This window comes from Sturnira hondurensis, unplaced genomic scaffold, assembly GCF_014824575.4.
Source record: "Sturnira hondurensis isolate 20B ecotype Veracruz unplaced genomic scaffold, ASM1482457v3 Scaffold0010600, whole genome shotgun sequence".
Classification (NCBI taxonomy): Eukaryota; Metazoa; Chordata; class Mammalia; order Chiroptera; family Phyllostomidae; genus Sturnira; species Sturnira hondurensis.
In genome coordinates this window covers 8,871-148,598 of record NW_028083231.1, presented here as the reverse complement: position 1 = coordinate 148,598, position 139,728 = coordinate 8,871, and the positions used below count along the sequence as shown (strand labels likewise).

The following is a 139,728-nucleotide window of genomic DNA, read 5'->3' as shown; positions in this document are numbered from 1 at the left end:
GGCCTTCTTCCCCATACCCATCCCTGCAGCAGGGGGGTGAGAAGCCCACACACCCAGGCTCTTGGGCCACTGTGGCTGCCACACAACTGTGCCCTGGAAATGGTTCACCTTCCCCTGGGTCCTGGTTGGGAGTGAGAAGATGTCCTGACCTGGGACAGCCAAAAGAGCCAGCTTCTTCAAGGAGGGCGCCATTGCCGCCACTGGCCTGAATGCGGGAAGTACAGTGTGGCAGAATGGAGCGGGAAAAGGAAACATGGACTATGGCGACTCCATGCGTGTACACAGAGAATGAAATTGCCAAGATCCTGCCCAACACTTTTCCTTGGGCTACCCAACCTGGAGTGGCTGGACCTGAGCAAGAACAAGCTGGATGCCCGTGGCCTGCACCCCTATGCCTTTAAGGTGTGCGGCGGCCCCACCACCTGGTCTCCCAGAGGGCCTGAGCCAGTCCAAAATGGCCCCATGCATCCATGGCTCCTCACCCCACCCTGCCTGGAGGAGAAGGCCTAGAGGAAGCACAGCACAGAGTACCCAGCACGGCAGGCTTGCGTGATTTGGACTGGCACCGTCCATAGCTGGGAGTGTGGAGAGCAGCACAGATTTTGGGCTCCATGAGGGACTGGCACTCCTGATAGAAACTAAGGGGGGTGTGTCTGAAAACCCCCAGACAGGCCTGGTCTAAGGGAGAACTAGGAAGCCATGATGCAACACATTAGGGGTACCCCCTAAGTGGGATGAGCCCAAAGCCACACCCAGAAGGCCTAGCCCTGGCTCACAGATCACTCCAGCCCCCAGCCCCTTCTTCTCCCACAACCCACTTCCAGAATCTGACACAGCTAAAGTGACTGAACCTGGATGGAAACTTCCTGTCCACAGTGCCAGCCTTGCCCACCTCCTTGCAAGAGCTCAAACTCGATAACAACCTCCTACAGGGCCTGCAGCCCAGCAGCTTCCGGGGTGTGGGCAGGCCCTGGGGGCAGGGACCAAAGCAGTCATGACTGGGCAGCCAAGGAGGCCTTGGAAAGTTGTGGGTAAGGGGAGAGTCTGCCCAGAGCAGCCTGGCTGGAGGGCAGAGGAGGGAGCACCATCCTGGGAAAGTGACCCTGGCCCCTAAGGGAGCTACAGCAGGTAGCACCCAGTGGGCCTTCAGAGCCCTGCACTTGGCTCAGGTGCCCCTCTGCCCGCCCACCCTGCAGGACTCAGGCAGCTGCTGACGCTGGAGGTGGAAGGAAACAAGCGGCACGATGGGAACATCTCCCCCCCGCCGGCCTTCCAGCCCCTGTGCAGCTTGCGATAGTTAAAGCTGGACCAGAACCGGCTGAAGACTGTCCTGCCTGGCCTGCCACCCTCCTGCAGGTGACTGGGAGTGGCAATATTGTGGCCATATTACCAGATCATCTGCCGCTGGCTAGTAGAGATTCCCACGGGGGGAATTTTGACAATAAACCCACAAGGCCTCAGCACCAGAGACCTCTCTCTCCTCCACCTGCCATAAACTGCCAGAAGCCCAGAGTTTGGACTGAAGGACTTTCCTGGACTGGGTGTCCCTGAGCAAAATCTATGCCCTCTTTAGGCCACACGGTCCCCTTGTGCTTTGGTGGTACTCTCTGGGTCTGTGTCTTGTGGGGCTCTGAGGAGCCATGGCAGCACTAGCGGGTGTTGCTGAGGTCTTTTGCACAGATGACCATGGCCCTGGGAGGAGCAGAGACGGTGGCACCTAAGTACCACACATGGGGCTGGGTGGAAGAGGGCAGGGAGCAGGGTCAGGCCACCAGTGAGTGATGAACTTGCCCCTCACCCCAAGCCTTGGCCTTAGCTGCTGCACCTGGGTGCCAACATCATTGAGGAGGGACAGAGGACACGCTGAATTGCAGCCGCAGCCTCAGCATTCTGGTGCTCAGCAACAACCGGCTCCAGGAGGACCAGCTAGTGCCCCAAGCTTGGGTTGATCTCCTGTGAGTGCCGCCACCACCTTGGCACAACCCAGGCTTCACCCCAGTGGGCACCTGGAGCCAGGGAGAAAGGAAGATGTGCTTAAAGGAAATCAGAGAGTCAGGTGGGTTGGCTGAGAGGGCTGGGAGTGGCCCTGTTGCTTAGGCCTGCTCTCGGGTGAGTCTCCTGAGTCACCTGTCTCTCCACCTGAGATTCCAGGTGGTCTGGGCCCTCAGCCACCACCTGCTCCTCCGAGATTTTCCTGTCACTCCGACCAGGGAGAATCCCCAAGGCAAAAAAACAAAAAAAAAAAAACAAAAAATAACCCTCCCCTTGCCCTGGCTGGTGTGGCTCAGTGGATTGAGTGCTGGCCTGCGAGCCAAAAGGTTGCCGGTTTGAGTCCCGGTCAGGGCACATGCCTGGGGTTGCAGGCCATTGCTGTTTCTCTCCCTCTCCTTCTCCCTCTCTAAAAGTAAATGAACAAAATCTTCAATTACAGTTTACAAATTAAAAACAGAAAAGAAATCCCTTCCCTTGCCCATGCCTTGACTTGCCCTACAGGCACCCAGGAAGCTCACCTAAGAGGTGGCATGGGCTTGGACGAAGGCGCAGTGTGCGTAGTAAGAGCAGGCCTGGTACTGGGTTTAACTAGGGGGGGACAGAGGCAGGAAGGGTCATGGAACAGATGGTGGGGCTCAGGAAAGAGAAATGTATGAGTGCCCCGGGGTGGCTGTAAAAAAGTACCACAAACTGGGCAGCTTAAAGTAACAGAGATTGATTCTCTCATGGTTCTGGAAGCCAGGGGTCCAAAATCAAGGTTTCATCAGCGCTGTGCTGCCTCCAAAGGTTCTAGGGTGGGGGTCCTTCCTGCCTCTTCCAGTTTCTGGGGGGCCCAGTTGTTCCTTGGCTCATGGCCACATCGCTCCAGTCTTTGGCTCTGTGTTCGTGTAGCTTCTCCTCTGTGTCTGTGTCTCTCTTCTGTCCCTTATAAGGACACCCATCATTTAATTAACCCACCAGGCTAATCCAGGATGATGTCATCTCAAGATCCTTAACTTCATGACATGTACAGAGACCCTTTTGGCGAATAGCATCACATTTACAGGTTCTGGGTAGATATACCTTTTGGGGGCCACTGTTCCTCCCACTGTAGGAAGGCTCCAGGATGGGTCCCCATGATCGTTTTGGACAGCTGGGGTGGCTGTCCCCAGCTGTTTGGTAGGGGTGCTGGCGGGAGGGGTCCAGCAGGAGATCCAGTCCTTAAAGGCACTGCCTAAGGAGTCAGGCCATGGCCCCAGGATCAGCAGGAGGGCTGCTGAGGTACAATCATCATTCAGGGAGCACGTGGGGGTGGGAGAAACAGACAGGGGTTGACAGATTGTCCGACCTACTATTGCAGGGATCAGAGCCTCCCTCCCTGCATCCTCATGTTCCAGGAAAAAGTTACCAGAATGTTTGGGTTTAATTATTCCTTTTTCTACTCTCTCGTTCTTGCCAAGGGGGCAAGGAAAAGCAGACAGCGGCCTAGGGAGGAGCCGACCAGCTGCTGTTTCACTCCAGCCACGGGGCCTGGGCCGGGGACTGGAGGCCAGCCAAGCCTGGACTGGCACGGCCTAGTTTTTCTCTGGATGATGGAAGGAGGGGGGGGCTGCTGGCTCCTCGGGCTCAGGAGGCACCTGAGCCCCCCCGTCCTGTGGGCTAAGGACAGCATGAGCCCCAATGCCAAAGGGCTGACCCCATCTACAGAGGCTGGGGGATGTCACTGAGAAAAGCCACTTTCTCCACTCTGACCCATTCTAGAAGCATCACCACTCTCTGCTCCTGCTTTTCCCTGACCAGCCCTTGTCCTCACCCACCATGGAGCGACCTGGGCTCACAGAGGCCTGAGCTTCACTGCCTGCCTCCCTGATCCCTCAGGGTCCCCGGCCTTGACTCTCTGAGAGACTTATTTTTCTTTCCCTCCCTGTCTCTCTTGTGCTCAGCCTGAGAGAGGCAGGAAGAAGCCAAGAGAGTGTGGGGATAAGAGGAAAAGGCCGTGAGGCCAAGGAAGGGCAAAGCAGGCACAGACATAAGTGGGAAAGATAGGTGACGACTCAACTGCCCCCTGCTTTTTCGCTGTCCCCACATCGCGGGCACCTGCATTTGTACTTTCTTAGTCAGGAGTAGCTCAGATTGTGTGCTCTGTCTAGAGGCAAATCCTCAGTCTCCTCTTGCGTGTGACCCAGTGACCCTGATGTGGGTTCCAGCTGTTCCCATGCTTGATGCTGGGAGCCATCAGCTCGTCCCACACCTGGGCACCCCACAGGAAGCTGGAGATCCTTGACCTGTCCCACAACTGACTGGTGCGTGTCCTCTCCTCCCTGCCAAGGGGCCTCCGGCATCTGACGCTGCACCACAACCACATTGAGCTCATCCCTGGCTGCATAGTCTGCACCCATGAAGCCAGGCCTGCAGACTCTGCACCTGTCCCACAACAGCCTGTGTGCCTATGGTACCCACAGCGTGTCCTTCTGGGGTCTGTGTACCTCCGTGGCCGAGCTGCTACTGGATCACAACCAGCTGCAGACCATCCCACACAGCCTCCTGAGCCTCAAGGGGCCGCAGGGGCTGCGTCAGAGCCACGGTAAGATCAGGTAGGGCTGCCCACCTGTGCCTGGGCTGCCATCTCCCCCTCCCCCTCAAGCCAAGGCTGAGGCCATGAGACCCTGCCCTTCAGGTAGGCCATAGAGGGCTGGCCTGTAGGCTCTTCATCTGCAGCCTCAGAGGCTGAGGGTGGGACTGTGGGGGAAGCCTTCACCGCCCCCATCTACCCATCCTGGTTGGTGTGATAAGAGGCTGAGCCCAATGGCTCCCAGGCCTGGAAGGCCATGTTGGAGGGCAGCATACAGCAGAATCTGGGCAGGAGGTGGGCAAGGGGAAGGCAGAAGAGCTCCAGGTCCATGCGATAAGGGCTGAGACACCTGCCTGCCCCTCTGCCCTGGGTCTGGTCTCTGCATGATGGTCTCATCACTCCCTTACTGTGTCTACTCTCTTTCTCTACTCTTGTGTGGTGCCTGCCTCCCCTTTCTGGGGCCTTCTCTCCTCTGCTTGGCCCTGGCACCACCACTCCAGGGACACATGCCCCTGAGTTCCATCTGTGACATTTGAGCGACCCAGTACTCCAACCTCATCTCAACCCACCTGGAGAACAACCACATCGACAGGAGCTGCATCCCATCCACAGCCTTTTCATACATCCAAGCCTACCACAGTGGGGTCCTCCAGCCGCAGCAGGGGGAGGGGAGAGCTCCTAGCCCCGCCCTACTGGACTTCCCTGCCCCCTGTCCCCTTCAGACTGGTAAGGGGTGTTCAGGCCCATTTCTACTTGATCTTTGTACCACTTGGGAAAAGATCTAGATACACAGGGGTCAAACTCATTTTCACCGGGGGCCACATCAGCCTCGCGGTTGCTTTCAAAGGGCCGAATGTGATTTTAGGACAGTATGAATGAAACTACTCCTTAACAGTTAAGCAAGAACTCAGCACTGCTGCTGGGTAGAAACAAGGTGCCGGGCCGGATGAAACAAGGTAGATGGCCGAATGCATCCCGCGGGCCTTGTGTTTGCCCCCTGTGATCTAGAACACCCTAATTTTTTAGATGTGCCCACTTCCTATTGACTGCCAAGGGCCCTTCACTTCGCAAACAGCCCAGTGGGGTGCAGTGCTGGTTTGGACTTGAATGTAATAAATACACCTTATTTAAGCTCATGACCTCCACCAGCCTCCCTTCCTCCTGGAGCAAAGCTGTGTGAACATGCTGGATCTTCACTGTGCATGGAGTCCCCAGGGTTCACATCCCGGACATTGCTTCCCAGTGCGATGGGAGGTTAAGAGTGTGTGGTTCCAGAAGCTTCTCCAAGAGCCTCCTCACCCCACCTACCCTGGCTGCGGTCCTGAAGTCCCCAAGCCATCTGGAGGCCAGGCTTGCCTCTGTTGCTCATAGCAGCATCAGCATCTGTCATGGAGGAAGGGTCCCTGTCCTGGGTGCAGGTGCACAGAGGTGGGCTTGGCTGACAGAGCTGGCTGACATGGGAGACCCTGGTGCTGGCCCTTTTTCCAGGAGCCAGCCACATCCACACCTACATCTAGGCCAGGGACAACTTGCCCCTCCTTCTTCCCTTCTTTCAGGCCCCAGGACCCTCACCCTGATTCCCCTCATCCCCTATACACACCCATCCCCAAGCTGGTCTGTGGATCTCCGGCTTACCGGCTCCCCACAGCCCTTAGAGGAAAGCACAGACATCCCAGGGTGTGGGACCCACATGTAGCCTGGTGCCAGAGGAGGGTGGGGAGTGGCATCCACATCCACCCAACGACTCTTGGGAAAGGAGCACTTCATCCCTGGGAGGCCAGGCCAGGCCCTGAGGACCCAGCAGCAACTACCCCCTGGCCAAAGTTGCTGACTGTCTGCCTGGTGGGGAGGCAGAGGCAGACACAAACCAGCTGTGGTGGCTCAGCCCTGTGAAGCCCTGAGGACAGGACTAGCCAGCTGTGCTGGGTGGGGACAGAGGGTCTGTGAAGCTCCATGACATCACTGGAGCAGTTGCCCTGCCTGTGTGAGGGCAGCCACAGGGCTGGGGTGGGGTCACTGGGTCAGCTTTGTGAGCTCATTAATGCCACCATGCTGGGTGCTGGGGAGGGTGAGGGATGAGGGGGTGCACAACCAGTGGGAGCATGGCAGGTCCAGCCCCTGTAGAGGATGGGGGATGGGAGGTGGGAGACTAATGGTGGTGTGGGGGGGAGACAGCCAAGTGATAGGCATCAAGGATGCAGTAGGCCCCGGACTCAGTGCTGCTGGGTGGAGTGAAGGAGGAAGGATACCAAGTGCCCACTGCAGAGACCTTGCCATGCCACAGCCTCTGGCTGGAGCCTGGGTCTGGGAACTGTGAGCTTTACATTGGTCCTACTCTACAGCCACCCGCCCCCACCCCATTCCACCCCACCTCCCCCAGTTCTCAACAGAGAAAGGGCCAGACTCTGGCAGGGGGCGGGGAGAGGCCTGGGAAGCTGGCGGAGTGTTTGCTTTGGACTCATCCTTGCATTCCTTCTCCAACCCGGCCTAGGCCCACAGATATGGCACTTCCTGTTTGGGCTGGGTCAAAGGTCATCAGCCCTTGAGGCGCTGGCCCCGATGGGGAAGGTTGCAGCTTTCCCAGCTCTCATGACCCCTCCTCCCCACCCCTCCTGCTCCAGTCAGCCCCCAGCTGCCTCCTTCCCCACAGTCACAGAGGTCAGGCCCTGGGAGGCACAAAAATGACAGGCTGGGCAAATTCCCCCTTTCCTACTGCTCTTACCTCCTCTAAGCAGATGAGGCCAGGGATTCTGAAGAAAAACAGGGTAACATGGCTGCCAGGTAGGGGTAGGGGGCCGAGGAGAGCAGGTTATGGAGGAGCAGGCAGCCCACAGGTGGCGGCCAAGTTAATTCCACTTCATAGACAGGAAACTGCTAGGTCCTTGGGGCTGCTGTCAGGTGGGCTACCTGGCTCCCTCCCCTGCGCCCACCCTCACCTACTGCCCTCACCAGAGCCTCGTGGTCCTGCAGGCAGCTCTCAGGTCTGAGAACAGTCCCTGGGGGCTGGCTTCCCCCAGAGGAAGACCATGGGGGCCGTGGAGTGCCTCATGGCATCTCTGTGTCCTGCAGGTTTCCAAAAGAGCCCACAGATGGATGCCTCCCCGTGGCACAGCCCCCTGTCCACCATCTCTCCTCTGGCCACACCCCAGACTGTTCTTCTCTAAAGATAGCTAGTTGTAGGACAGCCCCCACGGAGCCCCCTTCGGGACCTGAAATTATAGCCTTGGCAGCCTGGGTGGAGAGCTGCTGTGTGATTATATCCTCAGGGGAAGGTCAAAAAAAGCTCTGGCCTAGAGAATGCCAGCTTTCACGGGCCACATCTCAGCCGTTCGCACTGGGAAGCTTCCAGATAGAAGAGACTTGGCCACTCCACAGCAGCCTGGCTCCCCTTTGGGCCTGTTGAGCATGAGCCTCTTGGGAACGGTCCCAGCCCCCTGCACCCAGAGGGTCCCACTGAGCACAGGCTGTGCATTCCATCTCAGGGTTCCAGGATGTCCCAACTCTGGCCTCAAGGGACCCACAAGGTGGGTAGGGCTGCCCTGTTGACTATGGGCCTGGTGGGCCTGGCCCTCGCCCTCCCCTGCCCAACCCCTTAGAGTACAGAGATTCGGGGTGGATGAAGCCTGCCAGCTGTGAGTGAGGCCCACACAAGGCCATGAACTTGAGGGCATAGGCCTGTACTCAGGGGCTGAAGCTGCCCGGAACCTCAAGGGCTCTCTCAGAGAGAGAGAGAGCCTGAGAGATCTGAGTTGAGTTCGGGGCAAGGTCACTCACTCAGGAAGTGACCTTGATGTGTGTGTGATGTCTCCCTACTTGGGAATTCATCGTGGAGGCTCCCTTGGGCAAGACTCCTTGTGTTGGGCTGGCTTTGCCAGAGCCCTGTATTAGCAGTCCAGGGAAGGTCTAGAAGATAGGAGAATCACCTCCTCCTAGGAGCCCTCCCTGTGCCCCTATCCCATGCCAGCACCTAAACCTCACTATGTCCTTCTGATCATTCATCACACTTGCTCACCATATTGCTTGCACATGAGCATCCTTGCTTCTGGCCCAGCAGCACATGCACTGTTGGGTGCAGGGAACAGTAGCAGTCAAGGCTGACTGACTCAGTGCCCAAGGATGGGTCAGAGAGGCAGAGGGGAGACCCAAGAAAGCACTGAAGCAGTGGGGAACCAGAAAAAAAAAACAGATATGGAGCAATCTGCAGAGGTGGGAGTGAGCAAGGAGCCAGCTAGACCTAGCAGGACGGGAAGGCCTGGAAGGCCCCAGAAGGAGGCTGGCAGAGTGTTCCTGGAGCTCTGGCCTGGCTGCTCTAACCAGGACCCAGAGGCTCATGGGGCCAGCAGCTGGGTGGGCTGAAGGTCAAGGGGAACTCTCATTGCTGCCACCTCCGTAGAAGGTCCCCTATGATCCCCTGGGAGCCCTCGCCCACTGGGTCACCTCCCAGACTCCTAGGCACTGCCTTCCAGAGACTTGAACCGAAGGCAGCCTTTTGTGCCTAAATGGAATCAGTGGCTTAAAGCCTGACCTCTGAGTTCACCCTGCTTCTCTCCTGGTCCTTGCCCTCCACCTTTGAAGCCAGGGCATAAACAGCTATAAGCCAGTTGTGGGAGGACAAGCTGCAGATGACTCCAGGCCCTTCTCCACACATAGGCCTACAGGGTGGCAATGGACTCAGATTGCCTCACCTGGGGTGCCCCCACCCGCAGCTGCTCACCAGCCCTGCCTTCCCCTGTCTCAGCCCCCTGCCTTTTTCCCTACACCCCCCACCTTTCACCCTGCTACCATCAAGCACCTGCTCAGCACTCTGGGCCCCAGGCTGGGCCCTGGGAAGTGGGTTGGGGTAGCAGTGATCCAACAAGGGCTAAGTGAGGGCTGGCTGCTCAGAGCAGGCACCCACCAGTGTGGTCTAGGGGCTTACCAGGGAAACCTGAGCCAGCCACTGGGCTCCTTTTCAGGTCAAGTTCTTGGCTCTTTCTAGCAGAAGAAGGGCCTTCTGCGAACGGGCCTCCCGGGGGCAGGGTTCTGGGCTGAGGGGCTAGACAGGTCCAGCAGGATCACCCAAGTCTCTGCAGCCCTTTGGGAGAAGTGTCTAGGGTGGGAATTTGGATCCTGTTCAGTGATGTTCCAGAGGTGCAGGGCATGCTGGGAAGCAGCCCTGGTCACCCTCAGTCTCATGCTGATGGGGGCAGATTCTTCCTCCCTCTGCTTATCGGTCAGCGCTGTCAGCCACTCATTCTTGTAGAGCTGAGACAGCTGCACACTGGCCTCCTCTGGAGCCTGGGGCCTCAGGAAATGCCTTCTCTTCCTTCCTGCCTTGCTCCCCATGCCTGCCCTCCCCTACCTCCTTCCAACCGTGCCTTCTGGCCTCCCACTAGCCAGCAAGGACGTACAGTTCCCAGCGTGCATCAGCTAGGGTCCAAGGTTGTTCCAGTGCTGCAGAGAACTGAGGCCCGGGGAGGAGAAGGGAGTGGGGAGGGGAGCCCAGGACTGAGGTGCTGCCTGGTTAGTCTGGGAGTGGCCCCCAAATTAGAGGGCCAGACCGAGTGACTCAGTGGGCCTTGGGCCGGGCATGCAGTCATGGCTTATTGCAGACTGCAAACCACAGACACGAGATCCTTCCAGGCACGAGAACCATATTTACAGAAATATTGCCCCGGCTGCATCCCCAACAATGGGGAAGATCTCCAAGGTGCACATATGCCCCTTGCAGGGTGCCACCTCATCACCAACCCCAGGCTCCCTCCAGGAGCATGCCAAGCTGATAACCTACGGTGAGTGCTGTGCAGGGGAGACTGAGGCTGGCACACCATTAGGCCTTCCCACCTAATTTTGGTGACATCCCTCCTGGTCTCTCCCCCCACCCCATACCTTGCTATGTGCTCTTCCTTCTACTGCCAACACATCCCTCTCTCTTACTCCTCTGCTTCAAGTTACCTCCTCCAGCAAGCCTTCCTGAGACTCTGGTGCTGTGCGCAGCCCTGGCATCCCAGCCTCCAGAGCAGTGCATGGTACAACAGAGGGCTGGCTGGAGGCACAAGGCTAGGTGAAGCTCCTGGGGCAATGGGCATGCCTTACATGTTTTTTTCCCCACTTTTTAAAGTTTTATTGAGATATAACTCACATATCATACAGTTCACCTATTTTAAAGTACAATTCAATGATAAGTTTTTATCTAGTATATTTATAGAGTGTACAACATCACCACAGTCAGTTTTAGAACATTTTTGTCATTGCAAAAAGAAAACTCATGCCAGCCCTGGCTGGGTGGCTCAGCGGATTGAGTGTGGGCCTGCAAACCAGGGGGTCTCCAGTTTGGTTCCAGGTCAGAGTGCACGCCTGGGTTTTCAGCTGGATCCCCAGTGAGGGGTGTATGGGAGGTAGCCACACATCGATGTTTCTCTCCTTCCCTTCCCCTCTCTCTAAAGATAAATAAATAAATCTTTAACCTTCTCTTTCTCCTTCCCTTCCCCTCTCTCTAAAGATAAATAAATAAATCTTTAACCAACAAAGAAAAGAAAACTCATGCCTTTTAGCTCTCACCCCTCCATTCCCCTGGCCCTCAGAGACCACTCACGTACTTTCTGTCCCTATAGATGTGCACATTCTGAACATGTCATGGGGAATCATGTAATTGGTGGTCTTTTGTGACAGGCTTCTTTCATGCAGCACAATGTTTTCTACGGGTTTTGGACCCTGCTCCTCCTAAACTCCATGACTGGGGATGCTGAAGCCTCCCCTACACAAGCCTCACAATATTAGTCTTTTTACTGCCAGACATGTTGGAATATATCTTCAATAAACAGTGAAAAACACACGCAAACAAGCAGACAAACTGACTGGCGTTGTCCAAAAGGGCATGTGTTCTCTCTAGTCTCCTGGTCTCAAACTTTTGCAAAAGCCTTGCCCACAAAAATAAGAACGAGCCTCAGCTCTCAGCCCGGAGCCTTCTTTCCACATGTCACCCTCCTCTGTGACCCAGCCTAGAGGCTTCTTGCAGCAGGCACCACAGCTTGGTCAGGACACCATGTATTCCAAGTCCCAGTTGGGACCCCTGAACAAGGTTCAGGTACAAGGCACCTGGAAGGGGGTCTGCCTGGAGATGTGGCTGGTACAAGGAAGGGGGTCTGGGTCCAGCCACATCTCCAGGCCGAACCTTCTAAATCCCACCTGTATGCGGGCCCTGGTCTGAGCACTGAATAACTAAATAACAGCTGACCAGATGGGCAGAACCCCCAGACCTCATCCCTGTTCTCCATCCATTGGACCAGCTTTTCCTTGGCCTCCCCTTGGCCTCTGCCTGCTCAGCTTTTCCTCTCTACATGCACTTTTCTCTTTCAATCTTGGCCGAGTTTTGTCCTGTCTTATTCACCTGCCTTAGTGTCTTCCCCTCTCAGCCTCCAAGTCTCCTGTGCATACCTCAGCGTCACTCCTTACTTCCGTTTCCCACTCCCTCTAAACCCTCACCTTTGTCTCCTGGGAGCTGCTCCTGCGGGAGTCTCCCTCCATGCAGTGTCAGCTTGTGACAGAGGCTGGCTCTAGCCTGGCCCCACTGCATGCTGGGTACATGAGTCAGGAGAAGAATGGGATCCCACTGAACAGGGAGGCCTTATACTCTAGATGCAGGTGGAGCTGGGCTCGCATGAGCCCTCAGGAAGTGGCCAAGCTTCCAGTGATTCCGTGGGTGTCAATGACAGCCTCTTCCTGGGATTCTTGGCTGGCTAGCCCAGTTAGTAAGTGGCCAGCACAGAGCTCAAGCCCTAAGGAAATGCCCACCCACAGAGCAGTTATCATATCCTAGGGGACCATCACAGATTGAGCAAAAGGATGACTGCTAGGCTCCTTCTCTCTGAATCAGCTTTCCCGCTCGGCTCCTCTGAGCTCCAGGGCAGGCAACCCGGGGAGGATCCCTAGAACTTGTGTGGCCCCCCTGCCACTCCCAGCTGACTCCCATCCTCGGATCCTGAGTTCACACAGAGAGGACCAGTTGCTCTTTTTTAGGAGAAAAGGAACTCTGGAGTGTGGGGTGGGGGGCATTTCCAGGGTTCCCAGGAGCCTAGATGGATCAAGTTTTTCCAGAAATCTGCAATGGTTGCCTCCCTGATCCCAGAGAACCACCTCCTTGTTCAGTCCTAGGCTGGCACAGGTTCTGGGCGGGCTCAGGACAGAATTCCAAGGCCACTCACTGGATTAGCAACCAGAGGCCGCCTCCCTCTCAATGCTCTTTCATTTCTGCCCTCTTGCCTTCCTCTGCTCAGCTCACTGCCAGAAAGCCAGTTCCCGCCTCCCTCTGGGCCTCAGTGTCCCCATCTGGGCAGTAGAAAGTTTGACTCTCTGAGGCTCTTAGTGGTCCTGCCCAGGGAAGCTAGGGGTCCTCGTGTGAGTGGGAGTGTGTGCCCCCTCACTGTGTGCTTGGGGCAGGAAGAGGGGGTGCTGGAGGTGGGTGTGTGAGCAGGAGCCGTGAGTGGGTGCAGCTAGCCCAGCCGTCTACAAGAAAATTGCTCCCTTTGAAGCTGCCAGGGGGGCTGAGAAGCCTGCCCCCCTCCTTCCCTTCCTCCCTCCCTCTCTCTCTCCTTCCCTTCCCAGCCCCACCAGCCCCCTCCCTCCTTTCCTCCCTCCCCGCCCCCTCCCCCGTCGGCCGGCCCGCCCAGCCTTTAGCCTCCCTCCCACCGCCTCTGTCTCCCTCTCTCCACTAACTGCCCAGGAGTGAGCAGCTGCTCTAGGCGGCCCAACAGACAGACAAGACAGACGCAAGGACTGTCCGACACCCAAGCCTGCCAACTAACCAGCCTGCACCCAGCGCTTCCCTTTCCCAGGTAGGACACCCACACTCACTGTCCCCACACCCCACGCTAGCCTTCAGCTGCCCTTGATGTCTCATCCCTGACTCTGTTGCCCCCTCACCATTCTTAAGAAGTCCCAGACCCTGACCCTGCTGCCCCCATGTCACCCCTCCATGTCCTTATCTTTGTCCCTGCTGCCCCCTTCCCGCCCTCTCCTGCCCCCAGTGCGGGTTCCCAGGGCAGTGCTGTAAGCTGTTGGTTCACGCCCCATCGTCGCCACCCTGTGGCACCGTTGGTCCTTGTTCGGTTTCTGCTTCTATTCCCATCCCTCTTCCAAGTGCCTTCTCTTCTCCCCTTTGATTTCGCTCAGCTCAGCTCCATGTCTGTTTTCTCTGCTCCATCTTGGGGTTGTTCCCCTAGGCTACTGCCCCAGGACATCACCAAGGCATGGCTGGGTGGCTGGCAGGCACCCCAGCTCCACCAATAGCCCTCTCCCTTTGCTGCAAGGCCCTGGGTGCACCCTGCACTCCCACCAGCCTCTCTCTCTCTACATTCTACTGCGGCAGGCAAGCCTACTCACTCAGGGTTTTTGGCCTGACCCAGGTCGGGAGGACCTCTGGGCCTCTGCCTGAGCTCTGGCCAAGAAGCCGTCCCCATTGTCTAGGACCAGTCCTTGGCAGGGGCTCAGAGACTTGGTTCTCTAGGCACGCCCGAGGCACCCTGCCCAGATATTCCTCGCTTACCCATGGGCTAATGCTCTGCCTCTGTCTCCTTCTGGGTGATGGGTGGGTCCACGGAGCCCTGGCCTCAAGCACCCCGAGCGGGGCTGCCTGGGTGGCTCAGCCCCATCTCCCCAGAACCCCATTGGAATGGGACTCAGAATCAGCATGGGGCAGAAAGAAACTCAGGCAACTATGCCATGCTACCCTGGGCAGGCCTGGCTTGGGGCCCCGTAAGGTTTCTGGGGACACTGGGTAGATGTTAGGCCACAGAGCCACTTCCAACCTGGGACACCATCATTCCAGGAGGGGTGCATTTAAGGATGGGTGAACTTCAATAGCTCCCTGACTAGATGCCCTGTCCCCCAAAGGCAGCCCAGACACTGGTGCCCGGGGCATCTTTTGAAAGGAGAGAGAGCCCCAGGTCTCAAGCAAAGTATAGCTGCAATGTTGCCCCCAGGACCCTTTGGGTAGGGAGGAGTGGCTCCTGGTTGCCCCATCCCCACCATTCCCACCCATTGCACAGAGGGGGCAACTAAGGGCCCGAGAGGGGCAGGAACCTGCTCACAATTGCACAGCCATTCAAGGGCAGAGGTAAAGTCAGGACCCAGGGGTTCTAACAGACAAATTTGAGCTATATTGACCCCATACCACCCAGGGAATCATCAAAGCTATTGGAATGTTGATGACAATAGCCTGTGGTCAACTCTAGTGGGAGATGATAGAAGTGAGAGGTAGCAAGGCCATGGACCACTGTCTTTCCTGCAAGCTCCCAAGATGGCTGGCATGTAGAGGGGCCTGTCCAGAGACTCAGGAGAGGAAGAGGGGAAAGAGAGCTCTCTGGGTGTGCCCTCGAGTGCCCTAGAAGGCTGGGGGATGGGAGTACCCCCTCCTTGCCGCACCATAGACTGGATTGGGGTCTGGGCACTGATTAGTGAGGGCTGCTGAGCAGAGCAGGAGGCCCAGTATCCCCCAGGGCAGGGCAGTGGGTGGCACCAAGTGGGGCAGAACTCAGTCAAGCCAGGGAGATTCATTGTTCTTGAACCATCTTCGGAAGGGTCACTCAGGTTGCAGATTCAGCCAGTCCCATCTGTCCCCAGGAGGCTCCTGCCTCAGTGCCCTCACCCCTCCCTGGCCTGCCAGCTCACCACCCCGAGGGCTTGATTGGGGCTAAGACAAGCCAGAGATGCTCCGGCCTCCCTCAGTGCCAACCCCTGCAAAAAAAAAAAAAAAAGGTTCTTGGGAATCCATATCCAGGAGTGCAAGTTCATGCAGAGTGAGAATACATGCACGAGACTACATTTGTGCAGGCAAGTGTGTTCTGGAAACATGCTGCTGCCTGTGCCATCTGCACCCTGGGTGAGCTGGTGCTGGGGTGGGGGCACCTTCATGTGGCTCTTGCCTGTGTCTGGCTACCGTGGCCAGCATGGGTGAGCCTGTGAGGGCAGGTCTATGCGGGTGCATTAAAAGGAAGGCGCAGAGCTGCCGCCAAGTTGCGGGGGCCAGGCAGCAGGAACAGAGGCCGGGAGCCAGGGAGCAGAGAGGGCTTCCATAGCCAGCCAGCTGCTGAGTGGTTGCCCTGGCCTGCCTGCTCACTGGTCCACCTTCAAGCCCCAAGGACCCAGGTTCCAGTGGGCACTGACCATCCACTGCTCTTTGCTCTGCCTGCCCTGAAGCAGAGACCAGGGTCCCCATTTAGTAGATGGGGAGTCTGGGCCTTTGCCAGTGGGTCCGGTGGCAGTTCCGTGTGAGCCCATTTTAGGGATCCAGAGAGTAGGGGTGCCAACCTTCTGACCATTATCCTGGGTGATCTCCGAGCATCGGCCCAGATTTCTCCCCTGTCCCACAGGTAGCCCTGGCCCATTGGAAGAGCATGAACAGGGAAGGATAGGAGGAAAGCAGGTATTTGTAAGACAGTGTTTCCTTTCGTTTTATTAAAAAATGTATTTTTTAAAGATTTTATTTATTTATTTTAGAGAGGGGAGGGGAGGGAAAGAGGAAGAGAAACATCCATGTGTGGTTGCCTCTGGCATGTGTCCCCCACCAGGGACCTGGCCCACAACTCAGGAATGTGCCCCGACTGGGAATCGAACCGGAGACCCTGTGATTCTCAGGCCGGCACTCAATCCACTGAGCCACACCAGCCAGGGGCAGAGTTTCCTTTCTTCAGCAAGATACTGCAGTTACTCAAGACCATAGTGTCCCTTCCAACTCCAGTATCAAGTCCCCAGAGGAGGGAGTTGTAATGAGCCTGAACGTGAGGGTTCACGTGAAAAGCAAGTAAGGCTTTCCAAGGGGGCTTCCCCTCTCTCCCACCAACACCCTGGTCTCTGAAGCCCCAGCGACTGGGCCACGGAGCTGCTGGCCCTGCAGGTGGCACACCCAGGGCCCCTCACCATCCTTGTACATCCTGATTGTTGAAGAGGTCTTCCCGGACCCACCAACACTTCACCCTACTCCTCCTGACCAGGCTCCCAGAGTGGAGGAGCTTGGTCTCTGCCCCAAGCTACTCTACCCCACACCTACTGGCCCTGCTGGTGGGAAGGGGAAAAATCGAGGGGCTGGGAGGTGACAGTGGCTCTCCAGAGTGCCCTGCAGTGAGTCTTGTGGTAGAATAAACCCCTGCTTCCTCTGAAGGCAGGCAGACCCCAACCCTGCTAGCTCTACCCGCTCCCTTCCTCTCCTTTTCTACTCACACATTGGGCCACCCACAGAAAGAACCCTTTCTGTAAATCCCAATTTAGAGGGGGCTATGCCAGGGGAATGGGGACATGTCTACTCAGACCTGGCCAGGCCTGAGGCCCACTGAGAGTAACTGGCCAGCCCCATGACTAGGCCCTCCTCCACCATTCCAGCTCAGCTCCCCACCTTCCAAATGGGAGGTACTGGGGTAGAGGCCCGTCCTCCACTTACAGCACACAGCCCAAGAGTCCCGAGTCCCAGAGCACTCCCCACTGGGACTCCAGGCTTCTAGAAGCCACCCCAGCCCTACCCTGTTTAGCTTCTCCACTCCCATCCTCTCGGCTCCAGGTAGGGGTAGCTCCTAGAATGGCCATGGAGGGCGCCTGCTAGCCCCAAGCCCACCAGCCTCAGCTCTTCTAGATATTGCTCAGCTCAACTCTCAGCCTGCAGCACAGCACTGACATTGTCAGCCACACTGACATTCGTGAGCCCAATGAAGGTGTAGGGACTCAGATGACTCGCATCTGCCCCCCTCCCTGTGGTGACATATCTCTCAGGTTTAGGGGGAGGTGGGCTAAGAGGGATCCCAGACTCCGTGTAACTCTGAACTCACCCTTGCTTCACCCCCACCCACTGCTTCTGGGAGGTCAGATGGCCAAACGGGATACAGCAGTCAGAGACCTGGCGGCTGCAAGATCGAAGATTTGGGGAAGAGAAGACGGGTTTGAAGGAGAAGGGCAGAAGGCAGAGAGAGGCTGGCTCCGGCAGCCCTCTCCCTGGAGACAGGGGAAGTCCTGGAGGCAGAGGAGAGTGTGACTTTGATACTCTCTGAAGTCCAAGTCCCAGCTCAACCTCCATTATGGTCCCCTGGGCCTTAGAGACTGCCCAGCTACAAAGCTGCCTGTAGCTTGGGAGCCCTAGAAGAAGCTGAAGGTGAACAGGTCCTGTAGCCTCTAGGCTAGCTACCAAGGGCTGAATCCCATCCCAGCCAGAGCCCCTGGAAGAGAGCTGGGACCTGAGGCAAGAAAGGGGGTGCAGTAAACCCTGGGCCCAGGAAAGAAAGGGGCTACAGCGCCTCCCTCCAGGGTGCCTGGCAACTCTCCTGCCCTGGGAACCAAGCCAAGCTCCCTTGCCTTGGCCTGGCTTAATAAGGAAATGAGGCAGGCAGGGCCCCAGGCTCTGGTAGCCAGGCTGAGAACATAGCCCTGGGGGGGGTCTGGCACCTGTAGGGACCTAAAATGCACCGGGAAACTTCCCTGGCCTGCCAGGATGGTGGCCTTTACAAGTGACTTCCTTGCAGATGGAGGCAGAGCTGGCCTGGTGGATATACTTGAGTCAAAACAGTGCCACCAGACCCATCAGTGAAAGGGGTAGGCCCCTCGGGCCGTGGGGAGCTATTGATGGTGGCAGCCAGAGAAAGGTGCGATGTTCCCAAAGGATTCATGGGGGCACAAGACCCACAGATCAGGGCTGTGCTTTCCAACAGCCTCACTTCCCAGCTGGGGTTAGGAAGCTGCCAAGGACTCTTTTCCAGGGACCCCAGGGGCTGGTCTAGCTCAGTAAGTGTAGGATCTTGTGGCTTTGGGGCTTTGCAGCAAAGTCTGCGATCAACGGCAGAGGGTGGGGCCAGACACATGGACAGTAGACAGACAGATGGCGGAGTCCCAGCTCCACCATTTCCTCAACATGTGGCCTTGGGCAAGAGTTTTGGGCAAACCCTTGTGCTTCCTTCTTATGGTCATTGGAAAATCATTTGAGTTCCCTGTCCCACCCTGGGAGGTGATAGCATCGTCCCTCTTCCTCAAAGATTGTAGAACATGGTGAAGAGTTCAAGGTTTCTTCATTGAGTGGGAGGATGAAGAAAGGCGCACAGCTTAGGTACACAAGGACCAGGAATTCAGAACCCCAAGCTGACCCAGGTCATCTGCTGCCCAACCCCTAGCGTGAGAGAAAGCCAGCAGTTCGACCCTCACACATTCCAGAGGTTTCCTGGCAGTGTGGGGGCAGGCATGGATGGCTCTTCTGCATATTGTAGGGAGGGAAGTCTGGCTTGGCCAGCACCGGCTGCCTCACCACCTTCCTGGTACCAGCCCATTGCTGGCTCCCTACAGCCTCTGATACCCATGTCCAAGTTGAGTCTGTCCCTGAAGACCCAGCTCTGCCCAGTCACCTCAGTGGCAGGGCCACAAAAGACACACTTGAGCATCTGACCCTCCTTGTAGCCCCTCTGGAGGGCATGCTGAGGCAATGCTGGTGGCTTCAGGGTAGCCTGGGTGCAGACACAGACAGGGTAGGCTCTAAGGTCCAAACCCTCCTCACTCCAGCTACCAGCCCTTCACACAATCACTCCTCCCACACACATATGTGGACTTTAGCAGACCCATGGGTGTTGCATGTCCCCTCTCTCTGGTTGACATCCAAGTGCAAAGTAGAGCTTTCAGGGGGCCAGTGGGCTCAGGCCTGAGAAGGCAGTAGGGAGCAGCCGAGGAGAGTCAGCCCAGGCGGCACCCCTGCCTCTGGCCTGCTGATTGAAGCTGGGCCAGGAGGGTCTGGTGAAAAGAGCTGGGGGCAGAGGGCCCCTGAGTCGCCTGTCTCTCTCACCCTACCCCCCCCCCCCACTTCAGTCCCAGGGACCTGACAGGGCTGAGTGGAAGGTGGCACGAGTGTCAGAGCTCAGGTCGAGCGGCTCAGTGGGGCCAGACACCTCAGGCTGAGGCCCAGGGACAGCGCCTGGCGTCTGCAACTTGGCAGTTGTGAGCCACACATCTGCCGGCAAGCTCCCAGGCCATGCCAGACCTCAAGTCCTGCTCCCGCCACCCTTGGCCTGGCCTGAATGCCTGGCATGGCCCCTCCATGTTCTCAGAGGCTGCCAGTGTGTCTTGTTTGGCTGTGTCCTGGAGCAATCCTTCTTGGAGGACTGCTCTGACTTTCAGAGGGCCAGACAAGAAGGGCCCTTTTGGGTCGGAGGCTCAGGCTCCAGGAAGCCCAGCCTCTTCTCTCATCCACACCTGTGGGCGCCAGGCCTGAGGCCTCACGGCCATTCCAGCTTCTTTCCTTTGCTCTGAGGAGGTGGGGGTCCAGGGAGCTCAGATCACACTTTGATGGGGTTGAGGCCCTCCCTAAGGTCGTTGGGGACATGCCTGGGGAGGCCAATGAAGGGAAACTGAAGCCCAAAGGCTCAGGTAGTATGGGGAGGTGGCATCGGGGTGACTTGCTGTGGGTCTCCCATTATCTGTCCATGAGGAGCTCCCACTTCCTGGGCTGTGGCCTTCCTGCCTCCGACATGTGTGTGTTCCTGAAAGGTGGGGGTCCGTGCGAGGCAGCGGGGAGAAGGTAGGGCCATGCTTAAACTAGGGCAGCTGTGCTTGTCTACAGCTGGACAGTCCCCCACCCTGATCATCACCAGCCTCAAACTCCTCCCCCCAGGCTGCCTGCACGGTCCACGCTGAGCCAGCCAGCCACCCGGAGACCCCATCGCCCCCACACCGCTCAGAGGCAAGGCTGAGGTCTGAAAGCTCAGGGCCTGCAGTTGGACCCCGTCTGAGGCTGACTGTGATGGGGGGAAATCTGTTTCTCTTTCTAGGCCTCAGTTTTCTCTTCCATGAAATGGAGATAGCAATTGTGCTAGATGCAGGGAAGCCTTCCTGCATCCCCTTGAGGCCCCTTCCTAGCTCTTTCTGGCTCTGCGGGGGTCTCTTACTGCCTTTTGCTGGCTCCTCATCCAGCTAGCCCCCTCCCCCTGCATAGTTCTGGCTGAGTCTTGTGCCAGTTCCTCAAGGGGAAATGAGGGCTGTGCTGGGAAGCCCGCCCAGCCCCTACCCCGCCAGCCTCCCCGTTGCCTGGGCCCAGCCAGGAACCGGGGAGAACCAGCCAAACCTTGTCCTCTGCCTCTGTCACGAGGCCCTGGTATAGGGCCTCCAAGCCCTCAGCCTCCCTTCCCCTCAGAGTGAGTCTGCGCTGCAGCCATCAGACATGGTTGCTTTGAGCTGGCCCATCCCCCTAGAGCAAGTCCCGCGAGACCACCTGGTTGGCCTTCCCAGAGCCTGTCCATCCTCTGCCCTAGTGGAGGAGCCAGACATCAAGGCAGATGTTCTCTGTGGAGATCCCCAGCCCTCTCCAGCTCCAGCAGGCTGCCCAGGACCTGTCTGCACCCACCTCTCCCCAGAGTCTCTCCTGGGCCTGGCCAGGCCACCATACCCGACCCCTACCTGTTCAGGTGGACTGTAGATCCCAGAGAATTCCAAGGTTCCTTCTGGGCATTCCAGCCCTGACTCATCCCTTCTGTGAGGTAGCGGCTTTGGCAGGGGTGCCAGACAAAGCGGGGAGCAGTCTCCTCCCTTTTTTTCTATTCCATCTTGCTCTCCTACCTTCATTCTCCCCTTCCTGTTCTCGCCCACTGCTCCTCCTCCTCCCAGCCCTGGGCATCCAGTGGCATCTGGGCAAGAGCCCTGTGCAGCGGCAACAGGCACGGGAGGCCTAGGCCTACGGTGCTCTGTCCTGAGAGTTGCAAACTTGAGGAAAGAAGGAGGGACCCGCTGTCCAGGTAGGCAAACCCCAGGCCTTCTCCCTACCTTGTGCCAAGGCCCTCTGGGGGCCCCCTGATGTCTGCATGGCCAGCCTGGGGCTGGTAGAACCTGTGATGTGATCAAAGAAGCCAGGGAAGCTGGATGCTGCCTTAGTGTGGGGGACCCTCACTTCCCTGTGACCTGGGATAGGCAGGCAGCTTCTCTGAACCTGTCACTGGGGGCCATGGCTCAGGAGGGCTGTTGGGACCCACTGGGGGTGCTCTGAGGCTCGCTCGGCAGCTCCTGGGCTCCTCCTGCCATCCCCACCAGCAGCTCTGTCCTCAGTGATGGAGGGAGCCAAAGCCGGCCATGTGACTTCTTGGTGGGGGTGGCTTCAGGAGGAGTGCAGGAGGGGACAGCAGGACGGGGATGAATGAGAATCTGAGGGGCAGAGCTATGTGCACAGACGTGGAGGAGGCCTCAGGCCCCACCCGGTAGCCAGCCCCTCTGTACCTCGGTGGGGCCCACCTAGGAAAGCAGCAGGCAGGGCCAAGCTGCTCCAAAAGTGCTGGCCTACAGTGGGCAGAGCCCTCCTCCCTCAGAGTCTCCCTTCCACCTCTGAAGCTAGCAGTCAGGTTCAGGGGGCTCACCTAGCCCCACCGATATCCCAAACAACCCCTCCCCTGGACAAGATGGACCCCAAGTGAGGGCCTCCCTGGGGTGAGACCAGTTTGGATCTGCAGGAGGCCCTGGCAATCAGCTGGACTCCCTGCCCAGAGATGCACCCAGGGCAGCCTCCTGCCCCCTGCCCCAAACCCTATGAGACAAACAGGGTGCGCACTCATTCCCGTTTAACAGATAGGAAAAAACGAGGCTGGGATTTTCCCTGGAAATCCTCGTAGGTGGGGGGTGATGGGAGAGGCACTGGCTCTGGCTCTTCCCTGTGTGGAGCTTTTGGCCAGAGGAGCCTCTGGCTGGGGGGCAGCCTCTGCTGGAGGAGGAAGGGGGCAGGCTGATGTGGGTGCCAGGGGCAGGCTCAGACAGAGAGTTTTCCCCCCACCTCCACCTTGCTGCCCAGCTTGGGGGGCCTCCAGACAAGCCTGACCCTGCTCGCCACTTTGAGGGGAGGCCGCTCCCCTGAGGGGGAGCAGCCAGCTCTCCAGAAGGATGGACGTTGGCAAAAGGAAGGTGGGAGCCCCGGGGCCCAGCCAGGGAAAGACTTGTGGGCCAAGGGAGGAAGCCAGGGTCCCAGGAAGCAGTGGGGAAGTGAATGGGGGGCTGTGCCCTCTCCACCTCTGTGATTTCTCTCATGGCTTTGGAGGACTCCCCTCTCTTTCTCCATTTTGCCTCTGGAACTAACCCAGGTCTGCGGAGCGTGACCAGCCTGGTACCTTGGCCTCTTGACTTTCTTAGAAAAATGTGGGTGTGCTGCAAGGTGGGGGGCTCAGGCAGGAAAGGAAGCGACTCATAATCCCCTAACTCAACCCTGACTGCCCACGTTGCCTTGAACATGTGGGATTGGCCCAGACCACAGCGGTATCTTCAAAGCATGTGGAGGGCAAATAATTGGGTTTCTTTCTCTGCCTCCTCCACTTGCCTCACTGACCCCCCAGGCAGCTGCCAGCTGACTCAGTGCGGTGTGCGCATGTGGGGGGGGGGGGTGCTGCAGACTCCATAATGGGAAGACACTGCATATCCCACTGAAGTCAGGTCCTGCCTGGGAGCACAGGGGAGCAGGAAGAGGCGCCCCTATCCTGCCAGGTACCTCCTGGCTGCCCACACTTCCCGTCTCTGCCACTCCAGCCCCAGTGATGGATGGGGGACATGGTGCTAACCCAGGAAGAACCTCAGTTCCTGGTGTTGGGAAGATGGCCAGGAAAGGGATGAGAGGATGGATGTGTGTACTGGGTAGGCCCTCCTGATGGCCCCTCCTCACCCTGGCCTTCTAGGTATGCCTACCATGTGGCCCCTCTGGCTCCTTGCGCCCCTGCTGGCCCTGAGCCAGGCCCTGCCCTTTGAACAGAAGGGCTTCTGGGACTTCACCCTGGACGATGGGCTGCCCATGCTCAATGATGAGGAAGCTTCGGGTGCGGACACGACCTCAGGAGTCCCCGACCTGGACTCCTCCCCGCCCACCTTCAGCGCCATGTGTCCTTTCGGCTGCCACTGCCACCTGCGGGTTGTTCAGTGCTCTGACCTGGGTCAGTCCTGGGGCTGTGGTGGGAGGGGTGTGTGGAGGCACAGGCGCAGTCTAAGTGCTCCTATCAAGGGGACACACATGTCTGTCCTGTGGTATGGACATGGAAGGATGGGAGCAGGGATGGGGTGGCCCTGAGCAGGCTTGGGGATCCTGACCTCCGTATGGGAAGGTGTCCAGTTGTCTGGCTGCAAATGAATGGGGAGTGAGAAGAGCCTCGGTGTGCCTGGCTGTGGGGGAGTCCCTGCGTGCGTGTCTGTTTGTCTGTGTCCCCGTACTCTGAGCCTCTCCGGGGTTGTGGCCTGGGCTCACACATTGGTGATGGTGGTGCCCCCAGGTCTGAAGGCTGTGCCCAAGGAGATTTCACCTGACACCACATTGCTGGACCTGCAAAACAACGACATCACCGAGCTCCGCAAGGATGACTTCAAAGGCCTCCAGCACCTCTACGTAAGCCTGCCCTGGCCCTTTTGAGGGGCTGAGAAGACACGGATGGTCTGCAGCTGGGGGGTCGGGTCCAGATGGGTGTGTGCACACACTAGTAGAGTGTGAGAGGGGACGGGGGCCCATGGAGTCCTGAGAGAAGTCTGGAAGTGGTCATTGAGGGAGTGCCAAGGGTCAGGGTCACATGTGTGGGTGTCGGCAACAAAAGTGCAGGACAAGATCACTCGTGATCACTTAGTTCCCTTTTCAGCTGGAAATGTTTTTTATTTGATTGGTTTTTCCCAAAAATATATTGCATCATAGCCAGGGTGCAAGTGGGGAAACTGAGGCTCAGAAAAGCGCTGAGCTGCGCTAGGCAGTAGTGGCATCGCCAGGCCTGAGTGCTAGCTCCCAGCTCTGCAACGTGCCCATGAGCAGATGGATCTCTCTGAGGCCCAGCTGTGAAGTCCCAATAATCTCCAGCTCAGGTGGGCAGAGGAGTGAGAGAGGAGAGGGCAGGGTGGGCTGGGGAGCCAGTGCCTCCACCTCCAACGCCCACCCCACAGGCTCTTGTCCTGGTGAACAACAAGATCTCGAAGATACACGAGAAGGCTTTCAGCCCTCTGCGGAAGCTGCAGAAGCTCTATATCTCCAAGAACCACCTGGTGGAGATCCCTCCCAACCTGCCTAGCTGCCTGGTGGAGCTCCGCATCCATGACAACCGCATCCGAAAGGTGCCCAAGGGTGTGTTCAGTGGGCTGCGCAACATGAACTGCATTGGTGAGTGTGGTCCTGGCCGGGGACAGTCCTCACTCTGGTGGCTGGCAGGGAGGGTCAGGGAGAGGGACCTCTTCATGGGTCTCACAGAATGTTCTGGAGCCTTGTCTAGGGGGCATGTCCTAGAGCCACCAAACCAAGGTGAAGAGAATCCACACAGAAAGGGAAGGAAAAGGGCCAGTGCCACCAGACAGCTGGCCAGGGCCTGCCATGGGCTCTCCCTTGTACCACCTGCCCCACGAGGCCGATGCCAGGACCCCTTGGGGGCTAGTGGTCTTGAACAGTGGCTGCTTTCAGCAGGAGAAAGGAGAGCAGGGAATTAGCAAGGTCTGTTAGGCCAGCCCAAGTCAGGAAGCCAACAGACCCTGGGGTGTTTGGGCAGCAGTTCTGCTCTGGCCCTGGGGCTGAGGCGGCCTCTCTCCTAGAGATGGGTGGGAATCCCCTGGAAAACAGTGGCTTTGAACCTGGAGCCTTTGATGGCCTGAAGCTCAACTATCTTCGCATCTCTGAGGCCAAGCTCACCGGCATCCCCAAAGGTAGGAAAACCACCCTTTCTTCCCTTGGTGGGCAAAGCTGGGGGTCCAGAGCCTTTGGCGGCCCCCTCTCCACCACCCCGCCCCCCTCACAGCACCAGCCACACACTCCTGTATTCATCTCAAAGTGCCCTTTCCCACCACCACCCCACCCTGCCCCGGCAGACCTGCCTGAGACCCTGAATGAACTCCATCTGGACCACAACAAAATTCAGGCTATTGAGCTGGAGGATCTGCTCCGCTACTCCAAACTGTACAGGTGGGTTGGGGGGCTGAGGCGGGTGACCGGCCCCACAGTCCTTTTCTCCTCTGGCCTCTCAGAACATCTCCTCCATCCCTTTGCAGGCTGGGCCTGGGCCACAACCAGATCCGCATGATTGAGAATGGAAGCCTGAGTTTTCTGCCCACCCTGAGGGAGCTGCACTTGGACAATAACAAGCTGTCCAAGGTGCCTGCTGGCCTTCCGGATCTCAAGCTACTCCAGGTGAAAGCTGAGGGTGGGGGCAATCCCAGTACCAAGTTCTTGAAGACTGGGGGAGGGGCACAGCCCATGTCCCCAGGGCAGTTCCTTGGCCCCCTGCCCCTCCTGGTGTAGGTCCCAGGTAGAGAGCAGAACGAGAACTCCCTGTGCAAGTGGCAGCCGCGTGGTCTGGCGGATTACTCCACCTCTGCCTCCTCACCTGGAAAGGAGCAGCTAGGGGGACCTCTCCTTCAGGGCCAATGGTCTATGCTGAGGAAGAGGAGGAGGAGAGTAGGACAGCAAGGAGGGTGGGGCAGGGGTAGAGAGCAGTTGTAAGGGATGAGTAGGAGGTGGCCTGGTGATGCTGGAACTGAAGGTCTCCCAAGAGGGCAAGGCCTCAGAGGCGGTCGGGGAACATTGAGGGCACGGGGATGTACAAATAAATATGTGCCAAGACAGGGACAGCCCAGGGCAAGAGGTGGGCTGATGGGGGAAGGGGTGTGCAGGGTCTTGCCTGTTGTTGTCTCAAGGGGCCCTTTCTTGGCTTGGTTTCCAGTCACACTGGCAAACTTGGCTTCGCCCAGCCCTTCCCTGGTTCCCAGTCTCTTCCTCAGCCCCATTCACAAGTGCCAGGAGACCCGCTTTCCCCACAAGGTACCCAGGCAGAGGCGAGTCCAACGGAGCCCTGTGAGCGGGGCAGCCCAGCTGCAACAGCATCGCTGGCAATGCCGATCTGAGTGTGCCCTCTAGTGGCCAGTTCCTCTCAGCCTCTAGAGGGCGCTGTTGCAGATCAGCCTCTCCTCCCATCACTGGGCTTCTCGCCCACTCACCCTCCTGTTCGTTCTGCCCCTCCCCTACAGAAGGGCTTCGGGAGTTGGGGGAGGCTGATAGAGGGCAAGTGCCCCTGAGGACTGGGAGGAAAAGGAAATCAACCTGAAGGTTCTTTCTCCTCTCATGCCCCCGGGCTCCTGGAATGAGAGGCTGAGGTGGGCTGGCCAGGAGTTTGGCGAACCCAGAAGGAAGGCCAGGGGCCCTCTGTGAGCCCAAGGTGCCATCTTTCCTGCATGGACAACCCACCCCATCCCCTGACCCTCATGTGTCCCTCACCTCCCACCCACCACTCACCCACCTGAGCCCTGATCACACACCCGCCTGACCACCATACTCAAGCCATGGTTTGTTCCTCCCGGTGGGAGAACTACATCTGGGCCCTCAAAGGGCTGTTTGGAATGCAATGCAATGAAGTGATGTCCCCATGGCCACCAGGCCAGACTTGGGAAAGGTGGTTGAGGCGCCTGGGCCATTGGCACTGAAACTAGGCCATGCCCCTCTGTCGCAGGTTGTCTACCTACACACCAACAATATCACCAAGGTGGGCGTCAACGACTTCTGCCCCATAGGCTTCGGGGTCAAGCGGGCCTACTACAACGGCATCAGCCTCTTCAACAATCCTGTGCCTTACTGGGAGGTGCAGCCGGCCACCTTCCGCTGTGTGACTGACCGCCTGGCCATCCAATTTGGCAACTACAAAAAGTAGAGGCAGCAACAGCCTTGTGGTGGCCTGGGCCAGGTCTCTGGGAAGCACAGGGAACATCCTGAGGGGGTGGCAGAGAAAGGGAGCGAAGCCAGTGTCCAGCTGCACCCAACCCAGCCCCACCCTTTATCCCCAACCCCCACTCTCTGCCCCCCACACCTTTGCCCTGGCTCCCAAGTGTCCAGGTGGGGCACAAGGCCCAGACCTCATCACATGTCCCCTTAGCTTCAGAGCTGCCCCTCTCCATCATCATAGCCACTCAGAGGCACCCCTGCCAAATGTTTTGCCATTTCGCCCTGAAACCAAATTTTCTGAAGCCCCAGTACAAGAAAAGCAGTCCCCAGGTCTGGGGGCAGAAGGAGACGAGCAGGGATGGAGACCGCAGATCCTATCGAACCCAGTGCACCTGGCTGGTGCACATTCCTCCACCACATGAACTTGCAGCTTCTGGCCCTCATTGACCTGGTCTGCTACCCTTGGTCTCGAATGATCCCCCATCTTTATGCAAGTTCACAGCCCAACCATCCAAGCCTCCTTGCTCTACTGGCTCCTAAGCCAGTCCTGTCCCTCTCTCTCTATCTCCCTTTCTTGTCCTCCCTCTTCTCTCTTAACGTCCTTCTGCTGGATCTGGTGTCTGCAATGAGAGGCCTCTGCCCAGCCCCTACCCAGGCAAGCCAGCCAGCGGGTGAGGAGGCAGTTGCCCCCCCACCGCTGCCTACTCTGCCCAGGCCTCTCCCCCAAGCTCAGATGGTCCTGGAGGAGGCAGGTGGAGGTGCTGCACCCCGCACACACTCTAGTCAAGACCCTGGAAGTCAGGCCCCCAGGAGGGGCCCAGCATCCCACTGAAGTCCCAAATATGATTTTCATGGTCCCCCCTTCCCCTTAATGGCTAGGTCTCCCCCCACCTTGCTTTCAGCCCTTGGTGCAGAGTTTCGAGCAATCACACCCAGCTTGAGGAGGGGCTGCTTCTGAGGTCGGTTGTTGTCTTTCAATTAAAGAAGCACTGTGCAATATGGCTCTGTGTGTCACCGTTCTTGGGGTGGCACTGGGGACCGAGGAGAAAAGAGAGCCACAAAGGGGCTACCTCTGGCCAGCTCCCAGGCTCTTCATCTCTGTGCCCTCTCCAAGCCTGGGGCTTCTTCCTCTTTGCTGTTTTCCCTGTGATCAGGTGGAGATCCTGGGAACCCCTGGGTATGAGACTGTGCAAGGAGACCCAGGCAACCAGGTGAAAGGCCCCGGCCTGGCCCTTTCCCCTCCCTTCCGGGCACTTCTGTCGCCCCAGCTTTCCTTAGACTAGGTTCCTGAAGCAGACCCACCAAGGTAGCCTCTGCCCTCTCAGAGCAGAGCATTTGCAGAGCACTAGGCTAGGTCCCCCTTCCAGCGAAGCCAGGAAATCCTAGGGGACCTACTGACTGCCCCTCTTGATGCATTTCTGTGTCAGCACCAGGAGGCACACTCCCGGCCAGGGCAGCGTGCTGTGTGCTGTGTGCTGTGTGCCCATCTGTGCTGACCTGGCCTGGGTTCCCGACACAAGCTCCACCCTGCAAGGATACACTGTATGCCAACAGAGCCCAGCCCAGGTTTCAGTGTGCTGGTGGCCAGCTCCCAAGAGAGGATCCAGAGCACAGCCTGGAAATCCTGCTCACTAGACACACAGGTCTGCCCTGGAGAGGGCAGTATGGGGGGCAGTCCCCAGAGCAATGCCCCCTCAGATGGCATGCCCAGAGGGCTGAGGTGGCAGTGAGCTAGAATCTGGCTACTCTCCTTTGGTCCTACATGAGGTGCTTCACTTCCAGGGGTGGGAGCCAGGTCTTCCCTGGGCAGCCACAACCTGCTCAAGAAAATGAATGGAGCAGGCAGGGCCCAATGGCAGTGGCAGCCCAAGAGAAAAGGAGCCCAGAGAAATAGCACGCTGCCTACGAGCCCACAGCCACCTGTCCGCCCACCTGGCCTGGCACTGGGGTACCCAGTGTCCCCAGGTTCCTCCTTTTGGGGATGGGAGGCACCCCTCACTGTGGTGGCCCAGCGATAGAATGTCACCCGTCGGCATCATAGCACTATTCTGGGCCATGTGCTCCACAGCCCGGCAATCTCTGCTGAGCTGGGCAGGCTCAGGGCAAGGGCACTGGCCAAGGGCCAGGAGTCAGGGCCTCGGTCAAGTCCCCTCACTGGCCAGGAGGAGGGGCAGTCAGCACCTTAGCACTGGGGCCTGACAGAGTCGGAAACTTGGAGCCCGCAGGCTGTTTCTCTGTGGGAGGGTGCGGGGCACCGGATCGTGCAGTGCAGGGCCGACACAGCCCCTCCCCCCCGAGGGTCTCTGTCTTCTCTCCCTCCATGCCTCCCAGCCTTCCTGCCATTTCTTTCCTCTCTGCCTCCCTCTCACTAGGAACACAGGTGACACAATAAGCTAGTGGGACAAGAGTGATAACACTGTTAGGTGCAGAGGAGACCCCTCTGGCTGGACCCCAAGGAAGGTGTCCGATAAGCCTGGTAAGTCACCCTTCACAGTAAGGGACAGTGTCCTGAAAGCAGAACCTATACTTTGCCCAGACCAGAGACTGTGAGGCGCCCAGAGGAATGCTTGGGCCCTCAAACAGGAGCCCAGGGAGGTGAACACCCCAAAAGGGCTCACCCCAAAAGGGCTTGTGGTTGGAGGGGAGGGTTCCACACCCAGAGCAGTTGGTCAGACTAATTACTCAGCCTTACTCTGCTATCAAGTGTGTTGCAAACTATTAGATGAATTATGATAATAATAAGAAGAAGGGGAATATGCAAACAAAAGTTGAGATTGCTTGGGCTTAAAAAAAACCCACAGCAACATCAAGGTTACCCCTGCCAGCCAACAGCTCCCACGTACACTTTCACGTTCACTTCATGACCTGCACGACTTCCTCCTAGCGGAGCTCAGGGCCCAGCTGCAGTCATGGGAACTCCAGAACGGCAGAGCTGCAGAGGGCTGGGATGAGCACGCTGAGCTGTAGGTGAACAGGTGGGCTTAGGGAGGCCCAGTTAGAAAGTGCAGGACAGATGGGAAAAGGGGCAGGTTCCAGCCTGTTGGGTTGAGTAGGAGCCCCCGGACTTGGCGAGAGATTGTTCACGGGGTGAGAGGAAGGAAGTGGGCGGGTGGGTGTGTGATGCCCTCATGGTCTGAGGCCCCTGGAGGAATGCACCCTGAGGGCTGAGAGGTTGTGGGCATTCGGGTGCAGCTCCAAGGAAGGGTCTGAGCCAGAGGGCAAGCTGGAGCCAGCACACATGCACGTGCTCCTGCACACACACTCGGGGCAATGAAAGTCATGGGAACAGCTCCCTTAGGGAGGGCAATCCCGTGAAAGGAGAGGCCACCAAGGAACCGACTCTGAATGACATGAGGCTTGGGGTGCGGGACATTTCCGAGTACTTATTACTGGTCAGGTGCCTTCTGGATGTGGCAGGGCCCAGCTGGAGACTAAGCCGAATCCACGGCTTAGGTTTAGACGAGTCGGGGCTTGTCGGAGGGGCGGCTGGCCAGGTGTCCCCAAGCTATGGGCAGGAATGGGGGCAGGGCACCTCAGAGGGACAACCCCTCCTTGAAAAGCCTGAAGGGCAGTGGAGGGGCTGCTCTGAGCTCTTGAGATGGACACTGTTCTTCCACTGCTAGTCCTCCTGTGGTCTCTAGGCCCTGCCCCTGTGGGCTCCAGACTCTAGTCTTGGGCTCAACTGTGGACACGTGGGGCAAAGCACCATGGCCAGAGGTGGCACTCAGTCACTGAGGGGCTCCAGCACTTGATGCACACGGGCTGCCGGGGCAGGGCCGGAGTGTCCGGAGGACTGAGCCACTCTGGCAAGAGAGAATTGTGCTCAAAGGACCACCTCCTGGTAGCCATCCCCGAGCTGTTGGGAGAGACACCCTGGCTTTCCAGAATCTCTGGCGTAGACTCTACTGAGGCTCCGCATCTGGGAGGCCTGAAGGGAGGTCCAGGCTGCTATGACTTTCTTGGGGTGGCCGTATCAAAGGACTGTAAGCTGGTGACTTTGAACAGACACTGATTATCTCATGGTTCTGAAGGCCACAAGTCCAAAATCAAGGTGTTACCAGGGCTCCCTCTGAAGACACTAGGGAAGGGTCTTTCCTACCTCTCCCAGCTTCTGGCCATTCCAGGTGTCCCTGGACTTGTGGCTGCATCACTCCAGTCTTCCCCTCCCTCTTCACACGACCTCCTGCTCTCTGTGTGTGTGTGTCAAGTTTCCTCCTGCCTCCCTTTCATAAGGATACTTGCTGTATTTAGGTCCTGCCCAGATAATTCGGGATGATCGCTCCATTTCAAGATCCTTATGTTAATCACACCTGCAAAGGCCCTATTTCCAAAGGAGGTTCCGGTCTCATTCCAGGGGTTAGGACCTGCACACCTCTCCAGGGGCATTCAGTCTTGCCACCGGGCTGCAGGCCCCCACGGTCTTGACGGGTGAGGTCTGTGAAGGAGGCCTCACAAAGAAGAGAGGGGCCCTGGGGCCCCTCCAGAGGTTCTTCCACGGCCGGGCTTGGCCGAGGAATTGCTGTCCCTAGAGGAGGCCGTGAAAGCCACACCAAAATTGGCAGGAGGGAAACCAGGAAAGGGGGGGGGGGTGGCAGCTGCAGGCCCACAGAGAGGAGAGGCCTGGTGATAGGCAGCGGGGTGGCCCAAGGACCTAGGAAAGAAAGTATTCGGGGAGTGGGAGAAGAGGGCAAGGGCTGAAAAGGGCTGGAGGCAGGAGATGAGAGAGGGTGATGAGCCAGCAGGAAAAGGGAGAGGGGGGCTCCGTTTTCAGAGCATGTGAGGGGCCACAGGCTGAGAGCAGGTTTCTTGTTCTTGGCTTTGTTTCTTAGGCTGAGAGTGCCAGAGAGGGGCAGGGGGGGGGGGCAGTGGACTGGCAGCTGTTGACAATGTACAAGTGAGGGGCAGGAGGGGGAAAGAACACAGTGGGGACAGGAATGGGACAGGAAGAAAGGGATGGGGGAGGGTGTGGGGAAGCAGGGAGGTCTGGGCCACTAGGCGAAGCACCTTTCCCTGCCACACCCCCAGCTCCAACGATGGGCCTCCCTGGGGTAGCTCCAGAAGCATCTCCAGGGCAGAAGACAGGGCTTTGCCTAAGGAAGAACTTTCTAGAGAAGCTCTCCCCACCCACTTCTGTACAGATGGAGAAGTCATGAGGGGCTGGCCAGTGAGCAAGGGACATCGGTGACACCCCAGAGGCTCCCTCACTCCCAGACCTGGGGACTGACTGAATGCAACCTCAAAAAGGGGACCATCCCCTCTGCTGGTCCATTAGCTGCTTGGAGATTTCTGTTTGCTAGGGACTGAGGACTTCGATGACATTCTGTGACTGTCCTTTCAGTGCTCCTGAAAGCCACATGCCTTGTTTCTTAGCCAGCTGACCTTGGCTTCAGTGGGCCTCATCACAGCGGCCTGTGGCATAGCCAACTCTTACCTGGGCTAGACCTGAGAAGTGTCCTCAGGCTGAGGGAAAGAGGAACAGGGGCATTGGTGGCTGATCCCTGCTCAAACTTTCTTTCCTTCCCAATGAGAGGGAGCACAGGAAGAGAGGGGCGGCATGTAACTTCCTCACCGAGGCAGCCGGCTCCCAGCTCTAGGAGCAGGACGGACTTCACGTGCTGGTGCTAATGCTGCCATGTGGACAGCAGCCATCAGTAAAATGAACATGCCCCCAGGGGCAATCAGGGATGGGGGGGGCAGGCATCACCTCTCCTAGCCCATTAGCTGCTTAGGTCTCTGAGGGAAGGCAGTGACAGAGTCCCAAGGGAGTCTTCTCTCTTTTCTTCATCCACTTTCAGGCCTGCACACGTGAGTCTCTCCCTTTCCCTCCCAGCTTCCATTTCTTCCTCACTCCCGTCCTCCCAGAGCACACGTGTCTACTAGGAAGTGTTTGCTGTTGCCCAGGGTGCACTCTCTGCCCAAGGAAGCACCCTGCCCCTACCTCCTCTGACTCTGGAGCCAGGGCCCTCAGGGATGGCATGGAAGGATGTGCCCAAGGAGCCTGTCACACCAAGCTCCAAGACCAAGAAAGAGACACGGCCTGAATCTGGCAAGGAGGGGAGGCCTGGGGCTCTCAGGAGGTGCTCCTATCATTTGGAACTCCTGTTCTGTTGAGGGGCAGCGGTACTCCATCTCCCAGCCAAGGAGAAAGCCTAGTTTTACAACTGCCTTCAGGTGAGGCCTGGTATCCCTCCAAGTGTGGGATGGCAAGAACAACTCCAAGGTGGCTGAACACACAATGATGTGAGTCTCCACAGCTAGCACTGAGCCTTTGATAGGTGTTCAGGAAGTCAGGGGCTGGCTTCCGGTTCCAGGGCGGCTGTGGGGCCAAGGGCAGCTGTGGGGCCAAGGGCAGCTAAGCCCACAACGGCCAGACCACTTTGCTGGAACACCCTCCTCCCTGCCCTGCAAGACAGCCAGCTCGCTTTCAAAGAGCAAACACCCAGGAAAGCGGCTGGGGTTGGAGTGGAAGGGGAGTGTGTACGTGAGTGCTTGAGTGAGCAAGTATGAATGAATGTGTGAGTGTGTGAAAAAGAGTGTGAACGACTGTGTCTGTGTTAGACTTATGAGTATGTGAGTGTGACAGAGTGTGACTGCATAGCTGAGTAGCTGTGATTGTGAATAACTGTGTACAACTGTGAATATGAGTGACTAGGTATATGTGTGACTGAGTGCACAAGTGTGAGAACATATGACTATGAGTGAATAATAGTGTGTAAATGTGTGGCAGTGTGTGAATCATTGGGCATTGTCACTGTGCATGTATCAGCTGTGTGTGTGAGCATGTGTGGGGTGTTTGAGTGTGTGTGTGTGTAAGGTGTGCATATGTGACCCTGTGTGTGTGATGGAGCATGTGTCTGTCCGTAAATGTGTGCAGTCATGTGTAAGTGAGCATGCATGAATATGTGAGCAGGTGTGAGTGTGTGTGCATGAACATGGGTGAGTGACCACCTTGAGTGTGCATCAGCATGCATGTGACCTCTGCCTGCACTGAGAGGTGTTGGGTCTCAAAGGCTGTCCATGGAACCAGCTGCTTCCTGCAGGCGGGACAGACTGTGGAGAGGTGTGACAGTCTCCTGGCCCAGGGAAGACCTCCTGAAGGGCCTTTGTGTCCTCTAGGTCTCTGTCACAGTGAGACCTCCTCAAAGAAGCCTTTCCTTAGCTCCCAGCACCATCTTTCCTCTCCCTTAATAGATGGTCCCCCCCACACCCTTATCCCCACTGTGTTACTGTGCATTTTCTCTCTGCCTGCCAGTTCCATTTTGCGGTCTCTGCTGTGTCCCCAGCACCCAGTATGGGCCTGGCACACAGAGCCCTGGGTCTCTGTTTGTCCAAGGCAAGGTCAAACTTGTGGCTGTGTCCAGGCTTCTTCTACCTGCCACTTTGTCGGGCTCTAAGCCCTGCCTTAGATCCACGTGGGTGATGCTCACTGTGGGCCTGTCACTTCTCTTGCCTACACACTCAGCTCCCTTCCTGTGCCACCCCCGGCCCCTTGCACTTCTGCTCTCTGCTCAAATGCCTGAGGTAGGTTCGGAGGCACCCACAGTGCCTGGAGCTGTGGAGCTTGGGGTTCTAACGACAAGTGGCATAAGCCAGCTAGCTTCCACTTGGGTGTCCAGGGGCAAGCACTAGGGTCTCTGTCCACCAATGCGCATCTGTACTTTTGTGGGTACGGTCTCTGCATTGGGGTTCGTCTGTGTGTCTGTCTCCACTGTGTCCACGAATGTCTGTGTCCCTGTGTGTTCGTCTCTGGTGTCCACCTGTATGCAGTGTCTTCCTCTGTCTTGTATAACAGGGTTTGTGTTATAATCTTTTGGGGTCACGGATTTTGAGAATAGATCAGAAGCTCCAGCTTCTCTTCTAAAAACACTTTTAGATATTGTATTCCCAATGGAAAGCAGTTGCAGGACGATCACATCCCCGCCCCCATCAAGGTAGGGGCCCACGGACCCCACAGTATATATCAGCAACCCAGCTCCACACCCCATGTGACTTCAGGGAGAGGGATCCAGAGGACAGTGGTCTTGAGAGGGAGCAGGAACCTGGTGCTCCAGCCACATGCTCATAGCTCTTTCTCTGCGACCTCAGGTACCAAGACCCCCAGGTTCCAGCAGTGCCCACCCCACCTAGGTCAGCGCCCTCAGGGGTCACCGTCAGACCTGGAAGGGGGGGCACCCCGCGCATCCTGGGGGATAGAAAGACGGGTACTGGGCGCATGGCTCAGGAGCCCCACGGCCCCGCAACGCGCGCCGCCCCCCACGCCCGATCCCTCCTCCCTCCTCCTCCTCACCCCCCCCAACTTGTTCCCTCCCTCCCTCCCNAACTGTTCCATCCCCCCCTCCCTCCCTCCCTCCCTCCCTCCCTCCCTCCCTCCGCGCTCAGAGCTGCGGCTGGAGCCGAGCGCGCCGCGTCGCCCGCCGCCGCCGGTGCGGAGCGTGGGGAGCACTCGGTCGCAGCCCTCGCCTGCCACGGAGGGTCGCGCCCGCGCCGCCGGCCAGGCTGCCCTGTGCCCGGGCTTTTCCGTCCTTGGAGCGGATCGTTGCCCGCCGGGCGCCCGCCCGCAGCGACAGCGCCCGCCAGAGCTGAGGCCGCGGTGGCGGCCGTGCCCATGACCGGGTAAGTGGTGCCCCGGGGCGCACGGGCGCCCTGGGGTGGGCGCGGACGCGGGCCGGGCGGGGCGAGCAGCCTGGCAGGTGGCGAGGCTGGCAGGTGGGAAGACACGAGTCTCCGTTCACGGCACCTGCACCCAGCGCGGGGCCTGCGTGTCCTTGCGGCGCCGCGTCCGCGCGTCAACCCGCAGCCCCGGGCCGGCGGGCAGCGCCCCGCAGCCACCCTGCGCCCCGCATGCCGCGCGCACGCGCATCTCCGTCTGGGGGAAAAAAAGGCCGCCGGGGGCTGCGGGCGGGGTCCCCGGAGGGCACAGCCGGGGCGTGGGGCCTGGGCCAAGCCGGCCTTGAGCACGCACCTCCGGAGCTTCGCAGCACCCCTCCCCCGCGCCCTCACACTGTTATTCACTCCCGACACACGGTCTGAGAAACCCGCACACATTCCCACACTGTCCCTGCACGCCCACACAGACAACCAGCAGACCCTTCTCCATATGCATGGGCAGTGCCATGGCTAACCTCCCTGGCCACACTTGGATAACTCCTTCTCCATCCCTTTTTGCACAGCTGTCCTCCTCCTCCTCACCTGTGTGACCTTGGCCAGAAGGATTCTCCTGTGCAGGCCTCAGTTTTCCCAAGGGTATAGGATTCTGAAATTTGGAGCACGGGTGGGGGCGGGGGGCGCATGTCCCAGAGGAGGGAGTACTGGGTTTCTCCCTTGGATAGTCCTCCGATTTTCTCTCTAGGACCTGGTTTCTTTCCTTCAGCTGGCTCTGTGGGACTTAATGGCCAGACCAGCTGAGGGTGGATGGCAGGCAAGGGTGGGAGCCTGGGAGAGCCCCTGTGAGGGCCTGAGTGAGGAATTGGGAGAGAGTGGGGGAAAGCTTCCTCAATGAACAGGTAAGGGCCACCATCCCTGAACTAGACACTTGACACTGCCAGACTGGGGCGGGAGAGTGGGCCACTCAGTATTTCAAAGATGAGGCCACTGGGCCTCCAACCTCAAGTGGGTCCCTGACAGCTGCAGGGTTCAGTCCAGCCTGACCCTGGCCATCTCAATCTCCCCTGGCACCCTGCAAGGTGCTGGGTGCCAGCCTGGTACACATCCTTCTCATTTGCCCACTAGCTCAGTGCCCTCAGGCCTGCTCTCATCCTCACTGGTCTGTGAACGTCTTAAGTCAGGGACTGGTACTTCATCTGTGCCAGGTCTTAATCAAGTGCCCAACCCAGGTGTGACTCAGAGGGAACACAGGTTTCTGTGTGGCACATTCACGACCTTGACCTCGCTGAATCTGCAGAATCACCCAATGAGGGAAGCAAGGCCTGAGGTTTTGTCCCCATTTTTCAGATGAGACAACTTAAGGCCCTGAGAGGGAAGAGTCCCCTCTCAGGGGACTGGACGGACAAGTAGATGGGGGACACCCTAGGTCCATCACGTTTCTAAGAGGAGGGTTCCTGGGCCCTCAGCTGAATCTCACCATCAATGCCAAGTGCAAGCTGTTATTTTCACTGTCCCTTTTTACAGCCAAGGAAACCAAGGCCATGGGGCTCATGACAGAGGAGCTGGGAAGCAGACCTGGGCAGTGAGAATCCCAGCCAAACTAGCCTTCAGAGGGGAGGGCTGGGGGCTGCTTGGGTCCCTTCCAGGCCTGGCTGAGATCTGGTAGAGGGTCCGAGGGTGTTGGAAGGGGCTGACAGTTTTGGTCCCAGGGTATTAATTGTCCCTCCTGCTAGCCTCAAGGAGAAGGAAGGCCAAGGACACAGCTAGTCTTGATCAGATCAACCTGGTCCATTCCCAGCACTGCCAGGTGGTTTGAGCAAAGGGGCAGGCGGCTCTGGCATAGACATGTGGGGGGTAACGCAGGCAGATGGCACTGGGGCGGCGTGGGAGGGGGCTTTGCATGGAGCCAGAAGGAGAACCAGTCCTATGGGGAAGGAAGCCCTAGGCTAAGAGCGCTGAGGCTGGGGAGAGAGCTACAACCACAGGCACAGAGGCAGTGTACCAGGCCCCTGATGGGTAAAGAAAGTTTGGGGGAGCTCTTGGGTTTCCTGCCAGCTCTGGGACTAATGGTTTTGTGACTTTGGCCAGGTCCCTTCCCTGCTGCAGGCCTGGGAGGGGGGTCTCAGGGCACTCCAACGACATTTCAGGATTCCCAGCTGGAGCTTCAGAGGTTGAATCATTTGCGAGCAAGTGGGGAAGAGGCCCGGCAGTGAGTCAGTGAGTTCTCTCCATCCAAGAATGTCTTCTCCCAGCCCAGGGAGGCAGCCAAAGGGTGCTGGGGTCAGCTTAAGCCCCTCCCCTTCTCCCCCCTTGCCTTCCTGGTGGACAAGATGAGAGTGCCCTGGGCCCATGGGGACTTTGAGAGCTGACCATCAGCTGGGATTTTTGAAGCTAGCAAAGCCAGACCCAGCTTCCTTCATCCCACCTTGCAAAGTGAGATGTCAGCACATATGCGGCTGTGCCCATTGCACCCCCTCCGATTTTAAACTGAGGGTGTGTGTATCTAACTGATGGGTGCTGTCTCTACCACATCAACCATTGTAGGTAATGGCAGTGATAATAATAATGGCACTTGTGCCAGATGTTGTTCTCAGCGCTTCATAGACATCCCTTCATTGAAACAACCACATGTAGCAAGGGCTGTTACTATCCGCACTTTGCAGAGGAGGAGACTGAGGCCCAGAGAGGTTAGGCAACTTGCCCAAGGTCACAGAGCCAGTGGATGGTAAAATCAGGATGGAAAGGCAGGCTGTCAGGCTCCTGAGTCCGGTCCGTGCATGTAGCCACTAGTTCCATAGTCTCTGGAAGTCTGTGCTGAGCTCAGCAGAATGGAGTGTTGTGCACGTGAGCTGATTGTCGAGGGCACTTCCAGCCCTGGGAAGACCCTGTGGCTTGAAAGCTGAGCCTCCTGTGCCCTTCCCCCATCTACTTACTGAAAAAAAACAACAGTTAAACCATGGATTTATATCTGTCTGAGACAAGCTGGGGAATGCTTTGCGTTTCAGTAAGTCTTCTGTGTGGCCTCTCCACTGCATGTCTACGAAGGGGCAGTCTCAGTGTGTGTAAACGGAGGCTTATAGGTGGGAGCCTGGGCTGTGGCACCAAAGTCAGATGCTTAAATGTAACTGAGGGCTTGCTGCCTTAGAGCCTCACCAGTGCCGTCTCTGAGATGGGCCCAGGCACCAAGCTCTGGCTGTGATTTTGCTAGGCACAGCAGGCAGAGACCTGGAATGTACAGATGTCTTCTGTCTTCCCCCTGTCATTTCCCAGAAGGCTACTTCTTTATCTGAGGCCCCAGCTCCTCGCTGTTCTTCTCTTCCCCACCCTGGCTGAGCTGGCAGAAGCCAGGCCAAGTGGCGCCTGGCTGGAAAGCCCTCCCCTGCCTGTGCACCTTCTGTTGGGTGGGAGGTGCTGGAAGTGGGCCTGGGAGTGCCGCCTGGAGAGCAGGATCTGAGCCCACATGTCACCAGGACGGAGGGAAAGGGGCTCTCAGATGTAGGATTGAAGGCCAGGCATCCTGGACTGCCCAAGGTTGGGAAGGGGACAGGACCAAGGTTACATGGCCGAGTAGGTGGCAGAACCCAAACCAGAGCCACGGGGTGAGAGAGAGAGGAGGAAAGGCCTGGAGGTTTGTCCTGAGTCCCACCTCAAGGACTAGCAGCGAACTTGGAGAACAAGAAGTTTCCAGGGACTTGGATCCAAATCAGTGGTGTGCAAAGGGATGCTATGATCAGTATCCTGGGGAGTGCCTCTTTGAAGAGGGTTCTGAGCCTGATTTGGTGTTCTGTACATGAGTTCCCTCCGTAAAAGGGAACCCTTTTATTCAAATGAGAAGTCTGAAAGAGAATACAGCCCCAGTCTCGCGGCACTTTCTAGAGCTGCGCAGTCCGATGCACTAGCAAGCAGCCAGAAGTGGTGATTTAGGTACAATTAAATAAAATTTAAGATTCAGTTCTCTTTCAAACTAGCCACATTTCAAGTGCTCAGTAAGCACATGTAGTTGATGGCTACTATATTGGACAGTGCATATAGAGAACATTTCCATCACTCCAGAAGGTTATGTCACATGGTGTCGCTTTAGAGCCAAAGCAGACCCAAGCTCTCACAAAGACCCTGGGGTCACTCCCATGCCTACTTCCCCATGGCTCCTCGAAACGGAGTGGATTAAGCGGGTGTAGATGCCTCAGGGCAGCCTGTCTGTGCCCTGGGGAGTCTGGGGGCTTTTGCCACAGTGTTTAAGACTGGCCAGGTGCCCCACACAGGTGGTGGATAGGTGAGAGAGAACAGCCCATCATGCAGTGAGGATGCCCAGACTGGCCTGGCCGCATGCTGACTCCGGTGGCCCTGGTGCACCAGCTTGGGGCAAACCCAGATCTGGGCCTGCTCTTTCCTGATGAGGCCCCTGTCTTGTGCTCAGGCTGGCTTACTGAGGCATATGCTAGAGGGGCCCGGGTAGCTCTGTACGAATAGACGAGATGCTTGGGTTTAAAAAGAAAAAACTTTTTTCATTTAAAAATAATGGTGTTAACATATGTGCTCTTTATAGAAAATTCATAAAACACAGAGAAATAGAAGACATAGGAAGCCCCATCCATCCTATTATCAAAATGCAAGCCAGCGCTTCCATTTTATTGGACGCGTTTCTGCTCCGTTTTCTTGCATAGGCTATTTATTTTCACATTACTGTAATTATACCATGGGCATAATTGTGTAATCTATTTTTTTTAGTTCACATGCACATTTTCTTTATTAATATAATCCATTCCTAAATGAATTTTTCAAAATGGATACAGTTTAATTTTTTAAGGTTATGAAAGCAGTAAATGCTGATTGCAAAAATAAAGAACTTGAACTATGCAAAGAAGGAACTACAAATAATCATTCACTCATTCGACAGCTATTTATCAAGTACCCAGGATGTATCAGGGCAGTCCTTAGGGCTGTAATTACAATTTTTAATGGATGAATAATATTCTCTCAAGAGAGTGTAATTCGCTTAATTATTTGGCTATTTGTGGAGATCCAGGCAGTCGGATTTCTTTCACTCTCATAGGTGAGGCTCAGCTGAGCACCTCAGTGGGTAATGCTCGTCCTGTCCCGAGGAGAGTGCCCGGATCGAAGCTCATTCTGCCAAGCTGTTCTCCGCAAGGGCTTTTCAGCACATCCCACAGGGCTGGCTGACCCTGGCCTTGCCAGTCTATCCTAATCAAACAACCTGGCATAAATATCTTGGTCTAAAATATCTGCCTTCATTTCTGTCTCTTTCATTGCTCATGAGGGTGAGCATTTTACCACATGTTTATTGATTGTATGTCGGGTTTTTTTTTTGTTTTTTTTTTTTTAGTGATTTGTCTGTTCCTCACTTTTATTGCAGTCCCAGTGTTTCTCTTGTGGGTTTCAATACATTTATACATAAAAGATAGTGACAATTTTGCATGTTTGTTGAAAATAATTTTAAAATTTCTTTGCTCTTTGCCTGTTTCTTTTTTTTTTTTCATGCAAAAGGTAAACACTCTCTGTCTCACATTGTTTTTGTGTGTGATTTCTTCCATTGCTTCTAGGCTTACAAAGCACCTTACAGAAATCTGAGAACTATTCATGTGTGAGTGTATGCATGTGTGTCATTGAACTTTTACCACGTTTAACTCCATTCATGGGTGGGTAAACCTTTCCTGCAAAGGGTCAGAAAGTAAACATTTCCACTTTGTGGGTCACACAGTCTCTGTCCTGATTGCTCAACTCTGCAGAGAAGTATGAATACAGACACAACAGAAATGAATGTGCCAATAAAACTTTATTCACAGAAACACTTGGCTGCCAGATTTGGCCCCTGTGCCATGTTCACTAAACCCTGCTTAATCCAAAGGAAGTTTGTCTTGAGGAATAATATGAGGTGAGGATCCAAGGTACATTGTCAGTTCCTGAATGCTAACCTAATGTCCACATTTCTTTTAGCCAGTCATTTGTCCTCTGGCTAGTGTACGATGCCTCCTTCAGCACAGATTCTGAAGGGCCTGTTTCTGGGCTGTGTGCCCCATTACATGGAACCTGTCCGTGGGCTCCAATGCCAGTACCACGTGTTTACTTCTCAAACCTTGTATCTTTCAATACCTGACCTATAGGCCCCCGCTCAGTCATCTTAAGGCAAAACTTATCTTCTGAACCATTAGAACCATTTGGCAAGTCCCGTTCCTCCCTTCCCCCCAATGAAGCATTCTGCCAAGCATTCCCCGGACCTCTTTAGAATTCAGAGCTATGGGTGTTTCCCCATGGACTTGAAGGCATCTGGCTCTCCGTGGGTTTTCCTCCCAGAGGTAGGCAAGAGAGGCAGTTGTGGGCAGGAGAGCACGATCAGAAGCAAAAGCCCACAGTTGAGGATGGCCAAACATCCCAGGAACACCAGACTCTCCTGATTAAAAAAGGAAGACAAAGCTGGCAACCAAGAAAGGGACAGGGAGATGTGGAGCCGCTGCTGGCCGGCTCCATTCTAGCTGCTGGAGACCCAGAGGACAGGGCTTTGGTTCCCTTTGCTTCCCTTTGAGAGTCCCATCTCTGGCTTGCTTGGGAGTCAGAGCACATTCTGAAGAGCCACCGTGGTCACCTTTGTTCACCTGGCCTGGCAATGCCATCAGTCCCTGGACTATCCTGACATCGGACATCCTGCACGCCCGAGTTCTGAACCAGGGTGGAGGCTCGTGGAACAGCGGGCTCTGCTGAACCACCACCCACGTGATCACTGGCACAGGCCAGGAGGGTGGCACGGGACGTGACCACCCAGGGAGGACCCTTCTCCACAGGGGAGCAGCCCTGTGGAAAGTGCTCAGAGCTCTCCTTGCCCAGTGTGGGGAATGGCCAGGGCCCCTGCCTCCTGGGTTGAATTTGGGACCCAGCTGCCACACCAGGTCCTGGGGATCTTCCCTGATACCCCCCACCATGGGCCTCTGCTCCATTCTTGATTTTTAAAGATTTTATTTCTTTATCTTTAGAGGGGAAGGGAAGGAGGGAGGGAGAGAAACATCTATGTATGGTTGCCTCTTGTGGGTCCCCTGCTGGGAACTGGCCTGCAGCCCAGGCATGTGCCCTGACTGGGAATCGAACCACGATGCTTTGGTTCGCAGGCCCGCGCTCAATCCACTGAGCTACGCCAGCCAGGGCCTCTGCTCCATTCTTCCTGGAAGAACCTGGGGTGAAATGTCCTGTCTTGGTTGGGAGCCCTGCCCTGTGAGGGGGCGGCCCCTGCCATCAGAGGGAGGCTCCCACCTGCTGTGGCTCAGCATCTGCAGCAGGACAACAGGGAGGGCAGGAGCAAAGGCCCATCCAGATCACCCCTGACCCCATCTGCTCTCTTTCCTGTGGCCCCTCCTCCTCTATTGGTCAGTGGGCCATGGCATGGGGTACGCCGAAGGGAGAGACTCAGACTCTGGCAATGTTGTCATTATTGAGACATTACATGAGAGGGGCCCTGGTGCCTTTGTAAGATTCTCCTAATCCCTCCCAGCACCCCCTGGGCCTACTGGACCTTTGTGGTGTCCTGTCATGACTTTGCTGGAAATGCTTCTGGATTTGCATACCAGTTCCTCTGTCAGAACTAGCCTTTCAGGACCTGGCATGGCTCTCTTTGTATGATTCAGATGGTAGCCAGGCCCTTGGTGACTTTCAGGTCCTGCTGTCATCACTGTGGGGGTCAGTAAGGATACTGGAGCAGCACTGGGAAGCCTTATGGATGGCTATCCCTGAGCTGCAGCTTCCGAGGTGTCCTCTGGGATGGCATTGTTAGCCCCTCTGTCCCCTTCTTTGGTGCATTTGGTAGCAGGTGTACCTCTGTGGTCAGCCTAGAAAGGTGGCACGAGCACTTTGGCCTGCTGGTTCTTTTTGTTTGGGTCACACAAGGCCAGCTAGACTCAACTCCCATCTTTAGCCTGCACACATCTTCTCTGCTCCCCCTTGGCGCCCTTGCCCAAGGCCAAAGTCTTTTCTAAGTTATCTCAGAGGAGCCTGTGCCCAGGGTCCCTGGAGGGTGACAGTCCTCATCAGCTCTTTCTCCTCGTTGAATTGGCTTTAACCTCCAGCCAAGCTGGATCCTACAAGGTTCATGGAAGCCTACTTTGTCATCAGGCAGAGACCTCCTGGGTAGCTCACATATTTCTGGTTCCCCATTAGGGTCCTGGCCATCCACACTCTTTTATTGGTCATAGAGAAGTGCGTTTCCTTCCCTGATAGTCCTGCTGGCCCCTGACCTTGACCCAGTGAGTCCTCCCAAGCCTGTCTTCCCAAGGGCTTCAACCTGTTCCCAAAAACCAGATCATCTCTCCACCAAGACCCACAGCGGAGCCTGTCCCCAGGACAACACATGCGTGTTCTGGCAGTCGCCTTCTCTAGTCACCCCTGTGCTGCAGTGTCCCAAGGCCTCCTTAATTACCTGTTTAGGCCTTGGCTGCTTCAGTGGCTTAGAGCTAGCCTTTGGGATTGGAAACTGGCAGGATGGGCAGCGTGGTACCATGGACAGAGCTGGGGAGACTTGGGGGAGGATTGGGACTAGGCACCCTTATTCTGTCCATGTGTTCTCTGGCTATGAAGGCTTGGAGGACAGGGACCCACTACCTGCTGGAGCCCGGATGTATGTTCTCTGCCTTTTGCAGGCTGGAGGCATGTCCCACAGGCCAGCCAAGGAGTTTCTGGGTTCCCCGCACCCCACCACTTCAGAGCCCACAGGCCAGACCACGCTCTTCAGGGCAAGCTCAGGATCTCACTGCCCACCAATTGCTCACAGGCTAAAGCAGAAGGGGTGTGGGCCAGAGTGGGCTGGACCACGAGGGCGGGGAGGGGGCGGCTGGCTCCAGCTCCCTGCTGCAATGCAGCTCTCTCTGCCACAGCTGCAGTAATTGGATAATTAGTGTCATTATGCTTCCTGCCCATCGCTTCTCGCTCTCCTGCTCTCTCCAGCTCTCCTTTTCTAGCTCTCTCGCCTTCTCTGGCAGGAAACAAATGACTGCCCCCCCCCAAGGGTAGAGTCGTGAGCCCCCTTAATGACACTTTAAGGCAGCAGCCAAAAAGGGACTTCCAACTTCCCCCTGGGACCCAGGGGCACCTAGTATTGTGAGAGCCACCATGTGGGAGTATGTACTTCCCTCCGGAAGCATCCTGGGGAGCCAGCTGCTCCTGCAGTGCCTAGCCCTCTCCAGGAGGGACTCGGAGTCAGGGCAAGCTTGAGGATGGCCCCAGCAACAAGGGAGCATCTGAGAGGCGTATAGGAATAGCGTCCGGCCAAGCAGAATGCTCTGGCCTCACTGATGGAGCCTGGCCCTGACCTATGGGGTCCAGATGGGCTCAGAGAGAGCTCAGGGCTTCAAGGCAGGCAGAGGGAGGGCAGGCGTAGCAGCCGGATTGACTCAACAAGAAACATTCCCCTCTCTCATCTTCTGGGAGAAGAAACCCTCCAGGGAAATAGGGACCTTACTATGTTATGTACATGTGGTGACCTCTGTCCTAGGAGCTCACACCAACCCAGCCAAAAGGAACAAGGACCCATTTCCCAGACAAAAGTGGAGACTCAGAGAGGTTGAGTAATTTGTGCCCCATCACAAAGCCAGGCTCGACCCCATCGCCTGTAACTCCAAGCTCTGAGGTTTACAGGAACAAATTTACTGTCTAGTCACTTTGTTGAACTCTAATTGGCTTTAATCATGTGTTTGCTGTTTTTCTGGAGTTTTCTGGGCAGTCACTTGGCAGAAGAACAATATAGAATTCTCTGGAGCTAGACCACCTGAGTCGACCTCTGTTCCTTGCTTGGCTGTGTGACCTTGAGTGAGCTCATTAACCTCTCTGTGCCTCAGCAGCTTCAGCTCCAAAGTGGAGATAATCAGTGTTCCTGCCTTACAGGTTTACTGCACAGAAGGAATGCGTCGTTCCACCAAAGCCTGAGAAGAGTGCCCTACACAGTCCAGGTGCTCAGCAGTGCCTATGACCAGATTGTCATTCTGTCTCTCTTTAGTACTTTCATGGTTCTGTCTCCTCCTGCTTTGGCTAGAACTTCTAGGACCATGGCAACTGGCACAGGTGAGAGGGAGCCCAGCTATGAATCATCACATGTGCCAGGGAGTCCATGGAAGTACAGAGGTTTGGTAGGTCGTGGAGACTTCATGGAGACCTCCTGGCTCTCTTAGAACCAGAGCCAGCTTTGGCCACAAAAGGAAAGCAAGCACAGTACCCAGTGATTGAGACTGGCTTCCTCCCTACATGCCTGAATTACCTAGGTGATTGACTTGCCCTCTTTAACAGTGACCCAGCTTAATGGAGATATAGACAAGAGAGAAGTTGATTTCATTCACATGCAAAGGTCTAGGCAACCTAGGGCTGGTATACAGCTCCTTGGCCATCAGGGGCCCGGGCTCCTTTGCTAGTGCTGCCATCCTCAACATGCAGCATGCCAGGTAGAATAAGATAGCTGCTTCTGCTCCTGCCTTCACATCAGCATTTCAGCTGGCAGGAAGGAGGAGAGGGGCGGGAGAAATCACATTTTTTCCTTTAAAGACACAACCCTTCCCTGGCTGGTGTGGCTCAGTGGATTGAGCGCTGGCCCGTGAACCAAAGGGTCACCAGTTCAATTCCCAGTCAGGGAACATGCCTGGGTTGCAGGCCTGGTCCCTGGCTAGGGGTGTGTTATAGGCAACCAGTCAATGTATCTCTCACACATCATGTTTTGTTCCCTTTCTTCCCCTCTCTAAAGATAAATAAATACAATCTTAAAAAAATAAATATAGCCCTGGCTGGTGTAGCTCAGTGGATTGAGTGCGGGCCTGCGAACCACACGATCGCGGTTCGATTCCCAGTCAGGGCACGTGCCTGGGTTGCGGGCCAGTTCCCAGCAGGGGACACATGAGAGGCAACCATACATTGATATTTCTCTCCTTCTCTCCTTCCCTTCCCTTCTAAAGATAAGTAAATAAAATATTTTTTTTAATTAAAAATAAATAAATAAAGACACAACCCCGAAGTTGACCTTACCCCTTATTTTTCCCCATGTGCTGAGAACCTCTAATGCTGTCCATGAGTAAGGTGTGTCTCTGTTCCTTTTACTCAAATCTCATGAGCCAGGATATAGTCACATGGCCATAGGTAGCTGTACCGGAGTTGGGGGAATATAGTCATCGGCTGGATGAGAAAACGCCTAGCTAAAAATTAAAATACTGCATGAGAAGAGGGAAATAGAAATCAGGGAATATCTAGCAAGTGTATGCCACAACCTCCTGGGGGTTCCTTTGTGCCTCCTAAAGCCATTTTGTATAAACAGGAAGTGTGATCTGGAGGTCAGGCCTTCCCCAAGTGTTCTGGCCTACCCTTCTGGTCCCTTCTGAGGATGGGATGAGGTCAGCAACTCCGAAGACATGCATACAAGCAATAAGTGGGGGGCTAGGCAGGGGGGACACAGGGCCACACTTCTTCCAAGGAAGGGAGCAGAGCACCGGCAATGGCCCCCAGCAAGCCCAGCTTCTCAACTCATCTGCTTTTCTGCCACCTAATATGTAACCATCCAGCTGAGGTAGGATGAAGGTGGTGTCAAAGGTCAGAGGCTAAAGGATGAGGGTAGGGCACCTATGGGAGGGTCTGCTTAGGTTTTCATGCCAGGTAGGGGATGCTCCTGAAGGTGAAAATCCACATGCGCAGAATCATCAGTTGACTGGTGGTCGAGGCAGTGGGACTCCCGCAATCGCTGTGCTGCCTGAGGCACCGCGGGAAGTACTCTGGGCAGAGAACAAAAGGGCTGGGGGGGGGGGGCTGTTTGTGTTTCTAATTGCAGCAAAATATACATACCATCGAATTTCTCATCTTAATCATTTTTAAATGATTAAGTGCAGTTCAGCGGCATCAGTGCATTCACATTGTTGTGCGACCACCACCATCATCCGTCTTCAGAACTCTCCATCTTCCCAAACTGAAACTCTGTACCCGTGAAACACTAAACCCTGCCCCTCTTCCCCAGCCTCTGGCAAACGCTGTGCTATTTCCCGCCCCTGGGAGTTTGCCTGCTCTAAGGATCTCATACAAGTGGTATCACATGTTTATCCTTTTGTGACTTGCTTATTTCACTTAGCATAATATCCTCAAGGTTCACCCATTGTGTAGCTTGTGTGAGAATGTCTTCCTTTTGAAGACTGAATATTATTCCATTGTCTGAATAGACCATATTTTGCTCATCTATGCCTCTGTCGTTGGACACTTGGGTTGCTTCCACCTTTGGCTACTGTGACTCATGCTGCTATGAACATGGGCATGCCAGGCCTTTAGCGATCTCATGTCCAATTCTTTGGGGTACATACCCCAGTGTGAGATGGCTGGGTTCTGTGGTAATGTGTATGTTTAATTCTTCGAGGAACTGCCACCTCACTTTTTATAGTGGCTGTAACATTTCACATTCTCTGTTGGCACTTGCCTTAACTGGATGATTCTGGGCCTTGCATGGAGTTTCTAAAGGCAACCTGGCTGGGCTTCAGGATCCCCCGGGGGATTTCAAAGAGGCCCTGTGCCATCCATCTTCTGACTGTGAAGCTCTGGCTGGTACCGAGCATTTTTAAAGTCCCCATCCAAGTCTGGCATTTGCCACTCCAGATGAAAGCGCTGAGCTACCGGTTCTTAGGGGGTGCTGTAGAGGTTTACCAACTTGGGTCTCTGCCATCTCCAGGTATCTAGACTTGTTGGGCTTTTCCGGGTTCCAGAATTCTCTTTGGCTGGACTCTAATTAGCCTGGACTCTATGCATCCATCTTTCTGCTGGCCTGAGACGGTCCTCTGAGTCTGGACCTGGCACTGAATGGGAAGCATCCTTTGGCCTTGATGGCAGCCCCCAGCAGGTCCCTGAGGGGGTCCTGGTAACCTGGTGGCAGTACAACAGGCCCTCCCCAGGGACAGCCCCGCAGGATTGGAGGTTTGATTGAGGGCATGTTCCTGAGTGTAGAGAGAGGGTGCCATGGCAGTGCTTGACCCTTTCCTGCTGTTATTGTTTTCACCCAAAGCTGTTCCCTGGGAGGGCCACTTGACATGTGCACAGACTGTACCAGGAACAAGGGGGAGGAAGAATGGAGGGGGGGGGCTGTCCCTTTAAATCTGTTTTCTCTGTTTTATTTCCTTTTCTTTGCCCATACTCCTCCCTCCACTAGCACAAGTGGTGGGGCTGTGGAGGGCTCAGGAGCTGCAGTGACGGTGCCTCTGAAATATTAATGAGGCTGTTCTCTGCCTCGGCTCCCGCTCCCTTCCACCCTCCCTGGCTAAATGCAGGCCTTGTCCTTAGAGCCCTCTTCCCCTGCTGCGTGGTCACCAAGGTGTGTCAAACAGAGAGGAGGGGCAGGGGGCAGGGGCCCTGGCAGGAGATCTAGATGCTGGCCCAGGAAGGGGCTCTGTGGTGAGTAAAGGGTTAAAGGGGCACCTTGAACTACTGTTTTCACCTGCCTGGATCAAACCAGTCGCAGAAGAGGGCAGGGCAAGTGGGGTCCCTCGAGGGCCCCTGCATCGGCTCTCCTGTCTGCTCTCCACCTGCAGTTAGCGGGTTTGACCAAGCCCTGCCAGTGTGTGCGGTTGTTTAGGAGACCCAAGCTGGACTGTGGGGCCTCCTGGTCTTGCTTCTGTGAGGCCTGGCCTGAGTTTCAGGTGCCCGGAGGTAGAGAGAGGAGGGGACTGTTATTTCAAGGAATCCCCACAATGAGTCACATTGCTGAGCCATGGGTTCTTCTGGAAGGTGAGCCCCTGCTCAGTGGACATGTGGGGAGATGCCAGAGGGCAGTGTGCCTCAAGGAGGGCAGCCGTGGAGTGCTTGTGCCCGTGGGGGGTGGTGCTCAGGCCTGCATCTCTTGCCCTGACCCTGTCTCAGACTGCCTGAGACTTAGCTGTGCTGGATTATGCTTCCTTCTTGCCCCAGGATGTGACCTCTTGGGCGTGTGGGAGCCCCCAGGGGGTAGCACCCAGCCCTTTCCCTCAGGCATCCTCCCACTGGACTTGCACAGTGACTTAGGAGCAACACCAGGAACGGCGGCTGCCTGGCTTCTAAATGGTACTGCCAGCCGGGCTTCATCCACCCTGGGGAGGCAGCAAATGCCCCACTATCGATGTGAGGATAGACATCCACTCAGACCCCAGCAACTATAGCCTCGGTGGCGGTGGACAAGGACTGTGATGAGGCCCTATTTCCACAGATGAGGACAGGGTATGTTCTAATGTGTTGCACCTCTGACTTGGACAGCAGTGGGATTTCATCTTCCATTCCTTCTCCTGCCTGCAAAGGCGAGGCCGGGCAGATCCACATGGAGCTGAGGAAGCCGAAAGGTCCTGTCTCCTGGCAGCCATGAAGCATCATGACTGTCCTCAGGAACACGGCCAGGAGATCTGATCACTGGATCTCCCTGAGCCCTCACAGGGTGTTTTTGAGGGTGCAATGAGGAAAACATCTGGAGTGCAGATCCCAAGAGAGGGGACCCTGGGAACAGGGGTGCCCCCATCTCTTTCAGGAAGCTCCAGGGCCTGGGGGTGTTCAGGGAGGTGAAGTGGGGGATCCAGACGGATTAAGTTAGAGGTGCTGGGAGAGCACCCAAAGCCTGAACAGAGGTAGCCAGAAAGGGCCGGGGATGGGGAGAGGATTCCTGTGTTTCTCATCACGTGGTCATGCACCACTGGGCCTAGGGACAGAAGAAAGGTCCAGAAGGCAGGGGGGACAGACCTAAACTTAAGCTGTCCTTTGCTGTCCTCCTGCAAACCCCTGAGGTTTGCAGGCCTGTTACAAATGCCAGTGCAAGGGTAAGGCGGGCAAGTGAACCTCCGCAGGTCTCTGCTCTCGCCAGCCCACCATGCTGGCCAGCTTGTGCAAGGGTGGAGCAAATGCCAGAAGGTCCCAGTCCCCTTCTGTGGATGTTTCCAATTCAATTAAGCCAATTAAAGTCTGAAAGATGAAAGAGTACAGAAATGGTACATTCCCTGCCCTTTTGGTGCCTATAAAACGTTCTAGGCAACCAGCCCAGTCCGGAACATCTCTGTCAGGCCTGCAGAACTGATAGGCCCGGTCACTTCTGTTCTTGGCCATTTCAGGGGCGGTTGCTGTCCTTATTCAGACCAAGGAAGGCCATCGCCCAGACTTACAGAGAACCCAGGAAAACAAGAGTGTATGCCCCTGCAGCAGCCAACAGTCGATGATAGACCTTGATATAACTGATGGCTCCTGTCTGCCCTGTGGCCTGTGGCATTAATCAAGATGAGAAAGGTTAGCACAAGCAGTCTTCGACTTGACAGGCCCCCAGAGCTGGGGCAGGACCCCTGAGCACACTGAGAGTAGCCTGCTGGGGTTCGTGGACGTTCCTGTACTTTATCCCTGCCCCTCGCCCTTGTGCTCTCTGGGACAGTGGCCCCCACCTCCCAAGGCTCCCAGCTCCTCCTTCTCCAGCCAGGCCCCTACTCACTCACTTCTCCAGGCCTTCGTCCTCACCCAGGGCTGATCAAACAATAGACTTCCCACCAACTCAATAACCACGGGCCTCAAAGAGCTTACAACCCCAAGAGCAGGAAAGACATGCTCACAGGTTGTTGCGACGCCGAGCAGAGCAAAATAGGACCAGTCATGGGATTCTAGACTCAGCAGCAATGAGTTGTGGCAGATACTCCCTCGAGCACGTTCCACTTCAATGGCCCCTCAAAATTGTTGGAAGGCGGCCGGTGGAGATGGAACAGAAAGTGTGCAGGGTAGTGCACGTGCAGAGTGCTCAGAGCTGGCAACGCTGCTTGTTGCAGCAGGGGGCGGCAGTGCAGTGGGCAGACCAGCCAGGGGTGTGGCTGACCAGGCCAGAGCAGGAGAGGAGCTGGAAGGTTCTTTGAAGGAATATGGCCTTTTGCTTAATGGGGGTGAGGGGATTGAAGCACTGCGTGTGGTTTTCTGGAGGCCAGTGCAGCTTGGAGGCAGAGAGAGTGACAACGCCTGAACTAGGGAAGATTCTGAGCAGGGCGTAACAAGCCACCCAATTGGAAGGAGACCTATTAGGAGGTAGATGAGACTTAGGATCTGCTTGGTGGGGGATGAGAAAGAAGGAGCAGGCCGTGGGTGGAGGCAGGGTATCAGGGGATACTGAAGTGTGGAGGGACACAGGGCCGGCCGAGAGGCCATAGCAAGGGGCCAAAATGCTTTATGCCCTACAGAAGGCAAGGCTTCACCTCCCCACCTGGTCTCCTTACCATGAGTCACCATGGGCCCAGTCGGCCACAGCAACAACAGCTTACCCGTTAGGAGCTGCTCAAGGACCCAGCGTGGCTCTGTCTGGGCTGCTATTGCTTAATCCAAAGCAGGGCCGCACTGGGGGACAGGGGCAGGGGGTTCCAGAGGGAGGACGGAGCTGGCCTCGGGTGAACCCTGGAGGGCCTGAGGGTAGGGACGCTGTGCTGCCCACGTGCAGGGTACCCTGCTCGATGGAATAGGCATTTCTGTCAGGCCACTGAGACGAGCCCACCTAACTATGCACCATTCACTCTGTCACTCCCAAAACCCACCAGTGCCCTGTGACAGGGGCCGGCACCTTCCAACCAAGCCTTAGCCAAGTGGGTGTAGAGGCTGAAAAGATAAGGGGTTCCAAAGGAAGAGACTCGTCCTCTGCTTCCTTTTTAGAAAGAGCCCCTATGGAGTTCCTAGGTGGCTTGATGAGGGTCACTCGGGTGCACAGCTAACCCCTGGTGCCCTAGACGCGTGTGGAAAGTCTCAGAATGCAGGCCAGTGGCCTGCCTGCCAAGGGCATCAGAGCCTAGAGTGAGTGCCCGCCACTCTCTTCAGCCGGTACTTCCAGGGCTGGCATGGCCTGGGGACTCTGCTCAGGGACAATTGACTCACGTTTATGCTGGATGCCCCTGCCACCTGGCCCCGGCACCCACAGAACCAATTGTTTGGTCCTCTCCCAGCAGCCCCGCCTGGCTGGGGCCTGGAAGACAGCTGAACTCAGAAAGCCGACTCACAAGGGAGTTTGTGGGCCTGATGCTGGCTGAAGCCAATGTCAGCATAGATAAATCAGACCCTGCCCATCCCCTCTAGAAGCCTAAATGAAGGTCCTAAGCAGGGAAAGGAAGCTGGCAGGGACACAGGCATAGGTGGAGATGCCAGGTGAAGCTGTGTGGGGAGGACCAAGGAGTGTAGGTAACAACTGAAAGCTTCCATCACTGTCTCCAGCAGTTCCATGGTCCATCGAGGCCTGTGGTCAGAGGCAAGAGACATGTGTGTCCTCATGGCTCTGCCACTTCAGATGGCCAAGCTTTGGTTTCCTGCCCTGGTGAATAGAACCCCAAAAGGAGCCCAACTTGCCTCATATACCACTCTGCTGCCCCACACATCCCTGAACTCAGGGCTCATCCACAATGCCCCCACCCTCACCCAGTCAGGCAGAATGACTGACCAAAGTCCCCTCCCACTCCCCGCTTCTGCCCCTCCAGTCTGTCCTTGCCCAGGTGCTGGCCCATGTCACTCATGGCTCCAAGGGATCTGTAGCTCCTCCCCCCACTGACCTGTCTCATTATCTGCCTTATTCCTGAGGTCAGAACAGTTTGCTCCAGAAGAATGGCTCACTCCACACCTTGTTCTGGTCATATCTTAAATATGCCTCTTCCAAGGGCCTTCCCTGACCTCTGCCCCCAATGTAAACTGTGCCCCCCCATCACTCTGATGTCATTTACTCACTGGCAGGACCTGCTACGTAGCCATATCCCAGCCAGATGGAGAGGGTGGGAATGCATTCAGTTCTGTCCACCCGCCTCTTAGCCTGTCTGCCTGTCCACCACTCTGTCCCCAGCACAGGCATGTAGTAGATGTTCAGTAGAGATTTTTTAGGTGACAGACTGGAAGGATGAGCCATGGGGAGTTTCGTGGCCGTGAGAGAGGATGGCACATTTGTGGCTCTGCAACTTGGTTCCCACATCTGGTAATGAAGGCAGCTCTGTGTGAAAGGTATCTAGGGAGTGAAGACTGAGATGTCCAAACTTTTAAAACATGGATAGCCATTTCCTGAGGTGCCTTTCTGCTTCCCAGACCTTATTGGCAAGGACTGCTCTAGGTACACATGCTTTTTCTTGACAGGTGGGGCTAGCATCCCGAGGAACTGAGGCTCCCACCATTTTCCAAGCCCCTGAGGGCTGTGGTGCGTTTCTACTCCCAGCCTTCACTAGGGCTCTAAGTGACAGGAGGGGCAATCCTGAGAGTACCAAACCATAGGGCTTCGGGTTATTGTGTTTTCAAGGACGGTTCTAGATCAGAAAACTGGATTGGTGGCCAAATTCTGCCTCCAAGAGGATTATTCTGAGCCAGGAGCGTCCTCAGAGGTGAGGGATCAGGCCCAACTAAGCCACGTTGCCAGGAGGCCTCTCTGCTGGTGTGAAGGCCAAGGCCATTTGCACTGAGACTACTTCAGTCCTAGGAGCTTAGCACATGGCCTTGGGGGATGCTTCCACTCATGCGCAGGAAGGCTGCAGGCTGGGAAGGAGATGTAAGGAAAGACCAGCAGGAGAAGCTAGAGGCCTGGGACACACCCAGCAGGCTCAGCAAACACCTGTGGTCCAAACCGCCAGACCCTGTGAAGGCTGAGGACGAAGCAGCTGAGGCGCCAGCAGTATCTTGGGCAGGTATGGGCAGTGGCGGTGTAGTATGGGGACAGTAAGAGGGACAACAATTTCATGCTACGCTGCAGAGGAGAGAAGGTGGTGTGACCCAGGAGTCAGCTGGCTGCTTTCAGTGTGTGTTGGGGTAGGGGAGTGGTTGGCACTGTGCTGCAGGGCAGGAGGAAAGAGAAGTGGCCAGTGACCTATGGCTGCTTTCCAATTTCTCCTGTGTGCCCTCTCCTCCGCCCCCTCCTCTTTTACTCCCTTTATCTCCTCCTTCCCCTTTCCCTTTCTCCTTCCTTCCCCGTCTCTTTCCCACCTTCCCTCCCTCTCCCTCTCCCTCTCCCTCTCCCTCTCCTCTCTCTCTCTCTCTCTCTCTCTCTCGCTTCCTGCTTCCTCTGGGCCCCCTCCCTTCTTTGCCTCCACTTCCCAGGTACTCACAGGATAGCAGAGACACCTTGACCTGGCACGCAGCTCACCCTGTCCATGGCTTGGCCTGCTCCCTGGGCCCCTGTGCGTCACCAGGCCTGAAACCGTGAGCCATAAGCAGCAGAGGCTGTGCTGGAAGATCACCTCGCTGCCCAGGATTTATAGCATGCGGGCCTCACAGGGCGAGTCTTAATCAGGCAAGAACTGTAGCATGATGAATTAGATGATTTGCTGGAGGAGGGGCATAGCCGTGGGAGAACCATGACACGGCTAACCCACCCATGCCAGGACAAGGCCATCACTAATCAGTCCCGCCCTCCCAGCTTGGGTGCTCCTGGTGGGCAGGACTGAGGGCTGGCCGGCCTGGCAGGTGAGCCTGTCAAGGCAGCAGGGCCACAGGCCCAGCTTGAGGGATGAATTTCGTACTTAGTGAATCAGGACTTGGACTGAGTGCAGACTGGCAGAGGACGTTCTAGAAGAATGGACCTTGGTTTTGTTTCAACTGCTCCCTGGCTTCATCTCCCCTCCATCTTCCCAGGTGTCCACACGTGGCCACTTCCCTACTGCCACCACCTCTGCTGCACCTCCCCCAGGTGGCCACCTGCCCCTGAGTCTGCACCTGTGAGAAGGCCCAGCATCCTCTCCTCCCAGTGCAACAGGCAGGATGGGTGACATGGCCAACAGTTCCATCGAGTTCCACCCCAAGCCCCAGCAGCGGGAGGCCCCCCATGCAGGCGGCTTTGGGTGCACGCTGGCTGAACTGCGCTCCCTCATGGAGCTCCGAGGGGCCGAAGCACTGCAGAAGGTCCAAGAAGCTTATGGGGATGTCAGCGGGCTCTGTAGGAGACTGAAGACCTCGCCCACAGAGGGTAAGTCTGCCAGCAGAGACACAGCACAGCCACGTGTTCACAGGGGACTCTGGGTCCACCCGACACTCCTCCCGGCCATCTAGGAACATCCTGAAGATGTCCCAGGCAGGCCCAGTCGAGGGCTGGGTGGTGCCACTGCAGCAGCTTCTGAGAGGCACTCTTACCCTGACCATGCCCTCTCCGGCAAGCCATTTTCTCCTGAGCAGGAGATTGTCTGCACGGGGTGGGAAGGTCACCCTCTAGGCAACCCACAGTCTTCAATGAGCTTTGGCCAGACCCCTGTGCCTGCACCTTCATAATCAGCAGCTCCCTGCATTCGTCTCTTCTTTGGAATAATAGAGATCGAGTGACAGAAAGGGGGAAGGAAGGAAACAGCACCAGGTCAGCACATGCAGGCCAGATGGCCCCTTTCTGTATGTTTGGGGTGCCCCGTGTACTCAGCCTTGTGTCCATTCAAGCAGGACTTGAAGAGGAAGGAGTGTAGGGTGTGGACCCCCTGAGGGCTTCGGTTGTAGGAGGCCTCTCCCTGGCAAGGGTGGGGACGGCTTCAGTACGGTGGGGCCTGAGGGGGCGGTGCCCAGAGTGCCAAGTGGAGGTCGCACTGGTGGCAGTCTGTCCCAAAGAGGTGCAAGCCTGAGGCGGTGTAGATCTGAGCAAATCTGCTGCAGGGAGCCTCTATGGAGCCTGGGGGCATCCTTTAGAAGGTTTTAGGAGTGGAGGCCTGACTGCCCTGTGGTCCTTTCCCCCCTGATCCGGAGGCGATCTTCTGCCCTGCCCTGTACCAGCCTCCCCCAGTCCTGCCTGCTGGGTCTGCTGGGAAGCCAGGACCACCAGGAGCCAGGCTTGGCTCCAGATTCCAGGAGCTGGAGCGTTCTCTGTCCCAGCTGGCACCTCCCTGGCAAGGCTGCTGGGGCTGTCCCAGCCCAGTGCCAGGCCTGTTCTGGGCCAGCACTGATTGATCTCATCAGCTCTGCTCTCAGCCATCACATCTTCATCTACCCAAGGCCCTGGCCATCGCCCTTGTCTCCTGCTCCCTGGTCCCTCTGTCTGCGGGTGGCTCGTGGGCTGGGGACAGGGAGCGCAGATGGCCCACCCGGGAGGAAGTGGGTCTGAGGGCCAAGTGAGAGTGTGCCCACCTGACCAGGTTAGGAACTCCGAGGTAGGTGGCCTTCCCTGGATGCCCCGGGTCTCTCTTGGTTTGCACTGTCAAGGGGCTCAGCCCGGCACAGTATGTCATGGGGGCAGATGGTCTGGCTCAGGGCCAGAGGATCTCTCTCTTTCCCTCCTCCTTGCCCTCCCTCATGATCTGGGGCCATTTAGCCACAAGAGCTCTGGCCTCCCCCAGATAAAAGGAAGCAGATGGGCTTCAGCTGGCAGCTCTTTCCTCTGCCTGTCAGGCTTTGTTAAATATTTAAAATGTCAAGGCCCCTGGGAACCTGCCTGATTCTGCCACAGCAGCTCTGGAGCACACCCGCTGCCTGTGGAGGGCTGGCATGGAGAAGGGCAGGTGCCCAGGTTGGTGGCCCAGCCCCAACAGAAGGAGCCGACCAGGCCTGGCCTGCGTCCCAAAGGATGAGTGGTGTGAGGACCACCCCTCACCTCTTTGGCCCTGGGAGCCCTCAAGGTCTGGGCGCCAGGAGTGATTGACTCTGGCCCGTCAGCAATTGTGGGATCCTCGCACACCTGCCAACCTAGTCAACCTAGGGACTCTAAGTCAGGGACCCTAGTCAACCTTAGGGACCCTAGTCAACCTTAGAACTCTAAGCCAACCTAGAGTTCTCACCTAGACTCGCCACCCACTCCTGCCCAGACACAGTGGACTTAGCTTGTGCAGGGGGTTGGCTTAGCTGCGCCCCAGGTGCTACACCAACCCCTTAGGGCACACCAGTTGGCAGACTGGGGATGCTGGCAAAGTCTTGGTTTGGGGAGGGTAGGGAGGTGCATGGTGTACTAGGGAGGAGACTTTTAGCAATCCAGGAGGATTCCAGAAGCCAAGGAACCCAGATCTTAGGCCGAGCTCAGTGGCAGGCCTGCTTGGGGGCCCTGGGTGCCGGCCCTTCCTCTGTCTGGCCTCCACCAGCAGTCACGGAAAGGAGGGGGTGGATTAGCCTAGAGCCGCACAACGTGGTCTTAATCCAATTCCAATGGCATCTGGCCTCTGCTCTGGGCAGGACGCCCATCTGTGTCTATGCCAACCGGCGGCCCCTGTCCCCACACCCTGGATGTGGGCTGCCCTTGGGGGCCTGCTAGGCCAGAGCGTGCTTGAAACCAGAGGGGCTGCAGCTGCCTGCCCACCCTGTGAGTGCTTCAGTGGCAGCAGATGTCAGGACCCCTGAGCCTACAGGAAGGTCAAGGCCTCCAGCTGGTCTAGGGCAAGAGAGAGGGAAGCATTGCTGCAGCATCAAGGGCAAACCAAGGCCAAGGGACAGGCTGGAGGAGGGAGGGAGGGAGGGAGGAGGGAGGGAAGAAAGGAGGGAAGGAGTTCCTGGGGACATGGCCCCTGAGGGCACAGCTTCCAATGGGGACAAGCTGGGTACGTGGGGCAGGGCAGGCAGGATGCAGATTCATGTGGTGCCATAGACCATAAACTCGGGGTGGGGGAGTCCTTCTCATGGGCTCCATATCAGTGTCCTTTCCTGGGGCAGAGGGAGGGGAGAACCTGGGTGTCTGGGAGACTCAGGATTCAGTTCAAATGCCTCCCTCGTCCTGACCACACCTTTTATATCTCTTGTAGTTCAAGAACACAAGCCCCAGTAAGGAGTGGGGTACAGGCCCTCAGCTGGGTCCCTAGCCCTTAGGAGCTAAGGACCTGAGCTTCTCCTAAACACCCAACTGGGAAGCTGCAGACTCCAGAAACTTGAGCCACAGCTGGCCCCTTACGATGAGGCCGGGGGAGAAGGGCAGGGACAGCTGCGGCTCTGCTGGGTGGGGAGGACAGCATGTGGTCATTGCCTATCTCAGGAGCTGTGCCAACTCTGTGCCGGCTGTGGGCTTTTGCTCTTATCAGTCCCTCCACCTCCAAGAGGCCCCACCATGCTCCTCCCCAGAAGCCTTCTTTCTCTGACCAGTGCACACCCATTCTCCTTCCTCCTATCTCCTTTGAAACCACACTTAGCACTTTCTTGTTCTCAATTCCTGTGGGGCCTGGTCTTGTATACCATTCCAAGCTGGCTGGGAGTACCCCGCGGGCTGACTCAAGCCTTCTGGTAGGCCCCTGTCCCAGGGAGAGACCATGGGCGTGGCAGCTACTCAGGGCTGGGAACTGCAAGTTGCCATCAGTCCACCAGGTGTCAGTGTGAGGCTGGGCACTGGGAGAAGAGAAGAGGGAAAGGCTGGGGAACAAGGGCAGCACCGGGCATGGGAAGCTCCATGGACAGATGACCCTGAAAGGAAGCCAAATCCTGAGGGCTGAGGGTGGGGCAGAGGACTGCACCATCGCATCTGCCTGCCTCTGGGTAAGGTGGCCACGTCAGAATCCAGCCTTGGGAGGCAGTGGCCTGGACGCCAGTACCATACAGCTTTTGCTACTTTCAGGCTTGGGCCTGAGGAGACTCATGTTCTAGAGGCAGAGAACTAGAGGCCTCTGGACAGGCCTGGGCAGGAAGTAGGTTGTCCCAGGAAGAGAAGTAAGGGTCTAGCTTCTGAATGCCAGGCTAGCCCCCTTGTAGCCATTCGCGGCCCCTGTGTTGACCAGACCCACCCTCCCTCCCAGCCCACAAACAGCAGCTTGTTCAGAATGTGGAGGGGCCTCCCAAGGTTCTAGAACTATCTGGCCAGGCCCCTTTCGGCTTCTCATCCCCATGTCACAGTTCCTCATCTGCTCAGGCCACAGGGTCTTCCCCACTGGGACGAGTTTCCCTAGCCTTCACCCTCCTTGTCCTCTGCCTGATGGCCTGAAGACACCGTGGCATGAGTGTGACCCACTGGCAATCACATTAGGACTTATAGATGTTCAGTAGCCACCGAGCATGCAGCTGCAAGGGGGCCAATGGGCAGGGCAAGAAGCTCATGCCCTGTCCTGTTCTTCATTGTGACCCCAGCCCTGGATGCGGAGTGGCACTGCAGCGGGGTCTGCAAAAGACATCAGGAAGGAGACAGATGCCTCCGGAGGGCAGGCCGTGAGACTCATGTTCTAGAGGCAGAGGGCTGGCAGTAGTCTCTGTACACCTCCCATGCATCACGGGTGCCAGGCCCTTGCTCAATAGCATGAGCAAGACTGACAAGATCCCTTTGGAGTGACCCACCGTAGTCTCTAGATGCACCCACCAACCACACACACAGTGTATCATGAGGGTAGTCCAGCCCTTCCTCATGCTAGGAGCTCTGAGGTATGTAGTGGTTACATGCCCCAGCTATCCAGGCAGCTGGAGGGGCCACACAGGCACTCCCACATACATGCCCCCAGTGTTTGCCAGGCCAGTACAGTTTCCACCTACTGGTGCTTTCAGTGTACAAGGAGACACAGAATTGCTCAGGAGAAGGGGAAGAAGTAGTAAGGCCACATGGGGTCTGGCTGCCTATTCTGTCATGTCTGTACCTCTGCTCTCCATTGCAGGCCTGGCCGACAACGCCAGTGACTTGGAGAAGCGCAGGCAGATCTATGGGCAAAACTTCATCCCACCCAAGCAACCCAAGACCTTCCTGCAGCTGGTGTGGGAGGCCCTGCAGGACGTGACCCTCATCATTCTGGAGGTGGCTGCCATCGTCTCCCTGGGCCTCTCATTCTACGCACCACCTGGCGAGGAGAGTGAAGGTGAGGGCTAGGGCCTGGAGGGCTGGTGAGGGAGACGCGGCAGGAAGGTGCAGGACAAGGGCAGCAGCACAGTTGGGCTGACAGGAAGGGAGGAATGGAACCTGAAATGAGGGAGGGTCACAGGATGTCCCCACTCCAGTGTCGGGAAGGAGCCAGCTGGAGTGACTCCTTTGGCACCTCTGTACTCCCTTCTGTCCTCGGGCACAGTATGTGGGAATGTGTCAGCTGGGGCAGAAGATGAAGGAGAGGCCGAGGCTGGCTGGATCGAGGGGGCAGCCATCTTGCTGTCTGTCATCTGTGTGGTGCTGGTCACGGCCTTCAATGACTGGAGCAAGGAGAAACAGTTCCGAGGCCTGCAGAGCCGTATAGAGCAGGAACAGAAGTTCACTGTCATCCGGAATGGGCAGCTCCTCCAGGTCCCTGTGGCTGCACTGGTGGTAGGAGACATCGCCCAGGTCAAGTATGGTGAGTGTGACCATCATGGCCCACTCTGCAAAGGAAGCTCAGCTCCCATTTCAGGGGTAATGTGGGACAGAGGAGACCCCCCCACACACCCAGTGCAGGCCTTCTCCCCAGGAGCATGTGTGCCCTCACCTATGGGAGGCTGGAGGTGGGGTTCATGAGCAGGGGTTCCTAGGGAAACTGGCTATCTGCATGGCCTGTCAAAGCCTTCCCCAACACTGCAGGACACTTCTATTGTCCCCACTCTCTGGGAGCTGAACCACAGGGCTAGTGATTGGTGGGTCTCCCCAGAAAGGAGGAGGCTGAAGGAAGAGGGCCCCGTATCCGATGGGACCTTCCCCCGGGTGAGGCACGAGGCCACAGGGAGAAAGGCCTCCTGGACCCATAGCCTGTGGTTCTGGCTGCCTGGCTGGCCTTAGGAGACCTGCTGCCTGCCGATGGCGTGCTCATCCAGGGCAACGACCTCAAAATCGATGAGAGCTCCCTGACAGGAGAATCAGACCACGTGCGCAAATCAGCCGACAAAGACCCCATGCTGCTCTCAGGTGAGGCCTCAGGGCACTGGCCCAGCCCTTAGGGAAGCTGGGAGTTGGCTGGCTGCCACCCCATTGGAGCAGCCCCAGCACCGAGGAGCCTTGGGAAGGCATTTGGTCCAACAACCCCTTCAACTAGCACTGCCCCCCACCCAAGCCCCAGCATCCCTTCTGCTTAGGGAGTCTGAAGACTTCACCTTCCTCAAGGCCAGAGCAGCCTGTGGGAGGCATGGTGGTAGTGCTCCAGCCTCAGGGAAAGACATGGGCCTCTCTAACCCCGGAGACCCCTGATGTCCTCAAAGAAGTCCTTAGAGGTAGGAGCTGGCTCTGGGTCAACACAGCGCCATGCTCCAATCTAAACCCTCGTGAAGAGCCAGGGGGGATAGTATTCCCTTTCCAGAAGGTTCTGTCTTAGTCTAGTGTTTATCCCAGTGGCAAATGCAGTATACGACAGGACAGAGAAGCTGGAAGCCCCAGCTGGGCCTTACGAATGGCTCACCCCGTGCCTCTGGGAAACCAGCTGCTCCAAGCCAAGAATGAGACTTTGGTCTAGGCATAGGGTCAATGTCACCTCCAGGGACCTCTAGACACTGAGTCACTGCTTCTGGGATTCCTGGGACCAAACCTATAGGTGCTGAGCATGCCTCACATCTGGTGGTGCAAATCTCTGTCTTGGTCGCTCTGTGTTGGCTGTGCCAGGCACTCATGTGATGGAAGGTTCTGGAAGAATGGTGGTGACAGCTGTGGGTGTGAACTCCCAGACAGGCATCATCTTTACCTTGCTTGGAGCAGGTGGAGAGGAAGAGGAGAAGAAGGATAAGAAAGGTAAGGCCACACATACCCCTGTTCCCAGCGCTGAGAGGCTAGCCCCTCTTCTACACAGCTCGCTCTTTCTTCGCTGCCTGCCTGCTGGCAGACACTCACTGGCCCAGTCCCTGGCTCTAACTCTGGCTCTCTCTACGGGAGAGACAGCCCTCAGGGGGCTGGGAAGCCATACCCTCTCTTCTGATTCCTTTTGGAGAGCCCTCTTCTGGGGTCTTTGCCCCAGAGCCAGTAGGTCAGGGGTCCCCCCAACTTCTGTGTAAGAGCAGCTTCACTCAGATGGTTATTCCTTAGAGGCTTTGGGATTTACGTGCCAGGGTTGGGTGAGTGCCCTGCCTCGGTAGGGATGGGGTCAGAATGACGGGGGCTTGCGACAATGCCACACACCCTCAGAGGGGCTCAGTCACCATGGTAAAGTGTCAGGGCCCCAGGCCGATGTTGCAGTCCAGACGTGCAGATCAGGCAGCCAAAGGTGAAGGGCTCCCAGGCAGAAAGAACCCCCAAAGGATGTCCAGGGCCGGAGGAAGCTGGAATGGCCAGGGATCCTCACCCCAAGAGAAAGCAATGTCCAGGAACAACTGTCTTCTGAGAACCCAGCTCTATAGCCACCTTGGCCTTCCCGCTGCTTTCTGTTAACTCTGCTCTGAGCCCCAGACATGGCCAGTGTCCCCTCCAGTCCTCACCATAAGGCTTTACAAAGCTACAGAACTGCCTTCAGCACCCACCATCCTGTCCTGGCCCCTCCAGTCAGGACTCCATTCTCTTCTGTGTTGCGGGCCTGTACTTGCTCGTAACTCACTATGCTCTGGCCTGGGTCTCCCATCTTGTAGTCGAACCAGGTGGAAAACAGAATTTTCTAGATGTGTGTCTCACCTCTGAGAGAATCTACCAGGGTCTACTAGAATTATAAACAAACTGCACACGCACAAGGAGAACATGTGCTAGAAGCCTGCAACCAGGGCCCCAGAGTCAGTGAGACACTAGGGCTGCTGAGCAGGGCAGGGGACAGAAGGGTGCCAGCCACTGGCCCTATCTCAGTTTGTCTAGGCCAGTGGGCCTGAAGAGCAGGCAGGGTCAGTCTGCCCAGCCCCAGCAACACAGGGACAGATCAGCATAAGGTAGGATGTGCTAGCATCCTGGCACCTGAAGGTAGCAATGGAGGAGGTGCATGAGAGCTGCTACCTAGAAGCTACCATGGGCCCTGTCTCCTTTCACCTTCCAGCTTCTGGCTGGCCAGGCTCACCCCTCACAGCCACTTGGTGGACCTTCTTCCACCTTTGCCACACCCAGCCCCTTCTCCCTGCAGGGCTCAGCCCAGTGTTTCTCCACAGTGAGTGCCCTGGGCTCCATAAGCAGGCAAGCGGATGGGTAGACAGGCCCTGGGCCTCATCTGGGCTGCGCTGGGGTCCCCATGCCTCTCTCCAGGGAAGCCCAGCTCATTTTGCCTGGTGGTCCTTCACCAACACCCTAGTTGGTGGGGCACCCTTTCCACACTTTCTTAGGCCCCTCCGCTTTGACCTTGACAAAACCTGTTCCCCGCCCCCCAGGTTCCTCTCTCCTTGCCCTTCTCCAACATCCCAGGCTGGGCTACTTAGGAGTGAGAGGGGACACCTCCACCAGCCTGATTCTTGGAGGAGGGGAACCCTCAAGGGACCCTGGACGGGGAAGAGAGCTGGCCAGGTTCAGGGGAGTGAGCAGCAGCATCCATGAGCCCTCACTGAGGTTTTAGCTCAAAGACGAGGCTACTGTGGAGATAGGATGGTGGCCATTCCCAGCTCTTGTCCCTGGTCCTAGCTGTGTCTTAACCTGGACTATCTCCCCAACACTCCCTGTCCACCTGCTGCCCCCTCCCACCTGTGGCTTACCTTTTCGTCTCGATTCCTAGCCACCCTTCTCCTTGGGGTGCCCTCCTTCCCCTTTCCCTCCCCTCCTTTGGCTCCTGTTCCTCTTCAGGCTGGGCACAATCTTCCTCTTCCTGTAGTGCTCATCCCAAACCTCACTCCTTCCTTCACAGGCCTCCCTGTGGGGGTCCATTCTTCCTCTGGGCCTCCACAGCTCCAGGGCTTCCAGCAACACCCCCTCATTGCGCTGTATTGTCCCCATGTGTCTGCAAGTGTCTCCCCTCCCCCCAGAAGTCCCCTCCTTCTCTGAACCCCTCTGCACCTCCTCAGGGGATCTGGGCAGAGAAGATCCAACCCACACTCCACCTTTCCCCACAAGGGGTCTTTCACTTCTCCCTAGGGCCCCCACAGCAGACCCTACTGCCTGGGAGCCACCTGGCACCCTGTGTTTATTGATCCCGTGATATGAGCCATTGGGTGGTGACTGACAGGTCATCCCATAAGCCCCTCTCGCCCCAGATTGGGTTATCTCTGGATCCTGCCAGCTCACATGTGGTCTCTAGGAAGAACTGGTGCACAGAGCTGGGCCCCAAGCACAGCACCAGGCTCCCTGCAATAACCCCCTTGCTTGTCAGGCCTTCTGGGCCCTTCCAGAGTTGCAGCCTTTGGAAACCAGAGGCGTGACCAGCACTGCTTCCTTTGGCCTTGGGAAGCTGTCACTGCACAGGCCCTGACATCCAGGTGCTGGCTTTGTGGTTGCAGAACACGTTCTGGGAGCTCCTGTTTTGTGTAACAGTTGTTGGCTACAGGGACTATGGAGAAGGCTAGCTGGGTTCTTTCCCTCTGGTGTACCCACCCCCAAACCCTCCACCTAAGTCCACCTGGGGCCCAGCCCAGCCCATGCCCCTGCTGCTCCCTCCAGTGATAGGTGCTCAGCACCCAGTCCAGTGCCCTGAGCCTGGCAAATTCCTAAAATCTCCTTTGTCCCTCAAACGTACACATAGAGCTTACTGCAAGCCAAGGTGTAGAGAAAGCTGACCTCCAGGCCAGCTGGGATTCGGAACCATCTAGCTAAGTTCCTTGCGCTGGTCCTGGGGGGAACACACATTCCACCTGGGGGGCCCTGCTCAGAGTGGCAGAGCTGGGACAAGATATCTGGCAGCCCTCACTCCCCATGGTCATGACCTTTTCGGAAACCTGCTGCCAGCCACACATAACCCAGGATCAACTGAGGGCTGGCTTCGGGAGTTCACTGGAGGGCTGGGATCAAGGACCAGTGGGGAGCCCCAGCTAGGGGTCTCACTCAGGAAGCCCAAATGCTCATGGCAACCACGTGCTACGTGCCGGAAGGTGGCAGGAGGGCATCAGCATGAGCCTGGAGAAAACAGGGGCCCCCTCCCCTCTCTCCTGCCTTTTCGGCTGTCTGTGCCCTGCTGTCCTGTGTGTGTGCATGCTCCAGGGCCATGTGGTTGTTCTCAAGTCTTTGTGTCTGTCATTCCTTTTCCATTGTAGGCAAGCAGCAAGATGGAGCGATGGAGAGTAGCCAGACCAAAGGTAATGCCTGCCCTGCACTCAGGATGGGGTGGTAGACAGAGGGCATGACTCAGGGTGGGGGGCCACCCATCTCAGTCCCAGGAGCAGCACATAAAAGACCAGGTGAGACAGAGAGGGTGGCCCCTCTGAAACCTGCCAGGAGTGTGCAAAAATCACCTTTGTGACTTGCCCATGGCCTAACCGGGCCTGTGGCTTTCCCAGTGGAGCTGCCTTTCTTGTGGACAGACATCCAAGGGCCAAGGCTTACTCTCCTCTCAGCCCGAATGCCTGGTGAGCGCCAAGTTTGGGTGGCTGGGATGAAGGCCTATCAGCGGTCATCCGTAGGCACTGGGGATCCAAAGGTGGATAAAGCACCATCTCAGCCCTCATAAAAGTTACAGTCCAGATAGATGGACCCATGGGCAGCCCTCAAGTGCAGCATGGGACCTAGGGACCAAGACAGGGTCATGGAAGCAAACAAGATTTCAGAGCACAGCTTGGCCTGGGAGGGCATTTGTCACAGAGTGACAGCCTGATGGCTAGGGTCCCCGGGCTGGGGCAGAGAGTGACAGTCATGACAGTCAGTGGGGCACAAGGCTATGGCGGTCCAGCTAGGTGGGGTCTTGAGTGTTGCGGAGGCTGTGGCCCGAGGCCCCTGGGAGGAAGAAGCCATCAATGAGTGGTGTCAGGCGGCCAAGGGAGAAGGAGTGTCTGGGAAGACTGGAAGCAAGATGAAGCAGCAGACAGTGAGGCAGCAGAGGGTGTGCAGAGGTGGTGCCAAGAGCACCAAGAGCCCCATGGGTAGGGACAAGAGCAGTGAGGCAGAAAGATGAGTGGCAGGTTTGGGTGTCCCCTCTGGGTAAGGGATGCACAAGATCACCTGAAGCAGTACAGTTGGAGACCCTCAGGCCACAGCATGTGTGAAGTGACAGGGGTGATGGAGGCAGGGTATGGGACACACCACCAACACCACCACATCACGGGCAGCATGAGGGGTGCAGGGCCACTGGGGAAGTCACGAGGGGGCTGCCTATTCAGGAGAGGCAGGAAGACGGCTGCAGAAGAGCAGTTCCATGAAGAGAGAGAGAGAGAGATGTGCGTCTTGCCCGGGGCAGCCCATTTGGGCAACAGCCTCCAGCAACCAGGGGGCAAGCTGAGGAGAACACTCGTGGTGATCTGGGTCCTTGATGGAAGTCGAAGGGTTGGCAGGAAAAGAGACCGCCTGAGCAAGGAGCAAGGGAGGAGAGTGCAGGGGCCCCTGGGCCTCCCTGAGGGGAGCGAAGAGGCGGCTTAGACACAGGTGGGCCAATGAATCAATCAGCTCGGGGTTCTGGAATGTACCTTGAGCCCCGGCCTCTGGCTCTCAGGTGTGGAGACTTGGGGCATTCCAGCGCTGGCTGCCCTGTCTGTGTGCCCAAGTTACTTGTGCTTGTGTCTGTTCTCCCTTCCCCTGTGAAGCCTCAAGAGAACCATCTCCATCCCACTCAGGAGGGCCTGGGCTGCCAAGGACAGAGGAGGAAGAAGAGAAAGCACCAGGCAGTGTCGCACTCAGAAATCAGAGAAACCCCCTGAACCCCATGTCCTCTTGTATGATGGGGCATGTCTTTCCCTACGAAACCCCCTTGTAGCTGTCACCCCGGCAGCCAGGCCCTAATCTTGGCTGTGGGTTCCTCTGTGTGCAGCTAAGAAGCAGGATGGGGCAGTTGCCATGGAAATGCAGCCCCTGAAGAGTGCAGAGGGCGGGGAGATGGAGGAGCGGGAAAAGAAGAAAGCCAACGTGCCCAAGAAGGAGAAGTCGGTCCTGCAGGGCAAGCTCACCAAACTGGCGGTGCAGATCGGGAAAGCAGGTGGGGACTGCAGAGGGGGCAGCCCAGGGCCGCTGTCGGGCAAGGAGGACACGAGGTTTCCTGGACATGAGGCTAGGCTGTGGAGAGCAAGTGGGAAATGGGTGTGGAAGGTGGTGTGGACCAGAGAGCAAGGGACCAGGCCAGGGGGGTGATTGCCGTCAGGGCCTTGTCCAGCCCCCTTCTGGCGAGCATGGATTCTAAAACCATCATAAGGTATGAAACAGGGAGCGCCTCCCCCAACTCAGTTCAAGCTGGCGCCAGCTGCAGCATCCCTTACCTCTTCCCTTTTGCTCTCTCCCTTTCTCGCCCCTGCCGACTTCCATTCCTGCCCCCAACCTCTGTGGCCTCTGCTGTGGCTGGGCAGGGCTGGTGATGTCTGCCATCACCGTCATTATCCTGGTCCTCTACTTTGTGATTAACACCTTCGTCGTGGAGGGCCGGATGTGGCTGGCAGAGTGCACACCGGTCTATGTGCAGTACTTCGTGAAGTTCTTCATCATCGGTGTCACTGTGCTGGTTGTGGCTGTCCCGGAGGGCCTGCCTCTTGCCGTCACCATCTCCTTAGCTTACTCTGTCAAGGTAATAATATGAAACACAGTCGTAGGACTAAGAATCTGCGATACCAAGCTATACACCCAAAATCTAGGGTGTAGAGCCTGTAACCATCTTGGATGTAGTGATGACTGGAGAGTTTGGGATCCGTGTCTCAGGGGCAGAGTGGGAGGCTAAGCTGGGACCCACTTGGGCTTCCTGGGCACAGTGGCATGAGCAAGAAAGGCTGGCAGTGGGATAGACTTGGCGTCTGCATCATGAGACCAGGGGGCACAGAGGGGCCAAGGAGTTGAGGAAACTGTTTCCACTTGCAGAGACGGGGATGGGGGAGGCTATTCAGGACAGGTCCCACTAGGAGACAGTGGGTGAAGTATGGCAGAAATGTAGTGGGGGGGGGGCTGCAGGGCTAGCATGTGACTTGAAAGGTTACTGTAGGCAGGGGAGTGGTCTTAGGCAGCAGGGAGGCCCCAGGTTAGCTGTGGGTAGAACAGCTGCCTAGAATCGGTCACTCGGCCAGTCTAATCAGAATACTTAGGCCTTCCAGGCTTGCTGCCTAGGTTTGACCATCACCCCGCAGCTACTCCAAGCTGTGCCTCTAGGCGCTGCCGTTAGCCCCTGATCTGTTAGTACCACATGGAAAGATGGTTGAGCAAAGCCGAATCATACACATCTGTCCCGTTTACAGAAAATGATGAAGGACAACAACCTGGTCAGACACCTGGATGCCTGTGAGACGATGGGCAATGCCACAGCCATCTGCTCAGACAAGACAGGCACACTCACCACCAACCGTATGACCGTGGTCCAGTCCTACCTCGGGGACACCCACTACAAAGAGATTCCGGCCCCCAGTGCCCTGACCCCCAAGATACTCGACCTCCTGGTCCATGCCATCTCCATCAACAGTGCCTACACTACCAAAATACTAGTGAGCCAAGAGTGGGGCTGGGATGGGAGAAGGGGCCTGGGGTGCACTATGCTCTCTTAAGAGCTTTTGACTAGAACTACGATGATCTCTAGGGTACTGGTCACCCTTTCCTCATCCCTGGTCCCAGTACTCCTGCCCTGCCTGCTGGTTTCCAACGCCCCTTCCAAGCCCAGTGAATAGTGTGGTAACTGCCAATCTAGTCGACGCTGGAGGCACTCTTTGGCTCTCTGCCACCACACTCTAAAGACATGGTGACCATGGCCAGGCTGGGGCCCCAAGGGTAATAAGGAGGGTGGACCTGGGCCCCTGGCCCCATGCTGGTTTGCCTCATCTCACAGCCTCCAGAGAAGGAAGGTGCCCTCCCACGCCAAGTGGGCAACAAGACAGAATGCGCTCTGCTGGGCTTCATCTTGGATCTGAAGCGGGACTTCCAGCCTGTGCGGGAACAGATTCCAGAAGATAAGCTTTACAAAGTATACACCTTCAACTCGGTCCGCAAGTCCATGAGCACAGTCATCCGCATGCCCGATGGTGGCTTTCGCCTCTTCAGCAAGGGCGCCTCAGAGATCCTGCTGAAGAAGTAAGTGGGTCACAGGAGCAAGCCCAGGGCTTGGGATGCCAGGGGCTAGGGGATACCTGAAGGATACAAGCATTCTGGTATCACTATTGTGCCAAAATAGACATAACATATAATTGGCCATTTTCATCACTAAAGCATATATATAGTTCAATGGCATTAAATGAATTTACAATGTTGTACACATTACCGCTGTCTAGTTGCAGGATATTGTCACCACCCCCAAAAGAAACCCTGTGCTGTCATTCCCATGCTCCTCCCAACCCCTGGCAACTACTAATCTTTCTGTCTCTACGGATTTGCCAGTTTGGACATTTCATATAAATGGAATCATACAATATATGGTCTTTTGTGTCTAGCTTCTTTCACTCAGCACAATGTTTTCAAGGTTCATCCACATCATAGCATGGACAGGTGCTTTATTCCTTTTTTTTAAAGATTTTATTTATTTATCTTTAGAGGGGAAGGAAAGGAAACTAGGAGAGAAGGAGAGAAATATCAGTGTATGGTTGCCTCTCATGGGTCCCCTGCTGGGAACTGGCCTGCAACCCAGGCTCACGTGCCCTGACTGGGAATTGAACCGCGATCATGTGGTTTGCAGGCTCGTGCTCAATCCACTGAGCTACACCAGCCAGGGCTGTTTTATTCCTTTTTATGGTTGAATAATATTCCATTGCATGGATAGACTCCATTTGGTTTATCCACTCATCCACTGAGGGACACCTGGATGTTTCTGCCTTTGCTACTGTGACTCGTGCTGCTATGAACATTGCTGCACTCATTTTTGTTTGAACACGTGTTTTCAGTTCTCTTGGGTATATTTTTAGAAGTGGAATTCCTGGGTCATATGGTAATTCTGGGAATGACTCTTTGAGAAACTACCATCGTATTTTCCAGAGCAGCTGCACCATTTTACATTCCTACCAGCAATACATGAGCGTTCTTACTTCTCATGCTCATCAACTTGTGTTACTTCCTTCTTCTTTACCTTCCTCCTCCTCTTCTTCTTCTTGTTATTAGTGTTACTATTGTTATTATAATTGCCATCCTAGTGGATGTGAAGGGAGACCTCATGGTGGTTTTGAATGGCATTTCCCCGATGACTCGTGATGCTGGTGCCTTTTCATGAGCTCCTTGGCCATTTGCACATCTTCTTTGGAAAAATGCCTATGTAGATCTCTGTCCGTCTTTGATTTGAGTTGTCTTTTCATTGTTGAGCTGTAAGAATTCCCTGTGTATTCTGAATGCTAGATCCTTAACATGTATCTGATTTGTAAATATTTTCTTCCATGTTATGGGCTATCTTTTCACTCTCGTGATAGATTTTTGTTTCTTTTCACTCTTTTTTTAAATTTATTTAATTATTGTTCAAGTGCAGTTTTCTGTCTATTACTCCCATCTCATCCCACCCCCGTGCTCCCCCACTCCCTCCCATTTCCACCCTTCTCAGTTGTTGTCCATGTATCCTTTATATATGTTCCTCTACATCCCTCCCCTATTTCCCCTGAAATTCCCTCCCCTCTCCCCTCTGGTCACTGTCAGCCTGTTCTCTATTTCAGTTTCACTCTTGATTTGTCCTTGGACACACAAATGGTTTTCAATTGTAAAGTCCAGTTTGCTTCTTTTTTCCTTTTGTAGCCTGTACAGGTTTTCTTTTACACGTGATGAAAGTGGTCTAAAGGTGACTGGTGACAGTTGCACAGCTCTGTGACTATGCTAAAAGCCATGGAATTATACATTTTAAAAGGTGAATTGTGTGGTATTGGAATTATATCTCAAGAAAGCTGTTGGAAAAATTGAGGGGGAAGCACGCAGCTCTGCCTCCAACTGCCCCAAACGCCCTAAGCTTCATCAGCCTCCACATCTCCCCTTGGCCTTGGCCTCGGCCTCTCTCTTCCCCAGTATTGTAGCAGCCCCATCGACCCTCCCCTGCCCACCTGGCACATCGCTTACCACAGAGCCACCTTCTAAGGTGTGACCTTATTGTGCCTCCGTGCCCATAATCAGCCTTCCAGGGACTTCAGGACAGAGTCCTCAGCAGGACATCTGGGGCTCCTGCCACTCAGGACAACCAAGTGCCCCACCCCCCGGGTTGTGTGCTGGCCTCTCCCAACCACTGCCCCACCCAAAACGCTCTCCCCAAAACTTTGCCCATGCACAGCTTCCCATGGGTGGTTCTAAGACCGCCTCCTCCATGAAGCCATCTCTGCTACATCCTTGTGGGTGTGACAGCTGGACTTGGGGAAGCACGGAAGAGGTCTGTGGTGCAACACTGGGCCCCAGCCCCAGCCCCACTCTACTTGCTGTGCAAATGTGAACAAATTCCCCCCAGTTTCTCCTGTAACATGGAGATAAAAGGAATACTTACCTCCTGCAAGTGTGTGAGAATTACACAAGTGAATGCATGCCAGGTTTTGCTGTGATCATGGCTCCCTGCCAGCCTCCACAGCCAGCTCCTTCTTTCCTTCTTCACCCCTCCAGCACGCCTGCCTCTGGGGCCCCTGGCCCCTTCACTCCTTCCTCTTCTACACTGAAATTCTGCCAGCTCTCACCATCCTGGCCCTTCCAAGAAGCTTCCAGGGTCACCAAAGCTCATACTGAGCCTGTCATGGCCCACTACATGGCATTCTGTTTGTTCCAATGTGCCACAGTCTCACCCTACAGCCTGTGGAGTCGACGAGGAGTTACAGTGAACCCTGTGCTCTGGCCTCCCTCTGGTCTCCTAACCTACCTCACCCTATGAATTTTTAGCTCCTGGGGCTGCCAGAGCAAAGGACCATAAACCCGATGGCCTAAAACAACCGAAATCTATTTTCTCTCAGTTCTGGAGGCCAGAACTCCGAAATCAAGGTGTGGTCGGTAGGGCTGTGCTTCCTACGTAGCCTCCGAGAGAGAGGATCCTTTCTGGTGTCTCCCCACTTCTATTGTCGCTGGCATTCCTTGGCATTCCTTGGCTTGCAGATACACACTCCAGCGTCTGCCTCTGACATCACATGGCCTTGTCCCTGTGTAGGTATCTGTCTCTGGGTGTCCTCTTCTGTTTTCATGAAGACATCAGTCATTGGATTGAGGGCCTACCCTAATCCAGTGTGACCCCAACTTTGCAACCAGCCTATTTCCAAATCAGGCCACATTCTGAGATTCTGGGAAGAACATGAATTTTGAGGGACATACCATTCAGCCCCACGTGAGCAGAGTGTCTGCCTCCTTGGAAAGGCCTCTGCTGTGTCACATAGAGGCTCAGACTCTCACCTGCCCAGACTCTCAGCCAGCGGCTCTCCTTGCTCTGTCCCTGACCCAGGTGCACCAACATCTTGAACAGCAATGGTGAACTGCGTGGCTTCCGCCCTCGGGACCGGGATGACATGGTGAAGAAGATCATCGAGCCCATGGCTTGTGATGGCCTCCGCACCATCTGCATCGCCTACCGGGACTTCTCTGCCACCCAGGAGCCTGACTGGGACAATGAAAACGAAGTTGTGGGCGATCTCACCTGCATAGCTGTCGTGGGCATTGAGGACCCTGTGCGGCCTGAGGTACCCACTCTCTCCTCTGGGAGATGCCCAGGTTGTTGGCACTGGGGGAGGGGCAGCCCTTTGTGGTGTGGCCTTTGGGCATAAATGCAAGGAGAGAACAGCCTCTTTCTCCTGCCTTGCCGGATGTCATACCACTTCCTGCCAGAGCTATAAGTAGAGCAAACTGGTCACCCACAGGACTCTGGGAAGGTGGGTGATGACGGAGCCCCAAGCCCTCCAGGAGGCATATTCACCACTCCCCAGATCAGACCTTCCATGGCACACTTGACACTACTTGTCCTCTCACCCTTGCACCCACATAGAGGCCATGTCCTGCCTGTTAGAATGGCCCCTTCTGCTTGGCCTCCAGGGCTGGCTCAGGTTCTGCCTCCACCAGGTGAGAGAGGGTAGCAGTTAGAAGTTCGATGCCTTTGGCACCCACAGGACTGATGGAGGGAGAGGGAGGAGACAGCAAGACTCCGGGGCTCTGATTTGGGGAAGTGGGTAGATGGTACCGCCATAACTAGTCTGGGAAGTCCAAGGGGACACAGGTTTGGAGGACAAAGGAGGATAGTTCTAAATCGAGGGCTTGGTTGATGCCAAATGAGGTCCAGGACATCCCTATGGAGATGTCAAGTGGGTAGGTGGCTGTAGGTGTGAGAGAGCTCAGGGCAATGGTGCTAGCAGAAGACAGATTCCAGAAGCATCTTTACATGAATGATGTCTAGAGGAGGGTGTGCAGCTGGAGCAGGGGCCTTCAAGCTGAAGCTCGGAGGAAGGGGCCAAGCAGGGAGCAAAAGTCTTCAGGGCCATGTGGCCAGAGCAAGAGGATGACTTAACCCGGTCATGGCAGAGGTGGGTTCTTGACCTTAGCAGTTCACTGGAGACCTTGATGTAAGAAGGTTCTATGGGATGGCAAGGCAAGGAGTCAGGACATGTGGACACCTTTCCGGAGACCTTTTCTGAACAGAAATAGGGCAAGAGCTGGCCGTGGTAGTGAGTAAAGGACCAATGGAAAGGGTGGTTGGTCCTTAAAGATGGGAAAGAGATCCTCCAGAGAGGGGAAGCCCGCCAGGGCTGGCCATGGAGCGAGAGGCCTGTGGCAGCAAACTGGGCCCTGGAGAGAGTGTGCAAGACACAGGGGATGCAGGTTTCCAGAGGCAAGGAGGGACCCTATCTCTCCTCCCAGGGCTTCTTCACAAGAGAAACAGGGCACTTTGATCCCGCTGATTGGCCATATATGTGTGCCAGTGGCCCCCGGGGGGGGGGGTTGCGGACACGAGAAAGGAGAAGCTTCTGAGCTCTCCTTCAAGAGATAAGCACTCACACACTAGATCACATGTGACTGTCCCTCGATTGAAAAGTCAGTTGCTTGCCACATGTAAGCACCAGCCACAGGTTGTCCACGACCACGTGTCCCTAAATTCCGAGGAGACAGGGACTACGATGTGCAGGGAGCAGGCCTGGGAAGAAGCAAACAGTGGTTGAGGGGAGGAGACAGACTTCTAGACAGAGGAACAGGCCCAGACAAAGGGACAGTGGGGGGAGGTGCCTGGGGAAGCAGGCGGAGAGGGTGCTGCTGAGGGTAGCAAGGCCACCCTCAGGGACACAAGGGATGGGCCTTTCCCTTCATCAGACCGGGGAGAAACAGAGGCACAGCACAGACGAGGGCTGTGTCCACACAGTGAAACTGAGTCATAAATTCCTGTTGCCCTCACATAGACCTAATGGCCTTGCTGTTCTGAAAGGAACCATTCACACGCACCTCCGCCCTGTGCTGTGGCTGCAGCCCCCAGGCTGGTGTTCAGTGCCCGCTCCCACGTGGTGGATATGCCCTCCTTACTTCCTGGGAGGTGTCTACAGTACAGTGGTAGCTCTAGACTTTTCCACCCAACTTTCTGGGGCTGCGTGATGCTGCCAAGAAGCTGGAGCTCCTTTGGAATGTGTCGTAGACCCAGGAAGATGATGCTCCCTGACTCCCAGAATGCTGGCCACGGCTGTTTCCACACCATCATAACCAGCCCACCCTCCCCTTCTATACCAGCTGCTTGCGAAACAGCTGGTGCATGTGGTGCGAAACAGCTCTTGGCCACACAGCACGAGGAGCTCTTCTGGCCTGATTCCCTGAGCCAAGGAGCCCTAAATTCTGGTAGAAATATTTGTTGAACAAACTGAAGCTGAGTCATAGTTATAAAGCTGGAGACCTTAGATGTATTCGTCGATCTTCTGGTCCAAGTGCCAATGAGGCCAGACGAGGGGAGACAGCGGCAGATGGAACTGTCCAGAATGGCTGCACATGGATGGGGTGAGGCCTGGCCCTGTTCCTGCTCAGTCTTCTTCTCCGAATAGAATGTTATTATTCTGGGAGGTTTTCATCTTAGAAAATGTGAAACACAGGCACACGTCCCTTGAAGGGTACAATGAAGGCCCAGCTGTAGCAGCAGCCAGCAATCAGAAGCTCAGGGCAGGAGGCATTCATGGCTAGTGAGGGTTACTTGCTGAAAATCCAGAAATGACCTTGGTGACAAGGCCCGGGGAAAGAGACAACTCCTCTCAGGTTTGAGAGTGGCTGAGTGAGAGTCTGCGCAGCAGATGGCACTGGTACGGTCAGGCTGGGGAGGTCAGGCAGATGCCCACGGAGATCGGCCAGCAGGGTAACGGCCACACAGAGTGCCAGGGCCCTGCTAACCCCTGGGTGCCAGTGCAGGCAGGGGGTGGATGGGTCTCTGCTAAGCCTCTGGAGTCCAGATGACAGCAGCCAGAGGAGGACTGAGGTCTCTGTCCTGGGTGAGGGTGGCAGAAGGTGGCACAGGGGCCCTTGGAGGCAAGCTATATTAATGGCAAGTGGGGTGGACCAGGGATGGGCCACAGGGAAACGAGTGAGGAAAGATGGTCACCTAATGAAGGCGATAGTGTCCTTGGAGGGAGGGGGGCTTCCTGCTACCTACGCGGAGCAGGGGAGCAAGGCTGTGGTGCAAGGCTCCCAGGTCTCAGGCTCATCACAGCCACTTGGTGGCAGCAGAGGGGTGGCTTCTGAACACTTCTTGGACAGGAGCTAACTCCCTAGAGGGGGAGCATCTGCCCGCAGCTCACCATCCACTCCCCAAGAGTCCCAAGGAGTAGACAGTATCCCTGAGGCACGTTACTAGAGGTGCGGGAGGCAAGCCCCTGTCCTGGGTCTCAGATTTCCAGGCCACTGGAAAGCAAGTATTTGCTTCAGTAATCATCAGGCTGCTCCGTCAGAGTCCTGAAGTGGGGGCCACTCTGACTGGGCTCTGGGGCCCCCTGTCCTTCTGATGCCCACTTTCTCTTCCCATGACCCCGGGGAACACCAGCGTATGGGACCTCCTGAGACCACCTGTACCCCTCCTGGCCACACCTGCTGTCCACCTCCCCTGGGGACTCCCAGCTGCCCTGCCTCATCCCTACCATCTGGTGGCCCAGCTCACCCCCCGTCCCTGGACTCCTAGGCTTGGCCGTTGGGCCTAACCTAGAACACTACGTATTCTCACTCTCTCCTCAGACAGACTGTCCTCAGGACCTCTGTCTGTCTCAGCTGGGAGCAGTGAGCACCCATCAGGTGGATTCACTGAGCCCAATGGACAGAGCAGGGAGCCAGGTCCTCGGGCTGCAGCTTCCTTGCTGGGACTGCCTCCGGGCATCTCAAAGGTGTAGGCCTAACCTCCTTATCCAATTCCCCAAGCTCTGAGCCCGCTGCTCAGAGTTCTCTGCAGCCTCTGGACTCAAGAGTCACCTGCACATTGGTTTGGGAGCAGGAGCATCTCCACTGTCTGGTAGGACACTGCCACGTCCAGGCTGGTCTCAACTCCCTTCGGCCCTTTTCCACTCAGCACCGTGGGGATCTCTTTTTCTGTTCCCTCTTCCAGAACCTAATGTCATATTTGGAAAACGGAAATGTATGCTAAGTAACCAAGTAATGTGCCATTTCTTCTATTGAATAGTAAATTCTGCAGCCCTAAATGTGTTAGATTTTAAATTGTGAGGGGAAAAAAGTCAGGGGAGACCAGTGCGAGAGTTGCCCAGAGATTGCTCACAGACCAGCTGACAGCTGGGAGCTTACTCAAAGTCAGGCTCCAAAGAGACAGGTCCAAAGTGGGCCCTGTGGTCTGGCAGGGGGGCTAGCGACAGAGGTCCCTTTCCAATTCTTCCATAGCTAAGTGACACAACCACCATGCCACCTGCCTGGGAACCAGGGCTGGCCCTGGTTCAGCAGCAGTGGGTCCCCATATTACAGTGGAAAATGAGGTTGACGGAGCTGGACGATTTCCACAGTCACCTTTCCATACACCACTCAGACAGTGACGCTAGACAGAGTGATAGTTTACAGTAGCTTCTCCCAGCCTTGCTTGTGGTGTCAGGGCCTGGATCTAAGTCATTGCTGGTCCCAGGGGCCCAACACAGTGAAAGGAGGCACCTGGGGGGAATGGGAGTTGAGGGACTGAGAGAGGCACGCTGCTCACTAGGGACTATGTTGGTGGCAGTGGCAGAGCACGCAGGCCATTCTCCCTGCCACCTCCAGGCCCACCCGTCTGCAGAGGCCCTTCCTCATGACCACAGGGGTGGTGGGTGGGAACGCTGCAGATCTGGATGGGAGAAAGGGACACACGATAGTGTCTTGCCTTCACGGCCCCATCCACCTCTCTCATCTCTTCAGGTCCCTGAAGCTATCCGAAAATGCCAGCGTGCTGGCATTACAGTCCGAATGGTGACCGGGGACAACATCAACACAGCTCGGGCCATTGCAGCCAAGTGTGGCATCATCCAGCCTGGAGAGGACTTCCTGTGTCTGGAGGGGAAGGAGTTCAACCGGAGGATCCGCAATGAGAAAGGCGAGGTAGTTCACAGCCCATTGGCCCTCCTACAGGGGGCTGTCTGTCTCCATCCAGGGTTCTGGCCATTTCTCCCCCCCTATCCACCACCTCTGCCCAGCCTTGCCTGCCTGCCAGCCCCGGCTCTGCAGCGGCTGTGTGCTTCCCCTTCCAGATAGAACAGGAGCGTCTGGACAAGGTGTGGCCCAAGCTGAGGGTCCTGGCACGATCATCTCCCACAGACAAGCACACTCTGGTCAAAGGTAAAGGAGTGAAATTACTCTCGCTCACCCCTGTCCTTCTCCTTCCCCTTTCCAAGGTGGCCCGATGCTGCTTGGGTGCGGCTCTCGGCTCTGGCTCCTGCGTATCTTCTGTTCCTAGATACTCAAAGCCATACTCCCAAATGGGTCTCCAGGACCTGCCTAAGAATTGGGGTCCTTGGCTCTAGACCCGTGGCTGTTGGAGAGTAGGCTTGTGTCTCTGAGCAAGTCATTGGCCCTCCCTAAACCTCAGTTTACTCATTAGGAAAATGGGGATAATAATGGAGACCCCCCCCCCTCAAAGGGCTGACATACCAGAGCTTACCCCTCCATGTCTCGGGGCTAACAAAATGAATGGAAGATACCAGCTGAGCCCAGCCTCTCATGTACCAGATGAGGCGGCTGAGGCCCAGAAGAGGGACACATCCAGGTCACACTGTGTTGGGCCCCTGCCTTCTACCAAATCACACCTCCTGGTATCATCTCACTGTGTGACGGACCCAGGCAGGAGGAGGGATATGGGGCTCCCGGTGAAGGCCCAGAGACTTGACCCTGAAGGTGACAGGCAGCACAGCGAACTGGGGGCAGTAGGCGCAGTCAAAATCCTGGCGTGTTTCTAGACCCGACTACCCCCACCCCCGCCAACCCCTGCCTGGTCACACAAACCCCTACTGTGTTTCAGGGATCATTGACAGCACCACGGGCGAGCAGCGGCAGGTGGTGGCCGTGACTGGGGATGGCACGAATGATGGGCCAGCCCTCAAGAAGGCAGATGTGGGCTTCGCCATGGTAAGCCCCCCGATGCCAGCCTGGCCCACCATGCCTGGCAGGGCCTTATGTCTCTAGGACATTAGCTTTATGCAGGAACTTTAAAGTGTCTGAATTTCTTTCTCTCACATCCTGGCCACTTGGGCCTCTGCAAACCTTGCCAGTCAAGGAACACACATGATTTGTTTAAAGGTATTTGGTGTGATAGTGCCTGAGGGGTCAGGGGGGACTGGCCGCAGTGCTGAGGGGCTTGGTGGGGAGGAGGCTTGTCCATTGTTCACCTGCCTCTCTCACTCTCAGTCTCCCCTCAGCGGACCTCTGTCCACGTAGTGCAATCCGCAGAGTCCCCAAACAAGCCTTGCCTCTGTGCTTCCCTTTTGTTGCTCATATGGAGCTAGTTCTTTCTGTAAAGCCCTGACCACGCTGAGCAGGGTGACCTGGTCGGCGCTGCCCAAGAGGCTGGTCCTGGCACCAGGGCCTCCTGCAGGGAAAAAAGGCCAGCAAGCCCCTCCCTCTACCCTGCTGAGAAGGTGTGTCCCTCATGTGCCACATTCAGCACAGCCCACCACGGGCAGGCACTGGGGGCACGGGCCACTCCTTCCCAGATGCTGAGACCCAGAAGAGGACCAAGACCCAGCCCCTGGGTGCTACAAGAACCAAGCTATTCCTGCATCAGAGCCTTCAAGAAGCAAGGATGGGGGACCTCCAAACACTCATGTGGGCCAGGATGGCATGTCCTCACTCTACCAACAGTGTCCCTGCCCAGGACTCAGGCTCCTTATGTAGCTTCTCTAGCATGCTAAAACTGGACAGAAGACCTGCTTTGGGCCATGCAGCGGCAGCACCCTCTTTGCTTCTGAACAAAGCTGAGAGACGATCTGCTATTCGTAGTACAAGGATGTGCTGCATGAAATGAGAGCTGTTCCCAGCTGGCGGGGAGCCCCATTTAGAAGGAAAGGAAGGAGTCAGCCAGGTGGGCTGGATGGTCGAAGGGAGGCAGGGAAAGAGCCCATGGACACTGTGTGTGTGCCCCCCAGGGCATCGCAGGGACTGATGTGGCCAAGGAGGCCTCGGACATCATCCTGACTGATGACAACTTCACCAGCATCGTCAAGGCAGTCATGTGGGGCCGCAACGTCTATGACAGCATCTCCAAGTTCCTGCAATTCCAGCTGACGGTCAATGTGGTGGCTGTGATCGTGGCCTTCACAGGCGCCTGCATTACTCAGGTGGGCGCTGGGGACTACCTTACCCAAAAAGGACCCTGGGCTCTCCCTCCCACAACCCGTGGGGCCTGTAGGAGGCAGCTGCTTTCCAAGGCCCTGCCTGCCCCATACATCTGGACCCCAGGGCACAGAGAAATCCTAGGGGACCCCTCTGGCAAGAGTGTGTGGGCTGAATAGCTCCCACCGGTGGGCCCAGTTGGGCAAGTCAGGTGTTTTCTTTGTTCATTTTTTTTTTTACTGAGATAAAATTCACATACCAAAAAATCCAGCATTTCAGAGTATACAATTCCATGGTACTTAGTACATTTATATAGTATTGTGCCATTATCATCTCTATCTAGTTCCCAAATGTTTCATCAGCCCAAAAGGAAATCCCACACCCATTAGCAGACATTCCCCCTTCCCCCTCCCCCGGCTCTTGGCACCCACCAATCTACTTTCTGTCTCTACAGACTTACCTATTCTGGACATTTCCTATAAATGGAATTGAACAATATGTGGTTGTTTGCATCTGCTCGTTTCACTTAGTGCAACGTTTTTGAGGCCCATCCATGTTATATAGCCTGGATCAGTGCGTCGTTCCTTTTGATGGTGGAATAATGTTTCTTTGTGTGGCTACAGCACATGTTGTGTGTCTGTTCCTCCATCATGGGTATTTGGATTGGTTTCACCATTTGGCTACTCTGAGTAACGCTGCTGTGCCCGTGCATGAATGAAGCTTGTTGTGGACTGACCTTTTCCACTCTCCTGGGACTAGGTCCTCTGGGAACTCCATATTTCACCTTTGAAAGAGCCTCTCCACCTTTATCAATAGTCCGATTCTTCCCATTAATGAGTGTCCAGAATTTGTATCCCTCTCAAAGATTTTTTTTATTGAGATAACATTTGTATAACATAAACTGCAGCGTAATAGCCAGTATAACCATTTTCAAGTGTACAATTCAGTGTTTTCACCACGTTCACAATGTTGTGCAATCATCACCTTTATCTCATTTCAGAACTCTTTTTTCTCACCCCTGTATCCACTAAGTAATCACTCCCCACTCTCCCCTTCCTCAGCCCCTGGCACCCATTCATCTGCTTTCTGTCTCTGGATCTGTCAGTTCTGGAAGTTTCATAAGAATGGAATCATGCAGTATGTGGTCCTTGGTGTCTGGCTTCTGTGAGTCTTATTTTTAACCAACAACTCAGAAATGATGAGGAGAAAGAGAGTCTGGTGCAGAGTTTCTACCTCTTCCTGCCCCTTGGGTGTGGGAGACCAGGAGACCACCCCACTAGTTAGGCTCTTTCTTAAGTCTGGGGCGACTGTCAACCTGCTAACAATTTGGACCACACCCAGAATCTAGATCATTGCCACCAGGTGAGAGGAGAAGGGAAACCGGCAACATTTTAAAAGCAGGAGTCAGAAAGGCCGGTGAAAATCTCTCTGCTAACCTTAAGAAAACATGTTATGGGAAGATTGGGTTTGCTGCATTTTCGACGAAATGAAATTGCAGTGACATTGATCCTGAGCTAATTTTCTTCCCAGGAGTTGGGTGCCGGTGGGGTTTCCAGCCCCACCTTGGGGTAACTGCCTCCTCTCCACAGGATTCTCCTCTCAAAGCCGTGCAGATGTTGTGGGTGAACTTGATTATGGACACGTTTGCCTCTCTGGCCCTGGCGACAGAGCCGCCCACTGAGTCGCTGCTGCTGCGGAAGCCATATGGCCGAGACAAGCCCCTGATCTCCCGAACCATGATGAAGAACATCCTGGGCCATGCTGTCTATCAGCTCACCATCATCTTCACGCTGCTGTTCGTGGGTAGGTTGGCCCCGAGGCACACTGCTCTGTTACTGACCCCACGGGCTCCGACCCTGTATGGCGGTGGAAGGCACAGATGAGCACCCAAGGACCCAATTTGCACTGAGGCCCCTTCGGCCCTCACCTCCTGCCGTTCCTCTCTATGTATGCCCCCCTAGGTGTCACAGGCCCCCGAGCAGCTGAGAAACTGTTCATCGCTCCATAGAGCCGGTGGCATTTCTCATTATACACCCAGACCCAGATCATTGACCCATCTGTCCACTCGCCCCATGACTATTTCTCCAGGAGACAATGACCAGAGCACTCTGCTGGGAGCTATGGGAGGAAGAAGAACAGGAAAGAAGGGGGAGAGGAAGAGGGGTGGGGTAAGGAGGGCAAGGAGATAGGAGGGAGAAAGAAAGGGGGTAGAGGAACGGTGGCAAAGACCGGAAGCTGGAGGGTGGAGGAGAAGAGGAGGGAAAAGAGGGAAAGAAGGAGGAAGGAGAGGAAAGATAAGGAGGAGGAGGGAGGGCAGGAGGGGGATGGAGGAGGGACGGGAAAGAGGGACAGGGGTGGAGGAGAAGGAGGAGAGGAGGGAAGGGGACAAGAGAGGGTCAGAAAACACAAAGGAAGGAGAGGGCTGGGGAGGGGAGAGAAGGCATAGGCAGGAGTGTGGGCAGCAGAGGGAAGAGCTGACGGGGAGTGCCCGCACAGAGGAAGCACAGGGTGAAAGCCACAGGCCCCCCCACCCTCCCCCCACCCCACCCCCCGGCCACTGGCTCTGCCTGCAGCCCAGACGAGATCCATGGTGAGCCCTGCAGCACATTGGCTGCTCCTTGTGAGCCTGGTGCCAGTGTCAGCTGTCCAGTCCTCCTCCGAGTTTTCTTCTGTGTCAGGCAGGCTCCGTTGAGCAGGTTTCTTTACTTATATAAGAGGGGGGTTTGTCTGTCTGTGACCTCTTTCCCTTAGGCCGGAGTGCTCTCCACATATCTGCGACCCTAGACCGTGGGGTGGCCTGGGTCACCGTCACAGTACTCCAGAGCCCGGTGAGGCTCAGCTTTTAGCACATATCCCTAGGGGCAGATTCAAAGCTCAGTGTGCAGAACTCGTGGTCGGGGGGAGGGGCCCAAATATCAGTGTCTAGGAGGCCCTCCGGGGGACCTTTGTCTCATTCATTAGGGGCAGAAGCCTCTCGTGGCCTGCCCAAGGACCTAGCACAGGGGTGTCAAACTCATTTCCACTGGGGGCCACATCAGCCTCACAGCTGCCTTCAAAGGGCCGAATGTGATTTTAGGACTGTATACATGTAACTACTCCTTAACAGTTAAGCGAGAGCTCGCCACTGCCACCAGGTAGAGACAAGGTGCCTGGTCGATGAAACAAGGCAGAGGGCCAGATCTGGCCCATGGGTCTTGTGCTTGCCACCTGAGGCCTAGAGGCAGGGCAGAGGAGGGCTGGGCTGGGCTGCCCTGCACTCTGAGGCCCTCTGACTCCTTCCCAGCCCACCCCACACTCGACCCAGCACGCAAATGAGAAAAGATGTGCCAGGTGTCTGTCTCAACTCCATCCCTGCCCTTGGGGTTCGGGTCGCAGTGCCAGCCCCTCACCTTGGCTGTCACCCTGTGGGGTGAGGGACTTCTTACTCTCCCCTTACAGTTGTCTTACAGAGGGGCCACGGCTGTGCCCGGCTTGGGACCCTGCCCCCTCACGTGCCCCTCAACTTGCAGGAGAGCTTTTTTTCGACATTGACAGCGGGAGGAACGCGCCCTTGCACTCACCACCCTCAGAGCACTACACCATCATCTTCAACACCTTCGTCATGATGCAGCTTTTCAATGAGATCAATGCCCGAAAGATCCATGGCGAGCGCAATGTCTTCCATGGCATCTTTGGCAACCCCATCTTCTGCACCATCGTCCTGGGCACCTTTGCAATCCAGGTAAGGGGGAGTGGCTCCATTCTTGGCAAAGGTGGGGGAGCAGGCGACCGTGTCCCCTTCTGGTGGCCTCTGAGTGACTCAAAGCAAGCCATACCCTGAGTCCACCTGCCACTATCCAAAGAGGGGCTCATCAGGCCTTCTCAGCCCTGACTTTCTTACAGGTCCCTCGGGGTCTGCCGCTGCCATTTCTAATGCATGATTCATTGGTGGGAGGCTACCATAACTCCACAAGTTTCCTTTGGAGGTGTGCTTGTCACCAGTGCTGACACACAGATCTTTGCCTGCTGCAGTGCTGTGGACAGGCTGGTCAGTCAGCTCTCCAGAGGGGGCTGAGTATTTGAACAGAGGGTATACTAACCAAAAATATGACATATAATGAGGCCAACAGGCCCAAATACTTTGTTCCTCACAGTTCTTGGAGGAGGGGGTCTGTTGCGCCATAGGGGACTTTCAGGGAAAGCACCTGGGTCAGTCAGGAAGCTGAGGGGGAATGGGGAGCTGTGGGCAAGAAATCGCCTTTACTGCAGTTCCTAAGGGAGGAACTGTGACACAGGCTGAGCAGGCTAAGGATTGGCTCGTGTGAGTGATTTCAGGGTTCTGGGGCAAAGGGGGCTGTTCCCGGTTGTCTGGAACCTGGCCCTGGGTAAATAGGATGGGGGACAGTGGCCTGAAGTGTGACAGCCTAGTAGTGGAGGTGGTTGGTCTATATTTTAAAAACTCACCACTGCGTTGGGGCTTCCTCTCAAAAAGGAGGCAATGAGGAAGCAGGAGGCTCGAGCAAGTTGGCTCAGACATGTCACCAGGGCGTCCAGAGCAAGATATGTCCAATGCATGCACACAGCATAGATGTTAAGCATCCAGTTTACAGAAGCTGGAAATGTGGCTAATCTGCTAAGCCCATCTGCCTGGGAAAACCAACAGCCCCTCTGAGTCTCTGAGTAGGGCCCCGGGGCCAGCCTGTATGGCAGGATGGGCCCCAAGTGCTGGAGGAGGGGGGGTGGCATCAGTAGGTGTGTCGGCTGGACCCGCCTCCCTCCCACCCCTCTCCTGCAGATTGTCATCGTCCAGTTTGGTGGAAAGCCCTTCAGCTGCTCCCCGCTGTCCACGGAGCAGTGGCTCTGGTGCCTGTTTGTTGGCGTTGGGGAGCTGGTCTGGGGACAGGTGAGTGTCTGCCTCGTCAGCTTTCGCAGCCCAGCACCCTTCCTGTCTGCTCGGCAGCAGTGCTGGGCACGGGGGCAGGGGATCGTGAGCAGCCCGGGGACCCCTGCCCCAACTCTCTGCTCCAGAGCCTTGGGGCCCCGAGCCTAGGAAAACTCAGACATGGGACAGGCCAGGACTCAGGTGCAAGGCCACAAGTGACGATGTCAGCAGAAAGAAGGCAAAGGGCCGTGGCTGGGATGTCACAGGGTCTTGGCAAAACCACCCATCACTCCTCTTTCCATGATAGGACCCGAAAAATCACCCCTTAAACTCGGTGCCTGGGAAAATCCCCACAAATTTGAAAACAAACAACATCCTGCTAAATCCTCCACAAGCAGAGAGAAAATCTCCGGAGAAATGAGGAAATACTTTGAGCTGATGAAAAGTGAAATTCTGACACCTCAAGCTCTGTGGGCTGTAGTTAAAGCCATGCATGGAGGGGAGCTCGCAGCGCCTGGGGATGAAGTCAGGAAGAAGGAGCCTGGGTGCTGGGGCTGCTCAGAGCGCAGGAGGATCCGGCCCAGGCCCGTGAAAGCGTGTCCTCTGAGACCTAGAACGATGGTGTAGGGTACTGGGTCCAGGAACCACCTTGTCCTATGTGTTGTTCACCTCAGGCCACCACAGCAAATACCACAGACTGGATGGCTTAAACAGCACAGGATATTTTCAAACAGCTCTAGAGGTTGGAAGTCTAAGATAAGCATACACAGGGCAAATCCAGGAGAGACCAGGAGCGAGCTTCCAGGTCCCCCGCCAGTGGAGTCGTGCAGACAGCAGTGTCTCTCAGCAATGATGTGTGACAACGTGCACAGAGGGCTGCCACCAGGGAAGCCCCCCTGAGCAGTGGTGCCCAGGGACTTTACTGGGAGTCGACCCTGCAGGCCTAGAGCGGCCATGTGGCTGACCTCAGCCACTCAGTCTCCAGCCCCTGCAGGTCAAACTCATATGTTCCGTCCAAGCCCCCAGCAGAGCGCAGTCTGTTGTCGGCACAGACTACCTGGCAGGGCCCTTGGCCCAGCAAACCAAGACCTTCTCATTAGGCGGGACTGCCGGGAGCCTAGAGGTCCCCTCCCAAGGACTGGGGGCCGAGGCCAGAGCTCCCTCCAGTAAGGCAAATCTCTTAGTTCACACGCTATGTGGGAAGGTTGCACCACATGCTCCTCTGGCCCTCTAGGTGGCTGAGGGACAAGGAGGAGCCATAGGCACGCACACTGGCGTGCTGCAGCCCACCCCGCTTCCTGGCCTATGGCCCTGGCATCCAGCCATATCACTGCTCTGTCTCTGGGAAATACTCCACACTCAGCAGCTCCCCAGGGACTGCTCTGGGTCTGCTCTCTCTGGTTAAACATGGCAAACAAAGCCCTCCAGAGGACAAAGGCTGGCTCTCCCTCTGGAGAATGGATTTGGCGGCAGGCAAAAGCAGCCCAGGCGTGTAGCCTTGGGGACAAGGAAGGGATGTCCAGTCCCAAGTGCAGGGAGACACGGAAACCGGCCTCAGACATTGTCAGAGGGAGATGAGCAGTCTGGGTCCCCTCTGGGCCCCAGCAGAGCTCCCACCCTCAAAAGCCCAGCACTGCTCTGATGGCCACCTCTGCCTGTTGTCCCTTGCCTCTGGCCCCTCAGGTCATTGCCACCATTCCCACCAGCCAGCTCAAGTGCCTGAAGGAAGCAGGACATGGGCCCGGGAAGGACGAGATGACCGATGAGGAGCTGGCCGAGGGGGAGGAAGAGATTGACCATGCCGAGCGGGAACTCCGCAGAGGCCAGATCCTCTGGTTCCGGGGACTCAACCGGATCCAGACACAGGTAAGCTGCCACGCCACTAGCTTACTCTGGCTTTTCTGCCTCAAGAGGGTGGCAAGCAAACAAGAGGCGGAGTGGGTGAGGTGAGCCTGAGACTGACAGGGAAACCCTTAGGTCTCGTGGCCGCGATCATAGGGCAGTTGCTAGTGTCCCTATGCCATCCACAGACGTACCCACCAGCAGTTGTGGCACTGAGATGGCCTGTCCCTGACACCTCCCTCAGAGCACAGGTGGCCCTCCCCATAGTGGGAACAGGTGTAAGCTACAGGTATGCTCTGTGACCAGTGGCTGTCTCTCTGGGGGCTTTGAGGAGCTGCTGGGCCTCCCTGTATTTGGAAGAAACTGCCCCAGGTCACAGAAAAGGGACATTCACAGGATGACCTAGATGCCCATTTCAAGTAGCCCTTGGCAAGTTCATTGTCCGTTGGTTCTTTCTGCTCACACCACTCTACAAATACCAGGGCTGCAGTCCTCTGTAAAGTCATGCAGCCACAGTGATTGCCCAGCCGTGGCCATTTGCCAAGGCTTCACAGGAACCCACCTGGCAGAGTCCACCCTGCTCTCTGCCCCCAACTCTTCCCAGCCAGCTTTCTTGCCAGAATGTTCCATACTTGCTGTCTCTCCATGATGTTCCTACCCACTCACTCATGATCCCATTGCAGCCTAGCCTCTGCCCTCAGTGTCCCAGAGGTTCACATCAAGGTCTGCAAGGCATCCTCGCGGTTCTCAGGATCAGGCTGTCCCTCCTTCCTTCCTGCTTTGAAGCTTTTCCCAGAACCCTTCTGCAAGTGCTGTTATCCCTGCTCTCCCTGGCGACTTGCTGTCCCCTCTCCAGCTCACTTTTTGTTCCCACCTGGCACCCCAGCCTCCCACTGAGACATCAGTCTACCCTGCTGTGGCCCTCATGTGTTGAAAATCCTATGCACCCGGGGGCATGGGACCCAAAGGGGAAGGAAGGAGAAGTGGTTGAGAGCTGCCCCACCTGTGGAGGGTCCTACCTGACCCTCAGCCGTAGCACTCAGACCCCTTCAGTCACCTGCAGCCCCCTTTCATTCAGCTTCTCCTTTCATTCAGCTTCTCCTTTCATTCAGCTTCTCCTTTCATTCAGCTTCTCCTTCAGCCCCTGCCAACCTGCCCCACTAGGCTCCATGGACACTGGTCTCTTCTTGGCCAGTTCCTGGTGCCCATCACTGACCAGCTCTTCCTTTGCCCAGCCAAGAACCCTGGAGGGCCACACTCACACCAAGATGACTCACAGTACCCACACCAGGTTCAGCCCAGACCATAGTCCATGCAGCCCCCAGCTCACCTCCCCATAGCCCCCGAGCTCCTGACTAGTGACTCCAGAGCCCCAGAGACAACTCAAACCCTCGTCTGGTCTCCCTTCACGCCTGGTGCATTGGCATGGCTCATCAGCTCAGTTCTGCCTCCTCGAATGCGAGTCCCCAGTCCTACTGCCACCATGAGCCCCGAAACCTCCTCTCAGCTCAGCCAGCCCCTGCTCTTCCTATGCTTCCTGATGCCTCACCTCCAACCCAGGACTCCCAGCCCCGCGGCTCCTGGCCTAGCTCCAATTGCTTCTCCTCCTGAGGGTCCTACCAGAAAGAAGGATACCATCTGGCCTTTCTCAAGTTTATTTAGGTAACTTCCTGCCCTGGGACCCTTGGTCTGGGACAGGACCTGAAACAAATCTCTCCCTGATGTCTGCCCTCCAGCCTGTCACACAGTACCACAGACTCATCCCAAAGAATCTTCCATGCAACATACCCAAAGCACCCTTCCTCGGAAGCCTGTGCCTGCACCACCCCAAGTCCAATCTACCTCCCAGTGCACACGGCTCCTGCACAGTCCCTGGGGGGCTCATGGGGCTCAACCTCAGGCACCCCTCTTCTCTTCCTCAGGTTCCAGCCTCAACTCTGTCTGCAAGCTCCCAGCCTCCTGCCTGCTCTGCCAGCCTTTGGTCAGCTTGGCCCCTCCAAAACCACTCTCCATACCTTTGCTTGTGTAGCCCCTCTCCCTGCCCTAAGGGTAAAGTCCAGGGTCCAGACTTTGGACCCACTGCTAGGTCCAAAGGTCCACTTTGGACCACTACGTCCAATGATCCACTAGGTCCACTTCTAGGTCCAGTGCCCTAGAAGCCCCTGCCCCTTGGTGTCACTCCATGCACCTTGTGCCCCTGTAACCCCTGCTGCCTTTCCAGATGTGCGCTCTGCTTACCTGCTTCGCTGTGCCTCCATGCTGGCCACTGTCTGGGCTCCAGGCCTCCCCAGATCCCGCCATGTCCCCCTGGGGCCCCTCCTCATCCTGCAGAAGCCCACCCAAAGGCCACTGCCTTGTGAAGCCTTTTCAGAGGCCACTCCCTTCTACCACCGTGGACCCTCGTGGACCATTGGCACACATACCTATGGCAGTTATTTCTCCCCATGACCAGCCATCTGTGCACCCAGCCCAGGGTGCTGGAATCAGTGAGAAGCGGAATACCCTAGGGAACTTTCCAAAGCTACAGAGTCCAGGACCACCCCCAAGAGCTTGGGATTCTTTGGGGCTGGGTGTGGTGGCACAAAGAACTCTATGTTTAAGGAGCTCCCTGGTGGTCCAAGGGGCTTCTGCAGTGGAGAAGCAGGAGGCCAGGACTCTGGCTCATTCCTCTTGGTGTGCCCATGTGGCCAGGGAAGAATGTCTTAGGTCTGGCAGAACACTGAGTGCCTGGTGGAATAACAGGAGTAGCCTTTGCAGCCAGATGTCTAGGTCTCCTCATTGCCTTCTGGCCACTGAACTGTGAGCCCCTATCCACCCCGGCCTGGCCCAGATGGGCTCTTGTCTGTCTGTCATGCAGAGTCTGAAACTGGCTTGAGCCTTGGCAGGGGTGAGGGTGGAAGGGAATACAGCAGCACCTTGTGCCCCTGGTCAGCCTTTCTGCTTTCATCAGTGAGTGCAAGATGGTGAGCCTAGCATTTCTAGCAGCTGAGGCAGCAGCCCTGTCCTGATCTGAAGCATCTCAGGGGAAGCTAATAGTACCCTGACCACCTGCGTGTTCGTGTCTTCTGTGTGCCCGTGGGCCCTTGGGCCTGCTGCTGCTGCCAGGCCACTAGAGAGGGTCCCTGCAGTTGAAGTCTTGGACTTCCAGGTTGTTCGATCTGCCAGTATCCATACAGACACTTGCCAGTCAGGTCCCTCCTTTACACAAGAGGAAATGGGCTCAGGGAGAAGGGACTTAACCAAAGTCACCCAGTGACAGTATGGGCCCGCTGACAACTGAGTCCCCATCCCCTGACACTCTGGCACACTCCACGCCCTCTCCATAGAGCCACTCATTCCTGTAAGAGATCTTGACTTTGTCACATCAGATTCACCGCTCTTCTCAACAATGCTGAACCAATTGGTACTTTAGCTCACTCTTTAACAGTGTCTGTTCTTTTTTATTCAAAATACCTGGTTAAACCCCACCCTCAGGTTGTAGGTACACCCCGAGCTAAGAGAAGCATTTGTCTAGGCAGTTGGCCCTAGATTTCTGGATTTTGTGAACCACAAAATTGTTCCCCAGATTTCAGAGGCCAGCACAACTTTTTATGTTGCTGAGTGAAGGCATTTCTAACCTGCTACTTGCTCTCAAAATCATTTCATACTAACTTATGAATGAACCAGATCATTAGGATGCCATTCCATAATTTAAAAAAAAAAAAAAACAATCCTTGAAACCCAGAACATGCAGCTTTTCAGAGCACTCATGATGCAGTGTATTTCACCTTCTGTCATAAGCCAATGAGAAGCTTCAGCAGCAGCTGGGTTTCCGGGAGTGCAGGATGGGTGACAAAATTCTGCGGTATTTTGACTATTGCCATCAATCCATCGGGACGCCACATGGAGAGGCCAAGTCAGAGGCAGTAAGGGCATGTCCCCTTCCCTCATCACCTTTGCCACAGTAAGAGTCTCCTCTTGAGTCCGACCTATCTCCATAGCCTCGGGAACATCTACCCATTCTAAGGAGGAGACATACCCCCGCAAAGAGAACGCAACATTGTGACATGGGTCATCTTCCTTCTGTGTGTTCAGACACACTCAGCACTGTGCCAGCACCCCCCCCAACCCTGTGTGGGCTCGGTATGCCTTCCTCACAGGTGTCAGTCCTGGTCATGAGGTTCCCCTGCTCAAGAGAGGGATGTGCTAGGCAGGAGGGGGCCTCAGCAGCTGAATAAATAACAATAGGCCTTTTCTGTAGCATGCCCAAGGCTTGAATGACAGACATGCTCATTGTGGTTGCGGTAGGGGCAGTCTGAGCACTCACAGTGCCTCCTTCCAAGAAGCCTGGGCCCATGTCAGATACCCCACTGAACCTGGCGGCCACCTCAAAGCCATTGTGGGGCTTGAGGGTGGGGCAGGTCCTGGGCCCCAAACAGGTACACAGTAAGCTCTGGGCTCCAGAAATGCATACTTGCTTTGCTGCTCACATCATCCAATGAACTATAAAACAGTTTCCAGACATCAGACCCACCTTCTAAGATACCAAATATTGCCCCCCACTCCCACACTGAGGGCATTCCCAAAGACATGGCCAAAAGTGTGCCATACTGGGCAGGCCTCCCAGAATCTACGCACATGATCCCACAGTGGCAGGGCATTCACTGGGGCCACTCAGATGCAATTCCTTGGAACCCCACACCTGGGTCTGATCTGCCCCTAGGCTCCCATACCAGTCCAAGGCCAGGTCAGGAAGTCCAAAGACGCTGCAACTCCCAGCGACTTCACCCACATGGTTTTCATTTTTCCAAATACCCACTTCCCTTTTGACTCCCAGGAAACTTAAAGGGTGGAGGACGAAGCAAAAAGCCAAGTCTGTTCCCCAGAGTCCAGGCTCTCTGCTCTCCCTCCCACCATGCCTGTGGCTCCCTCTCCCTCTTTTTAAATCCATTCTTCCACTGAGGTTTCCCCTGAGTGCCCTTCAATCACTTGGATGAGCTGTAGAAGGAGAGTGATGGCCCCACCTCCCAGCGGGGTAGGACGGGTTGGCAGGGTGAGGCATCACGTAAATGAAGGACACGCCCAGGGAAGGGCTGCTGTGTAATCAAGGAGCGCTGACACAGGGAGCCTTATTTCTAATAGAAGCATGTCATATCCCTCAGGTTTGTTGGGGCGGAAAAAAAAAAGGGTTGAAAACCTCTGACCTGGGATAACAAAGTATTGCCAGCTACAGGTATTTATTGACGAGTGGCTTGCCATGAGCTTACCGTGAATGCAAATGACAAAACGTTTGCAGTGTGCCTGGTTATTAACCACCCACCCTCCCAGTCTTCTGAGCGCTAATCATTTTGCTCAGCAAAACCTCTCTTGGTGGATGAAACAGAGGCCAGCCTGGGCCATGGCCATGACCTTGCCAGGGAGCTGGGTGACCTAGATGAGGCTTTGCTGTCACAATTTGTGCCCAGTGTGGTCCTTGTCCTCGCCCAGCCCCACCCCTGTGCAGTAGCCGGGACAGCAGTGCAAGCCAAACTTTATCTCATTTTCTCTCCCACAGATGGAGGTAGTGAGTACCTTCAAGAGAAGCGGTTCATTTCAGGGTGCCGTGCGCCGGCGGTCTTCAGTCCTCAGCCAGCTCCATGACGTAACCAATCTTTCTACCCCTACTCACGTAATTCTCTCTGCTGCCAATCCCACCAGTGCCGCTGGGAGTGAGTCTTGAGTCCCCTTTTCTCTCATAAATGGCATCTCTGGGGGAGTAAAAAAGCCTCCCCAACTCTTCCTTCTCTTTTTTCCAGTCTTGCATCCTCTGCTCACCGTGGCTTTTCCGTTCTTTCTTTATTGCCCTGTCCAGTCCTTCCCACCCAGATGGTGTATCTCTCCAAAGCCATATTCTCTTAGAAATGTACTGAATCCATGGCACTGATGGACCTTCTGTCCTTTTCTTTGTTTGGTTTTTTTTGTTTTCATTTAGTGCTCCTTCTGTCATTGGTTTTCTTTTCTCAAACTTGTCTGCATTTGCTGATGGTTCTTCATGAACTTGGGCTGCTTCCGGTGGTGTCTGGTGTCAGGGTGGGACCTTGGTCGGTGTTTGGTGGGGCAGTAAAAGGGAGGCAAGCAGGCTCAGGGCCACCTTCCAGGGCTGGAGGGGAAGGCACGTGCCTTTTTGGCATTATTTGCAGTGGAAGAATCCAGCCCTATTGGGGACTAAAGTGTCAGCTTCCAGAACTCTCCTTGAGGTGGTTTCCAAAGGCACAAGACCTGATGTGACCTTCAGGAAGCCACTGTCACGTGTTCCCAGGCTTGGTTGTAGTCAGCTGCTCCTGCTCAGGTGCTAGCTGTCCCATACGCCCTCGTCCTGAGCCCCACGGGGTGTTAGAGGTGTCCGAGGTACCATGAGCTGGAGCCGTCCTCATGCTCTGAGCCTGCACTCCACTACATACCCATGTGTTCCCCAAACACCGCAACTCTTCCCAAACAGGCTTCGGCATTGGAGGGTCTTAACCCAATCTGGTCCACCTTTTCTCCTCCTTCCTTTGAGAAACCGGGAGATATGAATTCCCTTCTATATGTTCCAATGAAAAGTTCCTGCCATGCCCATCACATTTTAAAGAGAACCAGGGGCTGTCCGAAAGAGATAGAAACCTCCCTAATTACATCTTTTCACAAAGACAAAGAGCAAGCCACTAGACCACAGAACCCCCCAGCCCAGGGAATGGCGTGGCCCCCCTGCTCCTACCCAGGGCAGCCTGCTTCTTGTAACAAACTTGAGATTTCAAAAACCAAACAGTAAACCTTCGAGTATGAGCCCACAGCCCCTGCCAGGATGGTTCGATGCTACCTCTTTCCTTTCCTTCCAGTGAGACCCGGGAGCTCTCACCTCCGAGAACACACTACTTCCCCACAGATGGGAGTCATTAACCACGCTGTTTCCCCCACCAGACCCTGGGATTTTCTTTTGCTTGATTTCATCTCTTTTTCTTTTTTCTTTTGTCTTGTCTTGTCCTTTTCCTTTTCTTTTCTTCTTTTTTTTTTAGGAACTGGTGAGAGGTCCCAGTGGGGGGCGTCCCTCCTCTTGCTAAAGCTGTCATTTCAGGCCACTCTGCCCTTTAAGGAAGGGATGTGAGCCGCACCAGTCCCTGCCGGGCCACCTTGCCCCCTTCGGAAACAGTGCGCGTGCACACACACACACACACACACACACACACTCACACCTTCTCCAAACCACAGGGCACAGCCACCTCCATCTCCCTCTCATACTCACTGGGCTTCCCACCTGGGCCACAACTATTGGCCACCAGATGTCACAGGTGAACTGGAATGCTCTGGCCTTGTCCCAGAGGGACCTTGCCACCAATCCACCCAGAGAGGTCTACAGGAGGCTCAGCCACAGTCAGTTAAGGGCAGAGATGGCACACAGCCTCCTAGGAGTGTCCTAGCCAAGCCCTGGCTGGGCAGCAGCACCTTCCTTCCTGGGAGCGTGGGGCCAAGAGGGGGCATGGGTCTATGTGAGGGGCACATGCTGACCTGCTCCTGTCCCTCCCTCCCCCTTGACTTCTTCCCCATGTTTCTTTGCCATCTCTCTCTGCACTTTCTGCCCCTGTCCAGCTGCCTGTCCGTTGACTTGAGAGGAAGGCAGCCAACACGGATCCCACTGCACATGCCCCTCAGGCTTTCTTCATAGCTCCGGCCTTTTTCCACTCCTAAGTCAGCCCAGGCCTCCCCTCTGTGCTCCTAGCGAGGCCTGCTGGCTCATGGCTCCCTCTGAATGCCTTCGGCCTTCTCTCTGGGAGCAGCCTCTCTCTCCTCTCTTTCTCAGCTCCTAGTATCTTCCTTCCTCCTGCAGCCACCAATTCCCCACCCCCACCCCACCCTACCTTCCCGCTCACAGTAGCCCAGCAATGCCACCTCTCCCACTGGTCATGAGCCACTCCAGGGAGACCTAACTACCATCTGACCACAAGAAGGGTCACTGTCCCTTCCATAGCACGTGCTGCTGCGCAAGGAGCAGGTGGCAAGGCCCTAGTGAGAGCTTGGGCACCTGGTGTCCAAGGAGGGTGTCGGTGTGACAGCATGGGAGTCCTGATGTCCCCACAAGGGTTGGCTTAAAAGGCTCATCCCCGTTAAGTGGTGGCAACTCAGTAAGAACCCTGCTGTGGAGAAACATGCTGGTTGGAGGACCAGACAACACCGGGGGACACACCTGCTTCCGGAAGCCACCAACCCCGACCGCTTCCTGCCATCATCACCGTATGGCAGATTGGTTTGGAACTCTGAACTGGCTCCCCCAGTCTGAGCTGCGAGGACCCCAAGAAATCACCAAACCCAGCACCTTCCTCAGAGGAAGGCCTAGCAGAATCAGGGCTAGCTCCAGGCCTTCACCCTCTCTTGGAACTTGCCAGAAGGAAGGCAGGGTGCTGGCCTCAACAGAGTTCCCAGCCTAGCAGAGAGGCAGCATTTTAGGAGGTGCAGTAGTCACGGGTCACAAGGCCCCATGAGGAAAACCCACCTCTTCCTTGCCCACCTCCCAGCCAGTCTGCGCTTATCCCACATGCTGGGGCAAGTCTCTCCAGCATAGCCCAGCCTCTGGGCCGGCACCACTTCCAGTGAGAACCTCAGGCTCTCCAGGTGGAAGGCCCAATGCAAGAGGGTGGACAAGGAGCCTGAGGGCCACAGTGATATGTGACCTTGCTTGCCAACACCAGCCCCAGCACATAGCACCAATGCAGAAAGTGTCTGGAGAATGTCCTTGGAGCCACAGGGAGAGAAACACTCCCCGGAGGGGTGACCAGGGGAAGCCAGAGAGGCTGTGAATCTTGGGACTCAGCGTGTCCACATCTACCCCTGCCCACCCTTTGTAGCTGACCTGTGATACCCCAGGCATCCCACGCCTACACGCACACACGCATCTTTGCCCATTCGGGACTCAAGAATCCCAACACAGTCCCCACTCTTTTGGTCGCACACAATTACCTCCCAGGTCCAGGATGGCCTCCCCGCCACTCGCTCACCCCTTTCTCCACCTGGCCTGGCAGCTGCTCCCCACCATGGCCATTTCATTCCCAGCCCAGTGCGTGGCACCTTCCCCTTCATGGCCACCATCTCATTTCACGGGACCTCAGCTGTGACTTCGAGGCTGCTATGAGTAGCTTGGGAAAAAACATTTTTTATTAACCGTTTTCAGTCTTTTTGAAACCAAAGGGGTACAAAGTCCTATCGCCTCATGGCATGTCAGTCTCCCCCTGACATTCCTGCTCCAATCACATTCCCCAGCTGAGTATCAGGATTTCCCCCGGGTGTGGCCAGAGCTGAGCAGCAAGTCCAGGGTGCTTGATGGCTGCTTCCAGGTGTGAGCTGGCACACACAGGACATACTCCAGCCCTTCCACTGCCACACCCAAAGCCTGTTCCCTACCAACTTAAACCAATGGCCCTCCCATTCCAATAGGCAGCTGAGCCTGGCCCAACCCTTCCTGAAGCCACACCGGGCCACTATACTCGAATGTTTACTGTGACAGTGGTTCCTGGGTGGGCTCCTGACCCAGCCCAGCGGAAGGGACAGGGGCTTGCGGCGAGTTTGGTGAGATGTGGTCAGAAGGGCTCCCTCAGGGCTACTTAGTTCTGATTAGCCATGCTGGCATCAGACTGTGGCAGTTGCTTTCTTTTCATTGGTTTTTGCAACCTTCTGTCCAACTTGGCAAAGCCAGGCCAGGTGAGCCCCCATGATTTCCTGGGACACACCATGCTGGAACACACTCATCACTCGCTCACAAGGCAGCAGCTCCTGTCACTGAGGCAGTCCCACAGAGGAAGAAGCCTTGCAAAGTAAAAACAGTCTTGTTTGCTCCTTTCTCAGGAAGTTCATTGATTTAGAGCCAAGTCTCCCCACTTGGGTTTCTGAGAATCATGTATCTGCATTTTTTTATCAGCTACTTCACGCTGTGCATACTGTCTCCACACTAGGAACAGCATCAGCCCAGCCCTTTCCTGGCCTTCCTACAACCACAGGGGAGGGTTTGCCAGGCAATTCCTAAAGCACGTGGCAGCTCACTGCCTAGGGCGGACCCTGAAACCTCTGCTCTGAGGCCTCCCCAGTAGGCACTTCCAGGCTGACTGCCAAGGCTGGGAGGCAAGGCCCAGGGAGCTCAGAGTTATTGGAGGCCTTGCAGCTGAACACGTCCAGGACAAGAGGCAAAGCTGACCCCTGAAAAGCCTGGGACTCATCATACCTGCGTCAGTGCAGTGCGACATCCTGTTCATTATTGGCAGCATGAATCTGGGCTCTCCCGGCCCTGGGTACACACGTGTACACACAGGATAGGAGGCAATGTACACAAAACTCACCAGCCACTGACTGGTATTTTGGCTGGCCGGCATACAAAAGCTGTATCTTTAATTTGGTTGGGTTCAATTCCTCAGTGAAAGGGCCATCTCTAGAGTTAGCATTTTCTTATTGCCTGATCCCACGGTGAGGAAAGGGAGCCTTCCCCTGGCTGTCCCTTCAAGTGTGGGTATGTCACCCCATACTTTTTTGTGTTGCTTTCAAGTCATGGTTCGCTCTCACACCTGCAGGGAGGTTTTAGGACCTGGGAACTGAAGTTCCTGGCAAACATGGATTTCCCTGGCTGCTATATCCAGAATTTGCTCTAAATCCAAAGCCCAGATGCCAAGGGAAGCGACAGGTTCCTTCTTCTTGCAGAAGGTTCTGGGTTGCTGGTTGGTACAGAGACAGAGATGTTTGTCAAGTGTTGGGGGGGGCTTTCGGGGAGTGGTAGAATGGCAGGGCAGGAGTCAGAAGAATCCTGTGAGTCTCAGCAGTGAGACCGGAGCAGAGGGCAGAGAGTGTGACAATCTCTGGAGCCCGCTTCTCCCGAAGCCCAGCGGGTGGGGGGAAGGCAGAAGGTGTCAGGCACAGTTTCTGTTGTTACTGTTGTCATCTTTGTTCAGGAGCCTTTGCTTTTATTTTTCTCTCCTCTTCTCTTCGTTTCTTTTCATTCCCTTTTTGCATTCCTCTAATGGGGTGGGTGTTCCCTCGGTCCTTGGCTTGCATCCCTGCTTTCACATCCCTTCTCAACCCCACCCCAACCTGTACTGCAAACTCAGGTGATCGAAGGTCAGAACAAAAGCAGGCCCATATACTCTCAGCCATGACCTTCACCCCCTCTGCTTGAGCCCCAACCATCCAGCAGTAGTTGGGTCCCATTGCAGAGTCTGACACCAGCATCCTTTTGCCTCAGCTCTGTGTGCCTGGGGTGGCCCTGTGAGTTTGGAGCGTCACCCACTGCCCCCACTAGTGGAGCTGACCGTTCAGGTGAGGGCAGGCCAGGGCTTACATGCAGGGGCAGGGGACGGGCAGCAAATACGAGCAGAGGAGAAAGATTACACTAAGTGCAAATGGTCACACGCCTCCAAAGAGAAGAAAGCAGAACAAGAGAAATGGTAGGAGCGGTATTTTAGGTAAAGGTTGTCTGGGACAGCCCCTTAGAGGCTGGATGTGTGAACTGAGTTCCAAATAAGGAGGAAAGGTCAGCATGGGATGATCTGGCAGAAGAATGGCCAGAGCAAGGGGAGAGGCAGGTGTAACGGCCTCGGGGCGGGGGGGGGGGAGACTCAGGCTGGCTAGTTAGAGTAAAGTGGGTAGAGAACTGCTGGTCTGGTGAAGCCATCGTGGCAGCTATATGCCAGGCCCCACCCGCTGAACCCTTGATGGGCACAGGTGCCCATGCTAGGCACTGGGGATATCAGTGAACCACACAGACAGATTCCTGCCCGCAGGAGCCTTTTGTTCCAGAGAGAGGAGACAGAGATGAGAACAATGGGAGGTGTGGGGTGTTTGAAGGTGAGCCATGTCGGGGAGAAAATGAAGCAGAAGAGCTACAGGGGTGCTGAAGGATATGGGTGGGTCTCAATTCTAAACAAGGAAGGAGGTAAGGTGGAGCCATGAGGCTCACTGTGGAAGAGACTTCCCAGGAAAGGAAACCCCCCAGTGTAAAGGCCCTGAGGCAGGAGTGCACCTGGCATGCTTGGGGAAGAGCCAGGAGGCATGGGCTAAAGAGAGCAAAAGAGGAAGAGGAAGAGAATGGCCTGAGGCAGGCCCTGTCAGGACTTGGGGTTTTCTTTTGAGACACAGCTATTGAAGGGTTTGGACCACTGGAGGGTGTAGCATGCTCTGGCTTCTGTTCGAAGGCATTGTGCAGGCTGTCATGCTGAGAATAAACTGCAGAGGTTAGGGGCAGCAGCAGGAAAGATGAGGAGGAGGCGTGGGAGGAGGAAGGTAAAGTGGAAGAGGCAAGCGGAGTTCTGGAGACAGAGATGTGGGAGTGGTGAGCAGAGAGCTGGCATTGGCAGATAGGAGCACCTAGGAAATTTGTGGATGTGAATAAAAAGAGAGGAAAGGCCCAAATACAAGCCCCGGGGCCCCTGGACGCAAGAGATAAGGAGAGGAAGGAGGAGGACCTGGAGACCCAAGTCCAGCCAGAAAGTAGGGGTGTGGTATGGGGAGCACTGAGTGCCCAAGTGAGGGGGTTCCCAGGAAACAGGGACAGAAGAGAACAGAGTGAATTAAAATAGAAGCCATGAGTACCAACAGCATCCTTCAGGTTCTTGCCAGCAGCTGGAGGGGACTTTGGCACCAAGAAAGGGTCTGTTTCAGGATGGGACAAAACAGTAACCTAGAGAAGGGAGAGGGAGATGGGTGCAGGGGCCAGGGTGGGCACTCAGGCAGTGAAGGGAAAAGTGGGGGCACGGTCAGGCCTTAGGGTGAGACAGGAAGCTACAGGACAGCCTCCCAGCCTCAGCCCAACTTGACCCTCCTTGGCCTTCCCAGATGCCTCAGCCATAACCTTGGGAGTCATCTTTAGTGGGGAGCGCTTTTCACACCTCTCTTTTGCTTTTAAATTATCCTCCTTGAATGTTTGGAGTCCCCACTGGAAGGTGGGGGAGGGCAGGCCTGACTCAGCAGTCAGGGAGAAGGGACCCCAAGGATGTCTGCCACACAGGTAGGATCCTGGAAAAGATGGAAGGACCAAGCAGGTGGAATCTCCCCCTGCAAGGGTTGTAGATCCCGAATAGCCTCCAGGGACCCAACAGACACGGCAGAGGCAGCAGAGGCAGGAAGGGCGTCACTGTGAAAAGGTTGGGAACTAGGGGGCCGCAGGACACACTGATATATGGCAATGTGTCAGGTGTTCAGGGGCCTCTGAAGTTCAGCTGGAGTCCTGCACTGGGCCAGGAAGACTAGATGAGGGCCAGGGCTGGCCAGGGTAAGGCTGAGGGTACTCTTCTTCAAGGATCCACTAGCCATCAGACAAGAGGTGAAGGCGCAGCAGGCACAGAAGTCTAGCATGCCGGAAAGGGGTGTGCCCTGGCTACAGACACAGGTGGAGGTGGTACAGAGGGCATGTGTAACATCAAGGTGGTCTGTGGGCTGTAGGCGGCATTGACAGACAGTCTTCAGGGAGGCGAGGTCCCTTTGGGAGTGGTAGAGATAAAGAGGTTGCCTTGAGGACCCCACCCTGGATCCCTGGGACCACCCCAGGCCAGGATAAGAACCTGAGGAGGCAGTAGGGGCCATGTGCTGGGGAAAGGCACTGGTTCCACTCAGTCTCGGTCATGCTTTTGCTGGGACACACTAAACTCCACCACAGGGCTGTCCCTTGGACCCCATGTGCAAGCTTGGCCCCCCAGGGTGAGTGCCTCTTAGAAATGTTTGCCACTTCTCACTGAGCCAGCGTCTCAGGAGTTGACTACGCCCTTCAGTGTTGAGTGGCCTGGAAGCACCCCCATCATAAGACAAATGCCAAGCCCTTTGTTAATAGCCCAAGATGTGAATACAGGGGAATGGAACCTACAGGTCAACCGTAAGAGACTCTCAAGATGGCACAAGCCCAACTGAAAGTCCCCACCAGCAGAATGTTTGAGCAGCCAGCCCTGGCACCCCTGTTGGTGACTGAGCAACTGCTCCATGCCAGTAGGCAACAAACAAGCAGACACAATCCCTCTCTCAAGGCCAGTGACAAGACAGTCATAAAAGTGCATCTTTGATTACACCGATGAGGTGCACCCTGAAGGAACCTTCCAGGCTAGGACAGCATAAGCTGGGAAGGGAAGGGCTTACTAACCTTTTCGGGCAAAGATTTTGGAGTTTAACCAGGGGCAGGGAGACCACAGGGTTTGAGCAGGGCAGGGGAGTGGCGGGGGGAGGGGGGGGAACTTGGCCTGATCATGTGACCCAGGTCCAAGTGAGAGGACCAGCTCAGCAAGGGAAAGAGTATAACCAGAATCACCAGACCATTGCTGGAAAAACCACCACAAAAGGCTCCCAGAGTCAAGGGCAGCAGCTTGCAGCTTGCTCTCATTCCTGTGACTTCAGGGGTGTGGCCGACAGTTGGAATGGGGACTCCCCCACAGCCATGGCTGGTGTTCTGGTGGCTCCCCCACAATTCTGGCACCAGAAAAAGCACAAATAATGAAGCCATATCTGCAATGGCTACAAAAAGTACATTCTGTTTCTTTTTATTAAAAATATCAAACAATTCTCAATTCCTGTGTTACCGCTATTGCCAAAGCTTGTCTGTGGGAATTAAGGGCAAATAGTTCGCCATCTGCAATCTGGAAGATGTAGCTTCCCTGTAAATTCAGAGAAAAATCCTAACTGAATTTAATACATGGAGGTAGAAAATTTCAATTTTATGGAGCTCTTTGGCTCACTATTTTGCACTTGAAAGACAGTGAGGTTTGCCTGGTTTAAACTGACCTATGAGCACTGTGCTTGGTGGAGCAATGCCTAGGGACCAGAGGCTAGAAGGTTGAAAGGAACTCATTGAAAACAATGTGATTCATGGTCTAAATGAGGGGGCAGCAAAAGTCTCCAAAAAAGGGCTTTGCAGGCCCAGTCTCTGTCCCAACTATATGACCCTGCCCTTGGATCTTGAAGACAGCCATAGGCAATGCATAAATGAAGGGTGTGGCTGTATGCCAATAAAATTTTATATATAAAACAGCTGAGGGCCAAAGTCAGCCCTTGGGCCACAGTTTACCAACACCTTATCTAAACCAAGAAAACCAAATCCTAGAACCTTGGACCTAGAATGACTTTGGAACTCACATTGTGTTCACTCACTCACAAAGGGAGGGGCTGGCTTCCCCATCTCAGCCAGCTAGCTCGAGTGGGGCCCAGCAAAGGCCTTCCTGTTGTTTCTGGCTTCTAGAAACAAGAGGGAGCTCAGGCTGGGGACCAGAAGGTGAGAAAAGAGAGGCAGCAACTCTGTGGCTGGTAGGCCTGGTGAGACTTAAGCATAACCGTAAGTGAGGGTGGAGCACCAGCGAAGGGAGGGGTCAGAGAGACCTGGAAGCTAATTCTTGGAGCAAGGTCTTATAGGAGATGCAGGGCTCAGAGGCCCACCATGTCTGGGGGCAGGACATTGTGGGAAGCTCCTCTGTGGGAAGTTACACTAATCTGAGGTCTACAGATGCTGGTGCGATGGCCAAGTAACAGGTGTAGAAAAGCCTTAGTGGACGGACTGAAAGAAGTTGTCTTGGAGAGTGAAAGAGAGGAGCACACAGCATGAGAAAGGCTGGAGGGGCGGATTGCACCAGATTTCAAAGAGCATCTGGTGATAGGAGATACATGGGTAGAGGTCTTCTGAGGGAAATGATGATCCAGTCAAATGCACCAGATGTGGGCCAGGGGGCTGTAAAGAGACACAGGGAATCACTGCAGTGGATCATGGCATCTGGTCAGGACAGAGTTAGTGGGTGCAAATCAAAACCGGGGCCATTTTCAGTTATGGAAGCCTCCAGGTGGGGAACTGAAAAGCTCTCAACCCTGGAACTCTGAGGAAGAGCCTGGGCCAAAGTCCCTGGTTATAGAGAGATGAGTCCCAGAGCCATGTCCAGGACTAGGAGGTGGACCTGGCGGTATGGTCAGAGAGGAAGAGGGTCAGGGCCAGGCCAGGACTCTGGGGCACCCTGAGACAGAGGAAAGAGCAGTAGAGGACACGGTGCCAGAGTAGCCTGTGAGGTGGGGGGGGGGGGGGGCAGGCCTGGGAAATGTCAGAGAAGCCAGGATAAGTTTCCAGAAGAGGCAGTTGGCTGTGCTGAGTGCCCCTGAGGGGTCAAATGAGATAGAGACACAGAAACGGCTGCTGGGCTTAGCAAGGGGACTGGTGGCCAGTGGGTCTGGCATGCGGGTGCTGGCTGTGGCCAGGAGAGCTGGGAGGGCACAGAAGAGGTCCCTAGAGAATGCAGGAAGGGAGATCCACTCAAGAAAGGTTACCAATGCACCACCCGTAGGACAGGGAAAGGAGAGGAAGCAGCCAAGAACCCAGTGCTTCTGTCACTCTTGAGTTCCAGAATATCTGCCCAGATCAACCTAGAGAAAGCCACTGTCAATTTTCCTGCATGTGGATCAGTTGACAAGACTGAGACCCAAACTGAAAATCCTTACCGCAGCCAGGCAGAGCCACCCCAACTGTCCCAATCCAAAGGATGAACACTTGTCACACAGTGACCCCTCTGCCATTGACGTGGGTGGAACTTGCCAGCACCAGTCTGCCATTGATTGTCTCCTCTCTTTCTTCTTTCCTTCCTTCCTTCTTTGCTCCCTCCCTCCCTCCATGCTCCCACCTCGGGCTCCTGTCCTTCCACCTCCCGCTCTAGATCCGAGTGGTGAAAGCATTCCGTAGCTCGCTCTATGAAGGCCTGGAGAAACCGGAATCCAAGACTTCCATCCATAACTTCATGGCAACGCCCGAATTTCTGATCAATGACTACACCCACAACATCCCGCTCATAGATGATACGGACGTGGATGAGAACGAGGAGCACCTGCGTGCCCCCCCACCCCCATCCCCCAACCAGAATAACAACGCCATAGACAGCGGCATCTACCTGACCACGCATGGCACCAAGTCAGCTACCTCGTCAGTGTTTTCTTCCAGACCCGGGAGTCCGCTCCACAGCGTGGAGACGTCCCTCTAAGCATAACTGCTCTCAGCACGCGCACCCCTGCACACATGGGCACCCAGGCAGGATGCACAAGCCTGCAAGGAGGGCACAGCCAAGGCAGCTGAAGATGTTGCTCGCACAGCACTTGCAAGAAGCTAATCCATTCAAGGTTTCTTACCTAGGACCAAGGAAATGGAGGAGGAGGAGAAGGAAGGAAAAACAAGAGAACAAGGAGAGCTGTGTTCCCCCCTTTTTTTCTATCAAAGCTTTTTTTTAGTGAACACGACAATGCCACCAGATGTTTGTCATTTGGGCTGTGTGGTGGGGTAGGCGGTTGGTTTTGTTTTATTGGGAACTTTGTTGCACCCACTGGACAGCAATTGGATAAACAGATTCATACAAAAGGAAAACAGGCCAAGCACTGCTTTGCAGGAATGGGAAGGATGCCCCTAACCAGACAGCCACCAGAGGGAGCTGCCTGCAAACATACCAGAACTGCCAAGCACCCCATCCCCAGGACACATGTGCAGTCTGTGTGTGCGTGTGTGCATATAGACATATACGTACATATATGACTAGATGCATATTTAAAGAATAAGGAACTATTTATCGGCATGATATTTCCATTCCTCTTATCAGTGTTTTTACTTTGAAATTTCATTATTTATTGTGGCGGGTTTTTTTTTCAGGGAACTAGACTGCAAGAATATCTTTTTGATTGCTTGCCCCATCCCTGACTCCCCTGCTCCTCCCTTCTGTTCTCCCTCCTCCTGGCACGTTCCTGGCAAAGTCACCATTGAGAGTCCCAGCAGAAGGTCGGGTGAGAGAAGGACATGGTTAAAGTGAAAGAAGTTACAACTGGAACATTGAGACCTCAGCTTATAGAGGGGAAAACATCATTTCGATGGACTTTTTATTTAAAAGGAAAATACCAAAGTATTAACAAGAAGGATCCCTTACAGGAGGTAGAAGGGGGAGTTTTGCTTTCAGTTTCCTTTCATTTCAACTCCAAGTGCTGAATTCTGGCTGGTGGGCTTTCTTTGTCTTTAATTCAACATCAAGAGCGTGAACCTCTGCCCCTTGCCACCTGTGACCCCATGGGGGGACCCTGAATGGGGGGGCAGTGACAAGAGTCAGCCAGAAAGCAGAGGAAGAGGTACCATCAAAACCCAAGATTAGCTGGCTCGGCTGCAATGCAGACCCCAGCCCTCTCGGCGCCTCCAGCTAGACTCCCACTCTCTGCTTTGGCAAATGCCAACAAGTTGTTGCTGAGGCGCCCATAAAGCGAGCGGGGAAAAGTTCTCAGTCACAACTCGCCAAAGCACTCTTCTGACCCCAAGTCTTCTCATTCAAAGACAACTATGACCCATGACAACATGCATTTGTGTCTGCAGCCACCTACAGAGACATCAGGGAAACAGATTCTGAAGCAAAGCCCCTGGGAGCCATGGCACCTCGTGGCTGTCGCTCTAATCACACCTGTGGCCCTTTCTCATGAGTCTGAAAGGCTGAGGAGGTCAGTTTCACCACATCAGCCAAACACCTGGCCTGCAGGTGGGGAGAGCTGGCCCCGGACTCCGCAGATTGTTCCCTTGGGAGCCCCCGCTTTGCAGTGTGGGAACCCAGTGTATCAAGTGTCAGTTTCCCCCAAATGCACCTTAGCCAGGGAGGGAAATGCAAAAAAAAGCAGCAAGGGTTCTTTTACCATCTGAATTCACCTGTCTCACATTTTTCAGGGAGGCAGTTGGGGTCCAGCCACGGTTCCTCCATGTGCCTGTGGTTCGGTCCTGAGGCTGAGCCACTGGAGGTCAGCTGAGAACTGAGGGCCATAGGGTCAGAGTGGAAACCGCAGGTGCAGATGGGCACACTCAGCAGCTGAGCAGCAGCTGGACTGGTAGCAAGGCTGGTCCGCCCATCACACCCCTCCTCCGGCACCCACAGGCGGGGTCCTATCTTACCTCCACCTGCATCTGTAAGCATCCATGCTGGGACTCCGCCGTTAACATGAATGCCATGTTACCCCTGAGCAGGAGTAGTCAAATCTCGGGCAAAGGAATTTCGGTTAGAAAAGAAAATCCCACTTAAAATGCCAGCTACAGATAACTTAAAGCCATCCCTTTCTTCCAAAGGGCACACTGAGAATGTTACCCATTTGTAAATTGTTCCCTATGTCCTTGTTTAAACAACCACAACAAAAAGGGCAACTCAATTTGTTGAGGGTCTGTGTGTTCTTAAACAAGAAATAAAATTGGAAACGTTTCAATTGAAGAAGATAAGCTCCATAACGCTACACTCATGGGCTTCTTTTCACTCTGTTGTAGACACATTGATAGAACAGATGGTCCACATGTATTTAAACAACCCTCGCTGCTGCTGTACAAAGTTGCCTACCGTACATGTCAGTTGTTTAGTCCCTAGATTGCCTGTCCGTGGGGTGTGGTTCAGAAAAGGGGGGCCGTGACCTCGGATCGTTGCTCTGGTTTCTTCAGGCCAAGGGACCTGTCTCATCAGGGAGCCCCTCTCTGTAAAACATTATATTATATGGAATGGCTTGGTCTACTGTGTTCAGTTATTAAATGTTTTACATTTTTATCTGCTTGTTATAAAGATGAACAAAACTATCTTAATGAGGAAGACCACAGATGCATAATAATTTAAAGTCTGTAGTTGAATTTCCTAATTAAAGAATAGACCAAAATTTCTGTGTATAAAAAAAAAATGAAAGGCTCCTACAATCCTGGTCTGGGTGATGTGTGTGATTTATTCTCTGGTGAATTATCATCTGGGGGGAAAAAAGGGAAGTGTCTTCCTCTGCTTTGCCCAGCTAGGCCTAGCCCCGTGAGGGGTGGAGTTCCCCTGACCATACAGCCTCCTTTCTGCCTTTCTAGTCTTTACGGAAGGGGTTCACCCGTCCGGTGGGGTCAGAGGCACTCCTGGCAGAGGGTGGCATGGTAGTCCTCTAACTGTCTTGACCCGGAAGGGCCTGGCCTGTCACCCCCGGTGTGTCCTCAGAGGAGGGTGTGGGTCAAAGACTAGAGATGATCGCGACAACTCAATGCCAGCAAACCAACCCCAATGGCAGAACCTGGCACACGGGTAGACTCCCTCTTCTTTTTATTGTGGTAAAATATATACAATATGAAAGTTACCATCATAACCATTTTAAGCAGTTCCACAGCGTTAAGTGCATTCGCATTGTTGTGCAACCATCCCCACCATCCGTCTCCTGAACTTGCGCATCTTCCCAAACTGAAGTCTGTCCCCATGAGACACTGACTCCCCATCGCCCTCTCCCAGTCCCTGGCACCAGCCATTCTACTTTCTTATGAGTTTGACTCCTCCAGAACCCTTACAGAATGGAATCACGTTTGTGCTTTTGTGACTGGCTTATTTCACTCAGCATAATGTCCTCAAGGTTCATCCATGTGGGGACATGTATCAGAATTTCCTACCTTTTTAAGACTGAATGACATTCTGTAGCATGGATAGACAATTTTTTGTTAATCCATTCATCCATCAGTGGACACGTGGGTTGCTTCCATCTTTTGGCTACTGTGAGCATTGCTGCTGTAAACACAAGTGTGTAAATATCTGTTCAAGTTTCTGCATTCAATCCATTGGGGTATATACCCAGAGTTGGGAATGTGGGATCATATGGTAACACTATGTTTACATTTTTGAGGAACTGCCAAACCGTTTACCACAGCACCTGCACCTTTTATATCCAGCCACCCTCCCCCACCCACTCCCATCCCCACCAAGTGGTACCCAAGGCTTATAATCACAGACTTCTTTAACCCCAAGCCATGGAAAGAAAACCCATTATTTTACTCATTCACTTGCTCCATGAGTCATTCTGCCATTCATTCCTTCACTCACCAGGTGTCTTTGAGCACCTGTGCACGGGGACATCTGTGGTCTAGATGCGTCCCACCCCCTCTGCTTCACCAGCAGAGCCACAAAGTCAGTGCTGACCTGATACTTGCAAGTGACTACTGCAGCGATGGCTCCTAGACTCCCTGCGTCCCATTTCCTCGTATTTCTATTTCTCTGCTCTGCACGTTACCCTTTTAGACTTGGCAGTGCCAGAGGATGCATTTTCCAGGGAGGGTGCCAAGAAAGGAGAAAAATGGCTTCTCAGTTCCCTCCCTACCACCAGAACCTACACTTCTAAAAAAAGCCAAAGGATAAATAGCTGCAAACAGCAAACAAATAACAAAGAGCCCTTGCTTCTTCATTGATGTGCAAGTCCAACTCAAACCATAAAGCTATGTAAGTCTGCATTAGGCCAAATGCCAGAGAGCACCTCATGGAGAGGTATTGTGCTCCCTCAAAAGAATGGTTCACTGTGTCTAGGGATTCTTTTTCCCACTGATTCGCAGTATCAAATATGACATGGGGAAAAATTGGTACTTAGCCAAATGGCTCGGGTAAGGAAACGCTACAACACTCATCTATCCACAAAGCCAACACCAGCTTCATCACCCAGTGACACCCTGGGAGCAAGGGCGCATACTGGTGCTCGGGGGAAGGCAACGTAGGATTTCCCTGGCGCTGCTATAACACAGTTCCACCAACTGGGGGGCTTCAAACAACGAACATTTACCCTGCCACAGCTCTAGAAGCCCGAAGTCTGAAAGCAAGGAGTAAACAGAGCCACGCTTCCTCCAAGGCTCTAAGGAAGAAAACTCCCTTGTCTTTTCCAGCTTCGGCTGGTGGCCGGCAATCATTGGCTCACGGCCACATCACTACCTCTGTTGTCACATGAGCTTTTCCCTCTGTGCATGTCTCTTCTTCTAAGGACACCAGTCATGTTGCATTAGGGCCCCCTACTCCTGAAGGATCTCGTATAACCTTGACATTGCAAAGACCACATTTCCAAATAAGGACCTGTTCTCAGCGGGGGTGGGATGTGAACCTCTTCTGGGGACACCATTCACTCCATCACAGCTGAAAAGGAAGAGATAGGCCAAGTCCCTCAGAGAACCTGGTTTGCCCTCTCCCTTCTACCAGGTTGACATGTTGAGTAAGACTCAGCCATTTACCACTTTATAATGATTAAGATGAGCTCTAGGCCTGGCTGGTGGGGCTCCCTGGACCGAGCGTCATCCTGCAAACTGAAAGGTCACCAGCTCCACTCCCAGGCAGGGCACATGCCTGGGTTGCAGGCCGGGTCCCAGGTTGGTGGCATGAGAGAGGCAACCACACAGTCATGTTTTTCTCCCTTTCTCTCTCCCTCCTTTCCCCTAAAACATAAATACATAAAATCTTTTTTCAAAATCTCTTGAAAGCTCTTTTTAAAAAATTTCTGTAGACTACAACGCTCCTGGAAGCTTCAGGTTCTAGAAAATCCTCTTGATCTGCCGTTGCTGACCTTTTTGAACTTACAATAAAGGAGATGAGAGGGTGTATGTCCTCAATCCCCATTAGGCGTTTTACAAAAGCCTCAGTTACAGGAAGCCAAAATGAACAACAGAAAAGTCACCTTGTACCACTGACTGTAATTTATATCCTATGGCCAAGTGTCCTTACAAAGCAGGGCTGGCAAGTCACATATTCCCAGACAGTGTCACATACATGCCAAGGCCTTCCCTTCATCTCTATTCCAATGACAACGCACACCAAAGGTGTGATTCTTCCAGCAAAACACACAGAGTGGCAAACACTGAGATGACAGGCCCAGGGGCCAGCAAGTCCCCAGGACAGTGTGACATGTACACAGGCAGGTCAAGGGATTTTCATTTCTTGGTTTTTCTTCTTCTTTGCTTTCTCCACCTCCCCCCACCCCCACCCCCCGCTTTTTTACAATGGGATTTCAAAATAACAATTGCAGCCTGAGATGATTTGGTCCAATCTGCTCAATTTATTAAGTGGGAAACTGAGTCCCATAGAGAGAAAGCCACTTACCTGGTATCCAGTCATTGGGAAAGGAAACCTAGACCCACAAAATCTCCGCAGAGACTGCATTAGCCCCTGCCACCCAGAGCTTTGTAGGCCACACTTTCCAGGTTTGGTATGGTGGCTGTCAGTGGAGGGGGGGGGGTGGTAGGGATGCTTGCTGAATCCTTAGAGGGCTTCATCCAACCATCCCCATTTGGTTCTGATCTGTCCCCAGGCAGGGTATAGGGAGGGGACAAACTGGAACAGGCAGAGTTGGAGCGCCCTCCCATCCAGACCAGGGGTTTCTTCCTTCTGAGAGTTAAGAACATGGCCCCGTCAACTGCATGGGGCCAGCTGCCTCGGCGGCTGAACCTGAGGAGATCCAAAGAAATGAACGCTTCTATAGGAGTCTGTGACCTTGTCAGGGCAGAGACAACAGAGAATTCAATAAGCGAAACACCCATCTCTTAGGTCCATTCAAATCAATGGTAAGCTCTGGCCAAGAGCAGTGCCCTGTCAATACAACACAAGGCCCGGGGGTGCCGGGGCCCAGTTTGCAGGGCAGAAGGGTATGGCACAGGCAAGGTGCCTTTTAAGCAGCAGAAGGCAGACAGGACCGGTATGGGCACTGAAGCTGTCTTCAGAGGCCTGCTGGGCTGGGCCCCTCACCCCGGGTCCCGAACCTGGGCGCTGACCCTGTCCTCCAAGGGCTCCCAATTAAGCTGGGTGTGCAGATGTGAAAAGGACACAATGAAAAGGGGGACAGTTACTGACATTTACTTGGATCCCTCACGCTGAAGATAAATAGCATACTTTGTAAACTCAAGCAAGCCGCACTGCCTGACTTGTTACAAGTGTGACCCCTTCCTGTGCCAACCAGGGATGAGCGCCCCAAAGCGCCCTCGCAGACTCCAGGTGTTTCAGCTACCCCTCACCGCAGTGGCTGCCACAGGGCATGGCAGCCAGTGTTCACAGCCCATGGTCCCCTGGTGACAACCTCCCAAATGAAGAGAAGTGCTTGGGACAGTCCCCGAGACCCTATGCCATCATGTGTTGACAGGACGGTCCCACCAGCGTTCATTGAGCCCAGTGGGGGTTCGCAGGGAGAAGAACCCAGGCTGGTCTGTTTCCCTGACGCACCCAAGAGCAGTCCTTCACGAAGTGCCTTTTGAGTGGGAGTTGGGGACGGGGGGGGGGGAGGTGCCATGGCTCTGAGATTCTCTACATTTCCCATTCAGACTCAGTACCTCAACACTAAACCTTTATTACGTCTGCCCCGGCCGGGTGGCTCACGTGGTTAGAATGTCGTCTGCATGTGCCAAGGTTGTGGATTCCATCCGCAGTCAGGACACATACGAGAGTCCACCAATGAGGTAGTGGAACAACAAATGGATCTCCCTCCCCCCCAATCAATACATAAAATGTTTTTTTTAAATGTATTACTTCCTAATTACATTTCAGTCAGATCTCTGTGTTTTGAACCCACACAATAATCTCTAACCCCCCCTCTCCAAAATGTATGCTCTCTCTCACCCAGACAGGATGATCGCCAGGCCCTGCAAACGTCCCAGTGGTAGAGCAGTGACGACGTGTGGGCTCCTTTAGAAAACACCGCCACGACACGGGCCCGTGCTGTGCCGTCATGCCCTCAAGAAGTGATGGAGGGCCTTCCCCAGAAATGTCTTGGGAGCACAAGGCGCAGTCCCACGTGGACAGCAGAGCAGGGAAGGAGAAACAAAGTCTGGACAGCACCCAGAAACACCCCAGGGCAGCGCTGGCTACAAAGCAAAGCCAGGGTGTCTCCATTCATTTGTATCATCTTTTATTAAACAAAATAAAACTTCATCTATTTATACTTTCTATAAATCTGGCCTTTAAAAAATATCCCCCAAAGTACCGTGCCATCCATTCTTTGATGTTCTTTCCAATGATTCCAAATCTCGATGGCAGTCTGTGTCCTATCCAAGGACAAAGGCAGATACGGATGCCTCGGAGCTGCCCCACACAGCACACGCCTGCCTGCTTAGGGGTACAGCTCCCGTCACTGTCGGGACCATGGCTGCCGGGGACAGTCATGGCATTCGACTCAACGTGGCAACATGCCACTGCCTTCACCGGCCCATCTCCAGCAGCATGAAACCAGTTCTCCCAGCCAGTGCTCTGGGCACTGGCTGTGGTGGCAATGTGGTGGCACCATCCCCCGGCAGCCGAGCACCTCAGGCCTCTCTTTGGGCAGGCCTGCACCTGGACCTTAGGGGATCTCCGTGTCCATGGTATAAATCTGAATGAGATGGCACACAATGTTATCAATGGTTGGCTTGGTGAGGTCGTCACTGAACACCTAGAAAGGAGGAGGAAACAGGTTCTGATTAGACTCCCTCCGTGTCACACAAGGCTCCCACCACTAAGTGCAGAGTCACACTGCATGGGGAGGCGGGGGGGAACGGCATGAGGACTTCACTACTGGAAAATGATGATGGCTCTCTGCAACGCCAGTTCAGTTCCAGCCTACCAAAGTTGATCACAAAGCAGATCACAGAACATTTCACGTGGAAGAGGCCTGGGTCATCATCTGACCCAGACAGGACAGGAGACTCGCCTTGGGTTACCCAGGGAGTTGGTAACAGAGGTGGGCCACGAGCACGGGCGCCTGCCTCCCCACAACCTCCGCCTGGCCTCTCTCAGCTTGGAGATCTCTGGGAATCTTGGGAGAGAAAGGGAGAGGACTCTATTTCAAGAAGTAAACATGCTAGATCACCTGGACCCCACCCCACCCTAGGCTGGCCCATGGGGAACACGTGGATCTGGCTCTATAGTCTGGACAAAACATCCTCTTGACTGTGCCAGAGATTACAAACTTGTAAGATGAGTCCCCAGGGGCCCAAACCAAGAGTGCAGCTCAGGGCTGACTCTGAATGATCCCAAGGAAGGTGTGGCCCTTGCCTGGCTCCTGGGAGGGGAACTCTAGGCCCCCGGCACAAGGGCCCTGCCAGGTAGTCTGTGCCGACAACAGACTGCACTCTGCTGGGGGCTTGGACAGAACATATGAGTTTGACCTGCAGGGGCTGGAGACTGAGTGGCTGAGGTCACCCACATGGCCGCTCTAGGTCTGCAGGGTCGACTCCCAGTAAAGTCCCTGGGCACCACTGCTCAGGGGGGCTTCCCTGGTGGCAGCCCTCTGTGCACGTTGTCACACATCATTGCTGAGAGACACTGTGCTATCTGTATGACTCCACTGGCGGGGGACCTGGAAGCTCGCTCCTGGTCTCTCCTGGACCCGCCCTACATACACATCTTTCACTGTAATTAACCCTGACAACCATCGCCACAAGTGTAACGGCTTTTCTGAGTTCTGTGAGTCCTCCTAGCCAAGCATTGAGCCTGGGGGTGTTCTTGGGGGCTCCTGATGACATGGGAAGCAAAAAGCAAGCAACGCAAAGAGCCCTTGGGTAGATGCTGTGTCCCCAGGGGGATGCCGGGCCACAGGGTTGCTGCCTGGGGAACCAAGGTGCCATGAGGGTCAGGCCTGGGGCTGAGCCAGGACAGAAACTGGACTTGAATCCACCCCTTCCAAAGTCCTCATAGGACCCTCCACAGGCTACCACCTCAGGTGGGAAACAGTGACCTGAACACCCCCTGAGCCCTGGCTCAGGAAGGTTGTCCATCTCACCCTGGGCTCCGGGTGGAAAACAAATACCTCAGAAATATGGGCTTGTCCTTGTCCACTACCTGTGTGCTCCCGGAGACCCCAAACTGAGAAGTGACCATTAAAAGTAGTTTGGGCCAAAAACTGCAAGCAACCCAGGTGTCACTCCATATAGGGCTGGACGAACACAATGTGGTCCATCCAGACCATGGAATAGGATTCAACGTTAAAGAGGACAGAAGCTGACACACTCTGCAACATACTACCGAGTTAGAGGCAGTGCCTCATGGACCCCGAGGCTCAACAAGGCTTGGTGCAAAGGCCTGCTGTGACCAGCACACTCAAGTGCTGGCAGGCTAGCAGCGGGGGAGCAGGTCAAGCTTTGCTAGGTCTCCTGACCAGCACAGTGGAGCCCCAGCCCACAGCAGACAAGTGACAACAGCGAGGCAGACAGTGGCAGGCAGAGAGCATGCAAGCAGGGAAAGTGGTTTGCAAATCAGACATAAGTGTTCCAGGGCCGGGCAGGCAAGACATCATTGGGAGCCAGCCTTCACCACTCTTGAGTTCAAAAGGTGTCCGGATTCTGGATGCTCCCAGTGCCAAGGGCCCAGAGCCACCCAGAAAAGGTGAAGAGCTGAGTAAATACGAGCACACCACCCCCAAAGGGCCCTTCTTCCCGGTTGTGAGAGTACTGGTTAAGTCGGTGGCGCCCGGAAAACAAGCTCATGGTGGCGCTGCTTCCTGGCGCTCTGATCCCGTGAGGGCTGAGAGTGTGAAGCAGTGGTACAGTGGCGCCCCGTGAAGTTCAGGAGCAAGTGAAGAGAAGGCAGACACAGAGGACAACCAGCAGGGACAATGGGAAACCAGTGACAACATTGTGGATCCAAGCACCCAAGGGACTGGGGACTCCATGCCCACCAGATGCTCTCGGAGAGCAGGGCCAGGAAGTGGCAGTCCCAGCAGAGCGGGGGCACTGCAGGCACAAGTGGAGCTCCCTAAGAAGCCCCAGCACGGAGCAATAATTTCTGTCCACACAGATGCCCTTTCATCCCCATACTGCTGGGGGATTCACGTGGCCCAAGACCCGGGTATGGATGCATTTATTCACATACGTGAGCACCTACTACATGCCAGGTGTAGGCACTGGGCCTGGGGCAGTCGATCAAGCAGACAAGACCCCTGGCCTCCAGGTGCTTACAGTCTGGCAAGTGGGGGGGAGGGGGGCGGAGACTGGACAGACAATAAAGGCGGGCAGGGCCAAGGGCAGGGAAGGCTGTGGTCTCCCATGGGGGGAGACGGGGGGGGGGGGGAGTGTCAGGAAAGGCAGAGGCACCGTATAAGCCAAGAGCTGCAGGAGGGGAGAGGGAATGAGGGGCAGGCCCAAGAAGGCACCCATGGGGCACATTCCCTCCAGGGAAATAAATGACACATTTCAAAGGTTTCTGGTCACTGTGGGTTTGTGGAGGAGGGGGGGATGTACCAAAGGGAGAGACCTTCAGTTACCTGAACTTCTGCTTACAAAAGAACCTCATTCTAGGATAAGGCCAAGCAATAACGTCTCACGAAGATAGGAAGGGCAAACTTCAAGTTTGGGAAAGAAAAAACCAAAATGATCTCAAAATCCCATTTTGAAACAGTGGGACTACTCAGGGAACATCTGACAAGACTGCAGAAGTCCTTGAGCACAGCCCTTTGGATGGACAGGTTTCAACTCAGTATCTACAAACATTACTTTGGATTCTGTAGGTCTTGGGGAGATGGGGATTTATCAATTGTCAGTCTCATCTCTCTCCACCTACCTATCACCTACCTAACCTATTCATGCACCCGCCCATTTATCATCGATCTACCTGCCTATCATCTAGGGTATCCATTCATCTACCTTCTACCTACCTACCTCTACCATCTATGTACCTATCTATCATCCACCCATCTTTTTAGAGCACCCTCTATACTTCTTGTGTGAAGCCAGGTTTATTCATCTCCGAACTATGCCAAGTTCCCATTCAATTCAACAAAAGTGTTTGTCTGAGCTCAGAAGGTCTCAGCTGGGAGGGGACCCCTACCCTGGGACACTCGGCAATACCAAGGGACAAGTTTGGTTGTCGTGACTAGTGGGGAACCTGCCCCTGGCTCTGACTGCGTGGAGTGACGCTGCTCCCTACCCTACCCTGCCCAGGATGCCCCACTGCAGAGAATGACCCAGCCCCAAGTGCCCACAATGCCAAGGGGGAGAATCTCTGCCTTCGACTTAGAAATTACAGGGTATTTTCAAGCTGCGATATTCCCAAGTAGCCCTCACCTCTCTTATGGTTTATTATTAGAAAGGAACGTGAACACCCAGGTACAGAGACTTGTGAAGGTCCTTAGGCAAAGGAAGGGGACACATCCAGTGTACTGAGCATCACCTCACCTGCCACCATGGCTTCTCAGCCTCCGCCTCGGCGGGCACCTCAACCCCATACACCTGCAGGGCCAGATGGAGCACTGCCACAGCTATGTGCTGAGCCCGGAACCGAAGGCACAGCCCGCCATGGTAGCTGTCTCGCAGCAGGGCCCAGGCCGTGACAGAGATGGGGGTCCGCTGCCAGCTGTAACGATTCAGCCAGTTCTTGAGGGAAATCAGGTAGTGGAGCAGGTACTGCAAAGACAAGCCAGTCAGCCGGTTGGCTTTCAGGGCTCTGGTCCCTAGTCACCCACCTCCTCACTGTGAGGCACTGTGCTTCCTCTGCCTGCCAGCCACTCTACCATAAACTGTCTTGATGTATACAAAACACAGATTGAATCCAGTGACCTCCCAGTCAAACCCTCCAATGGTGCCCCGCATCACTTAGAAAAAAGCCCCAGTGCCTTCCACTGGCACCCAAGCCCAGCCCCCCTCTCAGCCTCATCGCCCAAACCCCACTCCCCTTCACTGTGTCTGATTGCACCAGGTTCGCTCCTCCTCAGGGCCCTGGCACTCACTCCCTCTGCCTGAAACCATCTCCGCTCCTGCCCCAATCCCTATGTGCCCACCTACTCTTGTCCTCCATGCCCTGCTCCTGATCCCCACCTGGGCCACTCTTGATGGCCACCCCAATGGAAATCCCTCTCCACCACATGGTCCTGCACTGGCCACTGTCAGCAATCACTCTGCCCCTCCCCAAACACAAGCTCCAGGAAGAGCGTCCTTATCTGAAGAACAGAACACGGTGCCGTACGCCCAGGCCCAGGCTGGGGCCAGCCGGTGCTAGGGCGCCTGCTTTCAGGAGAATCAGAGACAGGTGACTGCATTTTGCAATAGCACTGATGGCTGTAAACACTTCACAAATGACCTTCCAGCTCAGCTGTCTGGGAAGACAGCTGCTTCGTGTGAAACTCCTGATCAACTGAACATACTAGTAAGCCTACCCAACAGGTGTGAACACTCATGCATGGGGCTCCAGCACATGTGGAGGAAGGGATTCACCCTCTACTTCATGCCTGCCCTAAGCCCTATGAAAGGGAAAGGCCCCGCTCCCGGTGTGTGCTGTCCTTCCCCAGACTGCTCCGTGACTGCCCCACAGAGCCGGGGCCCTCCTGCCTTGCCCCTGCATCAGGCCAGCACAGGGACACGCAACTGTTTTAAAATCGCCTTCGAAATCTCTGCCAGGTGTTGCCAGGAGCACGTCCGTGGTTTGGAAGGGAGGGGTGACATTATGAAAAGGGCAACATGAGGGGCCCCTGCGGTGATGGAGTTGTTTTATAGTTAACTGAGATACCACCATGGCACACGAGCCATAAAATTATTTCGTATGGCGCTAGCGCCGTACAAGTCATGCCCAAGTACCCCACGAACCAGGGGCACTGTAGCCGTGCCACGCGCCCCGGCAGCTACATCGTATCAACTCTACAAAATGTTTCCATTCAGGGAGACTGGGCAAAGTCTCTATCTTAAATGAGATATCTTTGTTACTTTCCCCAACTGCTTGTACATCTACACTTGCCTCAATGAAAATTCAATTAAAAAGAAGTAATAATTCTGGCAGAGAGCTCCACAACCTCCCCCCGCCCCCACAGGCCATAATCTCCAAGTGCCTTAAGGGTTTAATGGGTCCCTTTTACAGCTATGCGAGACAGCGCTTCTGTCGGGACTTACATGTTCCTAGCAGTCAAAAGTGTGCTATTTAACTCGAGTGACCCGGCTTTTCTCATGGGTTTCCAATTCTAAGCAAAACTGAACTGGATGCGAGCTCCGAGACAGAGAAGCAACTCTCAGGGACAGAAACTCTGGCAGGTCACGAAACCAGCCGTGTTTCCCCATGGCTCACTGAGCACAGAATCTATGTGGGTCACAGGATCTGCAAGGGCTTCAGGGGGTCACATGGATCCCAACCCATGGCCACAGCTGAGCAGGCAGAAAGGCAGAACCTGAGAAAACCCTGAGTGGGACAGGAGAGGCCGCCTGAGCCAGTCACTGTGTGTCACCCGGTTGTCCCCCTGTGACCCTGCTCTTCCTATGTCCCGCACCTGCTCTCAAAGATCAGATGGGTGCACTTTTGGTATAAAGAACAAAGAGGTTCATACCTTGTGCGGGTGCTGAAAGGAGACTTGGAAACGCAGCACCCTCAGCACAAGGAGCTCGCACTGCACGATGCTGTCCCGCAGCACCCAGAACCGGGAGTCCAGCTCCAAGGGCTCGCTGCCTGGGTGGAAGTACCTGCACGGAGAAATGGTGATGCTCACAGCAGCCAGAGAGGTGGCCCTGAGGAGCCCCTGAAGTCACCTGATGTCCAGATATAAGCCCCAATGTCCTTCTGCCATACAATTAACATAGTGTCATTCTACTTTTTAAAAGAAATCCTCACCAAGGATATGTTGATTTTAGAGAGAGAGGGGGAAGAGAGAGAGGAGAGAGAGGAGAGGGAGGGAGGCGGTATGGAGGAGGGGGACGGGGAGAGGGAGGAGGGGAGGGAGCGAGAGCTGGAGCATGTGAGAGAAACATCAGTCCGTTGCCTCTGTCACCTCCCATTAGTTCACACCCTCTGGCCCCCTCTGACCAGGGATGGAGCCTGCAACCACCTGGTGTACAGGACAACACTCCAACCAACTGAGCCATCCAGCCAGGGCTCTACTTGGGTTTTTACAAATCATTCTTCATCTATATGTCTAGTGTACAGGATGAAGACAATAACTGACGAAGGAAAGAAGCCAACTTCTAGTTTTAGTCCCATATCACTCAGCAAGACAGTGTAAGGATAGGCTGTTGGCAATTCCTCCAGAGGAACTGGAAGCTCTGGCAGGCCGCGTCAGCTGTGTTTCCTGTTACAGGCAGCCTGGCATCAGGGACAGTTTTTAGCACCTGGGATGGCAATGCCCAGGGTTCTCGCTCTGGGCACAAGGAAGGTCTTCAAACACCACGGGGATGACGTGTACAGGAGAGTGAATGTATGTCAGCTTAGTATTTCCCAAACTGTCTTTCTTTCTTTCCAGATCATTCTGTCCTTTTTTTACACCATACATGTCTGCAACACTCTCCCCTTTGCAGGATCGCCAACCAAGACGTACAAAAACAAAATTCACACTCAAGTAATCAAAACTTTCTGCTGATGACTCATCCTTCCTAGCTCATTACTCCTTGTCCAATTCCCACAGAACCCCACCTGGGGCCCCATGTCTAATTAGTGATCCATCCAATTTCCTCTCCTGTCAGTCCTCCCTGCTGTGGCCCTGGCAATTATGGGTGGACTCCCGCCACCCTCCCTCACTTCCCTCTCCTGTTTCACTCTTAGTCTTTTGAGGTACACCATGAACCTGTCATGCTTTTAGGCCGTGGGGAGTGCTTTCTCTGTTACCCATTTATTAAAAGAGAAACAGCACAAAATAGTCTTCTTTCCTAATGATTAGAGTTCTTGGAAAGGCTATGACGCACCGCTAGTCAATAACTTTCTATAAATCACTCTCCTGCAGGCCTCGACGCAGCGTGTCTGGCTGGCTGGACCCCTACTGCCTTCCCCAACAGGAACACAGTTCCTTGGGCCCAGGGGTGCCACCCACGGACCACTGTGCCAACACTAAGGCCGGAGAAGCTCCTTAGCAACTCTAACTGGGTTTCTCTCACCATCTAAACAAGATGAAGGCCAAGCTGGGTCCACCCCCGCCCCATATGATGAGCTGAGCTGCGGGGCCCACAAAACCCAAATGGTGTATTCTGTCCTGTCTGAGCCTCCAGAGGAACCTTCTCCGACACATCTCTCCCAGCTCCCTCTACCCCAGCCACACACCTCTCCCTCCCAACACCGTGACTCCAGGGTCTTCTTCATACCCACCCCCTCCCCACTCCATATGACCTTTGAGGCTCCCCATAATCTGGTCCAGGCTTCTTCCCCACAGATTCCTCCTCCACGCTTCTGAGACCAGGTGCATTCCCACCTTTGCCGCTAGTGCTTCCAGCCCTGGTTCAAGATCACCCAGGTGCTTCCTTCTAAGCTTGACTGCTGGAGCCTGGCAGGCAGGGCACAGTGGGACCCTTCTCTGCCCTCCCATTCGGGTGGACACCAGGACATGCCTGGGCCAGGGAGCTGTTACCTGTTGGACACATTGATGATGTCACGAGTACGCAGGTGCTGCTCTTCCACTTTGCCAGCCAAGTAAAGGGAAGACATGGCGATTAAGTAGGGGTCATAGGCATCCAGGTTGATCTCGCAGAAGAACTTATGGTAAATGGCACAGGCGGTGGCGATAGGAATGGACTGCATCCCTAGCTTGACACCTACCAAGAGAAAAGTAGGCGAGAAATAACTCAACCCAGTACTCATCCCCTCCTAAATTGTGAGGGGACCTGCTGAGTTGGGCCCTAGGGTGCACACCTCTGTGCAGACAAGACCAAGAGCTTGCATCCTAGCTAGCACTGACTACTGGGTCTCTCACCAAGCCCCCTATCTGCCTGAGGGGTTTAGAGAAAGCCTTTTTATACCCTAATGGGCTAACAAGCCCCTGTGGCTTGTGCGTTAAGTGCTTCAATAGCTCTGCAAATTCTCCTCTCCTACCCAGCTCCCAGGTCACACCCAAGCTCCAGGTCTGCAAACCCCACTAGGTGAAGCGAAGCTTTAAACCACTGCTTGGTTAGCACCTGGCATCTCAGCTTCCGCACAATATCTTGCACAGGACCACACGCTGTTGCGTGCCTGCTTCCTGCTTAACAAGCATTCAACTACAGAGAGCCACCGTTCCCTCGGCTCACCTCACCGAAATCCTGCCAAGATGACAGGAGCAAAAAAAGCCCTCTGAGCATCAGATACCTCAAGTCCTGAAGTTACAGTTAAAGATTATACTCAGCACTCGTTTCCTAGTCTGCAGGTTAGAAAAGACATGCAGAATACTTGCCGAAGGCAACTGCAGGCAAAACAGGAGAAAAGTCCCAGCCAGGCCCCACAGAAGACTGACACACTGAAAAGTGAACAGAACTCAAAAACCAGAGGACAGTGGTTTGATTTAGGGGTTAAGGTCCACCCCTGACTCCATCCCTAGACAGATCCTAAGGAAATCACTGCAATGGGTCACAGAACCAAAACAAATTCACAAGGACCAGGATTAACAAAATAAGGTCAAATTACATCTAATAAACTGGGGGAAAAAAGAAGGTGGAGAACAACCAACAATCATTAAGATCACCTTCAACATCTTCCACCTAAGAAGGTATATTAGGCCCCGGCTGGCGTGGCTCAGTAGGTTGAGCTCTGCCCTGCAAATCAAACGGTTGTCAGTTCGATTCCCAGTCAGGGAACATGTCTGGGTCGCAGGCCAGGCCCTCAGTTGGGAGCATGCAAGAGGCAACTACACACTGATGTTTCTCTCCCTCTCTCTAATAAATAAATAAATAAAATCTTTAAAAAAGAAAAGGTGTGTTAGTTCCCTAGGGCTACATTAACAATTGACCACAAATTTGGTGGCTTACAACAACATACTTCTTTTCCTCTCACAATCCTGGTGGTCAGAAACCCAAAATGAGTCTTACAGAGTTAAGCTCAAGGTGCCTGGCAGGACTGGTTTCTTCTGGGGGCTCCAGGGGAGAATCTGTTTACTTGCCCTTTCCAGCTCCTAGAGATACTTGCAGTCCTTAGCTCATGGCCCCTTCCTCTCTTGAAAGCCAGCAGTGCAGCATCTTCTAAGTCTGCTTCCACCATCAAACGACCTTCTCCTCTGCCTGCCCCTCTTCCTGACTCCCTCTTTGAGGGCGGATGTGGTTACCACATTTTGCCGTGTATAACGCATTCCCGTGTGAGATGCGCACCCACGTTCTTGGCCCAAATTTTCAGGATAAAAAAAAGCCTTTTCTTTTTATTTTTAAATTCAATTATTTACTTATTTATATTTAGATGCTTGTTTGTTGTATTATAAAGGAATTTTAGCATTTATTTTTAAACCTACCGTGGTATAAGAAATTATATGTAACAAATATTGAAAAGAATGAAAAACGCGTATCTAGTTATGGAATTAGTACTACCTGTGCATAATGCACATCCTTCTTTTTCCCTCAAAAATTTGGGTAAAAAAGTGTGCATTATACATAGCAAAATAAGGGTGTATCAGGCCCACTGGGAAATCTAGAATGGTTCCCCCCCAGCAAGATGCTTAGGTCCATCTGCCAAGTCTCTTTTGCTACATAAGGTAACAATCACAGGTTCCAAGGCTGAGAATGGGGACTGCTGGAGGACCAGTATTCATCCTAGCACAGAGGGAAAAAGTATGCACAGTAAGTTTTAGAAAGAAGCCCTTCAAAAGTGATGCCTAAAGAGCTTTTAGCATTCCAAGGTTTCAACTTCAGTTGTTACATCAAGAGTTCCTACATGGGCCCCCTCATTCCCAGAGATGTCAATAAGGTAGTACTGCTGCATCTGACCTCCCACGAGGTCTTATTTTATACAGCAAAGTCTCAAAGGCCAGCATGCTTCCCTGGTTTACATGGACCCTCGGAGCAGATGGATGGAGCATTTGAAGGGGCATTACCATCCTTCCTGATACACTTTGCAACTCTTCTTAGAAATACGATCCTGCATCAATTCCACAAACCCTCTGCTCTCCTTCACTTGATAGCAGACTCACCCCACTCCCTCGCCCTCAAAGTGCACACACAAAGTAACAAAAAGTAACTAACTGTCCCTCAGCTCATTAAGAGGAATAATGTTTTTGCAGGAATCTGGTTGGTTTCATATCCTGCCCTGGAACCAGTGGCACCCCAAACCACTGTGGACACCCTGGCAGGGTTGAAAATGCCAGATGCACCCTGGGTTCTCAGTGTGACAGGACCTCTCCAACAAGGCTTGTCCTGAACCTCACCCAAGAGCATGCTTCAAAAGGTTCTATGAGCCCTGGCTGGTGTGCCTCAGTGGACTGAGCACCAGCCTGCAGACCAAGGTCACGGGTTTGGTTCCCATTCAGGGCACATGCCTGGGTTGTGGGTTCAGTCGCCATCTGGGGCACATGCAACCGATCGATGTTTCTCTCCCTCTCTTCCTATCTCTCTAAAATAAAATCTTTTTTTTCTTTAAAAAAAAAGGCTCCACAAAACCAAGCACCATACAGTGTCTCCGTCCCCGTTGCTACAGATAGGTGTGGCAAAAGGTACAGTACACTCAACCCAGCTGCAGGCGCCCCGACTTGGCCACCTTGTAGCTAGAGCCAGTTCCTTTCCATGCGGTCTCTTTGGGCCTGAGCGCTGGATCATGAAACGACAATGACTGCATCTACCTCGCAGCACAAAGCCTAATACACAGGGCGTGGGGAAAAGCAGAGGCCCGTTTCAGGCCCGGTCTCTTCCCTCTACCTAGCCGCGCCAGCCCCACGTCCTTTAAGTCCCCTACCCTGCCAAGCAGGGCCCCTCAACGCTGGCCACGGGTCACAGGCCCCGCCCCCCAAGGGCTGGCCAGGGCCGCCTCCGTGAAAGTGCAGCACCGTGGCCCTGGCCTCCAAGCCCCATTTGCTCAGGGCATGGTCTCTTCCCGGCCACGGTTACCTGCCTCCATGATGAACCTCGTTACACGGAAGTGCACCCTAGCCACGGGAGCAGCCCACCCCTGGGCTCCCCGTGCCGCGTCTCCCCCTCCATAGCAGTCCAGACCGAAGCCTTCCATGGGACCCCGCCCGGAGGCCCCAAACCCCCCGGCCATAAGAACCAGAGTCCCCAGCACGCGGTGGCCGGCCCCGGGGGGCGGGGGGGTCCTAGCGGCGGGCCCGGCCGCCCAGCCCCGCCCCGCCTCGCCCCGCCTCGCCCCGCCTCGCCCGGCAGCCCCACCTGCCCCGCCCCGCCTGGGCCGGCCCGCGTTCCCGCCCCCGACGGCGGGGCGGGGGGGGGGGGGAGCGGCGGAGGGGAACGCGCGGCTGCGCGCTACAGGCCGGAGGGTTGAGCTGGATGGCGCAAGTTCAGGCGCAGGCGCAGAAACCGAGGCTAGCTGCTCGCAAGCACGAGTCACTTCTAACCGCGCGCCTTAGAGGCTTTTTCCCGGCCGCCAGAATAGGCAAGCTCCACCCCCGGGAGCCTTCTGTTTCCCCCTGGGAGTCAGACCGCTCCGCCTTCAGACGCCTCATGCCCTGGCCTTGGGAACTTAGAGCCCCGCACTCGGGAGCTATACCCACAGTTGTTCAATCCCCGAAGGCCACATAACCCACCTTAGGGAGCTGCACGCCCTACCCCCCACCCCGCCCCGGCAGCCGGAACCTATGGGGCCACTCTGCGAGGGCGCAGCGAGGCCACCCCCAGGCACCTGAGCTGGGGGTCCCACTAAGATGTCTCAGTGGACTGGTGGTCCAGCGTAGTATATATAGGACGGGGAGAGTTGGCAGCACCTGCCAAGCCGTGGGCGAAAGGCACGCACAGGAGTTCACGCTGAGGCTTGGGCGCCTCCCAACAGGAGATGGCGTGTGGTTCAGCGTCAGGGTTCGTAAAACCGAATCCAGGTTTGCTGTAGTGCCCAGAACACGCAGAAGAGTCCCAGAGGAAATGTTGTGCACAGAATGAGGGCATCAGGGGTGTTTGTCTCTGCATCCCTTCAGGATCTGGTTACTTTTCAGCCTGGCACAGAGTAGGAACTTAATAAATGTTTGCTGAATGAATATTTAACTTACAAAAACATCCCGCGTTTTATTAGTGTCTTGCACAAACAAGAAATTGTGCGTCAGGCATTAGGGATATTTGTAGCTCACCAAAGGGACTCCCAAGCTCTCTGAGGTCATTCCGATACCGTTGAATAGGATTTGAGACAGCTAGGAAGTTGAGAGGCAAATGCCACTGTTCCCAAGCCCTTCTCCCTGGGTGACTGGACCCTAGTGAGGATCCCAAAGTCACCTTCCACCCACCCGGCCTCGGTCCCCTTCCTCAGATCCCCACCACCACCCAGCTCCTCCCAGTCTTCTTTCCGAATCAGCTGTTAGTTTCCTGTGAGTGCTGAAACAAATGACCACAAGGTGGGGGGCTTACAACAGCAAGGATTTATTCTTTCCCAGTTCTGGAGGCCAGAAGTCTGAAATCAGGTGCCTGCAGAACCATGCTCCACCTGAAAGCAACAGGGGAGGATCCTTTCTTGCCTCTTCCAACTTTTGGTGGTCCCTGGCATCCCCCTTGGCTTATGGCTGTACTACTCCCATACCTGCCTCCACCTTCAAATAAAGACACTTACTGTATTGGGGGCCCACCAGGGTAATCCAAGATGACCTCATCTGAAGATCCGTAAGTTCATCACATCTGCAAAGACCCTTTTGCCAAGTAAGGTCACATTCACGGGTTCCAGGGATTAGAACATGGACACACCTTCAGGGGCACTACTATTTAGCCCACAAGATCCGCCACCGGAGTGAGCTCCCTAAAATGTGAGGCTGAATGGGCCCCGCCCTGCCTAACACCTTCCTGAGCCCCCTTCACCTTGGGAGAAAGCTTGAGGTCCTGGCCTGACCTGTCAGTCCTTGTGGAGTCTCCCTGTCAACCGGCCAGCCTCGGGTCTCACCACTTTGACACTCATGGCAGGACCTAGGGTAGCTGCCTGAAGATAAATGGACTCCCAGCTCAGGGTCTTTGCACATGCTCCACCCAGTGAAGGAATTTCTGCCTCACATCCCTCTCCCTAGCTTCCTCTGTCTGAGGCAAGGCTCAGGCCCTCTGGGCTGAGTCCCTGCTTGTGAGAGCAGGAAACCCACATGTTCGTGTGTGGAAGGGCTCAGAACACCCAGATCCTGTGCGGCTGGCCTGTGTCACCGCTTGAGCACTCTGTCGCTGGTATCTTTCGCTAGTATCTGTCCTCGGTATCTGTCCCCGGGCTGGGAGCAGTGCTGAGGCAGGAGATAGTCACAAGGGAGGGGACTCCAGAGGTGCCCCAGGGCTAAGACAAAGGACACTGATACAGGACGGAGACCCTGTTCCAAGACCTGTTGTTTCTGCTTTCTGGAAAAGCGCTGAGTCATGGTGAATCATGAATGCATCTACATAACCCCTGATTCGATATAATAGCATCATAATAAATTAACATTGTGGGACCCCCCTTCTCCAGTGGCCAGTCAAGAAAAATCATGGAAGACCGCATGACCTTTAAAGTAATATAACTATTTGTACATGTGCAATAAAACCCCACCAATACTAGCGAGGAAGTATCCACCCTGTAAGAATAGAATCCCTCCAGCCACTGAGGGTCAGTCTCTGCTCAAAGTTGATCCATTCTCATGTTCTGTGGCGTGCACTATTGCTTAATCTATCTGCTCTCTCTCTTTCCGCTATAAACTCTCTGAGTGTTCGGTTCAATTCTTTGTGATCACCAAGAACCTGGTTACCTGTGCCCACCTATGACATTTTCACCCTCTTCCCAGCCTGAGGCTGAAACTCAGAGAGCCTGAAGCACCCACCTAAAGGAGCTGTGGGTCTTGGAGAATCGGGCTGCTGCCTCCTAGCTTCCCACATCCATGCACACTCCACATGCTCTCCATGCAGTCACACACAAACATATGTGTGCACACACATCAGGCACTCCCACCACTGATGAAGAGGTTCACATGTGTACACACATGCACACACCCAAATTGTATCCCCCTTTCTCTGGCCCCTGCCTGTCACCTCCTCACCCACCATGTTTGCCAGTTAAACAGTGCAGCTCAAACTCCTCCTTCTCCCCTGGGCCCTTTGTGATGTGAAGAGTCTGGGCTTAGCAAGTAATAGATACCTATGAGTGTGAATTGAGGGAATGACTCAATGAACACATTAATTTTTAAAGCCCTGGGTCACAGGGCATCCTCCTGGCAGGCAGCCTGGGTGCCGTGGTTGATAAATGAATCATTCACTAGCCACCAATTGAAATTAGTCACCCCCTGAGCAGCACGTCATCTCCCATCATCAAGCCACACCAAACAAGGGGGCCTCCCCTTCTCTGATATGTTGATCCCCCCTCTTTCCCCACCCCGTGGACCCTTGACCTCTCCTAGGGATCATTTCCAGACCTGACCCAGAGAAAACGGTCAATAATGGTGGGATGGACAATCATACCAGAAGAGGATTGTGTGGTATTATTTCCTTATCTAACCCTTACTGCCGTGCCTCTACCCTAAGTAAGCCACAAAGTCCCTCTTAGAGTGCTATTGTCTAACACAAGAGGGAGGGAGAGGGGCTCAGGCTGAAGCTCAAAGGAAGACAAGAGGGGAGAGGTATTTATGGTGCAGGGGAATGGCTGTGCCCAGGCAGGGTCAAAGGAGAGCCTGGGAGATCTACAAAGACAGGGGACATCCAAAGTGCTCGGAGCCACCCACCTCCACCCCAGAGGAGCAGTCAATTGAAGGACAGCCTCATCAAAGTCCAGTCCTGCCTCTTGCCCTTGGAATCTTCGTAATGCTTAAGAACCAAGTTCCACTGCCACCCAGTGTTTTCCTACCTCTCCCTCTTTCCACCAGCGCCTCCGTGCCAGGGTGAGCAGCTGCTCACGCCTCTTCCCTCCCACCATCAGCTAACCCAGCAGCCTCACTTCAGGAGTCCCTCCCTGCCCCTTCATCCCTCTACCCACCCACCCACCTTCCTTGACTCTACATCTCCAAAGCTGTATGTGAAAGGACGGAGCCAGCACCACGTGCTACCCCAGCACCATTTTCCAAGTGGGCCTATGACCTTGTGAAACATGACTGCCATTTTGCTCTTCTGAGTTTATGTCCCCAGGGCTGGAAGTTACTGGAAAAGCAAGAACAGAACATGACTAACCACTCCCTATGCCACAGGCAGGAGATAACATTTCAGCCTCTGTTACAGTGCCCCAGCTGCCCGGGGGGCTACCCAACAGCACCGTCTCCAACATTTTAAAATTAGACTATAGTCCAATAAAAGCTCAAAGCCCCCACCCCTCAATGCCGATGTAGCTCTCCACACCTTGCCCCTCTCCTTTCTTGGGGAGTGAATAAAAACTTCATTCTGTACACTTTCTTCTCTTTGTAAATTCTTTGACAGCCAGCGTCACCAACCACCCTAGCAATTTGTGTCACTGGACTCCATGGTCTCCTGCTTGCTCTGCCCTTGGCCCCCCAAATCTGGCCCCTGATGTATGAGACTGTTTCCCACCCCCACCCCATCCTCATCCTAGACTGTTTACGTGATACAACAAAATACCACAGACTGGGTGGCTTATAAATAACACAAATTTATTTCTCACTGTTCCGGAGAATGAAAATCCAAGATCAGGGTGGCAGCATAATGATGTTCTGGAAAGAACCCTCTTCTGGGTTCCAGATAGCCATCTTTACACCGTGTCTTCACATGGCGGAAGGGGCAAGGGGTCTCTCTAGAATCTCATAACTCCATTCTTGAGGGTTCTACCCTCATAACCTCTCAAAGGCCCCCCCTCCCAATACCATCAGCTTGAGGTTTAGGATTTCCCCATATGAGTTTGGCAGGGGGGACGCACACATGCAGACCATGGTGCCTGCCAAGGTCATGTGCCACCTCTGAACTGTCTCCTCCCAGCAGCACTCGCTGCAGTTGACCGCTCCGTAATGGAGTCTGTCTCCGAACTCTGATGTGTAACTGCTGACAACTGTGAAGCCTCATCCACCCCGTCCCCCTTGAGCCCTCATCTGGGAAAGCCTGGGTACTACTCCTTCATCTTGGTGCTGAAAGGGCGTTCCAACCACACACAGGAACCCTCACCCCGACCCCAGCCCCAACCATGATAAAGCACCCCATCTCCCTCCCATGACCTCTCAAACTTTTTTCTAACCAGCTTGGGGGGCTGCCCTGCTTCCCCCCCAGAGAGCCACAGTATGCGAGTAAGGAAACTTCATCACCTGTTGGTGGGTGTAGCGCCATCCAAACCAAATTTGGGGTGGGGGTCCATCCTATTTCCACAGAGTGACCACAACACACCCTCTTCTGCCCCAAACACTTGCCCCTTGTGGATTCCGGCGGGCGGCCCTGGCTCCCCTCCTCCCTCCCTGTTGACTGAGTGCCCACGTGGGCCATGATCAAGCCTGGGGCTGGGACAAAGCAGACAGGGTCTCCCTTCAGTAGCCTTGCCCTCCTCCCCACCCCCCACACTCCAGACAGAGCAACCTTTGTAAAACTGAAGTCTGATCAGGGCCCCTCCCTCTCCGAGTCCGCAGGAGCCAGACCAGCTGCCAGAATGCAGCTCCATTTACCTGGCAGGTCAGGGTTCGGTTTTATTAAAGAAGGTGGGAGTTTCCTTGGAAGTAAGGACACTGCTGGGATGATACTTCTTTGTTAATTTGCGGCCTGAGGTTATTTCCTTTTTCAGAGTTGGGAGTAAAAAGAGGCTCACGAGAGAAACACGGAGCAAGCTCTGAGCACCCACAAGATCAAGATCTTGTGTGTGACCAAGTCGGGCCTCAGGAGAGGTACTGAGAGCTGCACGAGGTGCAGGCAGGCAGAAAACCCACCCCAGCGATAGATATGCATGAGCAGCTGCTACAAATCCAGAGACAGAAAGTAGATTCGTGGGTTCCGGGGGTTGGGGGCCTGCAGGAGAAATGAGGGGACCACTAATGGGATTGGGGTGTTTTGGGGGGTGATGAAAATGTTAGATTATGGGGATGGGTGCACAACTCTGGGAATATACTAAAAAAAAAAAAAACATTGAATTGTGCCGTTTACATGGGTGAATTCTATGGTATGTGAATTATCGCTCAATAAAGCTGGTATTTTAAAAGTTACCAGAGACAACTGTGCCATCGAGAACAGAACCCTCCGGTGGGGAGAAAGGATGTCATAAACAAGAGGCAGAAGACTGGCCCGCAAAGAAAGGCAGAGGCTAGAGTGGTGCGAGTGGAGGGACTGTGAGACGTTTTGGGAGTCGGGGAGTTCTCCAAAGAGCTAAGGCTCTGGGCGAACAAGTGAACTCACAGACCCACAGAGCAGACGCCAAGAAGCCACAGGACGTCGGCAGTGGTACAGCTGCAGCGAGGGTAGCCCAGGGACTCTGCGCACCACCAAGAAGACAGAAGGTGCAGGCACGTGCAGCGAGGACCCTGAGGGGTGGGGTGCGCCCTCAAAGCAGTGACATGGGCTAATGGTGTCAGTTCTGAAACCCAAGGCTCCTGGCAGAGGCGGGGGAGGGGGGTGGCTTAAGTAGATTGTCAGAGATGGGGGGACACCGGGGCCTGAAGGTGCTGGGGGAAACTTCACTCTCTAGCTCTTCCTGGCCAGAGTGGGTGCTGATGGGAACATCCTGACCAGGGTCCATCTCACAGGTGACCTCCTTAGCCCATAGGCCACATGGAGACAGATACAGGGATGAGAGTGATGTGTCCACAACCAGGGGACATCTGGAACCCCTAGAACCTCTGGAGGCAGCACAGCCTTGCAAGCACCTTAATTTTAGATATCCAGTCTCCGGAACTGTGAAAGAAGAAATTTCTGTTTTTAAGATCCAGGTCTACGGTTATTTGTTGCAACAGCCCCAGGACACTCATACAAGAGGGTAAGTAAAGGGGTAGTTAAGCCTTTCCCTTGACTTCTGCTGGGGAACTTGAGATTGTAAAGAAGATGGATATCACTTCCAGTGCATGGGCCCCTCATAACCCCTGTTGATGGAGAGAAGAAGGCCCAAGGAGACATAATCTTCATCCCACGGCAGTAAGAATAAAACAGATGGAAAAAGCGTAGATGAAGAAATCAGATCCGAGAAGACCAGGTGACTTCTCAAGGTCACTCAGCATGTGAATGCCATTACCTGTTATCCTGAGCAGCCCCCACTGAGGTTGGAAAGTTCTTACCATTTTTGTCATCCTTCCCAGGCCGCCCTCTCCTGTATACTATCATTGTGCCTCTCTAACTCCAGCCACCGGGTGTCTCCATTGGACCCTCTCGAGGTAACTGCCAGCAAAGCTCTCGCTGTGGCTGGGATGGCTGAGGCTCAGGGCCAGAACCACGGCCTTCCCAACTTCCTACTCCCCGATTCCCTACTCCTGTTTCTTTGGCCGTGGAGCCAGCACAGCCCAGACTTTCCGTCATGTGCCCACCATCATTTGACCAACTCTGCCTCTGAGGTTCAAAGTCCAGAGGGAGAGTCTAACTGGGTGAGCCTAGTATATGAACACGTTCCTCTGAAACACGAGGCCATCTTTGGTGAAATCCGCTGGCGGGGTGGCCCATTGTATGCACGAGTTCCTGTGGAAAGGAGTGTGGGGAAGGAGGCAGGAACCCATTCGGCAGGGCTACTCTCAGGTGTCATGGTCTGTGCACCATCACCACACACCTAGAAACAGACTCAGAAAAGGATGGGTAAGGTCAGAGATCTTGTCTTTGCTATTTGCTATCTGTTCACTGGGCAAGGGAGTCAAATCCTCAACTCCTTTGGCAAGCAGTCAGTAGAGTGTCTAAATTGCTACATGAAGAAATAGATGTGGAAGTCATTTGTCTAGCGATAGGAAGGCAACAATCAGAAGAGTTACAATATTAAAAAGAAGAAGAGTTACAATATGAAGGCGAAGATAAGCAAACAAAATAATGAAGTGCATTCAGACTGGAAAGGGAAAATCGAACTATCTCTATTTGCAGATGACATAGTCTTGTGCCAATAGAAATATAGATCAATGGAATAGAATTGGGAGCCCAGAAATAAATCCATACTGCTATGGTCAACTGATTTTCAACAAGGATGACAAGACAGAAATCCAACTGGAAGTCTCTTCCACAAATGATGCTGGAGCCCTGGCTGGTGTGGCTCAGTGGATTGAGCGTGGGCCTGAGAACCAGAGGATCAAGGTTCGATTCCCAGTCAGGGGACACACCTGCGTTGCAGGCCAGTTCCCAGCAGGGAACACAGGAGAGGCAACCATACATTAATAGTTCTCCCCCTCTCTCCTTCCCTTCCCCTCTAAAGATAAATAAATAAAATCTTTTTTTTAAAAAAAGGGTGCTGGGACAACTGGATAGCCACAAACAAAAGAATGAAGTTGGACCCCCTACCTCACACCATACAGAAAAGTTAACTCAAAATGGATCATAAGCCTAAATGTAAGAGCTAAGAGTATAAACCTCTTTTAAAAACATAGGCATGAATCTCTGTGACCACAGATGAGGCAATGGTTTCTTAGATATTATACCAATAACACAAGCTACAAAAGAAAAAAAGAGATAAGCTGAACTTCATCAAGGTGAAACAGTTCTCTGCTTCAAATGACACCACCGAGAAAGTAACTAGACCGTGCACAGAATGGGAGGTCTATCTGCAAATCATATAGCTGATAAGGGACTTGTACCTAGAATATATAAAGAATCATTACAACTCAATAGCAAGACACATAGTCCAAATAAAAAGCAGCAAAGTTCTGAAAAGACATTTCTCTGAAGACTATGTACGATGTGCCGTGAGTCTGTGAAAAGCTGCTCATCATCACTGGATATTAGGGAAATGCAAATCAAAACCACGAGATACCTCTTCACATCCAGTAGGGTAGCCGTAATAAAAAAAAAAAGAGGGAATAACAAGTGTTGTCAAGGATGTGAAGAAATTGGAACCCTCATACATTGCTGGTGGGTATGTAAAATGGTGCAGCCACTATAGGAAAGTTTGGCAGTTCCTCAAAATTTAAACATAGAGTTACCATATGACACAGCAAATCCACTCCTAGATATAGACCCAAGAGAAATGGAAGCATATGGCCACACAGAATCTCGTACGTGAATGCTCATGGCAGATGTATTCATGATAACCAAAAAGTGGAATCAACCCAAATGTTCATCAACTGATAAATGGATAACCAAAATATAATTTGGCCATAAAAATGAATGAAATACTGATACATGCTACACCATAGGTGGCCTTTGAAAATGCTATATTAATTCAAAGAAGTAAAACACAAGAGGTTACATACTGTACGATTCCCTTTATGAGAAAGGTCAGAATAGGTCAGAAATCCATAGACAGAAAGGACTGCACGTTACGAGGACTGAGAGTGGAATGAGAGGTGACTAGTTAGTGGGGATGGGTTTGGGGGGATGGAGCTGATGGAAATGTTCTGGAAGAAGAGAGTGGTGATGCTTGCTCAACAATATGGTGATAGTGGTGAATATTCTAAAAATCAGTGAATTCGATAGCTTAAATGGATGAATTGGTAGGCAACTTTTATCTCAATTTTCTAATGAAAGCCAGAAGGGAACCCTTAAATTGTTAGTGCCCTAAAGGCAACTCTTGCAAGAAGGTAAAGGAGGTTGGGTCTCAGAGGCACTGTGAGGGGGTCAGACAGTGACCCAAGAGGCCAGGTTTGATACTGCACTATATTCATATAAGAGGTCACCACTGGGGGAAGATGGGGTAATGATACACAGGACCACCCTCTACTGACTTTGGAACTTCCTGTGAATCTGTAATCATTTCAAAATAAAAACAAAACAAACGAAAGGTACCAGATGGACTGTACTTTTATCTGGAGGCTCTGGAAGATTCTGCTCCCGAGTTCATTCAAATTTGCAGAATCCAGTTCTTTGAAGCTGTAGGACTGAGGTCAAAGTTTCCTTGACATGAAGCCCCTTCATCTTCAAGCTGGTGATGGCAGATGGAGTCCTTCCCACTGTCTTTGAAACTTTCTGACTCCCCTCAGGTCTCAGTCAGTGAAGCTCTGCTTGTAAGTATTCTTGTGACTAAGTCGGGCCCAGCCAATAATCCAGGCTAATCTCCCTATGTTCAGGTCAATCAGTTAGTAGCCTTAATTATATCTGCAAAAGCCACACACTGTAACATTTGTGGGTATGATATCAGAGGACCAAGGTCACAGAAGTTAAAATTCTGCCTACCACAAAAGAATTACTTAAAAGCTATTTGGGATGTAAACACCCCAGGATGGATGACAAGCTGGGTGCTGGGAAGCAGGAAGTGGGGAGCGTCAAGGAGCTGTCCCCCGTTTGGGGCAACCTGAAGGGAAAGGCCTGGGCAGCCATGAGAGGAGCTGCTGTCGCCCAAAGAGAGAGGGGGCAGGTGGAAAAAACAGCCAAGTAGGAGCCAGGTGCTATCCTCTTCTGGGTTGGTCTGTCATGCTCTCCTGCCCCAAGTTTAGTGTGCAGACCTAGCATGGGAGGACCAGTCTCTTCTCTGTCTCCTTCATCTTCAAAGACCCTTCACCTAAGTCAAGGCTGGAAGGAATCCCAGTGAGACAGGGTGGCAGCCTGCCCCTTAGTCCAGCACGCTGGCTGAAGTCTGCCGCTAGGGGGCAGAGTCGTCTACACCAAAAACCACACAACTAGAGTGTGCGCGTGTGCATGCACTCAGGCACGAACTCACACGTGAGTGTGTGTGTACGTGCGTTGAGAAGTGCTTGTCGCTGGATTGAAGGAACGTGACTGTCCGCCTCCCATGTCAGAGCCATCACGCTGTGCCAAGTGGGCCCGAATAGGGAAGCAGGCTCTTAGTAAGAGGTCACACAGTGAGGGGAAGCACCCATTGGGTCCAGGTCTCACCCCAATCACCCCCAAAGCATACATTTTCTCTTGTTCTGGCCAAAAAAGGGATTCAGCTGGGAGCTGGAGACTGAGTCATGTGACAGTACAAATGGCATTGAAGGTGTGGAGCCAGGAGTTGAGTCTCCTTTGGACACAGAAGGGGAGCAGGTCACTTATCCAGCCCTCCCAAACTCAGGCCCAGCACCGTCAACACCAGTTCACCAGAATTGAAATTCACAGGAAAATGCAAAACTAGTGAATATCTGGGCTCAGGTCCCAGAAATAGGCTGCCCTTTCTACGGGGTGAGGGGAAGATCCTCCCTGCTTCCTGTTGCCATGGTTTCCACTCAGCTACCAGGCAGCCGATGGGGTGGAAGCCATTTCCCCGCAATGGGATGCTGGAGCCGCCTGGATGTGCAGCTGGTGGTGTGACCAAACAAGAGACAGGTTTTTTAAAAAAGCAAAAAAAAAACCTGGTTCCAGAAATCCCACTGGCCAGAGAGCAATTATCAGGGCGTTTTATAGTCTTTGAGCGCACAGATCAAAAAGCCTTGAAGAGAAGCTATGCAGGAAATAACAATGTTACAGCCAACACATGCTTGGGCAGCACGCACTACTGTACTGGGCACTGGACATGGGTTCTCAGGACAGGGATGCCCATCTTCTGGACAGAGAAACACAACGAAGGGGAAAACCCCTTGGCCGTGTTCCCCACGGAGAGGTGTCTCAGGGATCACCAGCCTGCACAGCACAAGAAACTGAAGTCCAGCTCTCCTGTGCCTTGATGTTTAGAGTCTAGGAAATTGCTAGTAGGTCTGAGCTGGGAGCCCCATGGGCTGCAGCTTCTTTGCTGGGCCTTGTCTCTTCTCCATGGGCCCAGCGATTCCTTGTAGGCCTGCCCACGCCTGGCAGCCTACCACCCTCCCAGGAGAGTAGGCAAGGAAGAGTCCCTCTGGTCTCCAAACCTGCAGGCTGCCTCTGTGCAGACTCAGGGACCCTCTCAACACTCCCCTGCTGTTTGTTCCCAAAGCACAGCCTGGTGATTTTCTGTCCACACAGAGTCTCTCCCCACTCTCCCTCCGTAGCCTCAATTATGGAAAATGTCTCCCAGGATAGGGAAAAGATGAAAGTCACTCCAGCTCGACTTCAGGAAGGTAGAGTGCCCATTGAAGTGCTGCCTTCCTACCCCCAGATCCCTTTCCTGACTGCCTTCTTGGGGTTGCCCCTTGCCCCCCTGGGTTCAGCTGCTATTCCCTGCTCTTCCCATGTGACAGTCTCAGATGAGGCCCACCTGCTGAAGCCCTCTGGAGGGGAGGGGTGAGGAGGCCACCCTAAGGCCTTGGGGGGTGGGGGCTGGGCACTCAGAGCCCCAGAATAGGGATCAGACCTGGGCCTATAGCCCCTCCAGCACTTCCTGGGGCCCCACCAACCTTTTCCACTAGTGTAACTCACAATAGGGTCTGTTTATGCCAGTCACGGTGTGTTCTTGCCCCTCCTCCCACCCCCACCCCTTCACCCCCAACCATTAACTTTTCTGGTCCTTTTGAGTGATTAAAATTCAGCCCAGACTCACATCCCACTCAAAGCTACCCCTCCCCATCGCCAGGGCCAGAATGGACTGGAATGGAGACAGGGTGCTCTGACCTCCCCTCCCCTACCAACCCCCCTTCAAGTACTGGCCCAAGGTCAAGGAGAGGAGGGTGCTCCATCTTTGCCTGTGGTTTCTGCCAAGGGGGTCTCAGCCACCTTTCTCAAGGTGGGCTCAGCCCCCTACTTGCTAAGGTCTCTTTGGGGCTGGCCAGCCCTGTCCTCTTTGGACTCCAGTTGTACCCACCTCCCACCCCGTCTCTAGGTGGGTGTCTCCTGCAAGGTTAGCTGCCTAGGCGGTCCTCCCAACCTCAGCCCTATGGTCCCCGTGTCTCCTGCTCCTGAAGGGGAGCCGGGATATGGGTGCCTCAACTTTTCCTCCCCAGCACACACTCTGCTTCTCCTGACCCATCTGGGCAGCACCTCCAGCAAGACTGCTGCCTCCAGAAACCCCAGCAGGCAGACACAGGTACCCACCCAGGAGTCCAGCACGCACTTCCATTCCTGAAGGCCACACTTCACTTCCTGTTTGGAAGGCAGCCTGGAACTGAGCTTCCCAGAAGAGAGCAACGGTTCCTTCTCCCCAAGTGACACTCTTTGAGTCACCCCCTCATTGGACTGCGGGTTACTCCTCCTCTCCCACTAAACCATTAACAGCTTTCGTGTGAGGGACAGTGGAGGAGGCAGAATGAGGGGCACAAGCCTCACCCTTCCAAGATGGCAGAGGCTCACAGAGGTGGGCAGGTACTCAAGGAAGGCTTCCAGGGTGGGAGGGGGGGGGACTCTGGATAAAGAGAAGAATCTAGAGATATGAGTAGAGCTCTTGAAGCCAAGGATAGAGCAAGAATGAGTCACAGGGAGATACTGGGGTTACATTTGGAAGCTTCTAGGAGGCCTCCAGGTGCAGTAGGTTGGGTCTATGTCTATATCAGGTCTGTCTTTTCTCCCAACTGTTTGACATTTTAAGGATTTTTTAAAAAACAAACAAAAGATAACAAAGCATTCCTCTCAGGGCAGCTTGCTTTAATCTGTGTTTCTATAGTAGTTAAAGTGGATCTCCGAGCCAGCTCCATAGTAAACAGTGCATGGATTAACAGACCTCTAACAATCCGAAGGACACAGCAGCCTTGCCCCAATTTACGTAAGAGGAGGCTGGCGTGACCTGTCCGGGGTCAAGAAGGTCCTTTGACAGCAAAGCCGTTGGGTCCAGAGGCCAAGAGAAGCCAGGAGGGCAGTCAGCATCCTTGCGACACCTTCCACTTGTCTTTTTCCATTTCCTCTTCTCTGGAATACAGGACGGACATTTTTACCTTTTGGCCCAAAGGTCTTTTCCGAAGATTGCTTTGTTCTATGAGTAGTATATCTTATTAAGATATGTTGTACATCATTTTACGTCTCCCAATCCCATTTTTCCTTACGAATTCAATAAAGTGGCACATAGCACGCGCTTCGCTCCCACTGGGTCCTTCACCGGTCGGAACCGGAGGCAGGCAACTCTAAAGCCGAGGGCGAATGAGCAGCTCTGGGAAATGCTGTGACATGGAGACATGTTTACATCGAGGCGTAGTCCAGCTACTTTGGAAAGAAACAGCAAAGAGCCTGCAGGAGAGTGAGTGGCCCTAACCCAGCAACAAAGCAGTCCTCGCAAACACACCGTAGAGACCGGAGAGCCTTCGCTGAAATGGTTTCAAAATGCTTAATTTTTTTAATTAGGCAAATTGATCATTAAAGAACTGATTAAGCTGGAGTCACTGTTAGAATAAAAGGTAAAAATAAACTCCTTCATTTGAATTCCAAATTCAGGTCTCGAGGTGACCTGGTAATTAGGTGAATTGGTCATTAGGCAAACTGGCTGTGGGTGGATGGGGTAGCGAATGGGTCCGGTGGGTGGATATAACCTTGAGTCTGGTGCGGGGCTTTGCTGCAGAGCAGGGGCCTCAGGAGGAAGTACAAATGTTCCTCTTGACCCTGGTGGCCCAGCACGGAGGCTGCTCAGGGGCCCCAAGCAGGGTCTCAGAGGGCCTCTGCTGGGCCCCATGTGAGGTGCTAGTTACAGGAGCAGGATGGGGAGGGGGGAGTCAGGAAGTGGAGGCTGGGATGATCAGCTGGTAGGGAGCACTTCAGCTGCAATGTAGCAAACAGGTACAGAAGTACTTCAGTGCTTTGCTTTAAGCCCAGCACGGGCTTACCCAGGGTACCAGCTGCTGGGACCAAGACCACAGGGTCGGAGCACGGGGCCAAGCTCCCCGGGGAGGCACAGGGGCCCAGAAGCAACTCTGGAGGTTCCCACCCACTACAGTCTCTCCATAGGCGATTCAGCAAAACTCTTAGGCCTCAAGATTGCTTCTATTAGAAATGAGAAGACAACAAAATGACAAAATATTTGTGAGTAGAAAGGACAATAAATACCGTGAGCCCCAGCGTACTCACCACCCGCCTTAGAAAAAAGAAAGGTGACATTACCTGTGAGGGGACCTTGGGTGTCCCTTCTCCTCCCCCCCACCCCCCAACACACACACACTCTCCTCTCCTCACTTCAGGAGCGACCTCTTTCTTAAATTTTGCATTTACCACTCCTGTGCTTTTCTTTATAGTTTTGCTGCCTTGGTATGCGTCCCCAAACAATATATTGTTTCAGTTCACCCGATTCGAACTGTACATAAATGGAATCATGCTGCTTGTATTCTTCTGCGAACTGCTTTTACATAGAACATGGAATTCCCAAGAGTCATCCATGCTGCTCCTCTCAGCCTCCTACTCTGTTTCAGAACTAATCTCCATCCGTCTGGTCCGCAGATTGGCTGGACGGACAGTTGGGTTTTTTGCACTCTCTGTGCTGTTACACACAGGGCGACTCTCCAAGTTTGTGGACAGGCCGCTAGACACTCAGCACAGGTTTCTCTAGTGATCACATCCAGGGGGAACTCCGTGGGCCACAGGAAACCTCCGTTTTACTAAGGAATTACAAATCACTTTTCCAAGCAATTTTGTCCAATCCCAGGCCCACCTGCAGTACCTAAGTTTCCTTATGCTTCCCAGGATTGCCAACAGCTGATGCTGTCAGACTTTATTTTCCATATGGATAACTAATTGTTCAAGCATTATTTATTAAAAAATACCTCCCTCCCTGGCTGGTGTAGCTCAGTGGATTGAGCACGGGCCTGCGAACCACACGATCGCGGTTCAATTCCCAGTCCGGGCACATGCCTGGGTTGCAGGCCAGTTCCTGGTTTCCGGTTCCCGGCAGCAGATGCATGAGAGGTAACCATACATTGATATTTCTCTCCCTCTCTCCTTCCCTTCCCCTCTAAAGATAAATAAATAAAATCTTAAAAAAAAAAACACCTCCTTCTCCCACTGGCCTACAATACCAGCTTTGTCATAAATTGAGTTGGTACGTGTGGCTTATATGCTTTCAAATTCTCTATTTTTGTCCCATTGGTCTATTTTCCCATCCTTTTGCCAATACTCTACTGTCTTAATTCAGTACCTTTAGAATAATTCCTAGAATTTGCTAAGGCAACTCCCTCCACCTCCTCCTTTAGCAGTGTCTAAACTATTCTTGGCCATTTGCTCTTCCATATAAATTTAAGAGCCACCTTCTCCAGTCCCATTTAAAAATGGCCTTTAAATGACAACCACATTCAATTTATAAATCAAATTGGAAAGAATTGGCACGTTCAAAGCATTGATTTTGGAGGGAGAATTCTGAGTAGCCAAGACAATGGCAGCCAAGCGAGTCTGGAAGTCTCCACAGAGTTTCCAAATAAAAATCAATTTAAAAAAATACAAGAACAAATCAAACCACACAAAACCCATACCCCTAACATAACTGGAAGACAGCATCTGAACTTCAAATTATCTAAAATAAGTAAAATCACAAGGCTAGTGGAAATGTCCTAAAATGAAATACAAACAGAATCAAATGGACCAAACCATACACCACACAATATTGTAACCACCCTGAAGAGGAGGAGAAGAACTAACTCAAGGACCTTTCCAAAGTAGTCTT

The 139,728-nt window shown here is 54.6% G+C and overlaps 3 protein-coding genes across 6 annotated transcripts; 2 read left to right on the top strand and 1 right to left on the bottom strand.

Annotated features, from left to right (window-relative positions):
* Positions 1–13,215: 13,215 nt before the first annotated feature.
* Positions 13,216–28,168, top strand: BGN (biglycan). The gene is made up of 8 exons (XM_037059240.1): positions 13,216–13,356; positions 23,179–23,430; positions 23,764–23,876; positions 24,416–24,629; positions 25,052–25,162; positions 25,325–25,418; positions 25,505–25,643; positions 26,959–28,168. Exons 2-8 carry the CDS (start codon positions 23,181–23,183, stop codon positions 27,154–27,156), a joined length of 1,119 nt encoding a protein of 372 aa, XP_036915135.1. The 5' UTR covers positions 13,216–13,356; positions 23,179–23,180; the 3' UTR covers positions 27,157–28,168.
* Positions 28,169–55,340: 27,172 nt separating this feature from the next.
* Positions 55,341–105,423, top strand: ATP2B3 (ATPase plasma membrane Ca2+ transporting 3). Of its 4 annotated transcripts, none has more exons than XM_037059235.1 (21): positions 55,341–55,668; positions 60,224–60,421; positions 60,629–60,886; positions 61,303–61,428; positions 62,116–62,241; positions 65,592–65,633; positions 67,295–67,459; positions 67,824–68,038; positions 68,697–68,939; positions 69,278–69,519; positions 72,818–73,052; positions 77,707–77,886; positions 78,036–78,123; positions 78,803–78,909; positions 79,926–80,117; positions 81,702–81,915; positions 83,622–83,833; positions 84,887–84,994; positions 86,657–86,839; positions 92,349–92,435; positions 103,450–105,423. In XM_037059235.1, exons 1-21 carry the CDS (start codon positions 55,464–55,466, stop codon positions 103,768–103,770), a joined length of 3,747 nt encoding a protein of 1,248 aa, XP_036915130.1. In that variant the 5' UTR covers positions 55,341–55,463; the 3' UTR covers positions 103,771–105,423. The 4 variants fall into 4 exon arrangements, with proteins under 4 accessions (XP_036915130.1, XP_036915133.1, XP_036915132.1 ...); XM_037059238.1 differs by having other exon boundaries at positions 92,349–92,462; XM_037059237.1 differs by having other exon boundaries at positions 92,349–92,502; positions 103,450–103,554.
* Positions 105,424–111,422: 5,999 nt separating this feature from the next.
* On the bottom strand, positions 111,423–123,457 carry CCNQ (cyclin Q). Its single transcript, XM_037059234.1, has 5 exons — positions 123,237–123,457; positions 119,810–119,993; positions 117,809–117,941; positions 115,677–115,904; positions 111,423–111,958 (listed from the first exon to the last, which is right to left on the bottom strand). The coding sequence occupies exons 1-5, from the start codon at positions 123,388–123,390 to the stop codon at positions 111,869–111,871; spliced, it is 789 nt and encodes a 262-aa protein (XP_036915129.1). The 5' UTR covers positions 123,391–123,457; the 3' UTR covers positions 111,423–111,868.
* Between the last annotated feature and the right edge of the window lie 16,271 nt (positions 123,458–139,728).

Coding starts and splice junctions, on each gene's coding strand:
- BGN (XM_037059240.1), top strand. CDS start 23,181: ATGCCTACCATGTGGCCCCTCTGGCTCCTTGCGCCCCTGCTGGCCCTG. Junction 23,877..24,415: donor AAGGCCTCCAGCACCTCTAC/GTAAGCCTGCCC, acceptor CCCACCCCACAG/GCTCTTGTCCTGGTGAACAA. Junction 25,419..25,504: donor CGCTACTCCAAACTGTACAG/GTGGGTTGGGGG, acceptor ATCCCTTTGCAG/GCTGGGCCTGGGCCACAACC.
- ATP2B3 (XM_037059238.1), top strand. CDS start 55,464: ATGGGTGACATGGCCAACAGTTCCATCGAGTTCCACCCCAAGCCCCAG. Junction 55,669..60,223: donor GAAGACCTCGCCCACAGAGG/GTAAGTCTGCCA, acceptor TCTCCATTGCAG/GCCTGGCCGACAACGCCAGT. Junction 86,840..92,348: donor TCAACCGGATCCAGACACAG/GTAAGCTGCCAC, acceptor TCTCTCCCACAG/ATGGAGGTAGTGAGTACCTT.
- CCNQ (XM_037059234.1), bottom strand. CDS start 123,390: ATGGCCGGGGGGTTTGGGGCCTCCGGGCGGGGTCCCATGGAAGGCTTC. Junction 119,994..123,236: donor GAGGTTCATCATGGAGGCAG/GTAACCGTGGCC, acceptor TTCTCTTGGTAG/GTGTCAAGCTAGGGATGCAG. Junction 111,959..115,676: donor CTGAGAAGCCATGGTGGCAG/GTGAGGTGATGC, acceptor CCTCCTTTCTAG/GTGTTCAGTGACGACCTCAC.